The 144,179-nt window shown below is 42.1% G+C and overlaps 7 protein-coding genes across 7 annotated transcripts in view; 4 read left to right on the top strand and 3 right to left on the bottom strand.

Annotated features, from left to right (window-relative positions):
- Positions 1–233: 233 nt before the first annotated feature.
- On the top strand, positions 234–872 carry LOC137277822 (uncharacterized). Its single transcript, XM_067809779.1, has one exon. It carries the CDS (start codon positions 234–236, stop codon positions 870–872), a length of 639 nt encoding a protein of 212 aa, XP_067665880.1.
- Positions 873–11,930: 11,058 nt separating this feature from the next.
- LOC137285621 (interleukin 17-like protein) lies at positions 11,931–12,491 on the top strand. The gene has a single exon (XM_067817748.1). It carries the CDS (start codon positions 11,931–11,933, stop codon positions 12,489–12,491), a length of 561 nt encoding a protein of 186 aa, XP_067673849.1.
- Positions 12,492–18,935: 6,444 nt separating this feature from the next.
- LOC137277818 (uncharacterized) lies at positions 18,936–22,659 on the bottom strand. The gene is made up of 4 exons (XM_067809764.1): positions 21,995–22,659; positions 20,903–20,974; positions 19,824–20,087; positions 18,936–19,084 (listed from the first exon to the last, which is right to left on the bottom strand). The coding sequence occupies exons 1-4, from the start codon at positions 22,620–22,622 to the stop codon at positions 18,936–18,938; spliced, it is 1,113 nt and encodes a 370-aa protein (XP_067665865.1). The 5' UTR covers positions 22,623–22,659.
- Positions 22,660–32,371: 9,712 nt separating this feature from the next.
- LOC137257683 (all-trans-retinol 13,14-reductase-like) lies at positions 32,372–64,735 on the bottom strand. The gene is made up of 12 exons (XM_067795058.1): positions 64,418–64,735; positions 61,581–61,763; positions 58,201–58,310; positions 57,419–57,550; positions 56,393–56,597; positions 55,775–55,972; positions 38,703–38,825; positions 36,519–36,639; positions 36,085–36,215; positions 35,539–35,705; positions 35,143–35,302; positions 32,372–34,218 (listed from the first exon to the last, which is right to left on the bottom strand). Exons 1-12 carry the CDS (start codon positions 64,629–64,631, stop codon positions 34,073–34,075), a joined length of 1,890 nt encoding a protein of 629 aa, XP_067651159.1. The 5' UTR covers positions 64,632–64,735; the 3' UTR covers positions 32,372–34,072.
- A 19-nt stretch (positions 64,736–64,754) lies between these two features.
- On the top strand, positions 64,755–112,835 carry LOC137257678 (F-box/WD repeat-containing protein 8-like). The gene is made up of 11 exons (XM_067795044.1): positions 64,755–65,430; positions 66,906–67,010; positions 69,476–69,640; positions 71,867–71,955; positions 72,926–73,098; positions 87,747–87,949; positions 104,627–104,851; positions 104,969–105,096; positions 110,721–110,897; positions 111,787–111,894; positions 112,687–112,835. The coding sequence occupies exons 1-11, from the start codon at positions 64,915–64,917 to the stop codon at positions 112,826–112,828; spliced, it is 2,031 nt and encodes a 676-aa protein (XP_067651145.1). The 5' UTR covers positions 64,755–64,914; the 3' UTR covers positions 112,829–112,835.
- Positions 112,836–127,455: 14,620 nt separating this feature from the next.
- On the bottom strand, positions 127,456–132,505 carry LOC137257669 (NADH-ubiquinone oxidoreductase subunit 8-like). Its single transcript, XM_067795032.1, has 6 exons — positions 132,448–132,505; positions 131,102–131,164; positions 130,692–130,781; positions 130,146–130,318; positions 129,212–129,340; positions 127,456–128,010 (listed from the first exon to the last, which is right to left on the bottom strand). Exons 1-6 carry the CDS (start codon positions 132,482–132,484, stop codon positions 127,879–127,881), a joined length of 624 nt encoding a protein of 207 aa, XP_067651133.1. The 5' UTR covers positions 132,485–132,505; the 3' UTR covers positions 127,456–127,878.
- A 2,662-nt stretch (positions 132,506–135,167) lies between these two features.
- Positions 135,168–144,179, top strand: part of LOC137257658 (uncharacterized) — a 20,048-nt gene continuing 11,036 nt past the window's right edge. Inside the window, exons 1-4 of the mRNA XM_067795021.1 lie at positions 135,168–135,227; positions 136,245–136,411; positions 136,832–136,963; positions 139,759–139,911. Of these exons, the coding sequence (XP_067651122.1) occupies positions 136,403–136,411; positions 136,832–136,963; positions 139,759–139,911 (294 nt within the window). The 5' untranslated portion in view covers positions 135,168–135,227; positions 136,245–136,402. The remainder of the gene's footprint in view (positions 135,228–136,244; positions 136,412–136,831; positions 136,964–139,758; positions 139,912–144,179) is intronic.

Genomic DNA, 144,179 nt, shown 5'->3' with positions numbered 1-144,179 from the left:
AGAGGAACAATCACGGAAACATATCGATAAGTACCTACCTCATCCCACATATTACACCGATGGTGCGACAAATGTATATTTAGCCTAGGGGACTCCCCACCGGATTTGCTTCTGTATATAATATACCACAAGTCGTTGACAGACACACAACAGGCAAAACATCAAGCCTTTGCTGATCAACAAATCTTTCCCAACTATTGTCAAATTTCTCTTGAAAGTTCTCCATTTCCAACATGATATATGAGTTGTGTGTTCTGATCTGTGTAGGGATCCTCTCTGCATCCGCTCTACCTGTCGACGACACCTGGAAACACGTGGTCAGACAACGTCGTAACGTCGCCAACTGTCAACCACCTCAAGATATCAACCAACTCCTCCAGAGTCTCAACGCCAACACCGACGTCTCCATCTTTCTTCGTAACTCTCAAGGTGCCAGACCAGGGTCATATTTACATGGAGAGCTGAACACCCACCAGGTATTCGACACTTCCAACCTCGACGGCATCACCTGTCCCACCAGCGTCAGTGACGACCCTCTCGACCCCCTGTGGAGGAGGTCCCTCTGTCCCTGGTACTACAACGTCACCTACCTTCCCGTCGGTCACTACCCAAGTGCCATCCCCCAGGCCGTGTGTAAGTGTGACAAGTGCGTTGACAATAGCCAAAACCAATGCGAGAGAGTTTCCACTCAAATTCGAGTTTTGGAAGAAACTGGTTGTGAAAATGGTTTTCTTATTTACAAACCCAAACTCATTACTCACTTCGTTGGGTGTACTTGTGCCAAACGCCGAACACCAAAAGTGGGTTCCAACACCACCCCAACATCATCAGTTAGTGGAAGCGATTGTGGCGATTACGGATGTGCGGAATAGACGAGAGACTTGTAGACGATATTACAGATTAAAGATGTTTTCCTACAGTCAAACGCTTCCAGTGAGGAAATACACAGTTAGTCAGTGTCTGACAACCATCCTGTTAAACTACATATTTATTGTTTACACGCTGCATTTCCGTCCATGTATGAGATACCATATGTCTTCATACATCACCAGTTACATTCAATCCATGTCCATATATTTATTCATGATTTCTTCCTTTTACTTAATTTATGATGAATGTCCTTTTTTTTAAACTTACATTGATGTATTTATTGCCACATGTTTGTTGTGATATTTATTGTTTCCAACGTGTCAAATGTACAGTAGGTTATGTGAACGTTTTGTTTTCAAGCCTTTTTAATTTTGCTCAAGAATATCATTCTGTGTCCAAGATGATTCCGTTCACCGGACTTATTTCCAAAGTTATTGTTTTTGTCATTGTTATTTTCCACATGTTGAATAAATAGTGGAGTCCTAAAGAAGGTCTTTCCTGCTTCGTCATTGTTCAGTTGGAGATTCAAAAGTACATTACTCATGCTGATAACATTGTGGAATTCGCCCGACGAATCAGTTCTGGGGACGGCTTAGAGGTCTGGGTATTAGTTTCCATGTGTTAGTTTCTGTGCATTAGTTTCCTGGAATTAGTTTCCGGGTTGTTGTTAGGGAGGATACCTTTCTATAACATTTATCGCAAAATATCAAATGCAATGTAATAAAATACAATCAGAGGACCATATTAAGAATTAACCCAAGGTTTATATCTATTCATTTATTAAACAGTTCAAGAAACGTTTAAAGATGTTTCAGTAATAACACATAACTACTCCCAGAAAGGGGTCACTGTCATTCTTCATATGAATATCTTCAAAACATACAGTCAGATTCTGTGTCTACTAAAGCTTGTTTTGTCTTAACCTGGCGCGTCCGTGGAATCCCTGCTCGATTTTCCACAGAATTATTTCAAACGCAGGAGTCACTACTTCGTAACTAAAAACCCGGGCAACCAATAGGAACAATCACGAAAATACTATTGGATAACTAAACTTTATGGATGATCAACTTCTTTATTTTCACAATAGCGACGTTTCGGTATAACTTCCTATACCTTTTTCAAGCATATCGAGGAGGATACAGCTGGGATACAGCTAGGAATATTCGCGATACATGTACACAATAACAGAGGTGGGATAACAGAGGTGGAATAACAGATGTGGGATAATAAAACATCATAGATGAATACATGACGGACTACGATAACATGATAATGAGCAAAAATAACATAAATGAGATGAGCGAGATTACCATGACACGAGTGTAAGTTATTTCAGTAAACGCCAAGGAGTGGGAGATTAAGTACAGGGAAATCAATGGTGAGGAGTGTAAACGAGGTAAATGAGAATACATGTACACGTATATCGATGAGTATCTACCACATCCCACATATTGATGTGACAAGTGTATGGCTAAATTTGACAGACGTAATGGATAACGACTTCTATATTTCGTGAGTTTTTGGTCGAGCAGAAGTGTAATGTAGCTGAGTATAGGAACTGAGAGTAACAAAGAAAACAGGAAAACAAGACCATTTACATAATTGATTAGACAGTGACGTCATAATGCCAGCTGCTTGACAAAGGGGGCAAGGCACAGAAGTCAGAGATGTGCAAAGCGATGGGAGTGGTGTAACAAGGGTGAGATGTTTATACAGCTGACTGGACTTGGTGGAGGAGTGCATCATACGCAAATGAAATGAAATATTCTTCATCTCTATTGATGACAGGCTTTTAGGTAAATGGTTTCTGTTTGATGTAAATGAAGTCTTTTTTAATTGTTGGCCAGTCCTGTTTCCGTGGTAATTTAGGTTGAATTGGATGTGATCAGAGATGGCCGATTTGTGACTTTCACTCGGGTTTTATTTATTTATTTTTATTTATTTATTTATAAATGATACATTTTATATTGTTGTCGACTGTTGGTCTTTTACCTTCGTTCGCATGAAGAAGGTTATTGAAAACAGCCATTGGCAAAGGGTCTGACGAGAGCAAGTTGCTCATGCTCCATAAATGATGGCGGGCTCGAGTCTGTCGAAGACGAGGCGAACGTTATCAACAACATAACTGTATCCGGGGGGCGATTCCATGTGGTGGGGGCGGTCTCATGGCGGATCCATGTCGTTGTGAAGACAGATCGATGTCATTGTGGTGAATGGAAATTTGAATGCTCGAGAGTACATCGACCAGATAGTGCGCCCAGTTGTGCTGTCCGTCTCGCAGCTACTCCAAAACGGACAACGTCCCCAGGGATTTCGCCTTGGCCTGCACGGTCACTTGACATGTAATCCATTCAGCATCGCTGGGACCATTTGGGTCGACAAGTGCCTGCAAGACCTGTGCTTCCAGGAAACAGGTAGCAGCTTGCTGAGGCGCTGCATGAGGAGTGGAGAAGGGCACCCCTGCATGTTACCCAGTGTTTGGCCTACTCAGTGCGACGCCCAGTTGCCGCATGTATTGATGTATGAGATGGACATACCAGATACTGATCACTTTCATAAAATTCACAGAATCATGATGTGTCTATGATCTGGAGACTAAACATATGTATGGATCGCGCAAAAGCCTCTCACAGAGAAGCATGCTTTTTCACGCGCGGTCAGACCACGTGTTCTTGACAACTTGGGAAACTGTCGAATCGGTCAGTGTATGTACAGGTTTGGTTGATTTAGGTGACTGTTCGCCACGATTTGTACCATTAGCTTGTTCAGGCAAGACGTAGATAGATCGTTAAATGTAATTTTCATAGTTCATCAATATATACTGAGTCAAAAAAGAAACTTCACAAAATGTAATTTTTTAAATTAATGAATAATTTGTCTCTGATGATACATCCATGTATCCGAAATGGGATCCCTATCTTTCAACTCTTGAAAAACGTTAGCAAAACTCACTCAAACCCATCCATTCGTCGTGCAAATGACGTTAGTGCCAAATCAGGTTTTGCACGTGCAGTCGATCACGTGATCTTCGCATCGACGTTTTTTTCATTTGCACGTGTTTGCATTGGCCTCAAGAATTTAGTAAAACACTTTTAAACTACAGTTCTAAATGTACTTTAAATACCATGATTGTCAAATGTGCAACGTGAACGCGCCGTTGGCATGTTAAATTGCAGGCGGGAAGATCAGTGACGTCGCAAGAGCAATGGGATGCAGCCGGCGTACTTTGTATGACAAACTGGCACCACTCCTGATCGCCCAAGTCGGGTCGTCAACGTGTGACGTCACGGGCAGAAGACCGTCAAATTGTCATACGTCACCTACGTGACAGATTTTTGCCGGCCAGGGCTGAGATGTTAGAGGTCGACTGTCCTCACTGACCATTCGAAATCAGTTGCTGGCTGCCAATCTCCATTCTCGACGTCCATATCGTGGACCAATATTGACGCCGTTTCATCAACTTCAACGTCTGCTGTGGGTCCAACGTCACCTCCAATGGTCCAAGAGAGACTGGAATCGAGTCGTCTTTATCGATGAATCAAGCATGATAATGCTCGTACGCATGTTTGTTTGTTTAAACATATTTTATTCAAAAATGAAATGGATTGGGCACAAGTTATCCAACTTAGGAACGCCCTCTCCAAGAAGTTGCATACGTCATATTTAGAATATGAAAACACTGAAATCAGGGATTTGTGGGAATAATATATACAAGAATAAACTACAAAAAGCTTTCAGTTAGCTTAATATATCTATGCACATGTTCAAAAAATATGAAGTGACCGAGTAGCATGACCAAACAACAATTAATCCAAATTAATGGTTATGCGATGTTTAACGAGAGTATTTTCATTTACAAACAAATATTTGCGCTGCGTTGTATATAAAGAACATTCTAAAAGATAATGGCATGAGTTTTCATAAGAATAACTACAGTTACAAGAAGCATCTGATCTTAAATTAATTCTGAATAAGTCGAAATTTAGCGGACTTGTATTGTACCTTAGTTTTGTGTGGAGAATGTTCAATTTCCTTGTACCAGACGGAAATAAAGACGGGGCTACAATTATTTTACTTTGAATTCTTAATTAAAAACCTGTTAAAGAATCTATTTGTCTTGTTTCTATGGGAATATTGTTCCACATTCGTATCGTAGATGGAAAAAAAGATGATGAGGAAAGTTTCTGTCTCGTAAATAGAAGGGAGTTTGAAGGGTTACGAAGGTTGTAAGATGATTTTTTTCCTACATATGTAGGTGATAGTTCCTGAAGGTAAGATGATCCAATATTGTGAAGAATTTTATAAAACAAGCAAAGTTTTCTATTCTCCTACGTTCACTAAGAGTTTCCCAACCAGTTTCAAAATACAAATGATCACGAGAAGTATATTTTTAAAGTCCTGTCATTATACGAGCTGCTTCTAACTGTAACTGTTCCAGAGAGTTAGTGTGTTCAGTTATGTAACCATCCCACAATTCACACGCATATTCAAAATGCGGACGAATGAAAACAGTGTAGATCTTATTATAAGCGTTGTTCTTTTTAGCTAAAAATTTTACCTTTCTCGTGGAATTTATCATTTTGGAGGTTTTCTTTAATATATCATTAATGTGACGAACCTCCATTTGAAGATAATGTTACACCAAGATGTTTATGAAAAGGTACAGTTTTAATGTTACAGCCGTCAAGATGTAATTTGTCTAGCTTGTTACCTGCTTTTGTCGAGAACAATACAGCTTCAGTCTTATCAGGGTTATATCTGGTCAACTTCAATTCTGTGACTGAAGACGAGCATAGTAAAGTTATCCAGGCAGCCACACCCAAATCCTGTTCACTCGATCCCGTTCCATCTTGGCTCTGTGTTCCATTGGCTCCTCCTCACGTACTCTGCACTCTTTGTCCAGACCTCTCTCCGTTATCTGATGGATCTCCTCACCACATACCGGCCTCACCGAACTCTTCGTTCATCCAACCAGTGTCTGCTTCACGTGCCATCCACAAGAACTAGGCTTGCCGAAAATGCGTTCTCTGTGTTCGCTCCGAAACTATGGAATATCCTGCCAATCAACATAAAGTCTGCTGACTCCATCTCATCATTCAAACGACTCCTCAAGACCTACCTTTTCAGTCACTAACTCTTAATATCTTCCTCAAACAACTTTATTATGCAGTTATTCTCAGCGCCGTTGAGCAGGCTATGCCTGGAAACTAGGCGCTTTATAAATTAATTATTATATATAATTATCATATATTTGAGTAACCAGTTCTTATCCCATTAGCATTTGTTAAAAGAGATTTACGTTTAGTTTCCCATGTTTGTTGCTTATATTATTTCATCCACTTAGCCAAGAGAGTCACGTTTAGTTCCCTAAGCAGCACACTGCGACACATCATAAGTTTTCAGTTCCACTGCGCAACAGTCTATACATTGTTACCTGATCGAATACAGGACAAATGGCATTCTCATGTTTCAAGACCTTTTCCGTGTTTGTTGTTATTGATAAATATAGATGAATCTCTGGAAATTATTTTGATTATCTATCTGTTTATAAAATACAAATATCTTTTCAAACATCATGTGTTGTTTCTTTATGTGTGCATGTTATGGGCAAAATATTCCCTGTACCGTTTCTTTTGGACGTGCGTGTAAGGAGTAGAGCTCGTGAATGGGTCTAAATCTGTGTTTGGGTCTTTTGGGGGAGGTGATAGGGTTGCACCAATGGTTCTTTTGGATGGGTAGATGTTTAGTTTTACAAAGGCTCTCTTCAAGTGTTGAATGTCTTCATGTAGATTTGTTGAGTTGAATAGATAAGATGTCGGTCTTAACTTTAGGAGGATAATAGGAGCTGTAGTTAATGTACTGATCCGTATGGGAGGGTTTTCTGTAAACAGTGGTCTGGAGATGGTTGGAGGAGGTACGGGATACAAGGGCGTCTAGGGAGGGTAGTTGGTTGTTCTGCTCTGTCTCCGTTGAGAATCTGACGCGGGGCTGTTACTTATTTTATCAGCGAGAGGCTGTGTTGTGTGACGATGAGGCTGGAGGATATGACAAGTATGGCCCGGCGAGGAAACACCGGAATATACTCAGTGTCTTACAACCGCCCTGTTAAGCTACATACACAAACCTGTTAAGCTACATACACAAACCTGTTAAGCTACATACACAAACTCTGCATTTCATGAATAACCGGTATCCTCAGTCAGGCCATGTTCAGTTGTTTCGTACAAGTGATTCTAATTTAGGGAACATTATACATTATGCATATATTGTGACATATATTCTAAGCATTCAAAGATAAAGTCGAATAATAGATTTTCATGCAATTATGTATCAGTTATTCTATATGTTTATATACCCACTTAACATGTGTTGATCTGCATTTATTGAGTGTATATTGTTTTACAATGCAGGAAGTGGAAACATGATTCAATACATAAATGGTTGCTTTAACAAACTTCAATATGTCATTATGCTCCATTGTACAATTCACCTGACTATTGTATATTATGTCAATATTGTTTTCCCGAAACTTTGAATAAATACCGTACCGTTTATAAACGTTTTTTTTTCGTTCTGGATTATTGCCCGTGAAAGATCCAAAGTTCCTGTTACCTTATCGGAGACTTCTGTTAGCAAGACATACCCCTAGGTATTCAGTTACACAGGTTAGAAGAACGACGACCTACTCTCGGCTCCAAACTGGGATCTGAAAGGTGAATGCTTGCTTCCGGAGTAATGGCTGCTGTTTTGTTTTTTTCTGGAACTTCACATGTAGTAATTCACTCGACAAGTCAGTTGTGTCATTGTCCACTAGCCAAGCAACTAACATATACATGATGTCACAGTTAAAGATGGCCTAGACCCGTGAAGGTCCCGGGGTAGAATAGGATTCAGCAACATGCTTGCCATAAAGGGCGAGTATGCTTGTCGTAAGAGGCGACTAGCGGGATCGGGTGGTCAGGCTCGCTGACTTGGTTGACACATGTCATCGGTTCCCAAAGGCGCAGATCGATGCTCATGTTGTTGATCACTGGATTGTCTGGTCCAGACTCGATTATTTACAGACCGCCGCCATATAGCTGGAATATTGCCCAGTGCGGCGTAAAACTAATCTCACTCACTAAAGATGGTCTACAGATCCCTGGCTTTGGGGATGACGAGGCTTGCCATGTGCCATCAACAAATCTGGTCACATGATGACTGATGCGGTAAATTCACTGCAATCGGTCTTACAACCACACCTTTGGTAGTGTCACGCTTTCTCATCTTCTGGCGCTGGACACACGGATGATGTAGGCATACTTATCTAACACTTTGATCATTTTGTCTCTCCCACTATGACCTGTGTAAACGTGGGCACGCTTCACATGTCGAACATGTCATCAATGTGTGCACGTAGCGAGGAGGTTGGGAAGAATCAGAACGCTTACGAACCAGCATTTCTACATGAGCACACTGCGGGATTCCATAGCAATGGCTATGTGACGTCCTATCAACATATTGTGACCTTTAGTTCATCCACCACTACAAAATACTCTTCCTTGCTAAAAAGCACTGATTTTCTATCAGATTCCTCTTTTTTTCTAGCAGCTGTTGACGAAATATGACCTCTACAGCTTATGCCGTCTTTAGAAATGCTGACCGGAACTGAGATGGGTCTTGTTCATACTTCTGATATTGGTTACACCTAATTGGGTTAGTAGTCCATATCTACCCGACGATGTCGTACTTGGTCACATGAACATACTCATGAACATACCTATCGAAATTTGAGGATCCTCCTTTTTGTATCCCTTGTGATGAAAGACTGTGTTGAACATTCCATCGCAAGGCAGAAAAAATACTCTAAATCACGAACTATGAAGGATCTCTTTAGTAATAACAGTTCTCATTCAATTACTAGATTTCACAATGATTACATTTGTTAAATGATATGCAAATAAATATATGTTTTATGGGAAGTTTGAATTAGTAACTCAGATTGTTAGTGGCTGTATCCTCGAGGGGTTAAAGTACTGTAAAAATTATTGTCCACCTCAGAATAAGTCCCAAAACATTGAACGTACAGTAAAACATTCCACTGATTTTAATCGTAGCATATGTGTAATTTAATGAATGGCTAGATTTGTCTAAATGTTGAAGGCATGGTGTAAATGAAGCTAGGGTTCATGTAGGAGGCAAATGTACGGTAAGTCCCCATGGTCCCTTGTAAGGTGATCTACCTTCAGTTGTTAACAATATATAGCCTGTTTTACCTTGTATTGTCATCTATAGTTATACTGTTTTAGATCTAATTACTAGTTTTAAATTCGCATCTGTGATAATCTGTTTATTTTACTGTCCATCGTTGACAGTGTATTTTCAAAATTTAAGATTACTTATTATGCATAAAATCATTTGTTCTTGTCTCCATATTGCTGAAATTTTGCTGGCGAAAAAAGGTTTAACTCATCCAGTTTTATACTCCTAAAGCGATACTTACAACAGGATTCACCACTCTATCCTCTTAACATTGTCAATATTTCGTTTTGATGTCAAAAGATTTAGCTCATCTGTTTGTTCTGTGACGGACTTCAAATAATTAGAATATTTCCATCTTTGATAGGCTTGTGCATGAAGGATTAGGACTATGATTTATGGATATACAACTTTTTTCAGTGAGTGCGACGTTTCGACATAGATACTAATGTCTTTGTCATGCAAACATTTCCTACTCACAGAATCAAACACTTAGCTGTTATAACTTAACATTGTAATTGCTTCGTTTTGACTTGTATTCTCCTGATTTCATTGCAAATTAAGCAAGAACTTCATATCAGAAAATGTGTAAAATATCAGGCAATTTGTATGTTTACTGAAAATGTCAGAAAATGTGCACATTTATTGAGTGAATCGGGAACTGTACACATTTCCTAAATATTCCTGGAAATTTACACAGTCATTGATGTCTTGAAAGAACTGATTTAAAACTTTCCAAACTACGTGAATCGATGGGCGGTAACGTGGATAATTACACACGCGGCACGTGGTGGTATGTGCGCATCTCCTGGTGTCTGCACATGAAACGGTCTATTCCTGTCTCTACCTCTCCCAGTTCAGGCCATCTGTGGGTCTCTCGTTATGATCGCCGAGTCACCTTGAGGATATCGTGCAAGTCATATAAAATGTCCACAGACAGGATACACGTGATTACTGATGTCTCTTAGCGGCATTTAGAAGTTGTTTTAGATGACCAAGATATTTTATGGATGAATCTTCTTTAATCCTTTCCACACAATGTTCCGGGGTCATTCGTGATCATTGCTGGAAGTTTCAACAGACGAATCGTAGTGTTTATAAGCAGCATGGCATAAATGCAACAAGGGCAACCTGCTCGTGACGTGTCCTGGGTCACCATTCCCTTGCCCGTTTGTGGACAAGGGGCAGAACTGGTCCTCAGTACCCCAACGCAGCTAGCAAAGACGAGACTGCATTGTGGCGCCCCTGTGTCAGGTGGCGTCCCTGTGTCGGGTGGTTGAGGGTACTGGGCATCTCTTTTCAATAATTTCTTATTGATTGCAGACAGGCTCGTCCGGTTGAAAACGTAATAGGGAAGCTAGCAGCTTCAATAAATATCTTTCCCTTGTCAATTTCAGATATGTTGAAATCAGAATAGGTTTTGGGGCATTTAGAATATCCCTGTCATGTGGTGAAACAAATGAATCATATAAAAGAATCATTTATGTTAAGAGTGGTTAAACTCGCCATCCAGTAAATATATAGTACCAAATCCAATTAATCCAGCTTTTAGCTGTACTTTCGATCTATCAGGATTTGCAGGATAACAAACCGAAGTCGATTGTACTTGCCACTTACGGTGAAATCCCCGTTCCGCATAAAACGTCATACAACTTCAACATCCAAGGCAGACAGAATGTCAGTCCTCTCAGATCACCACAAAACATTCTCTACCCATCTAAGCGAGTTTCACAAAGTCGAGATCCTATTGACCACAAATCAGTACTTCACAAGAATAAAACTTTTGAAAGCAATCGAAATTCGCCACCACAAAAGTTTGATCAAAGGTACCAAATACGTCGGCCACTGGAGAATTAATGGACAAAATGGATACGTACCCCCACGCACCCTCTCTGGATCCGTCAATGCCACGTTACACCTGTGTTTCAAGAGGCTTGCCAATTTTAAACATATTGCCACTGATACAAGACAAATCTTACGGATAACAACTTCTGGATTTATTTTCACAACGTTTCTGTACTGGTTCTTACCCCGTGGTCAGGTGGTTCACGACGCAATCAGCTCAAACGAATTCATCATCAGCATCGAATGCGGCCTCCAACAATTGAGTATCTGACCTCATACAACTCCGCAACGATACAACCATCACTATCAAAAGGCAAGAACTAGCCCAGAAACGTGGTGGAAAATAACCCATATTGTTAATCCATTAGTCTTACCACATTGCCACACCAAGCTCTAAATGTCTTTGAAGAATCTCGTGTTGCAACTTGAAGCAAAACAATAACATCATCATACCATACTATTATACCAGCCCTTCAGTTAGGTAGTTGTAGTTGTAGCATCAAAAGTTTACATGTTGTTAGTGCCAAAGCTGGGCAACAAATTAAATGAATCTATGTTTATGCATGGTCTGGAGGCATCGTCAGTTTCAGCAACAGGCATCAGTTGTTGGATAATCATCATGGCCTGACGTCAACTCTGGGAGTGGTGATGGAGCTCGAGAGGGGGGAAATCCCAAGGGGGGATGCCAAGTTAAAACCAATTTCTATACTGAACGTACATATTTAGCTGTTGTTTACGTCCTAATCAGGTAGATGTATGGTTGATGACTAAACACTTACCATCACATCACCAGAGGAAATTGCCGTAATGATACTGCGGACATAGTACCTGTAACCGGATTTGTTGGTGTATAAAATAAGCTCCCTGTCTCTGACAGACGGTCAACTTAAATCTCCACGCTCATCATTTGGCCTGTGTTCTACACCTCGTCACATTCTGACAGTGAGCTGCTGGTTGCAAGAACTTATTTTTCCAACATGATATATGAGCTGTGTGTTCTGATCTGTGTAGGGATCCTCTCTACATCCGCTCTACCTGTCGACGACACCTGGAAACACGTCGTCAGAGAACGTCGTGACGTCGCCAACTGTCAACCACCTCAAGATATCAACCAACTCTTCCAGAGTCTCAACGCCAACACCAACGTCTCCATCTTTCTTCGTAACGCTCAAGGTGCCAGACCAGGGTCATATCCACATGGAGAGTGGAACACCAGCGACACACCCAACAGTTCCAACCTCATCACCTGTCCCACCAACGTCAGTGCCAACCCTACCGACCCCCTGCGGATGAGGTCCCTGTGTCCCTGGTATTACAACGTCATCAACTACAGTAATCAGTACCCAAGCACCATCCCCCAGGCCGTATGTAGATGTCCGGAATGTGTCAACGAACGCCAAGCCAGGTGCGAGAGAGTTTCCACTCAAATCCGAGTTTTAGAAAAAATAGACTGTAGAAATGGTTTCTATATCTACAAGCCTAAAAGCATCGACTTCCATGTAGGCTGCACCTGTGTGCGACGGCCGACAGCTGGTTGAGCTCCACCCCGACAGCATCACTCAGTGGAAACGGTTGTGACGGTTCTCCCTGGGCCTCCTAAACCAGAGACTTATTGGTGACAGCGCCACTTTACAAGGGTGGGGGTGTCATCTCTCCAGCTTCTTCGGTTTAGGTTGATATCCACAATTTCAAACTTTTCGTCCATTGATACTGTGTTCCTTCACGTATCCTTCCAAGAATTGTGCCATTTTTAATATTTTTTTAAGATATTTTACATGAAGGAATGTTTATAGCGAGTATATTTGTTATTCGTATTTTTGTATAATGAAATACTATACACAATTATTTTGATAGACAATATTTTTGTCATTTAGTTCATTATGCAATCCGCAATGTCATTCCATCCAGATCCATCCGTAAATTACTAACGTGTTTGTCTTTGATACGTTAAATAAATGTTGTTTTTGACCGGAAGTCTTCCTACTTCCTGTTTAGTCGAGGATCAAATTACTTGTACATAACTCGGCCTATGTTTGAATGAGTGGGCAAGTGAATGAGTTTGTTTGGCTTTAGACCACCTGAAGCAATGTTGCAACAAAACCACATCAACATCACCCATCGCACCCATCAAGAAAATTGTAGCTACTCTGCGTGACAAGGAGCTCTCCTCACTCCTGACCTGACACTGCATCCGGACTATGTGAGTGTCGACGGGGAGGTGGGGTGGTGAATGGATGGGCGGAGGTATGCTTGACGTGCAGTAGCAGGCCATAAGTGAGTCATTGTCATTGTGACGTCATTGTGATTGACGTCTGTTACATACTCGCCACAGAGCAATAGAGTCGCTAAAGGTAACATGCGTGGGTAAGTTGGGTGGTAAGTGTGTTTTATCACAATATCTCTCAAAACTTACAAATGAGATAGGACATCAAACATCCTCACGACCACTTTGTCCACCCCGACCCATTAAACGGACTTCACAAGGCAAGCTAATGCTTGAAAACACATGATGCCAAACTCGAGTTTAAAATTAGAACATTCAGCAACATGTCACCAACACTAATTTCAGTTTACGAACTGTTGCCGAGGAACAGGGTCGATCTCTAGTCTAACCAACTTTTCCATAAAACGTTCGGTGTTGGCAAACTGGAGTTTGGCGTGTAAAACCAGAGTGAATTAATTTCTGGAGTTTGACGTGTGAAACCAGAGTGAATTATTGTCTGGAGTTTGACGTGTGAAACCAGAGTGAATTTTTGTAACGCCCGAGCAAGTGTTATTGTAATGCATAATTTTGCACGATTTTCGTGTAAGTCACATGACACACTTGCTCGAGTGTGATAATGTTTTTATTATCCATGTTAGTCGTACAGATTTGTGCACAAACACGGTAAGAAAGTGTGAACGTCCTCATCAATGACCTCACAGAGGACGACGTACAGAAACAATGGTTCCTAGGCAAAAGTGATATGTGCTCATATTGATATTTGTTACCTACAAGGCCGAAAATAGTGGGGTTCATATTTTTCAGACTATGTTTTGGGGCAAAATCTCACATTTTCATGGTCACGTTTCTTCCTTGACGTTGCGTTCCACATGCGGCGACGGCGGGTAGCCAGCCTATGTTTGAAAGTAGATTTAGGTTTGTTTCCCTGAATTTGACGACTTCGGTGAAAAATAGAATATTACATTCGTGCCCAAATCACACTATGTTAACGACACTAGTACCTAAATATCGGTACAGCCCTCGCTCTCGCTCGAGAAAACATTTACGCACTTGTGTCATAACAATAGTATGACATGGGCACTCACATGGTACCCTCTATATATTGGTTATGTTGTACCATATGGGTATTAAGGTACACCTTGCGATTGTCAGTACAATACAAGCAGCTTACACAAAGACAGCAGTTGGAGCAAGCATCAACAAGAACAAATTCGAAAACAGATTGGTTAGTTGCTGGGGTTCGATTCTGTGCATTCCGTGATTCACCCTGGCTCCGTGAAACCACTATCTGGACTCAATGACGCCATTACTAGTTCAGGCTTACCGAACAGCGTCTGAAATACCAATCTTATTACATTCTGAAGGAAAAATTAGATTTCTTCTTTGATTGTCTTTTTGAAATACAAAAACTGACAACTTTTATGGATAACATCATGTCGTATTTCACAGGTGCGGTAGGTCGATTGTAATACCGTTGTTAAGCAGGAATATCATTAAATTACATGGTTGATTGTTATAATCTGTGTAAAACTTTGAAACTACAGTCATGCATATTCACTGGCTACATGAACGTAATGCATGTTATTATTCGAGTAAAATATGTTGTAGTGTTACTCAATGCTGTTACTTATTGTTGTAATTAGCGTCCGTGCCTTACGTTTATTATGTGTGGGAAATATACATCAGCCATTGGCTAATCGACACGTGCCAGCTGTGACGTCATCTTCATGGCGGAGGTGGCGACTTGAGGTCCAGAAGACAACTCCCGTGCAATACATCATTCGGGGAAGTCCTGCTAGAGCAGTAGCCAAGAGCTGAAGGTGTCCAGGGAATATAATAACACTGTCTTTAGTAACTCATCAGTTTGTAGTGCATGAGCAAAAGAGAGTTATCACCTGATATTGTGGCTCATAAAGAAGACAAGAAGGCGTATATGACATATATGACAATAATCCATACATTACATTTGTGAGCACGAGATAGAAAGAAGTCCGCTAGAATCAAACTTAGATATTAAAGAGCATAAAAAAGCAACTTGAAACTACAATCGCCTGTTAAAGTGATTTTCTATCCAACCCCCCAACACCCACCTACATATGTGAAATATTGGACATGGCTATGTTGACGATTCATTTAAAGTAAAATAGAAGATCCCAACGATTGGACACCGAGAACATAGGCCGGCAACGTTTTGATTGATCCGAAACGTCGCTATTATTAGAATAATGAAGTTGATCATCCATAGAGACTTATCATTCTTGTGACTTACAACTCAAAGAATGTCTCTCAAACAGTAATAGTAGCAGCAACAGCAGCAGCAGCAGCAGCAGTAGTAGTAGTAGTAGTAGTAGTAGTAGTAGTAGTAGTAGTAGTAGTAGTAGTAGTAGTAGTAGTAGTAGTAGTAGTCACAGAAGAACGGACACCTGTCCTGGGGAATTCGTGGTCATAAATAATTTTTGTAACATTTTCATGATATTTTAGTCAGAAGTCTGTGATTCCCATTGTTTTCAAATAATTGCCTTTCTGGTAGTCCTTCCCTAGTCTGCCGTACAGAAAGTGTAACAAAATATATCCAAGAAAATCCATGCAAGTCTAGAATAGGAAGCGAGTCTAGATTACCACAGGTTCGGTTTCTCGAAACGAATAAAGGCTCTAGGCTCCTTCTCATTGCATTTTATGAATACTGTTTTCTTCTGTAAAATATTTTCATTTCAAAGACTAGATGTTAGTCGAGTCCTTCCCAGGGTTTATTTCAATTCACAAAGTACATGGAGGGGGTGGCTAGTGGCTGTGACGTTGTTTCCGAGGCGCTTCGCTTGATAAGAGCCACATTTCATGAATGAACTCACACAACATCCCCACAAAGAAATGAGCCAATCACCATCGTGTGAGTCGCCTGTGAATAGCCAATGAGATTCTAGAAGAGTTTTTACATATTTTACAGCTTTTCTACAGCCACATCCGTATTGTTCCGTAAACACGAAAATCTACAGTATCAGAGATATTTTAGTTTCGAAGGTGCTAATTATATTACGAGGGTGTTGAAAGGGGATTTGAATTGCAAAATATGTATATCTATTGCTCACTAAAATACATTATGTCAGGTCATTAGACTGGGCGCAGTAAGTAGATCAACGGTAACAGATCCAACAAAGTGATACAACCCATGTACCTCTACAACATTCTGTCTCGTCTCGGTTACTCTCAGCGTGGACGGACCTCGCGGCCTGTGTGTTACACGATATACTGATATCACTTGAGTAGGCGGAAGGTCATTATGCTCCATATATTGTGTACAGTGGACACGTCATGGCGGCGTCGACTTCCTTGTCTGTCTAAGGATGTATGATTGCATCTCGTGGATGACGTTCACTATCAGTTTAATGACAATCCTAGGTTGCTTTCTTCAGCAAACAATGGGACCAAGAATGAGGATTATTCAGGTTAAGTTGGAGTCCCTTCTTGACACCCTTTCTCGCTGACATACTGACCTATTTTTGTTGTATTCAGCCTCTGAACAAGACACATCTGTACATTGCGCTATATAAATCGCCATACATTATTATTTTTCATACCGCAGTTGTTCTGTCTATAAAGTATTGCAGACAAAATGTAGATTTGGGACAGACAACTATGCGGTTTCGTTTGAACACAGAGACAGGTGCTTAGGCAATCCCCATAGCCCAGCAACAGTCTGCTGACGTCACAAAGCATTGTTTAGGGCAACGTCTCACCACTGGCAAACTGTAGCGTAAATGGGGTTGCGCAGCATAGAGATTATGACAAGTCTACGTATATGCGAGCGAAGCGAGTAAAGGTTGGCAATGTACTTTCCTCGCTTCGATTCAAACAATATTTTTCATCTGAAAATAAAATATCGCCACCATCAAAGGAACATTTCCTCACTTGACTGTGCACTCACATTTCTTACCCCATGTTTAGTCATTACTCACGTGAAATATGTTTAATTCAACATTTTAAGAGACACTCATGGTATTCAGATCGTTCTTCGCCTCCATTACCCCTGCCAGCCCTTTCGGTTGAACGGAGTGACGGAACAAGAATAAGCAGAAATTAGAAAGAATTACCACATTCCCTAATTTTATCATGAACCTGTTGGGGTTTATTTGTCTATCGTCGCTATTGGTAGAATTTTCGTAACATTTATTCCACATAACACTTCTGGCACAATGGGCGAATGAAGCAGGGGAGGTAACTGTGATGGAACAGTTGTGTGCACATGCTGTGGAAGGGGGTGCTTAGAAATAAAGTGTCCATACAAGCACAGGGACCATGCCATACTCACTGCAGTAGCGGATAACACTTTGTGCTTGGGCAAGGACCTACAGCTGAAGAGAGGACATAAATATTTCTCTCAAATTCAGCTTCAAATGTATGTGCATGATGTCAGTTACTGTGATTTCGTCATCTTCACAAATAAGGTCATGACAATTGTTCGTGTGCCAAGGGATGATAATTTCTGTGCAACACTTATCGCAAAGTGCGAAAGCTTTTTCTTTATGCACATTTTGCCTGAGATTATTTCCAGGAAACTTGAAAATACAAGACCATATTCAAGCAAAGCTGTCACAGACACTGTTGACACAGAGGTATGGTGCCTGTGCCAGCAGGAGGAGTATGGTAGCATGATCATGTGTGAAGGAGCTAATTGTTCGTACACTTGGTTCCATTATCAGTGTGTCAACATTCGACGAAAACCAAAGGGGTCGTGGTATTGTCCAAGTTGTGTAATGGGATAAATTTAAAATCACATTGTCATGTAATCCAAACTTCACATTACCATACACAGGGATTTTTTTCTGTATCAAACATTATCTTTTCAGAATACATGTAACAAAGTAACCTCACATGAGAACTTTCTGTGAAGTGTATTGCAGAGCAGTTGTGTTTATGAACCATACTTTTAATCAGTCTAGCTAGAATTGCTTCAATGAGTCGGATTGTTAGGTGTATATGCCTGTGTGCTCTGAATGTTGCATTATACCTATCTTGCTAGGCATTAAATAATTGTGATGACATGATCTTTTCCACAAACACAGTTTCCACCTCTATATAGAGGGATTATTGCACACTGATGTGTAACAGTAAACTCGCTCACAACATGGGGTTTCGTTATATGTGTCATGTCTAATTCACTGAATTGTATTATGAACTACAAAATGGATGACAATTGTTTTAACTGTTTTATTCTTGTTACATAATTTGAACAATGTCAACAGAAAATATTTTGAAAATAGAATTTGTGTCATGTTGTAAAAGTTTATCTTAGTAGGCAGGTATGTCACAGTCTTTAAATAAGATATGTATTTCATAATATGCATGTGATAACTGGATTGGTTTTATGTTTCAAAGCTGCTGTTCTAAACTCAAGCATAACACTATTTCAAATGGAAAAAAATACACACTAAAGTTGCCACTTAATTCAGTGTTTGTTTTCACTTTGAAAGACAATTATTACTGTTAACAGTATGCTTGAATGGTCATGTTAACCAATTAATAAACAATAAGTATCAGTTACCATCATGATTACAAGAAAACTGGGATGGAGGTTTGACAGAGCACTGCACACAGTCATAATACTGTCAAACTTAGGCACAAGGTTGATCTTCATGGTGGTGCTCAGAATCTTAAAGTTTTTTACTCTTTCTATGGCCCTTTCAACATGTATTCTGACCCGTGACAGTCTCCTTCCCATTTCAATTTCCTTAGGGTTGAGCTGAGATTTCCCCCTTGTAAATTATGGTATGGCAAGCTGCACACCACACGCAGCCAGGTCATCAGAAATAAGGAACCCACGATCAGCAAGTACCAGATCCCCATGTTCCAAAAGCTGAAGAAATCCTGAGCGTTGTGTGATGACCTTGTCCGAAACCCTTCCACCAAAGGCTATTGACACAAAGGTGACAGTTCCATATGGTGCAATTCCTACCAGAACCTTGATAGTGTTATGGCTTTTATAATTAGACCATGTCATTGCTTGTGCTGCGAAATTTCCAGGTCTCTCAATAAATATTTCACAACATTCTATAATGACCCTACACTTTCTGTAAGTTTGTTTGATCACTTTAGGCATATTTCTTGATATGTCGTCTATTTCAGGCCAATGGATTAATATTGCTAACTTGTTGGCAAGTGGTGGAAGGGTCTTACTTATCACGTCACTAACACTTTGTCTTGACACTCCGAATATGTAGCCCAAGTCCTGGTCCACTAGATTCAGACGAAGCTTCATCAACACCATCATGAGCACGCTGGCAGGAATTAAAGCCATTGAGACAGGAAGTATGTGTGCACAGAACTGGACATGATTAGGGATACCTGTGAAAAACAATGTCTTTGCATCCTTCTTGTCTCCTTCCAAAAATTTGTCACTGAACCTACAAGATCGAAGCTGTTGTTTTGTCTCCTGTAATTCCGCTTGTAGGTTTTCTTCTATCTCCTCCTATCTTCTTTTTTCAGCTTTCAGTCTCATGATGACTTGGGGAAAAGAGCGAACTGAGATAATAAGTGAACACTAGATAATAAACACAAATTGTTAGGCCATTATTTCAGGTTTCTTTGTATCAAATAAGACATGAAGAACAAAACAACTATTTCCATTTATGAAGTATAACTATTCACATACCTTGAGCTGGCTGATTTTCTTCTTCTTCAACACATTGTTCACTCTGCTCATTGGCAAATGCACTGAGGGACAGCTCCAGCAGAATGGAGGCACCATTACTCCTTTCTTGGCTATCCTTGGCTTGTTGGTTTTTGGTGCTTTCCCTGCACTGTGCCCTTTTGAAGCGATCCCTTCTTCCTTCAGGTGTCATCATGGCTGTAGTCTTATATCCCATGTTGACATGAGGAACATAATCAGGATCACTGGGATCACTGCTTGCAGGTCCTGAAAATAATTTTAGAACCTTGACTGAAAATCACACATTTATGTAAAAGAGAAAACGTTGAGCTGACCTAACTTAGGTTTCCTAAAATATAGCCTTGCACTTGCTCATCAAATGAAAGAGGGTTGTTCTGATCGAAAACTGGACAGTTTCATCATACATATTACTGCATTGGGTGCTAAATTAGAAACAAAATATAACCTTGTTTAGAAAATAAATAGATAAAGGTCATTATCATTTCATTACTATATTCCCTCGTAATTTTGTAAATGGTTCACATGAGATAATGAGTATGAAACCATAACCCATTTGGCACAATGTCTACACAAGATTATCAGGATGATGAAAAAAAATGTTTTAGGGGTGAGGATTACCAAAAAAATATATATATATTCAAACCTGATGCAAAGTGAACTCCACAAACGCGATCACCATCATGATCGGGCGTCCAATTCTTGAAGCCACTTGCGTCTTCTTTCATCGGTAGTCGGAATTCGATGAAATTTCAAGCCTGGACCTTTTAAAATTCTATTCGTGCAACCAACTACCACGCATGACACGACCATCGCTGCGTAGAATGGTGGGCCCCGAATCGTGCAACCAACTACCACGCATGACACGACTATCGCTGCGTAGAATCCGATGCAAGTGGTAAATAATTCACAAAAATTGATCTTATTCGTATATAATGCTAGAACGTCGGCTAGTGCGTTGTCGGCTAGTGCTGTTGTATTGACACTTTCCTGCCTACCGGAAGTTTTAGTGGCCACGTGATCAAAACAATGACGTTACGCTGGCAGCTCCTATAGAATAATACCCGCCTGTTCCTTCACTCCGTTGAACCGGAAGCTGGAAGGGGGAATGGAGGCGAAGAAGGGTCTGAGTTCCGCTTAAAGTGCAGAATATAAAATATTCCACGTGAGTAATTGTTCAACATGGGGTTGGAAATGTGAGAGCACAACCTATTGTAGAAATGGGTGTATACTTTTGACGGTGGCGATATTTTATTTTGACATGAAACATATTTTTCGAACTGAAACGAAGAAAGTACGTTGCCAACCTTTGCACGCTTCGCGCGCATGTCATTTTCTCTATGCTGCGCAACCCATTTGTGCGACAGTTTGCCCGTGGTCTCGCAAATTACCTCAAACGTTATTGTGATGTGATGTGTCCAGTTTAGGTGACATGGACAAGAGTGCTCAGAGGCATGAGCATGATAATTGTGTGACGACACTTACAACATAATGACGTCAGCAAGTCCGTGCTGGACAGCGGTAACCTTAGTGCAGTATTAAAGAATGAAAGTTAAGGTTAACCTTAGTAAAGGCTGTTTTGTGAAAGGAGGCCCAGATCACAGGCCAGACCCTTGACTCTTGTTTGACACTGGTGGAGAAGGAAAGCTCTCTTTCAGAAAAAAATGTTTATTCAACGTGTCAACAAAACAAATAACAACATGAATGTATAGCAGTTGCTGGGTGAATGGAATGGCATTGAGTATATCACGAGCAAATAACAAGAGCATATTTCACTTGAGACTTAGAAATCCACATACTCACATTACGTATAAAACATAAACAATCGTTTATCAATGAATAAATAAAACATGAACATTAGGCATTAAGTTCGATGAGTCGTAAACAATAAATATCACAAATATTCAAACTGACAACAGAAATTAAAGACAAACAATAATTTATAAATTGATATATGATTGAAAATGGATTGAGTAAATGTGGCGATGCATTGAGACATATGGACGGAAATGCAGCGTGTAAACAATAAATATGTAGTTTAACAGGATGGTTGTCAGACACTGACTAACTGTGTATTTCCTCACTGGAAGCGTTTGACTGTAGGAAAACATCTTTAATCTGTAATATCGTCTGCAAGTCTCTCGTCTATTCCGCACATTCATAATCGCCACAATCGCTTCCACTATCTGATGACGTCGGGGTGGTGTTGGAACCCACTTTTGGTGTTCGGCGTTTGGCACAAGTACACCCAACGAAGTGAGTAATGAGTTTGGGTTTGTAAATGAGAAAACCATTTTCACAACCAGTTTCTTCCAAAACTCGAATTTGAGTGGAAACTCTCTCGCATTGGTTTTGGTTATTGTCAACGCACTTGTCACACTTACACACGGCCTGGGGGATGGCACTTGGGTAGTGACCGACGGGAAGGTTGGTGACGTTGTAGTACCAGGGACAGAGGGACCTCCTCCACAGGGGGTCGAGAGGGTCGTCACTGACGCTGGTGGGACAGGTGATGCCGTCGAGGTTGGAAGTGTCGAATACCTGGAGGGTGTTCAGCTCTCCATGTAAATATGACCTTGGTCTGGCACCTTGAGAGTTACGAAGAAAGATGGAGACGTCGGTGTTGGCGTTGAGACTCTGGAAGAGTTGGTTGATATCTTGAGGTGGTTGACAGTTGGCGACGTCACGACGTTGTCTGACGACGTGTTTCCAGGCGTCGTCGACAGGTAGAGCGGATGTAGAGAGGATCCCTACACAGATTAGAACACACAGCTCATAGATCATGTTGGATATCGACTTTGAAACCCAAATGTTTAACTTCAGCAAATTTCGGGACAGCAAACGATGAAGTGAAGAGTGAATTGATCTGATGTGCTATATAGAATACTATGGGGTTTCCCCAGGATATACATATAGATTTGTCCTACTGTCACGTGATGTCCGCCAACATCCTCAACTCCATCGACAGTGTATTAACAGCAAACTGATAAACATCTTGAAAATCCCACAGTTAGCTGAATCGTGTCGGACGGAAGTTAGCATGCGTGGTGGAATCCTTAACGCTGATTTGTTGGATTAGCAAGAAGCTGAATTATAATATTAAGGATAATGATTACGGTGAAATATCATCACCACAATATCATATCTATTTTTAGTTGTATTCTAGTTGGTGTTCTTATTTCAAGCAGCGTTATACCAAATATGGTAATTTGACCACTTTCTGAATGGCGATGTATGTCCATATTTTACTTTCGCTTGACTTAGGAAGGTGATGTATGTATGTATGTATGTATGTACGTACGTACGTATGTATATATCTATGTATGTATGGATGTATGGATGGATAGATGGATGTTGTGCGTATGTATGTACGTACGTATTTCTACGTATGTATGTACTGACGGACGGACGAAAGCACGCAAACGCACACACACATCTAAACACACAAGACAGATGGTAGTATTGCGCCTTAGTTCCAAAGCGTGTGATTCTGTCATGCCACGAAATGTACGTGTATTGTCATAAACGTGTGACATAATTTACATCTCACCCATGAAAATCGGGTAGAACTGGTCTTTAGCAACCCATGCTTGCCAAAAATGGCGACTACACTTGTCGTAAGGGGCGACTAACGGGATCCAGTGGCCAAGCTCACTGACTTGGTTGACACATGTCATCGGTTCCAGGTTGCGCAGATCGATGTTCATGCTGCTGACCACTGGATTATCTGCTCCACAAACCGCCGTACAGCTGGAATATTCCTGAGTGAAACTACACTCACTCACTCACTCACTCACTCACTGAGAAATCTGAGAAATCGAACGAATCAGACTTTGAGAGATTTACGACATATCATCGTGTGTCGTAAATTCTCATTGCTGGGGCTTTGTTTACCTCGTCATATTGTTAGCTACTTCAGAGGACGGCAGTTCGGAAGGTACAAGATTGACAAACTTTGTGGATAAATGCCACCCAAAGAAGTAATCCGGAAGGTCCTATTTCTAGGCGATGCCATGTTTCTTTGCGGTTTATCAGTCAAGGCGATGATACGGTATCGGTGTGGACTTTCCCTGCAGCGGGAAAACGTCACTTCCGGTCAAGATGTGTCACGAAATAATAACATATGCACATATCGTAATCTCACGTAAATATCTCGGTGTTTTCAAAGTAAACGTTAATGATGCAATACAGGACATCGTCAGCTGGAATCCTTTGACAGAAGATGTCCGTAAACAAAGCACTACCATCCTTGTCCGGGATCGCGGCTGTTGAAATCTGTGGTTACAGGAGGTTACGGAAGGGGTTAGTGGGTGGGTAATGTTTTAGACCGTGTTTACAATAGTGTGTAAATACTGGTTTGTTTGTTGTGTAATCCCTCAGTTATTACGCATTCACATGACGTCATGGATGAGTACTGAGCAATGCATGAACCACCGCACCACCGCGCCAGATCTCGTCCACATCTCATCTATCGCTAGTTATCACAAGCACTTCAGACCCGGAAACTTACTGGCACGCTCGAGTCGGCGGATTAGGGAAGTTTATTAAGACACTTTGGTTTGTGAGTTTGTTGTTTTATTTTGGTTTATCGTTATTGAGTGTTGTTAAGGGGTTTTTCTTGTTGTTGTTTTGTTGTTCAGTGTTGTTGTTCTTGTAGTTTGGTTTGTTTTTTTCTTGTCTGCAGTGCATATTAGGGTTAGGGGTTCTATTATTGATATTTCAGTTTATCGGTGTGAGAGGCGTACACCATACTGTATCAACCGAGGGAGACGATTACAACGTATTTATGTTACCGCCACGTTAAATGTACAAAATATCAATTCACTTCATGTGGAATATCGCTTCCGACAATATGACAAATAGGCGTTTGTCTCTCCATTACATCTAAAATCACTGAAACATATGTTGGCAAGCTTAAAACTGCGATAAAAATGGTTAATGGCGCTTATGTTGAGTGTGCAAACGATTCAATGTATAAAATAGTTTAAATAAAGCAGTGAAAACTGGTGAAATAAAAATCTATATAGTGAACTCAAAAACAACAAATCGAACGGTTTTCGAACTCAGGGCACTGCGTCATATTATTTTTTTCAGTTGCCACCCGTGATAAATAAAATCTCATCCTCGATATGAAATATATCGTCTCCTTGATTAAAGAAAAACTATTCTCGGCAATCGAGTACTTGTAACTTTATCAACTTTATCAGTATAATCAGAAGACACTTGGGTGAGCTTCTGTATGTTAAGGTTATAATTTAAAGTAATGAACAAACGAAACATGTAAATCTTAACATTTCAAGAGACGAAGTTGAAATTTCATTTAGTATCTTGAAGTTTAAAGATTATTATCATGATATTTCAATATTTGTTTTGTATGTTTGGCCTTCTGCCAACTGACTACTTATGCGTGGCTGTACCAAGGTATTTTCATGAACAGTATGAGGGTTGGACAAAAAGTTCTAAGCCTAACACAGACAACAAACGATTAGGTCAGATTTTATTATTTTATTTTTCCACATAATGCAATGCAATGCAATGCACTTTTCATATCGGTGTTTCGGTTGCTCAATTCCATGTGCATGGAACTCTCCTGGAAGTCCTGTCAAATACTCGTTTACAGCAGCTTTGAGCTCGTCATTACCGGTGGAATGTTTTCCACGAAGATGTTCGTTCAATTTTGGAAATAGGTGAAAGTCGCTTGGGGCCAGGTCAGGTGAATGTGGAGGATGAGGAAGTTCTTCGAAGCCACATAGATGTACTGCAGACTTTGCCAGTCGAGAGGTGTGACACGAAGCATTGTCATGTAAAATCAAAACTCCAGACCTCAACAAACCGCAGTGCTCTTCTTTGATAGATGCTCTCAGTGTGTGGAGTAGATAAGCGTAGTAGGCACCAGTGATAGTCTTTTGACTCTCCAGATGTTCAAAATGGGTGATGCCCTTCGCATCCCAGAACACTGTGGCCATAACGTTTTTAGCTGAACTTGAAGACTTGAACTTCTTGGGTGGAGGAGAAGTGGAGTGGTGCTGCTCCGTGGACTGATGTTTTGACTGTGGATCGTAATAAATCCATGTGTCATCCCCTGTTAATAATTTCCTTTTAAAATTTTCAAAATCATGCTCCATCAATTCAAAATTTTCCTTTGAAATAGGGGACATCATCCAGAGTTGACCTGCCAGACTTAAATAAAGCAGCCCATCTCTTAACCTGTGGAGTATGAAGGACAATCATCCCCCCATACACCTTCAACACTCGTGCATGGACTTTCGATGGCTGAATGCCTTCCAGTGTCAAACCCTACACAACACCACGTTGTTCCATCTCTGACGTCCAAGCAAATATGTATACCCCAGTATGCTTCAAGGACCTGTTGCTTTCCAACAAGTTGATATGTTTGAGTAATTACAAAAATGACTGGAAAAGCTGATGAAGAACACTGTCCAACACTCCTATGATTAGCTGTTGTTACTAGTCTGTATGGTTATGTAGGCCTAGAACTTTTTACCAGCCCTTAACCTGTATACAGGCATGTTCCACCAGGACTGAACTGGAAATAGCTCTCGGTGTGACATTATAAGGTCAAAAGTGAAGCAGAGTAATATTTCGATATTTTCACCCTTTGTCACTGTGTATTATGTTTTCAGGGCTTGGACTAAGGTGTCAAGGTGAACACTGGACAACAAGGTCCTAAACCAAACCACAATACACCAGATGTCTTTTCTGGGTTGAATTTACAGTGGGAGAATTTCACGATTTACTTGCTTGTACTGTTAACAGTGATATGAGCGACGTACATAACACACATAAACACAACCACCATACCACACCACACCACATCGCCACAAACCACCACACCATATCACACCACACAACATCACACCACACCACAAAACACTACAATACACAGCATCACACAACAAAACATTACACATCACACCACAAAATGCTACACTACACAGCATCACACAACAAAACATTACACATCACACCACAAAATGCTACACTACACAGCATCACACAACAAAACATTACACATCACACCACAAAATGCTACACTACACAGCATTTACACAACAAAACATTACACATCACACCACAAAATGCTACACTACACAGCATCACACAACAAAACATTACACATCACACCACAAAATGCTACACTACACAGCATCACACAACAAAACATTACACATCACACCACAAAATGCTACACTACACAGCATTTACACAACAAAACATTACACATCACACCACAAAATGCTACACTACACAGCATCACACAACAAAACATTACACATCACACCACAAAATGCTACACTACACAGCATCACACAACAAAACATTACACATCACACCACAAAATGCTACACTACACAGCATCACACAACAAAACATTACACATCACACCACAAAATGCTACACTACACAGCATTTACACAACAAAACATTACACATCACACCACAAAATGCTACACTACACAGCATCACACAACAAAACATTACACATCACACCACAAAATGCTACACTACACAGCATCACACAACAAAACATTACACATCACACCACAAAATGCTACACTACACAGCATTTACACAACAAAACATTACACATCACACCACAAAATACCACTAAACACATAACACCACATCACATCATCACACACCGCTATCACACATCACACACACACACACACATAGATAACACAACAAACAACACACACAGCACAAGACAACACAACACATATAACACAACACACACAAACATAACACAACACACATCACGCACAGTACAAGACAACACAAATAACACAACACACACAACACAACGCACACATAAATAACACAATGCAGTATAGTGCAACACACCACAACACAGAACGCAGAACACAACACACACACACACACCACCACCACCAATAACAACAACAACACACCACCCCATGTCGTTTCATTTCTAAACGTGTATTATTTGAATCTGTGTTTATCTCAAAGAACGATAAATTAGTTCTTAACCCAGCACTGTTTGGTCATCGTGTTCCTCGCAGTCGTAAACAATGCTTACATTAGGAGATTCCTGTTTGCATCCACAGCTATCTGCATGTTAACTGTCTCAATGTATACCGTGAATAAAGCGTTAAGCGCCACCCAGTATGTTTCGCAAAATATAGGTTGGCACGTAGTAAATCTTTCAGAAAACACGGACTATCATAATTTGGTTTAATTATATTTTACTTTCATCAGGAAGCATGCGCTTTTGGAAAACCTGCATGTTGTTTTCCTCAAAAAGGTCACCTTTTTTTGAAAAGTGAAAGTCAGAAATGACTTATATGGTCACACGATTGTGTTCTGTCATCAATCTGTAACAATATTTCCTTAAACTGTAAATACAAATGACTGTGACATCCCTGAAACAGTTACTAGATGAACCTTCTCTAAATATGGATTCGTCTTCCCAATTAGTTCAACCTAACATTTCCACAGCTTCACATCTTAGTTTTGAAATAGGCTGGCGCTTAACTTTTTATTCTTGGTATATGTTCCATGGGAAATATTGTATATATGATTTGTCATGTTATTAGTATTTATTGTGTGTATGTGGACAAGAGGCCGGGATATCCTGATCATGGACTTACTATCATTCTACATATTTTAAGTTAGCATCCTGAAATACAAAAAAGTTATACTTTAGAATGGCTCTTAAAGGGGGAAAGATCGTGATTGTTTTCTCAAATTGACTTTGCTAATGTAATTTACTTTTCTTTTATCCTGTCAGTTTAACCCAACGTGTTCTGAACATCATGTAGAATAACGTATGGGCGAATGCCGGCACTTCACGCCGCTGTAGTTGCCGATAACGCTACAACCACTACATCCGGAGATTAAGGAGGGGATGAATGTACTTTTAAGCCGCGATCAATAAATGCAGCCATTTCGCAAGTAAACGTGATGTAAAATTCTGCTATACCTCGCTATTGTTACGTCACGTACAGTGAGTGACACTCGATGGCTGTGCGTGTTGATATTTTACGACGCTTCCGACACTGACACCTACGTTTGCTCGTCGTTTAACGCCATCCACCAATACATTATGGCGGTGATTGTAAATACTCGATTCTAGATCAGATAATACAGTGATCATGAACATCGATCTCCGCAAGTGAGATACAATCAGCCGACACCGTTAGTCGTCTTCACTGACAGACATGGGTTGTTGAAGACCAGTTTCCACACGGATCTAATCGGGGTTGTGCTGTTTGGGAAGGTTGGGAAGGCAAGTCACGTCAGAGTACGAAAACAATAAATGAAATCCTCAAAGAAGTCTGTCTGACATTTTACCAGACCTTCTGTTTGAAACAAGACGTTGGTGCGGGCGGTTTGACACTGAGAGTAGACGGCGGAGGCGATGTGGAGGTAAAACTATAACTGGCTAGATTCAGAAAAAAAACATCGATCGCACTACACATAGAAATAATACCACGGGCAGATACACAAGAACTTATTTATTCGCATGTAACAAGACGATTTTAAAGGGGAAAATACTGACGATTCAAAACAGTCTATGAAAGTAACAAGGCGATTTTATAAGGGGAAAATACTGACAATTCATAAACGTCTGTCTATAAATGGCTTAAGGTTTGGTCTTGTAAATACATTTGACTAGAGATATTACCATCTACATGGGACACAATGGTGATTTTCTAACGCAATTACTAAAGTTATTCTCGGCGTGAATATGATATAAAATCCGTCACCTCATGTAATATACCTTCCCTGGAACAAAGTGTGTCCTTTTTTCAAATTCTTTCTAAACTCGGCGGACATCCTTGTGCAATGTTTAGACTGTGCTGTCAACCATCCTCGTTATAACGCACAGCCTCATCACCACACTGGCCCTCTTCTCGATGATCACAACGGCTGAATTATTCTGCTTTTACAAACACGCTAGTCTGTCGTACAGACCCTGAAGCATAAATATCCAAGAAAGCCCACGCAAGTATAGAAAATGTGGCAAGTCCAGATTTCCATAGCTTCTGAAAATGAAGAGTCTCAGGGCTTCATTTCATTATATTATTTTTTTCACTAAGGACGTTTTTTCAGTAAAATATGATCATTTCAGAGACTAGCTGTTAGTCTACAAACACGCATGCGCGCACGAACGCACGCATATGAAATATATTCGCACAGAATAAAGGGGCAAAAACATTATCTGAATCATTGTGAAAAAAATGACAGCTGTTTCCATAAAAAGCATCTGGTGTTCATGTTATTACAACTACCGGGCTTCTCTCGAAGTGTTTAGAAATGTTATTGAACATGATACTTCATAAGGGGGCCTGTTCCTGAAAAAATTCCATACAAAAATTCACGTGACTCAGGAAGAAGATTCAGATAGTGCTGGTAATAGCAGCGTGACGTGTATCTCTTGTAAAATACTGACTTATGTAATTCATTATATTACGGATACACAATTTTGGCAACAATATCCAATTTTATCCTTGAATAGTGTTTTAGAGATTTTTTACTCCAAAATTGTTCGAATTCTGTTGTATGGGGTTTCATGAAAAGACATGCAATCGAGAGAGTACAAGGAAACTTCTTTAAGAGATTTATAGGAGTCAGTAAGACAGTATCCATAGATGCTATCCTCGGTGAGACAGGCCGCTACCCACTTTGTGTTAGATATTATACTCGCGGTATCAAGTACTGGTGTCAACAAACTGGATGTAAAAGGGATTTTCTTATGTTTGGACCGCCCAGGATTGTGGTCATAGAGACATGTATTCAGTAGTTTCAACAACGTTGTGAAGATATTCACTTTCAAGACTGGCACTATAAGATTAGTAATTCACACTTCCTGAGTACATACTCTGAGTTGAAATTGTTTACTCCTGAGAAATACTTATGCTTACTCGCTGACAAACACGATTTGAGAAGTCTATGTAGGTGTGACGTTTTCAATGATGGTAGTTTCTTAAACAGCCTTTCAGGTGGAGTCCGGAAAATGTTCAAATATAACAAAGTTGTTGGGTATATGGACATGATAAAGACGTGTACTATTTATATTTCGGTCCGTTCCTGACTCGGACTGTAAGGGCCAATTACAGTGAATCGAGGATATGTATCACCTGTTGCTTATTTGTCCCTGTTACTCAGGAAGCCGCAAGAAGATTATTCCATGATAACATGAGAGAGAGAGGGGGGGGAGAGAAGGAGTGGGAGGTAGGGAGAGAGACAGAGAGAGAGACTTTATCCCCGCTGAACAAAATCTCCATAAATACATTGGGACACCAAAATCATGTTTAGTAACTAAGTGACAGCAGGCAGTCACATTGTGATGTATTCATTTATAATTCACTCCCTTGAGTAGAGGAAACAATGTTGAAGGAGCTTTAAGGCTTTACCGAGATTAAAGGAACATACTCAAGTCTTGTTTTAGACCTTTATCAATATCAAGTCGGGGGACACGAGAAATCAGCTTTTCACATTATACTCATGTGGGGAATCGAACCTGGGTATTTTTGGAGTTAGCAAGCAATCACCTACTAATTGTGGGGCCCCCATTCTAGAAGCTGGTTAGTCAGTCATGAAGAATTCGACTTAAACCGCATTTAAGCCTTAAGTGATTTCCAAAGTTATGATGCAAGTGCTAAATGTGTAACAACCTATAATGTCGCTCTATGTCATACACAAAAAGTGGTTCTCAGATAAGTTGTCTGCGTCAACATCAGTCAAATATTGGTTGAAGCTCCTTAAAATACTTTAACCCTGGTACACCTTTCACTCAAAAAGTTATAAAATTCAAATGATATAGTTGTCCAGTGCAAGAAACCACCAGGTCACTGATCAACAAAGTTCTGAAATAGTTATTGTTGAAATGCTAGAAGTTAACAGTGCATGTCATCTGAAGGAATCTATATCAGTTCTTGCGTAGGGAGACTATGTTTATCAAAGAAACGTTCACCAAGGAATGTCAAATTATCAGATATACACTAGGCAGTTTGAGATACTAGCAAGAATCAGATCCTCTTGTCTCCATCCAGAGTGGACTATGCACTGAAGTTCCAGGAATAAAAATATAATAGTCTGCAACATTCAAGCCATCCGGAATGAATATAACCTGTATGTTCAATTCCATTAAGGAGGAAACACATACCTGTGAATTCCAAATGCTAAATATTATTCTAATTATACTACTATAAGAGCGTCCAGGTGAGAGTCAGTCTTTAGTAACCAATTCGAAAGAGGATCAGTTGGGAAGCCTGACTGTTGACGCATCATCAACTCAGTCACGTTTCTGGAGCATTATCCATATGACCAAACATGGTTTTCCACAGTAGCACGGACAAACATGTCACACCTAAACAACTCTGTACAGAGTTAAAGATGCACAAAGTTCTATAAATACACTCCAATATACCCAGCTGATGAGTATACAGCTGTCATTATCACAGAGGTGGCACTGCAGACAGGGTGCAGACAGCATCAGGGTTTGATTCCAAGTCAACATATTAATAATGAATGAAAACAAAACACTGAATTATTTGTTTATTGAAACTAAGTGGTGAATTGGTGACTAACACGTGAATCACTGGCAACAAAAACAATACAAAACAAACAAAATTAAATAATGTGACATTACGTGAACATACGGATGTCCAAAACAACTGCAGTAGCATCAGAGGAAACACTGGCACTACAGCACGTTTGGCACTACAGAAGGACTTCTTGTTGGACTGTCACCAATCACAATCTACATGGTACAAACTGGGCAAGTCTTGGTGTATAATGTATCATATATTCAATACGGGTGGTGTGCAAAATAGTTTCCAAATTTTGCTAGCCTGATGGACAAGCTATGGCTGAAAGTTACTAGCCTACAAAATAATTCACAAGGCCAGATCTTGAATGCTGAAACTAAGCAGAAGATTACAAAATGGTAAGCGACTAGTATGATGAACATTTTTATCAGGCCATAATCTTTCATTATTCAATAGATTAAAAGTGTATAACAACTTAAGAAGTCAGAGAGTGACGTATATACAAAATGACCCCATCAAAATTTCCCAACCAGTCAGGAAATTTACAGGTTTGACATTACCAGCCCCAGCAACTGGAGTAAGACATACTGTCTCTCACAGTCACACAAATGACAGCTACAATAAGTCACCAACTTTGGCACTGAAATTTCCTATAATTCTGAGACTCACAGAATAAAGCAGGACTCAATTACAACTGAGTAAATAGGAAGACTGTGGATGAAACACAACTTTCTGTGTCAGTGTAGTGGATAGGTGTAGGTGGAACATCAGCTGGTACCACTTCAGCCAACCACAAACACAAGTATACTGGGAAAGCAAGTTTCACAGGACTTGAAGATTGAAATGAACCACAAGAGTACCTGGCAGAACTGAGAAGGGGCAACTCTGAACTAAATGTAGAGGGAGATGTGACTTTCTTTCAAAGAACTTGGTATGTTCTGAAAAACTGAACAGATGGAATGTGGTCCCGAATATATCCGTACACAGTAGACATCATCTCCTGCAACAAGGGACACAACTCGTCCTGGGTTCATCAGGGAGAGTTGTTGTTACCAGATACAAAACTTGTAGTTATGGTCAGTGGTTGGAAACCAGTAGCACACTTTGTCTTACTAAAATGTCAAAATTAAGATGGTCCTGGGATTACCTGAAACTTTTGAGGTAGTTATATTCAGTGAAATCTTCCATAACTAAAACCAGAGTCAGAACAGGACACAAGCCACTGTAAAATTATCACAAATATTTCTAAGAAATTTAAATGAAAGAAGCAAAAGCCAAAAAATGAAATTTTAAGTTATGATAGTGTTTACTTATAATGATGTACATGCAATAAAAAAGCAAAATGTTATAAACAATTTTGACCCTTCAATGTCTGTTTGGTGTTACTGACTGCTTCGAAGGTTTTATCTGTTATCTGCATATTCTTTGTTACATTAATGAGCTTTTCTGAAATGAGGTATATATAGTCCCCTTTCTTCAAGTCAGTATAAAACTTGACGATGGCTTGGTCATAAGTAATAATTCATTGGGCAAGTGAGTGAGAAGAATTATTCTATCTCCCCTGAAAGACATACACAACCAATGTTTGTGACATTAGCGATACCCTAGCTGTTCTTTTGGTACCATGAGACAAAGTTAGTTTCACAAAGAATTAAATCACAGGAAAGAACCTTGGCTTGAAGTATTTCCCACTATCTAGTTCACTTTCTTCTGCGGCTGATTGTTGAGAGTCTTCCGAAGACGCTCCACATCGTTGATGAGGTTGCGGTTGAGGATGGTGCCCGCGCACAACATTCCCCCGAGGACAGCACTGACAAAGCCACACATGTACACATCTTGGCCTGCACAACAAACATCTTCAGTATTAGCTATTGACTGACGAACCTACATATGTACACATCTTGGTCTGCACAAAAAACTACATGACATCTAGCCTACATCTAGCCTACATCTACATGACACCTACTCTACATGACATCTAGTCTACATGACACCTAGCCTACATCTACATGACATCTAGTCTACATGACACCTAGCCTACATCTACACGACACCTAGCCTACATCTACATGACACCTAGCCTACATCTACATGACACCTAGCCTACATGTACATGGCATCTACTCTACATCTAAACGACACCTAGCCTACATCTACATGACACCTAGCCTACATCTACATGACATCTAGTCCACACGACACCTAGCCTACATCTACACGACACCTAGCCTACATCTACATGACACCTAGCCTACATCTACATGATATCTAGTCTACATGATATCTAGTCTACATGACACCTAGCTTACATCTAGCGTACACCTACATGACATCTAGTCTACATGTAGCCTGCACCTAGACTACATCTAGCCTACATCTACAAGACAACTAACCTACATGTAGCCTATGTCTACATGACATATAGCTTACATCTAGCCTACATTTACATGACTTCAAGCCTACATCTAGTCTACATCTACATGACATCTAGTCTACATCTACATGGCATCTAGTCTACATCTACATGGCATCTAGTCTACATCTAGCCTACATCTACATGACATGAAGCCTACATCTAGCCTACATCTACATGACATCTAGTCTACATGTAGTCCACATCTACCTAACACCTACATGACATCTAGCCTACATCTACATGACATCTAGCCTACACCTACATAACATCCAGTCTACATCTAGCCTACATCTACCTAGCATCTCCATGACATCTAGCCTACACCTACATGACACCTCGTGCTGTGTACCTGTCATATAGAGGCCTGGTATTCCTGTGGCAGGCCGCATATTGATTGATGTCTCAGCAGAGAGGCGCTGACTCCTGTGGTCCATGCCGTACATCTCCCCCAGGGGGGCTCCGAGGTAGTGTAGGTTGGTCACCGGCGTCCCCACCTCCATGTACTCCAGCTGGACACACACAGACATAATCATAGGAAACTCTCTAACTGTCACAAATATTTACACTTATCACTGTGAGTTCAGAGGACTGAAACCTGAAAAACATACTTTTGTATTGTTTCACGTAGATATTGTTCCTTCCTTCCTTCATCTTACATTTGTTTGCTTAGGAGTAGATGTGAGTAACTCTCCTGTCTATACACAAACAACCAAACAACCAAACAACCAAACAAACAGCCACTCACCTGGCCATCCAGCTGTGGGAAGAGGGAAACAGTCTGCTCCCACATCTTTCGTCCAATGGTCATCTTCAACTCCTCGTATCTGTCACCACGGTGACGCAAACGCTCATCCTTCCACTCTGAGAACCACTCCCACTTGGCGATGGTGATCAGCAGCACCACGCTCTTACCTGGTCAAACACAATCACTCATGACACACTGATATAATACCATGTTCCAAGATATGTACACCCAAACCAGGGTTGTGTCCCTTTTCACAGACAACTAGGGAACATCTTGTAGATATTAAACTCTGTATTTAGGATGTTCTGGGGGAGGTGCTATAACATTCTGTACCTAGGAAAAGGTGAACCCTGAATTTTTTAGCAGTTGTCTCACTGATGTCAGACTCAAGTGGAATGTCAGACAGGTAGACACATCTGGTATATGAGATCGACAGACTCACCTCGAATGTGAGACAGGTAGACACACCTGGTATGTGAGATCAACAGACTCACCTGGAATGTGAGACAGGTAGACACACCTGGTATATGAGATCGACAGACTCACCCGGATACCGTGTATCCCACGAGGGGTCTTTAGCTGCAGGAAAGGAGATGTAGATGATGGGCACTTCAGAATTTACAGCATCTTCAACGCTCTGATTCATGAAGTCCTTGATAGAGCGGTCAATGTCAGCACTGTGATAACATGAGTATCGCTAACGTTACATCTGCTAGGTGATCGATGTACATGGATATGGACAAGGGGATAAAGCAGAAAATCAGGCTGTGACAATCCTGATTTTAACAGTTAACATTTGGATGACCCTCAAAGGCAAATACATCACGGTATGGCTTAAACATTGCACATGTCATGTTAAATGTCAACTCATACACTAATGCAAATACCATCCAAGAAGACGTCAAAGACATCACCACTAAATCTGTAATGATATAACTATCATATGATCTTGACCAGGAAGGTCAAGGACAGTGACTGACCTTGTGTATGCCCAGTAGTTGCAGGCCTTCATGTTGAGGTCAGAGGGGCTGGCAGACAGGCCACAGAAGGTTGTGATACAGGACACTCCTGGCCCGAGCTGGTCCACCATTTTATAGTAACCTGTAGACCACACGTCAAACAGTCAGATCCTAACAATAACATGCTGTGTAAGATTCACTCATATAGTGTATGTCTACTTCCAGTTATGATAAATACCCTAAACCCTTCACTTTGCTTTGATCCAAATTCAAATATGTGACAGTTAACTGTAGTGGTACACCGATCAATCAAATAATCAATTTCTTGATCGTTTGACAATCAAATTTCGATAATTGAGTAGAACAATTTCAAGGTTTCGTAAGTGTAGTACGTTATGAAAACATGGTTCTAAAATAACAAATACACCTGAGAATATAACATGTGATCGAAACAAGCAAACTGATTAGCTGGTCACACTGTCAACAATATGTCTACTTTCTCGAATATGTCTACTCACATAGAAAATGACATTTACAGGGTTATGACATTTCTTTGTTGCAAGCAATCGTATAGCAGTCGTCTCATCAGCTGATCTAGTGTTCATAAATCCATACTTGTAGTCCATCATTTATCGATAATAGATCAACAGAAGACATCAATAATAGATTATGGTCTTAGAGGTCGATTCCAAACACTAGTTAACTGAGCTGCTGAATCTACATAAATTGGGAGACAGATTGACAAGGTCAGGCATGAGACAGATTGACAAGGTCAGCTCCACTACCAAGCTATGACTGGGCCCAGTATGAGACAGATTGACAAGATCAGCTCCATAACCAAGCTATGACTGGGCCCAGTATGAGACAGATTGACAAGATCGGCTCCACTATCAAGCTATGACTGGGCCCAGTATGAGACAGATTGACAAGATCAGTTCCACAACCAAGCTATGACTGGGCCCAGTATGAGACAGATTGACAAGATCAGTTCCACAACCAAGCTATGACTGGGCCCAGAAGGAGACAGATTCACAAGATCAGCTCCACAACCAAGCTATGACTGGGTCCAGTATGAGACAGATTGAGAAGATCAGCTCCACAACCAAGCTATGACTGGGCCCAGTATGAGACAGATTGAGAAGATCAGCTCCACAACCAAGCTATGACTGGGTCCAGTATGAGACAGATTGAGAAGATCAGCTCCACAACCAAGCTATGACTGGGTCCAGTATGAGACAGATTCACAAGATCAGCTCCACAACCAAGCTCTGACTGGGCCCAGTATGAGACAGATTGAGAAGATCAGTTCCACAACCAAGCTATGACTGGGCCCAGAAGGAGACAGATTGACAAGATCAGCTCCACAACCAAGCTATGACTGGGCCCAGAAGGAGACAGATTCACAAGATCAGTTCCACAACCAAGCTATGACTGGGCCCAGTATGAGACAGATTGAGAAGATCAGCTCCACTATCAAGCTATGACTGGGCCCAGTATGAGACAGATTGAGAAGATCAGCTCCACAACCAAGCTATGACTGGGCCCAGTATGAGACAGATTGACAAGGTCAGGTATGAGACAGATTAACAAGGTAAGCTCCACAACCAAGCTATCACTGGGCCCAGTATGAGACAGATTGAGAAGATCAACTCCACAACCAAGCTATGACTGGACACAGAGCAGTGTGGGCCCTAAATGCCACTTATACTTATAATGTAGAAGTAACATACACATAGAACTCTCCCTGTTGTTCATCACACCAAGTCATAAATGCTACTCAAAGAAGCTATATCATACGTTTGTTTTAACATTGCACTTAGCAATATCCTGTTCGCACAAACGGGTTACAATTCAGACCAGAATATACTCTCTGCTGTTGTTGTTGTTGCTGTTGTTGTTGTTGTTTTTGTTGAATTTGTTGCTATCAACATAACCATCAACCTGTCAAATTTGTAGTGAATGTTTGATCAAGAGGGGGATACAAACAGTACATCCACTTTGTACAGAATTGTTATCATGTAAATGGGCAAAGAAACACAAGAAAATAATTCAGTGATGTGATATGTGAGCACCAATTTGACTGTGGTGGCATGAAAACATGTTCGAACAAAGCTAAATTATGCATTATATTCATACATATTTTCATACATATTTTCAGACTTGGTTCCAGTTTTATTCCTGACATTTCTGGTTTTCCACACTTACAGGATTTCTCTGCAATCTCTTTAGGGATCAGTGTCTTGAACGTGTTGCGGGCTCCAGCGTCAGAGATCACCTGTCTGGCATATATGTCCACGTCTCCTGATGCACTGCTCTTGACACGGACACCTTCACAGAAATATTATTAAAATCTAAATATTTTAGATATTTAAATACTTACTTTACCATAAGTCTTATGCATATTACCTCAAGCTTCGCTAAACGAGATCAGACAGTCGTTGATTCCCCATCCCCTCGATGGCTACCTCATGTAATCTACGAATGTAGTCACGGAAGTGACGTGATTTCCCCACTCGCGCAAGTGCGTAGAATCCAAAATTCACTTTTACCGCCAACAGGAAGGTCCGAGGAGTCCAAAGTGGGGAGGAGTATCCAGCGTTGGGAGGGAGTCACCGCCCTATGGTAAGGTAAGTATTTAAATATCTAAAATATTTAGATTTTAATAAATTTTTAACTTACCTTACCATAGGTCTTATGCATATGGCTTTGACAGATAGATGGTGGTGTGGACTCCAGAGGACCATCCCTCAGCAAACAGTGCACATGCATCAGGAGAACTCGGGAAACCAATGCCAGTGGTCGCAGGATAACACCTGGAAACAGGACAAAGAGTAACCCAATGGAACTCCAAAGAAAAACCGACGCACCCCGAGGGTGAGGTTAATCTTAAGACCAACGGTAAGTAACAGCGTTATTACCTAAAGGGCGGATGGTCAGGTAAGTTGCTGAGCAACCACCAGTGGACCAAATGACTGTAATCCCTCCACGTCTTCAGCTGCCAAGTCCCTCAAGTAGTGGGAGGCGAAGACAGTTGATGACTTCCAGAAACAGCCCTCCACGATCTGCAGTACTGTGCAATTCCGATGGAGGGCCATGGTAGACGCTAGAGCCCTAATCTCGTGCGGGTTATTCGCTACCGGATGAGGAAGGTGCTTGTCGTCGTAGGCCGCCAGGATTGTACATCTGAGTCAAAGGGCAATCGTGTTCCTGTTTACTTCTCCTTTGCAAGTCGACGCAAATGGAATGAATAGCCTTTTGCGGGACCGTCTCCTAGAGGTCGACCTTTTAATATAACATCTCAGAGCTCTGACTAGACATAGCAGCTCCTCCTCCAAGTCATGATGACCCAGGACCGTAGACAATGGAGGAATGGGAAACAATCTGTTGGGCGGCCCAGGGAGCTCGTTCTTAGCAACAAAGTCCCATAGCAGACCCAAGTGAACTCATCCGTGGCTTGACTGTTCAAATCTGTTCTGTTCGGATCTGCATGGCGTCAAGAGCATGGATCTCATTGACTCTAGCCGCGGTCGCCAATGGTAGTAGGAAGGCCATCTTCTTAGATAGGTTTCGAAGGAGGCTTCCTCTAATGGCTCATACGGCTGTCCTCTAAGATGTTGTAGGATGACATTAAGATCCCAAGCTGGAGGACGTAACTTGGCCTTCTGGTCTTTCAGCTTGAAGGCTTTGAGAAGTTCTGGTACCTTGGAGATCTGTTTATCTGACTAGATTGCAAGGACAGAATTCAATGCCGACAGATAGGTCCCCAAGGTACTGCCTCTGAGATGTTTAGAGTTCTGGAGAAAGAGAAGCAACTTTGCCACAAACTAAGGAGATGCTGCCATAGGATCTTGAGATCTTTCTGGGCAAAAACTCTCGAAAGACCGCCATTTGTCGTCATATAGGGATCGGGTAGAAACTCTATGCCCGTAAGCTATGACGCTCGCCACGCGCGAGGGGTAGCCCTTAGCCTTTAACGCCCTCTGCAAATGACCAATGCGTGAAGATGGAACTGCAATGGATCCTGATGCAGTTGTTGACTGTGTGGATCCAGATGGAGCATCCACTCCATCGGGGATGGTCTGCCGTGGCACGACAGAGCGTCTGCCAAGATGTTTTTGCAATCGGGAATAAACGGGCCGCGACCACAACACTGATGCAGTCCACCAGATCCGCTAAGAGGAACATCTGGTCCATAAGTTTGTTTGGATCTGGTCATACCCTGGTTGCCACCAGGAGCCTGGAGCCTGCTAGAGCTGATAACCAATGACGAATCGCTAGGATGACCGCCTGCATCTCCACGTTGTTGATATGCCACTCCCTTTCGGCGTCTGACCACAGCCCTGAAGTTGTCTGGGCGTTCAAGTGAGCACCCCACCCCAGCAGGGATGCGTCGACAAACATCTCGTGGTCATGGTTGAAGTTTGTCAAACAAACACAGGGGCAGACGTTCGATTCTACAGTCCACCACCTGAGGTACCGATGCTGGTGCTGAAGTAGAAGAAACGATGACTGGAGGTCGTTCTCCCAGATAAACAGTAATAGAAACCTCTGTAATGGGCGCAGCATAAGACGTCCTCTGAGGGCGCTGGTGTCGGGATAAGTGCTGGTGTAAGCAAGGGCGCTGGTGTAGGCAAAGGTGCCAGGACAGGCAACAGCGCTGGTACAGGCAACGGCGTTGGCGTTGGTCTAGGTCTAGGCGCTGGTGTCGGGAAAAACATAGATATGGACTTGGCGCTGACATTGGTAAGGGCGCTGGTGACGAGGTAGGAATCAAAGCAGCGCCTGGCGTCAAGAGAGACCGCAGAAGCCTCTGAACTTCTGGATGGGAAAAGAAGAGAGATCTACAAAGACGTCCGAACGTGTGGGCTCTGGAGACGAGCGCGCCGGTGTAACAGATGAGCGCCACACACTAGGCGTTGATACCAGTGCTGAAGGTGCAGGTAGATCCTGGTCGTCAGACAAACATTCCAGGGAAGATGCTGGGCGACGACGTCCTTCTCCTAAACGTTTCCTTCGCACCGCCAAAAAAGTCTTGAAGTCCGCCAACGATAATACTTGACAGTGCTGGCAACGATTATCAATGGAGCAAACAGTGGACGCACAATCCGGACACCAGGGATGTGGGTCTTTAGCTGACTTCTGCCCCTTGCAGATAGTGCAAAAGTGTCAAGTCATACATAGATAACTGTAACAGACAAGAAACCAGCACATTACAACACATTGACACAACACCAGCAGGAAAACCCCCTACATACAAAGTGTAAGAAATAGCTACACCCCCCCACAAAAAATAGGCACGCCCATAAGTGCGGGGCAGCGATAAGCAACAACCAAAATGGCTGCCTTCGCTACGCTGTAAAATGGCAAAAAGGTCTGATAAATACTGAAACATACAAGCAATAATAATCAAAGACATGGACAGGTACATGGAGGAAAAACAACCAACAAGTTAAACTACCTCCACAGATGCCATGCCGCTCTCACACGCAACACAGACGAACCCATGCCTGAGTGAGAGAAAAGATAACACGAGGTAGCAAGGTAAGTGCAGTTAAATACTTGTTTCACTTGACATGCACAACAGAGGGAGTAGTATAGGGAATGACAGTTCTGGACCACTTTCAAGAAATGTCTCTACAAAGCCTTATTTACTAAATAAGGCTTTGGTTGGGTCATTAGCTCTTGCTACTATTACCCCTACTACAATGAAACAGTTTACCGTGTGTTGGTAGGAGGTAACACTGTGCCGTACGGTACGATCAATAATTCTTCTCTTACAAAACCCCTACCCGGCCCATCCCTCAAGTAGTACAAGTTAGGTTCGTCGGCTTTCATATCCACTTTATCTATGTTGTAAGTTTTGACTGACCATATAGGATCGGTGGCCCGCTTACGGCTATCGCCCTCGTGTTCCCCTATGTTATGTTTATATCGATGAAACAGTTTAACGTGAACCGCCTACGATCTCTTTGGTGTTCATAATAAAGGCTTGCTGGGCTTTTTGTATCCCCTGTTCTATGTACTTTTTTTTCTCGTCCTCGCTGATAGCAGACTTACGAGACTTGGACCGAATATCTTGTTTCATTCCGTTATATTTTTTGAGTTCAGATAGGATTGAACGAAACTCCTCTTCTGAGATCTTACTGTCAGAGAGTGCCGTGGAAATTCGCTCACTCACTGTGTTCAGCTTTGCTTCGGCCAGAACCCTGATCTCGTCGTGTTTCAATGCCTTACGATTAAGTCTGCGTGATACTAACTTAAGCGCCAACCCTGCCAACCCTGCCACCCCAGCCGTTATTTCAATACCTAGCACTATAGGTGCAGCCACGATGGTAGCCAACAACCCAACGCCTGCCGCCCCTAGTCCCATGCTGGTTGCCATAAGGGTAGTGTCAACCCCGTCCACGATATTGAAAGCTCTATTGTACTTTTTACATAGTGCTTTCCGCGTGTCACGGTCTTGTTCTAGTTGACGTTTCACATCACATAACTGTCTCAAGCGGAACCCATCTACGGTTTCCAGCGTCTTCGCTACTTCCTCTACGACTGGGTACAGACCCATCTATAATATATATTTTGAAAAATATTTTAATTGGGTTTCAGTTAATATTTCACGAATGAATTTGAAGCCTACAAGGGATAGATCATAATTAAGGATAATAGGTGTGAAGCCAATAGACTTTTCTGTTGTAATAAAAACCCCAGGGAGGCTTATTAAGCGGTTTATAGGACCCGTGGGGGTATCCCGTTGTATAACAATACGGCAATATTGACCTACGTGTTCGTTATACCAGTGTATTGTCAACCCGGGTAAAATTTGGCGTCCTTTCGAGGAGTTTTCCTGGTTAAAATACGTAAAGACGACTTCTATGATGATTGTGTAGAGGTAGTTTATTTGATCAAGATGCTCCTTGGGTAAAAAAAACTTACTGCTAAATGTTAATTTACTTTCTGTGTCAGAACTTAACCTACTTTTTTCTCCAATATAAGAATCTATCGAGACTGTTGCGTTATTCTCCGTAATGAAATCCCCGGGCAAGATACCGTTATTCCTAATCTTAGAGATGTACCCCCCCTTTTCTTCTTTTAATGTGATATAAGGTGAGGTGATTGTTAAGTTGATCAGCCATTTAGGCTCTTTTAAATCTGATAACGACACCCGTCTGTACACGTTGTCTTTGAAGTGCAGGATGTATAATTCATCTTCCTCACCAGGCTGATCGAATCCCTCCGTATCTCCTAGGTCGTTAAGCGTAGTGTTGGGACGATGACTGGTCATTATTATACTATTACGATATAATTTCCAACTGGTTTTCTGATAATAATTCAGGGGTTAACTTCATACCCATGAAGTGTATGTTGTCAGGCAGGAAGATATTGATTAGTGATATCTTGTTTTCCACGATCACGTTGACCCCCTGCAGACTGGTGTTGGAGCCGACACCCACCCGCACGTAAACGTTGCAAACTTGATACTGGTGTAGTTTCACCCACCCGAGTTTGATCCCCTTCACGATCTCGACATCATTCCCCGATGGTTCCCCTAGGTAGACTTTGATGATCAGTGTTGAGTTTGCCGGTAGACTCTCTAGTATAGTGACCACACCTTCGAATTCAGACACCAACTGCAATTTCACGTTTTGTATGGCTGGTTTACTCGATAGCATGTGGGCTGCCATAGTGTTGACTGGGCTGACGACTACGCTACGTCTCTGAGTTGGGACGTAAGCCACGAGCAGGGTTCCATTGTTCACGACTTTGTTTAGGTGGTTGTCTTTGTTATCCGTAAACACGTAAGGGGAGACGAGTCTAATATTGAGAAACCAGTCGTCGTTATCGGGTAACAACACCCACTTGTTATCTTCGGTGAAGACGAGCATATATGGTTTGTTTTGGACGACGGTAGTGCTCTCAACATCGTCTAAGTCGAACAGTTTACCCCCGAACGATGGGTATATTATCCAATTATTATCACCGGTGTTGACAAGGGCGTACTTAGTGTTGACTGTTGCTCTTGTGGTATCTATCATATCACTTAGGGTTCCACCGGAGGGGATTTCAACGCGTTTGTAAATGTTGTTTTTCAGTTGCAAGGCGTACGATTTACCATCTACTCCGGGAGCGTCGAAACCGCGCGTGTCTCCGAGGTCGGAGATCCCAATATTGACGCATTTTTTCACTCCGGGCCCTTGTGCGCTGGTCATTTTACATGAAGCGTTAAGCTGAGGTATCCTATATTTACAGGATTATGATTTATATCTAACACCGATATTGTCAGCTCAGGTATGTTGCCCTGGGTTAATCTCTTATACTGCCGTGGTGAAAACGACTCGGTTCTTCCGTCGTTGTATTTCTCAGTTTTCACCGGCACTGCTCTCAGTATAGTGGAAGGGTGACCTCCTTGAATGTTGTACGTTGTGCTCACCTGATCGAGATGAATGTACAGCTCTCGGTACAGTACTAGGTCGGGTAACTTCGTGCCTGTGACGGTTGTTGTTGGTTTTATCTCGTCAGGAGACATACCGAGTATCCTCACTAATGGTCGGCCGAGCCTCAAAGGGTTTCTTCCGTTGTTGATTAACACCACTGTACCGTTTGAGTCGTTCATCTTGAGTTCGGCTCCCAGGGGTTTGAAGACCTCGTCGTTTAGAGAGCACACGCTGTAGTAGCCGTCAGTTATCTGGCTGCGAGTTCCACTAACGAACAGCTTATTGTTGCTGATATTGATGTTAGTCCATTGCGGTAGGTAGGTGATATCGCAGAGTGCGACTTCGAGTTGGCCTGACGTGTTATCGATCGCGTGCGTCAGCTGAATGGCCTCACCGCTCGTTATTCCTGGAAGTGTTATGTACATATTATAATATGTTGAGTTTGGTTTTTTCCCTAGCGATGTGCTCGTCGATTTCGTTCAGTTTCCCCATGTTGTTCACGAGTTCTCCACGCACGCGTTTCACGGCTTCGTCTAAGCCGCGCAGTTCCCTTACCGGGAAGTCAAACCCCGGTAACGGTTTGTCCCAGTAGGTGCTCAACAGTTTTTCTATGCTGTCCGAGGCTTCTGTAGCACGCTGTGGTGTCATTTCATCTCTAGTGGTGAGGTGGGATCTGGTAGCTTGCAGATCTTCTTTAACGGCCTTAGGTATTGCACCACCGTAATCATTCATGTTAGATTTTTACGGATAAATTCGACACCATGGCGGCTGGCTAGAGTTGACAAGGCCAGTGGTTTTTTATTGCTCTTGTTAAAGAGGTCAACCCCTGGGTCAGACTTAAGGCGTAGAACACCCTTTGTATCAATAAAAAAATTCTTATGGTATCGACCCTGTGGTTCAACGTAGTTTTTATCTCTTCTTAAACTTTCGTAATAATCATTTACCGTTGTTTCCAAGAGTTCTTGGTTCAATGGTGAACTAGTAAATGAGGTCTCCTGCTCATCATCGAATGCCTGGGCACTAGCGCCCGGCATCTCCGTCATATCTATGTCTTCATCCATTAGTATTAAAAATATATTTCTTTTATATAACAATGTACGGCAGAAAATTAGATCCTTTCAGAAGATTGAGAGAGCCATTAGGCGCCAGAGCCGTGCGACAGTCGGTGACCATCACCAACAATCCCAGCAAGATAGACCAGAATCAAACTCTGCTGGTTAGATTTCCAAACCTTGGTGAGAATGACCTCATTGTACCAGGCACTGTTCGACTGGCGGTCAATATCACGTTGACCTCCGACAACGACAAACGCGAGCTAGTGCGGAACGTGGGTCGAGCTATCATCAAGAAAACGACCGTCAAGATCAGCGGTAACGAGGTGCTGAGCATCGACGACAGCGACGTGTTTCACTGCTACAAGGATCTCTGGAAAAGCGAGGGAGAACGAGTCAATGATGTGTACCAGGGTATCAGCAAATCAACCCGGGCGCGCATAGGGTATGTCTTCACGCAAGACCAGCAAGACAAGCTATCGGACGGTGAAAAGGCCATCGCTCGAGCATACGGGAATCGATTCTGCGTGCCGCTCGACTTCGAGTTGCTCACGGGACACGCGCCGTTTTACCAGGCCGCGCTGGGTGATAGGCTCGAATACGAGCTCACGTTTAACGACTATAGCAAAGTAGTGCGTACGCCGAACGGTGACGAGGCCAGTTATGCCATAGACAACATCTCTCTGGAGTTCGACATGGTCACTAGCCCAGAACTGGCCAGGCAGGTTCGAAGCCAGTACTCTGGGAAGATGGCTATCCTGTACGATCGCGTATTGAGGCATAGATCAGTCGTGCGAGATAAGAGCAACACTGTGTGGAATATCAACCTGAACGTGCCGGCGCGATCGATGAAAGGTATCCTGGTCGTCCCCGTGGAGTATTACGATCCATTCCGGAGGGACAGCGAGAAGTTTTTCAACCCCGAGATTGAAAAGGTGGAAGTGACCATCGAGGGCATGCCCAACCAGCTGTTCAGTCATGGTATGAGGCCACACCAGCAGTGGGATGAGATAAAAAAGCTACCAGTGGGGGATTATATAACAAAGGACCTGGACCTCGGCTCCGTGCAGATCGGTGAATACCTGACCACCAAGTACGCCCTATGGTTGGACATGCGATCCACGGATGATGATAAACTGCACGGTAGCGGGCGCCGTATAGATAACGGCAGCGAAGGGATAACCATCCAGATTACTAAGAAAGCTCAACCCGCTGGTAAGTTGAAATTATATCTGTACGTTATTATGGACGCGCAACTTAATATAGACAATGGGAGATTCGTGCAAGCCATCTACTGATGGGGGGTACCCCCCCACACCCCCCAACAATAAACAGTCCCCCCACACCCCCCAGGGGTACCCACAACTACCCACTGACCCACACTGCGCCATAGTGTGCGGGCAGACTGGCTGTGGGAAGACCGTTTTCGTGTTGGATATGTTGGAGGGTTACTACAAGGATGTGTTCGATAACATCGTTATCATGTGCCCTACTCTGAGCATGAATAAAACGTACGCGCGACCTTGGGTGATGACGGACCCGGACGTACACAAAATCGACCCTGGAACACGCCTGCAGGACTGGTTGAAAGCTCTTCACGAGAAATTTAAAGGGGAACCGACGCTGTTCATACTGGACGACTGCAGCGCTAATCGCGAGATAACAAAAAAGAGAGACATGCTATCGTACCTGGCCTTCTCCGGCCGGCATGCAAATCACAGCGTCTGGGTGCTAACGCAGAAGTTCAACTCGGTGTTGAAAGACCTCAGGGAGCAGACGCGATGGGTGGCCTTATTTCACTGCAAGGACAGGGATTCGTTTGAGGAGTGTTTGAGAGAGAACGATGTGATGAGTAAATTAGAACGGGAACGGGTGAAGAAACAGCTCGCTGAAACTAAACACGCTAAGCTCGTTCTAAAAACCGACCAACCAGTAGCATATATAGTATGCTAAAGCTAAGCAAAGCTAAGCTAAAGCTAAGCTAAAGCTAAGCTAAAGCTAAGCAAAGCTAAGCAAAGCTAAGTATATAGCTATGATATTTGAAGTATTTGTCGTGTGCAACTTAACCTTCATTTCTCTGTGTTTTGTCTGTATCGGGTATTATATAGTTAAAACTAAATCTTACTTGTTATATTATAAGATGGAGTGTGAGGAATTGCTCGAACAATTATCTGTGGAGGGTTCCCCCAGTGGGGGTGTGGGGGATTCCCCCAAGCGAGAGAAACTGGTGGCGTTGGCTGTTGGCGGCAAAGCCAAACATTACTTTGGAGACTACACCCCGGATAAAATTCACAAAATGTCAGCCGAAGAAATCAATAAGCTATACGCTAGATACGAGTCCCGGCTCGGAGCAGAAATGACAAAGACAATAGGATCGGCTATGACCCAGATATACACCGGTATTGTATCACACTTCCTTCCCATTCCACCAGAGCGCCGACTTTACCTGTGGGAGGACCTCGAGAAAGACCCTTTTATCGAACACGCCGTGAGCTCTATCAGCTGCGGGCTGTACCACAAATATGGCATGTTGTTGGCTCCAGTGACGGCGGCGATTATCACGGCAAAACATTGTCAATTTGAGAGAAAGAATAATAATAATAGTATAGATGGATGCTGCACAGGAACCAGTGGAGGTACCCCCAACAGTGGAGGAGACCCCTTCACAGGAACCAGTGAGGGAAGTGACCCCCACAGTAACCAGGCAGAAGAATCCTAAGAGAGTAGCTGCCGGTAAAAAACGGTGGTGTAACCAACATAAAGTGACCAACCCAACCCGACTGTTGTTGGCTGTAGGCGTAACTGCTGCCGTGGTTATAACATGGTTATACGTGGGGGTACCCTCCCACAGTGAGCCACCACCCAACAGTGAGGTAACCCCCAACAGTGGGGGTGTGGGGGATACCCCCACTATTGACCCGCATATCATGTTATAATTTTAATATTTTATATCATATACATAATGTCTGAGGGGAAAACGTTCGTCAACGACGCATACCACGCCACAGTGGTAGCCAGTCTAGCAGTAGGGTACGCTCGGTTGACTAAAATGGTGCTTAAACAACCAACTATCAAGCTAGATTTCAACCTGCAGGATATGGGTATGCTCATAATGAACCTTGGTATGGCGATGGCCACAAAAGACATCCTAGTAAAACAAGGAATAATACCTGATAATGTAATGAAATAAATATAGGGATGGCCACGATAGCTATGATGGTCGGTGGGGCGTTAGTGAATGCCCTGGCATTTTCCGGGAGTAATTTCCTCTTCTCGAAACTACGAGATGATCACGCGGCTGAAATACAGGAAGAAAGGAAGCGACACGATCTCGCTACTGAGAAATTACAAAGAGCACAGGACGAGTACGTTAAAAAACGCCTCCAGAGGATCGATTTTATTAACGAACAACTCAAGCGTGAAAACCATGCCATTAAAACATTCAACGATGTCGATGAAGCAATGAAAGAATACTATCTACTAACTGGTAAACAATTGGAACCGCTCAATAAACCCACACTCGCTCAGTACTACACACCATCCAAGGGACAAATGAATCGTGAACTGGGCTTCATAGTGTTGGGTATAGCAGCTACTGCGTTGGTTGCGAAGCAATTAAATTAAAATACCTATATAAGTAAACATGAGACCCGCTCCATACCGATGCGAATACATACTTATGGGAAAGACCGAGGCCTGTGGTAGGAAATGCAGGAATCAGGGGTTCTGTTGTTTCCATATGGGAAGTCCTAACTACACGTGTTCTGTGTGTGGTATCGGGGTTAAAGGACACTACTGTCTATGTAAAGCTCACGGAGCGAACGTAGTCAGACATCAACTCATCTACGAGAATAAAAAAGGCTACATAAAAGAACGTAGGCGACTGCTCAAGATAGCCACTTAAGGGTTACCTCCCTTTACTGTGAAGCAATTAGACATTGGTTCTCTTAGGTGTAAACACAATGTCTACTGTACGCGAGCTGAAAAGGGTCGCAAAACAGAGAGGTGTGATCGGGTATTCTCGAATGCGGAAGTCAGCATTGTTGAGATTACTAGGTTTAGAAGCCCCTCCTACAGTAAAACAATTAAAAGCTCAAGCAAAACAGCTTGGATACACGGGTTATTCAAACCTGGGGAGAGCCGGGTTAACCGCATTGTTATCACATGCCCCCGTAGCACGTCCCACTGTAAAACAACTGAAAGCCGAGGCACACGATTTGGGTTTAGGCGGGTATTCCCGTATGAGAAAACCACAGCTTGTAGAATTATTACGACAGAATAGAGCTATTGACCTACAGTTCGTGCGCACTGAGCGCGCTGTAGGCAACTATTTGAGAGGTTGGCGCATGCACGTTGATAGAAACATAGACATTACAGATATCAAGCCTCTGATAGCTGATAAGGTCAACCAGGAACTAAATAACTTAGGAAGTATCAAGTTTCAGATCACAGTGAAAATGTCACTCGATAAGCAGGATGAGTATGTTCAGCCTTACTTCCAAGGTCAACAAGAGGTCGCCACACATACAGATACATCAATCGATACCAGTTTTCAGCAGATACAAGAATACCTAGAACGCTACACACACTTGGGGTCCGGGTGGGCTGTAGATAAAATCGATAATGTCTATCTAGACATAGCTAACTACGTGCCGTTCAGAGGCGGGTCATACCTAGCCTTGCCTCCCTACTATAGGAATAAACATGCCATAGTAAACGTTAAGAATAGAGGAAGCGATTGCCTGAGGTTAGCTATCAGGTCAGCCTTATTTCCAGCTGGCACTCATTCAGATAGGCTTTCTAGCTATCCCCAAGACGATGGGCTCATCTGGGATGGTATAGATGAACCCACCCCCATATCCCAGATCACTAAAGTAGAAAAACAGAATAATCTGGCTATAAATGTCTTTGGGCACGAAGGTAACACAACAATAGTACACAGGGTCAGCCCGGTGAAGGATCGCCAAGTTATCAATATATTCATGATCCAACTAGGTGAAAAGTATCACTACACGTGGATAAAACATCTCAGCCGGTTGTTGCACGACCAGTCGAAACACGATGGGGAAAAACACTTTTGTGTACGATGCCTACATGGCTTCACCCGAGCTGATTTATTAGAATCCCACCGGGATGATTGTCAAGGTGTGGGGCAGACGGCCATACGAGTCGACATGCCTAAGGAAGGTGACAATATCCTAAAATTCAGTAACCACAAGAATCAAATGTCTGTGCCTTATATTATATACGCCGACTTCGAAGCCTTAGTTGTGGGGGATACCCCCAGTGGTGCCGCCGGCGAGGCTCCCTTCACCCACAAAACACAAGAGCATAAAGCCTGTTCGTTTGGATACATTGTCGTCCGTTGTGACGGGGAAACGAAAGCTCCGGTAGTGTATAGGGGGCCTGACGCGGCTGAAAGGTTTCTAAAGTGTTTGCAGGAGGAAGAAAAAATTATTAGGAATGCATTGTATAAAATCGCTCCCATGCGTCTGACCCGAGTCGACAGGCTAGCCCACGCTAGTAGCACTAACTGTCACGTGTGTGACTCACCACTTAACGGTGATTCGGTGAGAGATCACTGTCACATAACTGGTAAGTATAGAGGCGCCGCTCACAACGCGTGCAACCTCAAGCTTAAAATCAACCCTAAGACAATAAACATCCCCGTTGTCTTTCACAACTTGAGAGGGTACAACTCACACTTGATCATGCAGGCCATCGCGAAAATCGATGGTAATATAACGTGCATCCCCAACAACATGGAGAGATACATCTCCTTCAGCTTAAACGGACTTAGGTTCATTGACTCGTTTCAGTTCCTCCTGTCGTCACTCGACAGTCTGGTCAAGGCCAACAATACCTTCCCTATCACCGATCGATACACAGACGCCGAGACTAGACCCCTGCTTATGAGGAAGGGTGTGTACCCCTATGAGTACATGGATAGTTGGGCTAAGTTCACCGAGACCAGACTACCCCCTATTGACTGCTTTTATAGCAAGCTGAATGAGGCGTCCGTCTCACGAGATGATTACTCGCACGCGACTAACGTATGGAATAAACTGGGTTGTAAGAACCTGGGTGATTATCACGACCTGTACTTGAGGACAGATGTACTGCTGTTAGCCGACGTGTTTGAAACGTTTAGGCGGACATGTTTCAAGCAGTATAAACTCGACCCCGCATGGTATTACACCAGCCCAGGTCTGTCGTGGGACGCCTTGCTTAAAAAGACCGGAGTTAATTTGGAATTGCTCACAGATTACGACATGCACCTATTCATTGAGAAAGGTTTGCGAGGTGGGATTTCCATGGCATCCAAACGATACGCGAAAGCAAATAATCAATACGTGAAAGGTTACGATCCTAACAAACCAACCAATCACATTCTCTACCTCGACGCAAACAACCTGTACGGCTGGGCCATGAGTCAGTATCTACCTACAGGGGGATTCGAATGGGTACCCCACGTTGATGTTATGGGGGTTGCACCAGATTCGAACAAAGGGTATATCCTCGAGGTTGACTTAGAGTATCCCAAGGAATTACACACATCACACAACAGCTACCCCCTGGCCCCCGAACGTATGAGGGTTAACCCAGACTGGATGTCTGAGTACCAACATAACTTGTCAGGTGGGCGTGTGACAGACGTTGAAAAACTTGTGCCTAACTTAATGAATAAGACCAAGTACATCGTTCACTATCGCAACCTACAGCTGTACCTGTCGTTGGGTATGAGGCTGACCAAAATACACAGGCTGCTCATGTTCGACCAGAGTCCATGGATGGAGCCCTACATCAGAATGAACACAGACCTACGAAAAAAAGCCACCAGTGATTTTGAGAAAAATCTCTACAAGCTCATGAACAACTCGGTGTTTGGTAAGACTATGGAGAACCTGAGGAAACGCGTGACCGTGAAGCTGGTTCGGTCGAGTGAGGAAGACAAGCTCAGGAGATTGATAGCCAGTCCGGCATTCAACCGTAGTAAGATATTCACAGACAACCTGGTTGCCCTACACATGAAGAAAAGTCACATAAAATTCAACCGGCCTGTTTACGTGGGGATGAGCATCCTCGATTTATCCAAACACCTGATGTACGACTTTTACTACAACGAGCTCAAGAAACAGTACGGCGACAGGTGTGAAGTGCTGTACACTGACACGGATTCCCTGCTGATGGAGATTCGAACCGAGGACGTGTACGAGGACATGAAAAAACACCTTGATTTATACGACACCAGCGATTACCCTAAGACCCATGCCATACACAGTACGGTAAATAAAAAGGTCCTAGGTAAGATGAAGGACGAGTGTGCTGGCACGCCCATAGCCGAGTACATAGGTTTGAGACCTAAGATGTACTCCATACTGAAAGCCGACAATAGTGAGATCCGGAAGGCTAAGGGGGTTAAGAAGTATGTGGTGAAACAACACATCAAACACGCAAGATTCAAGGAAGCCCTGTTCAAGACCCGTACCTTTAGGCATAAAATGAACACACTTAGAAGTGATGGGCATAAGATATACGGACTGACTATAAACAAGACGTCCCTGTCACCTATGGACACGAAACGTTGGATAGCTATTGATGGGATAAACACATACGCGTATGGACATGAAAAAATTTGAGGCTATTTACTACAGCCCGCGTGGGTACTGGAAAGGAGCTAGCGCAGTAGATAAGCTAGCTAAAATAGCGCGAGTACCCCCGGAGGAAGCCAAAGCGTGGCTTGAAAAACAAGCCCTGTGGCAGATCTACTTACCGGCACCACGCTACGTGCCTAGAAGGAGGTTCGGTATTAACATACCTAATAGCGTTCACCAGGCAGACCTACTGTTCCTACCCCACGACAAGAGGTACAAGTATGCCTTAACCGTAGTGGACGTAGCCAGTCGTTACAAGGAAGCCGAACCCTTGACCACGAAAGATTCGGCCCAGGTAGCCAGAGGATTCGAACGCATATACAAACGCAGTCCGCTGACGTGGCCAACAGAGCTGCAAGTTGACCCCGGACGGGAGTTCATGGGTGCCGTGTCACAACTGCTAGCCAAACACGATACAAAGGTCAGGCGTGGCACGGCCGGAGCCCATCGCAGCCAAGCCATAGTTGAGAGATTTAATAGGACTTTGGCTGAGCGCTTGTTCGGCTATCAGTATGCTAGGGAGATGGCCACCCCTGGAAAACGATCGACTGAATGGGTCACGAGGTTACCCAAGGTGGTGTCGGCAATCAACCATGAAGTCACCCGTCTCACCGGTAAGAAACCGGCAGACGCTATCAAACTAAAATCAATAGTTGCAGAGTCAGCCGCTCCATTGCATGGGAAGGAGAAACAGATACCAGATAGGGCCCTAGTGAGGTATCTATACCAGCCGGGGGAACACGAGGGTGATAGCCGTAAGCGGGCCACCGATCCTATATGGTCAGTCAAAACTTACAACATAGATAAAGTGGATATGAAAGCCGACGAACCTAACTTGTACTACTTGAGGGATGGGCCGGGTAGGGGGTTTGTAAGAGAAGAATTATTGATCGTACCGTACGGCACAGTGTTACCTCCAACACACGTTAAGTAGTAGGGGTAATAGTAGCAAGAGCTAATGACCCAACCAAAGCCTTATTTAGTAAATAAGGCTTTGTAGAGACATTTCTTGAAAGTGGTCCAGAACTGTCATTCCCTATACTACTGAGGGATACAAACCATACCTACCAAACAGTAGCAACTTTATTGAAACTACACAAAAGTAGGTACACAGCGAACCAACACGTCCGTTCGAACAAACGCTAAAGGTAAAAGTGAATTTTGGATTCTGCGCGCTTGCGCGAGTGGGGAGATCACGTCACTTCCGTGACTACATTCGTAGATTACATGAGATAGCCATCGAGGGGATGGCGATTCAACGACTGTCTGATCTTGTTTAGCGAAGCTTGAGGTAATATGCATAAGACCTATGGTAAGGAAAGTTAAAAATTTGAAGTGTTCACATGAGTAATTATCCAAGGGGAAAATTCAAAAGGTTTTCAAGAGCTAAATATGTGAAGATATACAAGTGCTTGACCGCAGCTGTTTCTTTGAGATGATCAGACAGCCAATACTTGTTTCTGCCACCTTGGATCAAGGACCTTCTCAAAACTAAATGTCCTTGAATGTTTACAGTTTTGTGGCTGTAACAGGTATTAGCCATACCACATATTGATTAGACGTTGTCCAAAATGGCAAATGAGAGAAAGATAACGGCTGATGCCTGCCATTCCACAGTTGCTGAGAAATTGAAGAACAGTTTCATATTGCTTTCCATAGGTGTCAAAATAACATTGCCACTTAGGAAAATATTATCCATCCTTATCTACAGCACAGATTCTGTACTTTCTGAGGGTCGGTGGGGTAGCCTAGTGGTTAAAGCATCCGGTCATCACGCAGGTCTGAGTTCAATCCCCACAAGGGTATAATATGTGAAGCCCATTTTTGGTGTCACCTACAATGATATTGCTGGAATAATGCTAAAAGCAGAGTAAAACCATTCACTGTACTCACTCAACCAACCAACTCTGGATGGAGTTGCAGGATCACAGATCATCTAAGGGAGACAATTCTATCCTACACAGGTTGAGACTCTATAAAATACCAGGTAAGGTTTTCTGTCAAACTAGCACAAGTAAATACAAATACTAGAAGTCGCCATATAGCTGGAATATTGCTAAGTGCGACGTAAAACTAAACTCACTCACTCACTCACTCACAAATACTAGAAAATCATCCAGAATTGGCATTTGAAATCTTACCGATAGCTCTGCCTTTGTCATTGAACAGGATGTTAGTGACTGGAGCATTCACCAGAACTTTGCTGCCATATCTCTCAATAGCTCGGACCATGTGAAGAGAGATCTCACTCGTGCCGCCCTCAGGGTAGTACGCCCCCTTGCGATAATGGTCCACAAGCATGGCGTGCATCGCAAATGGAGCCTCACTAGGCACAAGTCCTGCAACACAAAGACAAGTCAGACAATGGGTCCTTCAATATACCAGCTAACTGATGTAGCACTACAGCCAGAAAACATGCATGTTATAACTCAAAATAACCACAGACATCTGAAGATATAAACTATCTATCAGCATTTAACAGTGAATGTCAAGGTCCGTGTCTTCCATCCAAATATTTACAGGTAATTATTTACTGCTAGTTACAGGATACAGTGTTACAGGATACAGTGTTCCAGGATAACAACTTATGCTCATATTCCAAGGAAGCTACTTGTTTTCTCCTGTAGAAATGATCCTTAAAAATAAATTCACAAATCCAAAATATATCAGTTTTCTGTCTACTGACAAATGAACAGTGAATTGTCCTGATAACAATGGCTGTAAGTAAATCTCCAGCACAAGAGAGAAGGCGACTTTACCATAGTCTCCGAGAATGTAGGACAGGACGGCCTGCAGCTCCTTGTTAGACGTTATACCATCAAGGACGCTCTTGAGGGATCGGCTAGCATACTTGAAGAAGCCGCCAAAGAACAGGTTGAACAGTCCTGTTGCCACTAGCAACCGTGCAAGCCATTTTGGCAGCATCTTCAGAACCACTGGGCCAGCATTACCTTTCTGTGCTTCCTGGAGACACAGTCAAGGTGATGAAGAATGATGACAATCTTCATGGTTTCAACATTGATTGATCACTTACTTGACAATGACAACAACATCTATGTCAAAATGCAGCCCTTCACAGAATAGAAGAAGTTGTATATTCATAAAAATTGTACAGTGTCAAACAGTCCAGCACACTGTGATAGTGTCATACAGTTTATTACTTTGACAAGAATACTGTACACTGTCATAGAATATACAGTGTCATACTGTTTATTTCCTTGACGGCAAACATGTATATTGTCATACAGTGTTATACAGTTTATTATCTTGAAGGCAACCCTGTACACTGTCATACAGTGTTATACAGTTTATTATCTTGAAGGCAACCCTGTATACTGTCATACAGTTTTATACAGTTTATTACCTTGACGGCAGCCCTGTATACTGTCATACACTGCCATACAGTTTATTACCTTGATGACAGCCTGTTACACTGTCATACACTGTCATACAGTTTATTACCTTGAAGGCAACTCGGTACACTGTCATACAGTTTATTACCTTCACGCAAGTCCTGTATACTGTCATATACTGTCATACAGTTTATTACCTTGACAACAGCCTGGTACACTGTCATACAGTGTCATACAGTTTATTACCTTGATGCAAGCAAAGTACACTCTCATACACTGTCATACAGTTTATTACCTTGTTGGCAGGCTGCTACACTGTCATACAGTTTATTACCTTGACGCAAGCCCTGTTTACTGTCATATACTGTCATACAGTTTATTACCTTGACAGCAGCCCAGTACACTGTCATATAGTGTCATACACTTTACTACCTTGATGGCAGCCCGGAACTTGTTAATGGCTTCCTTCTCTTCAGGGAACAGAGCATGCAGGTTGTTGTAGTACTGCTCACGTCCCATCTTCATGGGATATGTCTTTTGCTTCCCTGGCGTCCCTAGGGCCACCTGTACACAGCACACACACAGAGAAACTTTATGTTGATATTACCAGTACTCCGGTATTACAGTACTCCAGTAATAGCACTGTGCCAAACTGACACATTTATAATGAGGACAAACAAGGTACCACACCCGCAATGATTTCTGGCACACCTAAATACAGTATCTCTGCACACTGAGGAAACTTCAACATGATAGCTTGAGAAACACAAAATACATGAAAGAAGATGTTGCAAGAGTATAGTAACACCACACCAGATATCACCTTCCGGACAAGTGTTCCTGCATTGTGTATATGTCCTTCTAGGAATCTCCATATAAACGAGATGACATTGTCATACAGATGACACTACTGTATGACGACATGTCAGTATGAGAAGAAAGTAACATATGATCCAATCCAAGACATTCTCCACTTTCAGGAACACAGGTTGTTGATGTCACATGGACTGTGATTGGCATCACAAACCAATAAGTCAGCCTCAGATGTAACAGGGCAGAATGACACTCTCATTCAATCCTGATCACAGTAAGCTCCAGGGACCAGCACATTGTCCTTGGAATCCATTCCAGCTACCAATCCTTACAGAGTTCTCCCAGACTAAGATATAGCCACTCCAATACACACAGTATGACCACGTATGACGCCAACTCACCACATCAAACTCATCGTCCAGTGGCACCCACAATAGCTGTCCCTCAGTCAACTGGTCAACGATGGTGGAGAACATGCTGTGCCCGTCCATGTCTCCAACGTAGTGGATACCTACACACAGACAGGTAAAACAGTGGATATACCTACACACAGGTAACAATACTAACATGGAGGATACCTACGGATACAGGTAACACAGTGGATATACCTACAAACAGACAGGTAACACAGTGCATATACCTACAAACAGACAAGTAACACAGTGGATACCTACACACAAACAGGTAACACAGTGGATATCTAGACACAGACAGGTAACACAGTGGATATACCTACAAACAGACAGGTAATACAGTGGATATACCTACAAACAGATAGGTAACACAGTGGATATACCTACAAACGGACAGGTAACACAGTGGATACCTACACACAAACAGGTAACACAGTGGATATCTACACACAGACAGGTAACACAGTGGATATACCTACACACAAACAGGTGACACAGTGGATACCTACACACAAACAGGTAACACAGTGGATACCTACACAAAGACAGGTAACACAGTGGATACCTACACAAAGACAGGTAACACAGTGGATACCTACACACAGACAGGTAACATGGTGGATACCTACAGACAGACAGGTAACACAGTGGATACCTACACACAGACAGGTAACACAGTAAATATACCTACACAATGACAGGTAACACAGTGGATATCTACACAAAGACAGGTAACACAGTGGATACCCACACAAAGACAGGTAACACAGTGGATACCTACACAAAGACAGGTAACACAGTGGATACATACACAAAGACAGGTAACACAGTGGATACCTACACACAGACAGGTAACACAGTGGATATCTACACAAAGACAGGTACCACAGTGGATACCTACACACAGACAGGTAACACAGTCGATACCTACACACAAACAGGTAACACAGTGGATATACCTACAAACAGACAGGTAACACAGTTGATACCCACACAAAGACAGGTAACACAGTGGATATACCTACAAACAGATAGGTAACACAGTCGATACCTACACACAAACAGGTAACACAGTGGATATCTACACACAGACAGGTAACACAGTGGATATACCTACACACAGACACGTAACACAGTGGATATACCTACAAACAGACAGGTAACACAGTGGATATACCTACAAACAGACAGGTAACACAGTGGATATACCTACAAACAGACAGGTAACACAGTGGATATACCTACAAACAGACAGGTAACACAGTGGATAACTACACACAAACAGGTAACACAGTGGATATCTACACACAGACAGGTAACACAGTGGATATACCTACACACAAACAGGTGACACAGTGGATACCTACACACAAACAGGTAACACAGTGGATACCTACACAAAGACAGGTAACACAGTGGATACCTACACAAAGACAGGTAACACAGTGGATACCTACACAAAGACAGGTAACACAGTGGATACCTACACACAGACAGGTAACATGGTGGATACCTACACAAAGACAGGTAACACAGTGGATACCTACAGACAGACAGGTAACACAGTGGATACCTACACACAGACAGGTAACACAGTAAATATACCTACACAATGACAGGTAACACAGTGGATATCTACACAAAGACAGGTAACACAGTGGATACCCACACAATGACAGGTAACACAGTGGATACCTACACAAAGACAGGTAACACAGTGGATACATACACAAAGACAGGTAACACAGTGGATACCTACACACAGACAGGTAACACAGTGGATATCTACACAAAGACAGGTACCACAGTGGATACCTACACACAGACAGGTAACACAGTCGATACCTACACACAGACAGGTAACACAGTGGATATACCTACAAACAGACAGGTAACACAGTTGATACCCACACAAAGACAGGTAACACAGTGGATACCTACGAACAGACAGGTAACACAGCACCCTTATTCCAATATCCAACATCCCCCATCCAAGCCAACACCCCCTACCAACACCCGCCCCACCCATCTTCACATCATCCCCCACCCCAACACCCACTTCCAACCCTCCCCCATCCAACATGCCCCACCCCTGCATCCCCATCCAACGCTCTCCAATCAACATCTCCAATCAACATCCCCAATCCAAAAACCCCCCTTCCAACACCCACCACACCCATCTTCCCAACATCCCCCACCCCAACACTGTCTTCCAACACTCCCCCAACCCTGCACTCCCATCCAACACCCCCCAATCAACATCCCCCATCCCAACACCCACACACTCCCACCCCCTCTAACATTCCCCACTCATCAACTTCATCCCCTTCCTCCACCCCCATCCCCTTTACAACATCACCACGACCACCACCCAACATTCCTATACTCCAACACCCCCCACCCCAACATCCCCTACCAACATACACAGACCCTTCACCTATACACCTCAACACCCATACATCCTTAACTCATAACCTATTACCCATCCAACACGCCCCCACTCTAACATCCCTCATCCAACACTCCCTACCACACCACCCCCTTCCAACACTCCCCCACCCCTGCACCCCCATCCAACACCCCCAACACCCTCCTAACAGAATGACTTATTCAAAAAATTTTGCAGTGAGTGAGTGAGAATGTGGTTTTATGCTACTTTCAGCAATTTTCCAGCAATATCATGGTGGGGGTGGGCACACTGTACCCATGTGGGATATCAAAGCAGAATCTTCTTTGAGACAAGTAAATACTATGGCTACGAGGCTACTGCTCCCAGTCAGCAAAACAATATTCTGTCTGAGAGGAAATCTTCTATATGAGTCAGCCTAGAAGTGAGCAATCTACACTTTTCCTTGATTACATTTTTATCAAAGTCCAAGCTCCTCAGCTACACGCCATCCATAATGGCTACCGAAGATGAGGTTGCCAACCTTCTGGCAATACATTGATGAATGGTTTATGGAGCTGAGGTTAGGTGGAACTGCTCTAGCATACCTAAGTAAACCACTTCTGTTTGTGGAGTCAATACCATCCAAAGTCCAACTGTACATCACAAGTTGTTTATCTCTACCACATGCTTGTATTGACAGGTCCAAAGTCCAAACTCATATTTCTTTTGTCACCGGCATTATCATGTTGACTCAATAAAACACTCAGGGCAACACTGGAATGTTGGTCCATGTAAATTACAGGGGAAACTTTGTAACCATTTTATACTAATTTAGAATACTGCTTCATACCTAATCTAAAACAAAAAATATCCAACCATTTACACATCATCTGTCTGTCTGTCTTTCTACACTCCCTATTAAACACAAGCAAATACACATACTCTCTTCCTATCTACACAGACGCACATGTAAACTGACCTGTATCAAACTCAAACCCCTTCTCCCTGAAGGTGTGGCAACATCCCCCTGCCTGGTCATGCTGCTCCAGAACCAAAACTCGCTTCCCTGCCTTCACCAACAGCACTGCCGCAGACAATCCCCCAACACCGCTGCCGATGATCACTGCATCCAACTTCTCTGGAACTTTGGTCGTCTTAAATCCTAAAAAAGAGATCATATCACACACCTCTTCACACTGTAATCCATATTTGCAACAGTCAACACTGTAACACAACATGGTCAATAAACCATGACAAACTACATACATCCATACCATTCATATCCTATTTCAGCACCGTTACACTGTAACACAACGTGGTCATACATCCATACCATTCATATCCTATTTCAGCACCGTTACACTGTAACACAACGTTGTCATACATCCATACCATTCATATCCTATTTCAGCACCTTTACCCTGTAACACAACGTGGTCATACATCCATACCATTCATATCCTATTTCAGCACCTTTACACTGTAACACAACGTGGTCATAAATCCATACCATTCATATCCTATTTCAGCACCTTTACACTGTAACACAATGTGGTCATACATCCATACCATTCATATCCTATTTCAGCACCTTTACACTGTAACACAATGTGGTCATACATACATACCATTTATATCCTATTTCAGCACCTTTACACTGTAACACAACGTGGTCATACATCCATACCATTCATATCCTATTTCAGCACCTTTACACTGTAACACAATGTGGTCATACATACATACCATTCATATCCTATTTCAGCACCTTTACACTGTAACACAATGTGGTCATACATCCATACCATTTATATCCTATTTCAGCACCTTTACAATGTAATGGAACCATATGAACAATGTTAAACCAATGTTAAAGGGGCACTTAAAGTTTAAACACATCATAGCGCCTCCTAAACTTGTTTTCCTCACAAAACTAAACATTGCCCCCATGATACATACAGATGTCACAGGACAGATTAGTAGGAAGAGAAAACGGACGAGGGAGGGGTCATCTAGTTAACCAGCAGGGGAATTAACACTTGTGATATGCTTGATTGATTGTACAAATACTGTTCTTTCTCACGAACGAGAATGAGCTATGAAGGTATGTTTCAGAGGCAGACACTACTGGGGTGCACACGGTTCATTTTACAACAGTGAGCTAATAAACTTTCGGAATGGAAGGCTCTGGATCCAACTATGTTTTGTGTGTGGAAATTCAAACTACAACACATTCGCAAACTAGAAAAGTACAATTGTGTGGAAACAATGTCAGTTTTATGTCAAGTGATTTGCCATTCCTGTCTGGTGTATGACAGAAAACTATAAGGATCTTATCAAGGAAACTTCCACATTTGTTCAAAACTGTATTTTCTATAGTTCATATTTTAACCAATTCAGCAATACATTGCATTTTGAACATACTGAGAATTATTCCAGCGTAACAGTACAGAGAACTAAGTCCTGAAAAGCTAATCCCCTACTGCTACGGGTGTAACATGGTCAGTACGGTATGTGGCAGCCACATATATCCATATGGCTGTCAACTTTGTACAGTGAAAGTATTAGTAGTATTAGTATTAATACTGTCAATCTCTTCACAACCAATCAGTTATAACCAGCATTGGTTAGCTGAACCTGGAATTTCAGAAATGTAACAGACTTTTGCTCGATCTGAGGCGAAATACCGGATAATCCCTGAATAAGGTAATCAAAACCATCAAGAGTAACAATGTAATCCACAACAGGGAAAGATTTTTACTCTTCCATATTATGTAACACACACAATGGACATACCAATAATGATTTAATATAAAGATGAATTCATCCTTGGTGTCTGGGTTCCAGGTAACTTTGTCTAACATTACCCGCCATTACATCAATCACAGACTAGCATGTGGACACTATCAGGTTCACGTTACAGAAACATGGGCTGTGCTGATAACCTTTGACTCATGAGTGTGAGGGGCTCTTCACATTTTGCAGATACACTACAGCATACTTTGAATAGGTCGAGATACCGGCCGGCAAAAAGGCTTGTTTGTGAACACTTCCCCAGAACAACGGAGGTCACTTGCGGCCAAATTAAACCAATTACCACATCTTCAACCATTTTGTTTCAAAGAATCTTCATATAAGGATGATGCTATTAATTAAGCAAATTCAGTGACATGAATCTGCATGTTGTGTGACCTTGTGGGCCAGTGGCTCCTAATCCTGTATTGTAGATCAGAGTGACGTCAGTTCTATACTGATATTGATAGCACTGAGATACCATGATGAGCTGTAACATGGATACCTAGGTCACTTCACTACTGTGTACAGGTCCCAAGTAAAGTTTTGTTTGTTAATTTAATGTCAAATGCCCGATGGGTTGCCGGAAGCACCACATTATTACAGTTTGTCATATGACATAGTCTGCGATAAACATTGAGCTTGGATTCTCCAAGCAGATGCTATATTCACTACTCAGCATCAGCATATACAGATTCTGTTAAATTACCAGTGCAAGACTTCCAAAATGACTGACTGGGAAAGAGTTCCTTCTGTTGCCCCATATTCTTTCTTCCTCAGATAAACAGAGGTAACACTAATTGGCTAAACCCTATACACTGTACTTCATTTTTGGACTTTTAGTTATTTTTGTGAGTCCTCTAGTAATTGTTGTGTTAGGTTTCTAGTACATATCAATTAATAAATATTATTTCGGATTGGGGGGAAGGAGGAACTCTTACCTTGGAACACGCTCAGGTGAATAATTTGAAAATATGGAGCAGAGCACCCGAATCTGCACAACGATCAGCTACTTCAACTTACTCTGTTTGAGGACTGCGTCCCTCGCCTTGTGGTCCAGTACCAGCGGTTCGCGTCGGCGACGGACATCAGAAGCAAAGGGATTTCGTCCTGGTTTGGCACCGCCAAACATCACCGATAAAATATATATGAAAACATATATAAGAAACAGCCATACCACTATGGATGGGTTTTTAAAGAAGTACTCAACGAGCACATCAAGAGAGAATATATTCATCTTGATTCTCGACCAGGTAGCAACTAGACCGCAAGCTTATCTGTCACGATTTATATGAGGTCGCATGCCTTCACATTCCGTTAGAGTTATCTCCCCGGAAAAAATCTTCAGGGCACAGTCAGCTCTGAACATGGCTTTACTTCATGCTCGGTGACAACAGTGTGATACAGACCAAACTTTAATCACTGCGTGGAGCATGGCATGCGTTGTCAAACGTACTGTTGATGTTTCTTAAAATGTTTCTTATGAAAGATTATCTGTAATGTCTTAATCACGAAAAGACATGGCAGATGACGACGAATTAGCCAAGTTTAGGAATGAGTGGAAAAATGAACTGTCACGATCCAGTATACCAGGACAATCTAAGAACGATGGTCTACAACAGAGTCACTCAGATAAATCGGATACATCTACATCACATCCGTCTGCTGGAATACTGCTGCAGAAGTCAAAACCACATTTGTGTGAACCAGTTGAAGAGGCCCCTGACCACGATGGAGGTTCAGCCCAACAAGAGACTGAAGAACAAACATACTACCCATTTAGAATTTTGGGGAAGTTATTAAATGAGGTTTCTAACACAGCAGCTGAGGATGTCTGTAAATCTGAACGCAAAAGAAAATATTTTGTAGATGAAACGGGCAAAGGTGGTGGAAATGTGACTTTAAAGAAGAGGCACTCTGATTTGACCAATTCTGCTGGCCAGAAAGGTCGTCACATACCCATTGTTGCCCGATCTCATACTAAAACACCAGTGCCAACAAGGGAACGATTTTTGGATGTATTTATAGCAGACCTGGTAATTATAGACTAGTTGACTAATCTCTTTGCAGTCATATTTTACATGATGAGCTTCACATGATCAGGACTAGCATCATGGTTAGAAGGTCAGTTCTGCCTGAGGCCTGATTACCAACACGTATATTGTGTGATTTTCCGGTGTCTTTACTGTGATAATGCTGGAAAATTGCTAAAGGTGCCATGAAATCATGGCAGCATTTTCATTCTCAACTATCCCATGTTCATGACAAATGGTGTGTAAACATCCAAAAGGTATATTGGAGCAATGCTGAGAAAACCATTTAATGAAACATAGGAAAGTTGGACATTTCACCATGGACTGTTCACTGACTTATGTCCATATCCATTCTCTATGTTGTCACTGTACATGTCTGAAGCACTATGCTGATGATTCTTAATGATACACAAGACTACATAGCAATATTTTATCAAATGTCTGATAATGCATATTGCAGGTTTTGCATGCTTAAAGCTAGGTGTGACCCGTGAAGGTCCCAGGGTAGAATAGGCCTTCAGCAACCCATGTTTGCCATAAAAAGCGACTATGCTTGTCGTAAGAGGCGACTAACGGGATCGGGTGGTCAGACTCGCCAACTTGGTTGACACATGTCGTTGCTTCCCAATTGTGCAGATCGATGATCATGTTGTTGGTCACTGGATTGTCTGGTCCAGACTCGATTATTTACAGACCGCTGCCATATAGCTGGAATATTGCTGAGTGCGGCGTAAAACTAAACTCACTCACTCACTAAAGCTAGGTGTCCTTCACTTTGACATCCTAGCAGTAGCACCTTACATGCTTAGAAGGTGTACAGGCTGGTGGGGTAGTCAAGTGGTTGAATTATCTGCTCGCCATAATGAGTCCATAGTTCGATTCCCCACAATACTACAGTGTGTTAAGCCCGTTTCTGGAGTCAAAAAGTTAAGCTGGAATCAAGCAAGGGCACACAAACTGACCTGTGACCTGAGATGACACACAGAGTGACCTGTGATGGTATAATGTTATTCATGGGTGTGTAATATTATTCGGTGCAATATTCGTCCCATTTCTGTGATGTAGCTGGAATATTGCTAAGAGCACTCCATATTCACTGACTAGAAGTTCTTGGCCTTCTTAGAATGTCATTGTTAGTTTTGTGAAAGCCAATCTCTAATACATGGAACTCTGAGTGCATTTCTTACCACAATAGAAAAGTGCACTATATTTTTCAATGTGATCAAGAAATTTGATGAATTTTGATGATTTACACAATCATATTTATTTTCATCACAAAGAACTTGCAATGAAGACTCAAGGCATTCATTGGCAATTTGTGTGCATTCTGTGAGAAATATGTAAAACCTTGTAGAGATATGAATGCAAAAGTATAATATGTTCCCTTATTTGTTTTTATTATTAGAGGTGGTTATTTCATGGTCATTTAGCTGCTTTGGTTGAATCAGCTTCTCTCTTCATCCATTTGTCATTTTCAGGATGAAATAAATGAAATTCCTTTCTTTGATGTGTCATTACCCCGAGAAGTGGCAGTACAGATATTCAAGCATTTGGACATGGAAGACCTATGTCAGTGTGCTCAGGTAACTATGGCAGCCATACTCTCACTTCCTTAATTTATACTCTTTCACAGTATGTGTAATAGAGAGGGTGAAGGTTACTTTAATGTAAAGCATACTTCACACTGCGTTCTAAAGTTTGACAACACATGTTGTCAAACTCAAGTTTGAGAGTATGAACATTCCAACAACTTGCCACCAACACCAATTTGAGAATGAGAGTCGTCAAACTGTTGTCAAGAAGTAGGATCTCTCTCTATTCTCACCAACTTTGCATCAAACTTTTATTGTCAAACACAAGTTTGACATGTGAGGTGTTGTCAAACTCGTGTTGTTCAGAAACAACCAATCGCAGTTAACAAAATTGTCATGTGACCATACAGATAGAGACATGATGCTCACATGACATGGAAGTTTGACAATATGTGTTTGACATGTGAAAGCACAAGTTTGACAACTTTTAAAATTTCTACAACATGTGTTGTCAAACTTTAGTTTGTCGTGTGAAGGCCGCTTAATTTCAGTGTGTGAATGTTGCCTGCAGGATGAATGTGTGAAGACAAACCCATGCTTTCTGTCCTGTAGACTGATCTTTAGTCCCACAAATAAAATAGACCTTTTAATACTGTAAATCACAATTTTTTTGCGTCATGATATTTTTGCGACTTGCCTAATTCTCAAAACATAGTTTAGTTTGACAGTTTCAAAGCTTACTCGCATCTGAAACTTTTATCTGAAGTAAATCCAAGCACATATTAAAGTTTGCCGCTAATCTTGAACACCATTCTCTGGAGTACTTCCGCATGCATGCAATCAGTGATGTTTTTCCTAAAAACAACACTTGCTGCATAGGCCAGATAAGCTTAAAACAGTTCAAAGGGATTAAATTAAATGGAATGACTCTAATAAATTGGCACTGATGAAGGACCAGTTTAGTCAGTGTCGGCGAAGCTGTTGATCTCCAAATAAAAGTCATGAAACCTATCCACGCCTATTCAAACAGTCTCTAAGAAATGTGTGTTGCGTGGTTGGCGCCTGTCTGGACTATCAGACTTACTGATTGAGTGATTTTTGTTCAGGTTGTTCCATTGTTCAGGTATCCATTGTTTGACATGTGACACGTGACTACAAGTAATGCTAGTAATTAGTCATTCTTCGCGTTGTTGTCATTGCTTAATATATGTATTGTCTAGATCTATTGTTAATTATATGAACTGGTGATTAATAAAGCGGAGATAGGACAGGTTGTTAGCTGATTATTCATTGCATTCTACCAGCAAATTGCTTCATGATAGTTTTGCAAGCTCAAGTCATTCAGAGTTGTCGCAAAAATATCATTCTCGAAAAAAATTTAGTGATTCACTAATTGTAGCAGGATATAGGGTGGTGCTCTTGAAGACCAACACCTGCTGGGGCCTGAGCTGTGACTGGAGCTACACTTTTCTTGCTCAGATATATATATTTGGGTTTTCTTTTCTTTTCCCCAAAAATAAATGGTTCTCAGGTGATGGTATATAGTCTACCTTAAATTATATTCAAACAAAGTGTCCCATCTTAAACACAGAGAAGTGGTAGACAAGAAAGGAACCGAAATCAGCCATCCGTCAGATGTCATGCCGTATGTATAACATGATTCTTATGCAGCTGTAAGTGGCGGACTAACTGAAATGTGCTGATATTAGTAAAGAATAGAACAGACAACTTTAAACTGACCTGTCAGAAACGAAAGAATAGCTTGCCCTCTAAGTTGAGAACAAAAAAAACACCCTGCTCTCCCACAATGACACAATAGAACCAAGGTCCAGCTTGGGGCAATCAAGGTGGAGAGAAATACCTTACATACTGTACTAAAATACATAACCCAATCCAATTACAAATTCCTGGAAATGAGTCAGTTAGTCCCATCATACATAAGATGGGACTGGGGTCCTGGTACCGTGATACCAATACATGGCCTGTTGTCTGAGAGTAGTACATGAAGGTCTTGCCTATCTGATCAACCTCAGTGTCCATAACAACTGTAATTTGTGTTTTGTTCACAAATATAGCAGTCTGAGCAGAATGAATTCACTGTGTGGCTGCTTCCTTAGCTGTTTTACCCATTTGCATACAATGAAAAGTGGGTTTTCCTCCAAGTAGAATGAAGCACAGCAACTCTTTCTGCAGGTGCTTCCTCAGGCTCTGTCAATATAAACACCTTGAGATTACAGAAATATCTACTGACTACTGAGACATAGTTAGCATCACTCCATCTGTTTCACCAGCAAACCTACTGACATGAAAAAAATTATACATATATCCGCTCTCACTTACTTGCATAATGATCATCAGTAACCCGTGTTTGTCATTTGAGTGGTCAGACTTGAGGAATTGTTTGATACATCTCATCGTATCCCAACTGCACAGTTCAATGCTCATTCTTTTGATCACTGGATTGTCCACTCCAGACTAACTCTCTCTACTTCCTTCACTGGCTATTCTTGTTGCAGGTGAGCAAGAGTTGGCGCAGCCTGGCCGATGATGAGTTGTTGTGGTGCCAGATCTGTCACCAGCTGGGATACGACCAGGATGTGTGTGCCCTGGAGAAATCCAACTGGAAGAATGTGGTCCGTAGTCACGTCCAACAGCGCCAGACTCTCATCACAAACTGGAAAGTAAGTTCAGTAATCAGGTGTTTTTTGACATACCTGACCTCCACTCAAGTGACTAATTAATGTCATGCAGTGTGAATGTTTGGTAAGGAGATATTTATAGCTTGTGTTGTTGAAAAGATAATGTAAGTTACAAGTTAAGCTCACAAATTGTGTTTTAGTAATCCTTCTGCACAAAGATGATATCATGATTATTTACGTTTCGCAGTTAATGCTGGGGTGGTGGGGTAGCCCAGTGGTTGAACTGTTCGCTTGTCACGCCAAAGACCCAGATTCGATTCCCCACATACATTGTGTGAAGTCCATGTCTGTTGCATTATCTACAATTAAAACAGCATACCCAAATAATATTAAGGGGAGATAACTCTTTCAAAGGTTTACCTCAGGATACATGCTTGTGTGGCCAAAATATAATCTTCAAAAAAAGTAGTGGATAATGAACTTTCAATTTGGATAGGAAGTGTAAACGTTAACAAACGTTTATCTTATGAACGCACCACCATTTCCCTCTATCACCACCCCTAAACACAACGCATGATATGCACGTGCACAATGCAATAGCCCCATACACGTGCATGGGGTCCCATTATTGATTTTGACATTTTTTCAAGCAGGTCCAGAAATCACTTAGAGCATTAATTTTGACACTCATCTTGCATCACACATTTGTTAGTGTCTGTTTCTAGTCATTTGTTTTAAATCGTACACATGCAGAGTACATGCCATACACCAATCATCTTTCAGAAGCGACTACATTTCAAATAACTATGGTTGTAAGGAAGTGAAAATGGTGATGCACTCTCAAAACATTCAATATCATATCAACATTGATAGACTCCGGTAAATCTCCTAAATATTTTTAATCGTAAATTAAAAAAATGAAGATCTCGTACTATTTTGTAAGAGTATATACAGTGTTCCCAGAAATTATTGAGAAAATCTTTGTTTTTTTTCTAATGATGCTAAGATTGGAAAAAGGGCTTTCACTATGCACTAAGCATACTAAATAAGGGAGACAACTCTTGAAGGCTTAGAAGGCAGCTCATTACGTCAAGAGTTATCTCCCTTGTCTGAGCAGACGGCTTCCTGTGTTGACATGGCAGAATTTACAGCAAGAGAGAAAAGAAAGCTCATTCTAGATGATTTTGAAAGGGGTGAGGTTGATGCTAAAGTGTTAGCTTGTAGACATAGTATTTACAGTATACAGAACTTTGAAGAACATTCAAACAGGAACCGGGATAGAGCACAAAGCAGGGGCAGGTCGGCCTAGGAAATTCAGTGTTGTGGATCGCCGAAGACTTGGGCAGATTGTGAGTAGGGGCAAATTGAAAAGTTTTGAGAACGTCAGAAATGAAATGATTAGCAGAGGAAGTCCTCAGGTATGCAATGAAACAGTTAGGCAGGAATTACAGAGACTTAATTGGGTGAAAAAAACGTGGAATTCCCTCGCCGTTGATGAAAGATGCACAAAAGGAAAAACGTTTAAACTGGTGTCGGGCTCATGAAAATCAAGATTGGGATAATGTTTTCTTTTCGGATGAAAGTTCTGTTTGGCTTTTCCCTAACTGTGCGCGCTACTCAAAACTGTGGTTGTCGGGCAAAAATGTTCAAGTTTTAGACTGGCCCAGTTACAGCCCAGACATAAACCCAATTGAGAATGTGTGGGGAGTCACGAAGGACAGAATAAACCAAAAGGGACTGAGAAATATTGAAGATATGAAGGCCGAGGTGGTCCAATATTGGGATACCCTGTCACACGATTACCTACAAACTTTGATGGGTAGTGTGCCTAGGCGTATTCAGGCATGCATTGCTGAGCGAGGAGGTCTAACAAAGTACTAAAACAAGACTGAGACTGTAAAAGGATGATGTTTTAACATGTTTATGTAAGTAAAACGCCAGAAGTTAATAAACGTAATGAGTTACATGACACAACATGATTCTCAATAATTTCTGGGAATACTATATATCATGAAGTATGATTAGAAACAAGATAAAGGGAAATAACTGCAGAAATACATTATACGCTCCTACTGATACATCCCATCACATACAGTTTGCACACAAACAAAGTATCCAACCTCATGAATGTCTGTAATAGCTTTGTAGATTGTTAGTCCCATATGTACACTTAATATACTTACTCAGGAAATACATGAAGTAAACTGACATGTCATGACTCTGAAAGGTTGTTGTGTGGAAACTGTTAGTGTCCTCTGTGTATTTCAGGGTCGACTAGGCAAGTTGTATCAACTCCAGCATCCACAAGGCGGTGTGATGTGTGCCACACACTCCTCCAACACCATTGTTACTGCAGGGTGAGATCTGACAGTCTCTGGCTTTCTTCATATGTTCTCTTTGTCACATGGGAGCATACAGTTTCAAATTTTGAGTCATCCTTGAAAAGATTTGAAATTGTAGTGGGATAGCCTAGTGCTTAAAGTGTTCACTTGTCACACCAAGTACCTGGGTTTGAATTCCATCTTGAGTCAAATGTGTTAAGCCTATTTTTGTGTCATCCACTGTGATATTGCTTGAATGCCTATATATAGAGTGGCCACCTGTCTACTTTCACCAGCTGTGTAGTGTGGCCACTTGTACATGTAATATGGCCACCTGTGTGATGTGGCCACCTGTGTTGTGTGGCCACTTTTACATGTAATATGGCCACCTGTGTAGTGTGGCCACTTGTACATGTAATATGGCCACCTGTGTAGTGTGGCCACTTGTACATGTAATATGGCCACCTGTGTAGTGTGGCCACTTGTACATGTAATATGGCCACCTGTGTAGTGTGGCCACTTTTACATGTAATATGGCCACCTGTGTAGTGTGGTCACCTATGTGATGTAGCCACCTGTGTAATGAAGCCACCTGTATAATGTACCCACCTGTGTGATGTGGCCACCTGTGTAATGTTGCTACCTGTGTGATGTAGCCACCTGTGTAATGTAGCTGCCTGTGTGATGTGGCCACCTGTGTAGTGTGGCCATCTGGGTAGGCGTAGCCACCTGTTTAATGTGGCTATTTGTGTAGTATGGCCACCTGTGTAATTTGACCATCTGTGTAATGTGACTACCTGTGTTGTGTGGCCACCTGGGTAGTGTGTCTACCTGTGTAATGTGACCTCTGGTATTGTGTAACCACTTGTGTAGTGTGGCCACCTGTAGAGTGTGGTCAGCTGTCTTGTGCAACCGCCTGTGTAGTGTGGTCCCCTGTGTTGTGTGGCCACCTGTGAAATGTATCCACATGCATAATATTGACACCAATGTGTTGAATGTGTTGCAGATACAGCAATGGGGAGGTGAAGATGTGGGATCTAAGTAATGGGGACACCTGTGTATTCCAGCCTAGCAGCACAGCTCTGAGGATTGATGAGCGGCAGGATGAGGGAACTGTGCCCAACTATGTCCTCCATGTACAAACATCCTCACAATATACAGTAGCCAGCTACAAACACCGTAAGTCAGCTTATAGAAGGTTAGATAATGATATATTTGTTATTTATCTAAGGTCAATTAGATGTGTCTGATATTTATATGACTAAGAGCTCGTAGATATATCTGATATTTAACTGACTAAGGGATAGTTGATATATCTGATATTTAACTGACTAAGGGATGGTAGATATATCTGATATTTGTCTGACAAATTGATGGTAGATATTTCTGATATTTAACTAAGGGATGGTAGATATATCTGATATTTGTCTGACAAATTGATGGTAGATATATCTGAAATTTAACTGACTAAGGGATGGTTGATATATGTGATATTTATCTGACAAAGAGAGGGTGGATGTATCTGATATTTATCTAAGGGATGTTTGATACATCTGATATTTAACTAACGGCTGGTGGATGTATCTGATATTTATCTAAGGGCTGGTAGATATATGAGATATATGTCTGACTAAAGGAATGGTCAATATATCTGGGCCCATTTGCACAAAACGATCTTAGAGCTACAATTATTGTAAATCCTTAAGTTTGCGATCTTAGGCTTCGGCTACAATCGCCATCCACTAGAACAAAGCAATTGTAGGCTAAGATCATCGTAAGTTACAATCAAAACTTGGTTGGAACCAATTGTAAGGAGCTAAGATCATTGTAGTCAGTAGCAAAATGGCGTTCAAGTTGGTGTCAGTTTCACTCAAATAATTAGCTTTACGTTTGGGGATTGCTTTTATATTGCATTAAACTGTATGACATTTCAACAACACGGAGAATGCAGCATCGATTTAAGGTCTGAAATACTGTTATTTGATGTAGTGAACAACATCATTATCGAGTCGATATCATAGAATACAATTCTCATCCGATTCAGTGTTGGAAAAACACCATACCTTTTTGATAAACAAGGAAAGGATAGTAACGAAAGGTGTCTGCATGCGATTAGCAGTGGCCATGACCTTTTCAATAACTCGAAGGCTGCTAATCTTAATTTTTACGCAAGATGGCAGTGGTTTCCCTTTGCATATTTTGCCGTTGCCGTAAAATCTGCCATGCCCAAATACAATGCATGTTCTGTGGTGACAGAACAGATCTCCACATGTTTCTTTCGGTAAATGATGTTGTCTTAGTTTATCATTGAAATAATCTACAGTTGGATAAGGTACAAAATTATGTTTTTTTGTACTTGTTAAAATTGAATCTGACGAGAGACAAGAGTATTCTTCAAACGGGAAAAATACACTTGCTGGGGTATGTGAAATTTGCATAAAACGTTTTTTTAACGAAACGAAAAAGTAATTATCAACAAAATAGCATAAAGTAATTAATATACTATGGATGAGCATTTAACAACACATACAACAAACACGAAATAATATCGTTTTCATATTTCCCTGTCATGCAGTAGTATATACAATGGGGGTTTTAAAACACTTTCAAGAAAAGTCTCTACAAAGCCTTATTTACTAAATAAGGCTTTGGTTGGACCCTTAGCTCTTGCTACTATTACCCCTACTACTTAACGTGTGTTGGAGGTAACACTGTGCCGTACGGTACGATCAATAATTCTTCTCTTACAAACCCCCTGTCACGTTTATATCAATGAAACAGTTTAACGTGAACCGCCTACGATCACTTTGGTGTTCGTAATAAAGGCTTGCTGGGCTTTTTGTATCCCCTGTTCTATGTACTTTTTTTTCTCGTCCTCGCTGATAGCAGACTTACGAGACTTGGACCGAATATCTTGTTTCATTCCGTTATATTTTGTGAGTTCAGAGAGGATTGAACGAAACTCCTCTTCTGAGATCTTACTATCAGAGAGTGCCGTGGAAATACGCTCACTCACTGTGTTCAGCTTTGCTTCGGCCAGAACCCTGATCTCGTCGTGTTTCAATGCCTTACGATGCAGTCTGCGTGATACTAACTTAAGCGCCAACCCTAACACCCCTGCCACCCCAGCCGTTATTTCAATACCTAGCACTATAGGTGCGGCCACGATGGTAGCCAACAACCCAACACCTGCCGCCCCTAGTCCCATGCTGGTTACCATAAGGGTAGTGTCAGCCCCGTCCACGATATTGAAAGCTCTATGGTACTTTTTACATAGTGCTTTCCGCGTGTCACGGTCTTGTTCTAGTTGGCGTTTCACATCACATAACTGCCTCAAGCGGAACCCATCTACGGTTTTCAGCGTCTTCGCTACTTCATCTACGCCTGGGTACAGGCCCATCCTATAATATATATTATGAAAGATATTTTAATTGGGTTTCAGTTAATACTCTATAAATTAATTTTAAGTCTACAAGTTCTATACTACTACTCAGGGTAATAGGTGAGAGGCTAATAGACTTTCCTGTTGTAATAAAAACCCCACTGAGGTTTATTAAGCGGTTTATAGAACCCCCGTGGGTATCCCGTTGTATAACAATACGACAATATTGACCTTGGTGTTCGTCAAACCAGTGTATTGACACCCCGGGTAAAATTTGGTGTACTCTTGAGGTGTTTTCATTGCCTAAATAGAAAAAGAAGACTTCTATGATGAGTGTGAAAGGGGAGAATATATCAAGACTTATGTTAAAAGAATAATTGATAAATGCTAATTTATTTTTTACTGCAGTCTTTAACCTATTTTTTTCGGTATCAGTAGTTGCTATGAATACCCTCTCCGGAATGAAATCCCCGGCCCAGATACCGTTGTTCCTAATCTTAGAGATATACCCCGTATCTGCGTCTATTGTGATATAAGGTGAGGCGAGTAATAAGTTGATCAGCCATTTGGGCTCTTTTAAATCTGATAACGACACCAGTCTGTACACGTTGTCTTTGAAGTGCAGGATGTATAATTCATCTTCCTCACCAGGCTGATCGAATCCCTCCGTATCTCCTAGGTCGTTAAGCGTAGTGTTGGGACGATGACTGGTCATTATTATACTATTACGATGTAATTTCCAACTGGTTTTCTGATAATAATTCAGGGGTGAACTTCATACCCATGAAGTGTATGTTGTCAGGCAGGAAGATCTTGGTTAGTGATATCTTGTTTTCCACGATCACGTTGACCCCCTGCAGACTGGTGTTGGAGCCGACACCCACCCGCACGTAAACGTTGCAAACTTGATCCTGGTGTCGTTTCCCCCACCCGAGTTTGATCCCCTTCACGATCTCGATATCATTCCCCGATGGTTCCCCTAGGTAGACTTTGATGATCAGTGTTGAGTTTGCCGGTAGACTCTCTAGTATACTGACCACGCCTTCGAATTCAGACACCAACTGCAATGTCACGTTTTGTATGGCCTGTTTACTCGATAGCATGTGGGCTGCCATAGTGTCGAGTGGGCTGACGACTACGCTACGTCTCTGAGTTGGGACGTAAGCCACGAGCAGGGTTCCATTGTTCACGACTTTGTTTAGGTGGTTGTCTTTGTTATCCGTGAACACGTAGGGGGAGCCGAGTCTAATATTGAGAAACCAGTCGTTATCGGGTAACAACACCCACTTGTCATCTTCGGTGAAGACGAGCATATATGGCTTGTTTCGGGCGACGGTAGTGCTCTCAACATCGTCTAAGTCGAACAGTTTACCCCCAAACGATGGGTATATTATCCAGTTATTACCGGTGTTGACAAGGGCGTACTTAGTGTTGACTGTTGCTCTTGTGGTATCTACTATATCACTTAGGGTTCCACCGGAGGTGACTTCAACGCGTTTGTAAATGTTGTTTTTCAGTTGCAAGGCATACGATTTACCATCTACTCCGGGAGCGTCGAAACCGCGCGTGTCTCCGAGGTCGGAGATCCCGATATTGACGCATTTTTTCACTCCGGGCCCTTGTGCGCTGGTCATTTTACGTGAAGCGTTAAGCTGAGGTATCCTATATTTACAGGATTATGATTTATATCTAACACCGATATTATCAGCTCAGGTATGTTGCCCTGGGTTAATCTCTTATACTGCCGTGGTGAAAACGACTCGGTTCTACTGTCGTTGTATTTCTCAGTTTTCACCGGCACTGCTCTCAGTATAGTGGAAGGGTGACCTCCTTGAATGTTGTACGTTGTGCTCACCTGACCGAGATGAATGTACAGCTCTCGGTACGGTACTAGATCGGGTAACTTCGTGCCTGTGACGGTTGTTGTTGGTTTTATCTCGTCAGGAGACATACCGAGTATCCTCGCTAATGGTCGGCCGAGCCTCAAGGGGTTTCTTCCGTTGTTGATTAACACCACTGTGGCAGTCCACGCTTGGTTCAACAACCCTATGCAGTTCTGGCAGAATCAATTCAACTTTGCCGTGTGGTGCGCTACAACGGGGTGTGGTGTGACATTGACCGACACTCGGCGTGGACCGCTGAGTCAGTCTGTGTTCAAGTTCCACGTGTACTACCAGGTCAGACGTATCCTTAAAGAGATCAGCGCCCCCCTCCCACAGGACAAAGCGTGGGACGCAACAAACAACCCGTACGATAGACGGGCCTACGAACGTATTTGCAATGAATTCGAAATAAACCCGAAGACGGATTGGCGTTTACCGGGCCAGAACCACGGGTTGGGTATTCCTTATGATGGGGGGCGACCAGTGAAAGAAGTCAGTGATGATTTACTGAAACGAGATATACTACGTCAGGATTTTGCTTTGTCGAGTAATGAATGGAGGGATGATTGTATGAATTTTAAAGGTGGTGTTGCTTTCACAGTCCAGAAAGTGGAGCAGTCAACCGCAGACGGGTGGAAAATGTTCATGCTGGACACGTCGAAAGGGTTTACTAATGCCGGGGTAGTCAGGTTGAACGACTCGATTCGAACGTACGTGTGGGCGCTGTTGGGTGCGCAGTCGATGACGCGTTCCAACATCCTCGGTAAGGGAACTGCTTACGGCGCTCAGAAACAGTTCGGTGTCAACGTTGAGGATGCTATCAATTCTCCAGTTGATCTCCCGCGGGCTATCGAACGCTACCAAAACGTGTTAGAATACGCCAGATCGAAAGTCAACTACGTGTTCGGCGTGGGGCTGTACATGGCTCCGAGTGATATGCAACTGAGAGTAAAAAAAGTGGTGGGTTATAACAACAAAATAGTCATAGCCAAATGATCAAAAGTTGGGTATCAACCCCGATATTAACACCCCCTATATCCCACACATCCCACCACGTGAAACGGGTATAGTGGCGCCACCCCCGGAGTCTAAAGTTCAACCAACACCACAGGAGGTGGCCCCTCATATTCAGGCCTCCAATCAGCAGCACATCGATAGTAAAACGGCCCTGGTGGTTGGTGGGGTAGCTTTGGGACTTATTTGGTTAAAAATTTCTTAGCCGCTACGTACACCAGACCCGCCACGGCGACGATGGCTGCCCACAGGTTTTGACTGAGCCACGTGGCAGTGTTAGCCAGAGCGCCCAACAACCATGAGACGATGCTACCCAGGATGCCGGGAAGGGCTTCGGCGGCTTTACCAGCCAGTTTAGCTAGGCGTTCCCCGAGTTTTTTTATCCAGTCTTTAACACCACCGCCACTTGGGGTTCCGCCGCCGGCAGGCCCCACAGTACCCCCTGTCAGTGACACCACCAGGGTTGATATGATGAAACCCAATGCAGTCAGAATGCTGGCGATGGTGATCCCTTGCTCCCGGAACAATATCCGAATCCTGTCTGCTAACGTGGTGTCTCGGTAGAGGACTTGATTGATGGTTTCCCGCACACGGTTGGTCTGGGATCGAAGCTTTTCTTTGTAGCCGGACGCTGTCTCCAACCAGACCTGCCTTTCATCTTCCAAATTACGTATTCGTTCCTCGATGGTGGCTTTCATAGACTCGTCCTCAGTTTCACCGAGTTTTTCCTTTTCATAGGCGATGTGGTCGTCTATCTCACTCATTTTGGCCGTGCTTTTCCAGAGCTGACCACGAATGGTTTGCATCAACAGGTCCAACCCCTTCAGTTCCCGAAAGGTAATTTCGAGACCCGGGAAGGGCTTGTTCTTGTAGTCGGCCAACACCTTTTCAATATCATAAGTCATGTTTTGATCCGATGTGGCGTCCCTGATACCTTCCAGACTTTGAACTAACTTCGGAGGATACTGCTTAGGTCGCGCGCCACCGTAATTTTTGAAGTCTAGTTCATCGCTGACAAAGTTACTCCCATATCGACTGCTCAGTGTTGATAAAGCAAGCGGTTCTCTCGTGCGTTTATGCATGAGATCGATCTCCGGGTGAGCCTTCAAACACAGCGTGCCATTGCTATCGAGGGTAAACCTGGAATAGTTCCTTAACAACGGCTTGAGTTTGGATTTATTTTCAACTGCGTTGTAATAATCGTCGACGGCGCCCTCCACTAGCCCGGAGCTGGCCAGGCAGGTTCGAAGCCAGTACTCTGGGAAGATGACTATCCTGTACGATCGCGTACTGAGGCATAGATCAGTCGTGCGAGATAAGAGCGACACTGTGTGGAATATCAACCTGAACGTGCGATCGATGAAAGGTATCCTGGTCATCCCCGTGGAGGATTACGAGCCATTCCGGAGGGACAGCGAGAAGTTTTTCAACCCCGAGATTGAAAAGGTGGAAGTGACCATCTAGGGCGTGCCCAACCAGCTGTTCAGTCATGGTATGAGACCACACCAGCAGTGGGATGAGATAAAAAAGCTACCAGTGGGGACCCCACATTATATAACAAAGGACCTGGACCTCGGCTCCGTGCAGATCGGTGAATACCTGACCACCAAGTACGCCCTATGGTTGGACATGCGATCCACGGATGATGATAAACTGCACGGTAGCGGGCGCCGTATAGATAACGGCAGCGAAGGGATAACCATCCAGATTACTAAGAAGGCTCAACCCGCTGGTAAGTTGAAATTATATCTGTACGTTATTATGGACGCGCAACTTAATATAGACAATGGGAGATTCGTGCAAGCCATCTACTGATGGGGGGTACCCCCCACTGCCCACTGACCCACACTGCGCCATAGTGTGCGGGCAGACTGGCTGTGGGAAGACCGTTTTCGTGTTGGATATGTTGGAGGGTTACTACAAGGATGTGTTCGATAACATCGTTATCATGTGCCCTACTCTGAGCATGAATAAAACGTACGCGCGACGGACCCGGACGTACACAAAATCGACCCTGGAACACGCCTGCAGGACTGGTTGAAAGCTCTTCACGAGAAATTTAAAGGGGAACCGACGCTGTTTATACTGGACGACTGCAGCGCTAATCGCGAGATAACAAAAAAGAGAGACATGCTATCGTACCTGGCCTTCTCCGGCCGGCATGCAAATCACAGCGTCTGGGTGCTAATGCAGAAGTTCAACTCGGTGTTGAAAGACCTCAGGGAGCAGACGCGATGGGTGGCTTTATTTCACTGCAAGGACAGGGATTCGTTCGAGGAGTGTTTGAGAGAGAACGATGTGATGAGCAAATTAGAACGGGAACGGGTGAAGAAACAGTTCGCTGAAACTAAACACGCTAAGCTCGTGCTCAAGACCGACCAACCAGTAGCATATAGGGTGTGCTAAAGCTAAGCTAAAGCTAAGCAAAGCTAAGCAAAGCTAAGCAAATGCTAAGTATAGCTATGATATTTGAAGTGTTTGTCGTGTGCAACTTAACCTTCATTTCTCTGTGTTTTGTCTGCATCGGGTATTATATAGTTAAAACTAAATCTTACTTGTTATATTATAAGATGGAGTGTGAGGAATTGCTCGAACAATTGTTGGTACCTGAGGGTGTGGGGGATTCCCCCAAGCGAGAGAAACTGGTGGCGTTGGCTGTTGGCGGCAAAGCCAAACATTACTTTGGAGACTACACTCCGGATAAAATTCACAAAATGTCAGCCGAAGAAATCGATAAGCTGTACGCTAGATACGAGTCCCGGCTCGGAGCAGAAATGACAAAGACAATAGGATCGGCTATGACCCAGATATACACCGGTATTGTGTCATACTTCCTTCCCATTCCACCAGAGCGCCGACTTTACCTGTGGGAGGACCTCGAGAAAGACCCTTTTATCGAACACGCCGTGAGCTCTATCAGCTGCGGGCTGTACCACAAATATGGTATGTTGTTGGCTCCAGTGACGGCGGCGATTATCACGGCAAAGCATTGTCAATTTGAGAGAAAAAATAATAATAATAGTATAGATGGATGCTGCACAATCCCCCAGGGAGGAGGAGGAACCAGTGGGGGTACCCCCCACACCCCCAACAGTAAGGGAAACCCCCACAGTGAGGGAAGTGACCCCTTCACAGGAACCCCCAACAGTAACCAGACAGAAGAATCCTAAGAGAGTAGCTGCCGGTAAAAAACGGTGGTGTAACCAACATAAAATTATTACAGTGACCAACCCAACCCGACTGTTGTTGGCTGTAGGCGTAACTGCTGCCTTGGCTATCTCGTGGTTATATACACGTGAGGGACGTGGGGGAAACGTGGGGGTACCCCCCACCCCAACACAACTAGAGGTCGCGTATCATGTTATAATTTAATATTTTTATATCATATACATAATGTCTGAGGGGAAAACGTTCGTCAACGACGCATACCACGCCACAGTGGTCGCCAGTCTAGCCGTAGGGTACGCTCGGTTGACTAAAATGGTGCTTAAACAACCAACTATCAAGCTAGATTTCAACCTGCAGGATATGGGTATGCTCATAATGAACCTTGGTATGGCGATGGCCACAAAAGACATCCTAGTAAAACAAGGGATAATACCTGAAAATATAATGAAATAAATATAGGGATGGCCACGATAGCTATGATGGTCGGTGGGGCGTTAGTGAATGCCCTGGCATTTTCCGGGAGTAATTTCCTCTTCTCGAAACTACGAGATGACCACGCGGCTGAAATACAGGAAGAAAGGAAGCGGCACGATCTCGCTACTGAGAAATTACAAAAGGCACAGGCCGAGTACGCTAAAAAACGCCTCCAGATGAGAGATTTTATTAACGAACAACTCCAGCGTGAAAACCATGCCGTTCAAACATTCAACGATGTCGATGAAGCAATGAAAGAATACTACCTACTAACTGGTAAACGATTGGAACCGCTCAATAAACCCACACTCGCTCAGTTCTACACACCATCCAAGGGACAAATGAATCGTGAACTGGGCTTCATAGTGTTGGGTATAGCAGCTACTGCGTTGGTTGAGAAGCAATTAAATTAAATACCTATATAAGTAAACATGAGACCCACTCCATACCGATGCGAATACATACTTATGGGGAAGACCGAGGCCTGTGGTAGGAAATGCAGGAATCAGGGGTTCTGTTGTTTCCATATGGGAAGTCCTAACTACACGTGTTCTGTGTGTGGTATCGGGGTTAAAGGGCACTACTGTCTATGTAAAGCTCACGGAGCGAACGTAGTCAGACATCAACTCATCTACGAGAATAAAAAGGGCTACATAAAAGAACGTAGGCGACTGCTCAAGATAGACTCCAATTAGACATTGGTTCTCTTAGGTGTAAACACTATGACTACTGTACGCAAGCTTAAGCATATCGCGAGAAGTCGTGGTGTGATCGGGTATTCTCGAATGCGGAAGTCAGCATTGTTGAGATTACTAGGTTTAGAAGCCCCTACGGTAAAACAATTAAAAGCTCAAGCAAAACAGCTTGGATACACGGGTTATTCAAACCTGGGGAGAGCCGGGTTAGTCGAATTGTTATCACATACCCCCGTAGCAAAACCTCCCACTGTAAAACAACTGAAAGCCGAGGCACACGATTTGGGTTTAGGCGGGTATTCCCGTATGAGAAAACCACAGCTTGTAGAATTATTACGACAGAATAGAGCTATTGACCTACAGTTCGTGCGCACTGAGCGCGCTGTAGGCAACTATTTGAGAGGTTGGCACATGCACGTTGATAGAAACATAGACATTACAGATATCAAGCCTCTGATAGCTGATAAGGTCAACCAGGAACTAAATAACCTAGGAAGTATCAAGTTTCAGATCACAGTGAAAATGTCGCTCGATAAGCAGGTTGGGGGCCCCACAGGGGCCACTGAGTATGTTCAGCCTTACTTCCGAGGTAAACAAGAGGTTGTCACACATACAGAGACCATTGACGCATCAATCGATACCAGTTTTCAGCAGATACGAGAATACCTAGAACGCTACACACACTTGGGGTCTGGGTGGGCTGTAGATAAAATCGATAATGTCTATCTAGACATAGCTAACTACGTGCCGTTCAGAGGCGGATCATACCTAGCCTTGCCCCCCTACTATAGGAACAAACATGCCATAGTAAACGTTAAGAATAGAGGAAACGATTGCCTGAGGTTAGCTATCAGGTCAGCCTTATTTCCAGCTGACACTAATCCGAACAGGCCTTCTAATTATCCCCAAGACGATGGACTCAATTGGGATGGTATAGATGAACCCACCCCCATATCCCAGATCACTAAAGTAGAAAAACAGAATAATCTGGCTATAAATGTCTTTGGGCACGAAGGTAACACAACAATAGTACACAGATTGGGTGAACCCGTGGGGGTACCCCCCGCTCGCGTTATCAATATATTCATGATCCAGCGAGGTGACAAGTATCACTACACATGGATAAAACACTTTAGCAGGCTGTTGTATGACCAATCGGCACACAGAGAAAAGACCCACTTCTGTGAACGATGCCTACATGGCTTCACACGAGCTGATTTATTAGAATCCCACCGGGATGATTGTCAAGGTGTGGGGCAGACGGCCATACGAGTCGACATGCCTAAGGAAGGTGATAATATCCTAAAATTCAGTAACCACAAGAACCAAATGTCTGTGCCTTATATCATATACGCCGACTTCGAAGCCTTGGTTTCCCCCAGTGGTGCCGCCGGCGAGGCTCCCAGTGGTAGCTTTACCCACAAAACACAAGAGCATAAAGCCCGTGGGTTTGGATACATTGTCGTCCGTTGTGACGGGGAAACGAAAGCTCCGGTAGTGTATAGGGGCCCTGACGCGGCTGAAAGGTTTCTAAAGTGTTTGCAGGAGGAAGAAAAAATTATTAGGAATACATTGTATAGAATCGCTCCCATGCGTATGACCCGAGTCGACAGGCTAGCTCACGCTAGTAGCACTAACTGTCACGTGTGTGACTCACCACTTAACGGTGATTCGGTGAGAGATCACTGCCACATAACTGGTAAGTATAGAGGCGCCGCTCACAGCGCGTGCAACCTCAAGCTTAAAATCAACCCTAAGACAATAAACATCCCCGTTGTCTTTCACAACTTGAGAGGGTACGACTCACACTTGATCATGCAGGCCATCGCGAAAATCGATGGTAATATAACGTGCATCCCCAACAACATGGAGAGATACATCTCCTTCAGCTTAAACAGACTTAGGTTCATTGACTCGTTTCAGTTCCTCCTGTCGTCACTCGACAGTCTGGTCAAGGCCAACAATACCTTCCCTATCACCGATCGATACACAGACGCCGAGACTAGACCCCTGCTTATGAGGAAGGGTGTGTACCCCTATGAGTACATGGATAGTTGGGTCAAGTTCACCGAGACCAGACTACCCCCTATTGACTGCTTTTATAGCAAGCTGAATGAGGCGTCCGTCTCACGAGATGATTACTCGCACGCGACTAACGTATGGAATAAACTGGGTTGTAAGAACCTGGGTGATTATCACGACCTGTACTTGAGGACAGATGTACTGCTGTTAGCCGACGTGTTTGAGACGTTTAGGCGGACGTGTTTCAAGCAGTATAAACTCGACCCCGCATGGTATTACACCAGCCCAGGTCTGTCGTGGGACGCCTTGCTTAAAAAGACAGGAGTTAATTTGGAATTGCTCACAGATTACGACATGCACCTATTCATTGAGAAAGGCTTGCGAGGTGGGATTTCCATGGCATCCAAACGATACGCGAAAGCAAATAATCAATACGTGAAAGGTTACGATCCTAACAAGCCAACCAATCACATTCTCTACCTCGACGCAAACAACCTGTACGGCTGGGCCATGAGCCAGTATCTACCTACAGGGGGATTCGAATGGGTACCCCACGTTGATGTTATGGGGGTTGCACCAGATTCGAACAAAGGGTATATCCTCGAGGTTGACTTAGAGTATACCAAGGAATTACACACATCGCACAACAGCTACCTCCTGGCCCCCGAACGTATGAGGGTTAACCCAGACTGGATGTCTGAGTACCAACATAACTTGTTAGGTGGGCGTGTGACAGACGTTGAAAAACTCGTTCCTAACTTAATGAATAAGACCAAGTACATCGTTCACTATCGCAACCTACAGCTGTACCTGTCGTTGGGTATGAGGCTGACCAAAATACACAGGGTGCTCATGTTCGACCAGAGCCCATGGATGGAGCCCTACATCAGAATGAACACAGACCTACGAAAAAAAGCCACCAGTGATTTTGAGAAAAATCTCTACAAGCTCATGAACAACTCGGTGTTTGGTAAGACTATGGAGAACCTGAGGAAACGCGTGACCGTGAAGCTGGTTCGGTCGAGTGAGGAAGACAAGCTCAGGAGATTGATAGCCAGTCCGGCATTCAACCGTAGTAAGATATTCACAGACAACCTGGTTGCCCTACACATGAAGAAAAGCCACATAAAATTCAACCGGCCTGTTTACGTGGGGATGAGCATCCTCGATTTATCCAAACACCTGATGTACGACTTTTACTACAACGAGCTCAAGAAACAGTACGGTGACAGGTGTGAAGTGCTGTACACTGACACGGATTCCCTGCTGATGGAGATTCGAACCGAGGACGTGTACGAGGACATGAAAAAACACCTCGATTTATACGACACCAGCGACTACCCTAAGACCCATACCATACACAGTACGGTAAATAAAAAGGTCCTAGGTAAGATGAAGGACGAGTGTGCTGGCACGCCCATAGCCAAGTACATAGGTTTGAGACCTAAGATGTACTCCATACTGAAAGCCGACAATAGTGAGATCCGGAGGGCTAAGGGGGTTAAGAAGTATGTGGTGAAACAACACATCAAACACGCCAGATTCAAGGAAGCCCTGTTCAAGACCCGTACCTTTAGGCATAAAATGAACACACTTAGAAGTGATGGACATTCGGCCCAGGTAGCCAGAGGATTCGAACGCATATACAAACGCAGTCCGCTGACGTGGCCAACAGAGCTGCAAGTTGACCCCGGACGGGAGTTCATGGGTGCCGTGTCACAACTGCTAGCCAAACACGATACAAAGGTCAGGCGTGGCACGGCCGGAGCCCATCGCAGCCAAGCCATAGTTGAGAGATTTAATAGGACTTTGGCTGAGCGCTTGTTCGGCCATCAGTATGCTAGGGAGATGGCCACCCCTGGAAAACGATCGACTGAATGGGTCACGAGGTTACCCAAGGTGGTGTCGGCAATCAACCATGAAGTCACCCGTCTCACCGGTAAGAAACCGGCAGACGCTATCAAACTAAAATCAATAGTTGCAGAGTCGGCCGCTCCATTGCGTGGGAAGGAGAAACAGATACCAGATAGGGCCCTAGTGAGGTATCTATACCAGCCGGGGGAACACGAGGGTGATAGCCGTAAGCGGGCCACCGATCCTATATGGTCAGTCAAAACTTACAACATAGATAAAGTGGATATAAAAGCCGACGAACCTAACTTGTACTACTTGAGGGATGGGCCGGGTAGGGGGTTTGTAAGAGAAGAATTATTGATCGTACCGTACGGCACAGTGTTACCTCCAACACACGTTAAGTAGTAGGGGTAATAGTAGCAAGAGCTAAGGGCCCAACCAAAGCCTTATTTAGTAAATAAGGCTTTGTAGAGACTTTTTTTGAAAGTGTTTTAAAACCCCCATTGTATATACTACTCATGCATTTTCCACAACTTTCCCACAGTCATGTCACACTTTCATATCTTTACAAATCTAATGCTTGTGGGATATATTTGGGATTTTACTCCAAATAACACCGATAAGATGCCAAACTATGTTCAACTGACAGCCACTGTATTTCAATATTTGCATAAAACACGATATTTCTGTGGTTGCAGTATCATATGTTTAGTTCATAAAAAATTAGCATGTAGAAAAATTAGAGAATAACCCCTGAGGTACAAGTGATTATACGTTACCTACCACATTATCGCTTCCTTCTTCAACGTTGTCATATCCTTCAAAGATTTGTCTTTTGGGGTTTGGGGGGATGTTTTTGTTTTGTTTTGTTTTCATGAAAAATCTGCAAGGTGCGATTAAGGAAGGAATGTCATTTGCGTGCAGTAACCAGTTCCACGTTTTATTTACGCTGCATGCTATGCACACTTGCAGACAACTGTAGACAGGAGTCGAGTTCAAGAAATTTCTACCTCCAACGTTGAAGAGTTCGATCTTAGTTAAGATTGCGTTCTTAAATCCATGCTGTCTTAAGATCGTCTTTGTGCAAGTGGATTAGGGCAATTGTATGGTGATTGTAAAGTTGATTGTAGGGGCCTAAGATTGATTGTAACTAAGATTGCTCTGTGCAAGCGGGCCCAGATATTTATCCGAAGAACGGGTGATGGATGTATCTGATATTTATCAAAGGGCTGGTAGATATATGTGATATATATCTGACTAAAAGGATGGTCAGTATATCTGATATTTATCTGACTAAGGGCTGGTGGATGAATCTGATAGTTGTGTCTTATCTAGGAATGGTGGATGTGTGGCAGAACGACCAAGGAGTGAGTCCAGTCAGCTCCTTCCAGTGTGAAGGTGGATGGGACATATCTGAGCTGAAACTAGCACAGTTGGCTCCCCTGTTTGCTCTTATCCAGGGCTACTATGTGCGTGTGTACAGATCTGAAAACAACCCAGAGTTCTCGATGATTGATAAACTAGACCTCGGCAAAATGGTAAGTTGCAAAGGGTAAAAGCCACACATAAATGTTTATCCACCCAGCAGACATTTATAAAATGTACGCAGAAAACATTTGATGTCAAAGAGTATATATTAGTATACACATCAACAATATAAGAATACAATATCAATAGGAGATATCAATAGAATACCTAATATCTGAGGACCCGAAAACTCAAAATGTCAAAATACAGGTGCATGTCTCAGATAGGATCTGTCTTTTGTTGTACCTATCTGAGAAGTGAAACAGTCATTTAGTAGTCAATAACCTTGAAATAATATCTGATTAACCATAGCAAATGCAAAAGTATAGTAAAAGCATTACAAATTGAAATATAGCTAACATTTTTGTTTGGACCCTTGAACATTTTCTTCTTCTTTTTTGACAAATCCCGATAATTTTACAACACCATCTTATACATCCACATTATAAATTCACAAAGCATGCAACATTTAAATACAATATGCTATAACTAATACACGAGGACGCTAGTATGTCTGAGTTCACATATGGTATCATGAGTTAGTTTCTTTTCTAAGTCACATGGGCTCAAGTCATTGCATTGTTCTCCTATATTAAAGAATCTTACTCAGAATTTAACTTTATGCATTTTTCTTTGAATTACTATTACACAAGGTGGTGGAGCAGAAAGTCTTCCTGACTCATCCATAAGTACAGTCAGGCCGCATTAGTGCAGACACATCTGTTTTTCAACAAAAACGTTCAGGTAGTGAAACTTACGGAATACTGAAACTTCCCTTTGACATGGCAATGAAAAAAAACATACGCTCAAACATACGAACGAATTGCGGTATCACGGGAATCGGAGGGTCAGGGTCCAGACTAACGCTGCCTGACTGTACTGGATATTGTTCACGTCCGTGTATCAGTTAAACGAACATGAAATTATGTGTCCAAGTAAGTCTCCATATATGAGATATGAACTTCATAACAACCGTAGCATGTCCCCAATCAGAGTCCATTTATCCATAGAGAGATGACCAGTTGAGCATAGGTAAATTATTATTTTCTCTTTCGCTAATTTTACAATTCTCAAAAACTAAAAGAAAATACTCACAGGAATGAATTTACTTGCTAAGGTAGAGTGGTCTTGTCATTGGATGTTGCAGGGAGCATCTTACTGACATAAGCAGTACTGTCCTGACTGATAACATATACCCCATAAATTGTGTAGTGTTTCAGTATTCCTGTCCTTTGTAAGTTTATAGTTTCCATGAAATTCATTTTCCCAGTGTAAAATACTGTGGCTGTTGATACATAAAGATACTGTGACAAGAAACTAGCCTGTCCCTCTTTCTTAACATAGGTTGCTCCACACTTTACCTGGTTTCATTTTGAATTTGACTGTCATGTCAACAGTGGATTCCTCAAAACAATCTCATCCTTTCTGAGAAGTGGGTGAAATGAAAGATGAATCCCTGTGGCTAATAGGAGACGTAACAACTAGACCATTTATTTAAATCAGCGACACTTGGTGAGAATGATGGCAGATCAATTGAGGCATCAGTATGGTTAGTGGGAGTAGAACACTCAACTACTGTACTCCTATCATCAGATGACATGACATTCAGAGTTTCACAGTACACATACTAAACATTCAGTTAACACAGAAGAAAGCTACTAATCACACAAGTAGTCAGCTGGGGGTGTCTGTCCCGCTGAAACCGTCCAACACCAGGAAATCAATAACACTGTTCTGGTAGTGACCACACTGTCCAGGAAATCAACCAGTCCCGAGGCCCATAGAGTTACTGTTCACTATCAGGCATGTGGAGATATGTTCACACTGCTGAAGGGATGAATTCACCCTTTTCAGTACATAACCTCCCATGAATGGCAACAGTTTCTTCCAAATCCACATAGCACATACCCATAGCAGGAGAAACAGTTCACATACCTCTCCTCTTGAGTTGTTAGTCCAACAGAATCATAACATTTCACGCAACAGGAAAAAGCCTGAGCATGGTACGGAGAACTTGAAGCATCTCCACCATCTGTTACCTGAGGTTTCAGGGTGTTTTACGCTTCTCCTTAGGCAATCTGTATTTTCTCTGGGGATGATGTAGCTGGATGGAATACTCAAGGATAAATCCAGTATGACATTCAAGTCCTCTTATTTTTGGAATGGTTTTTCACAAACAAAGGTCCTCAAATATTTCCTAGTTCCTAGTCATGACTATTTAGGCTCCTCCCCCTGAAATAATGTCCTATGTCATACACAAATCTTATTAATTAGTAACTTTCATTAGTGCCTTTCCGAAACATTGTTTGGTACCATCAAATTCTTCCAGTATCAAATGATTTTGTTAAATAGCTTTAAACCCTCCATCAGTGATACATTGACATATCTAACTAATATTCCAGACTGGTAGGCACCAGAAAATACTTCATCAAACATTTCAGATATTATGCTTGTCCCTCTGTTGACAAACTGACCATTTATATGATGAATGTCCGTCCCCCTATTCTTTTTCATAGAGATCCTCCTTGGGGTACTTATAAGCATTTAAATGTTCTTTAAATTCTCGCGACAGTTGTAACTATATTTTTTCAATAAAATATATACAAAACAAAAAACATCGTTTTTGTCTTGTGAGACCACCCCTACAGGGCCCCTGGCCCCGTGACAGCCAAGAGCAGGTAACTCTTCAGACTATAGCCTCCAGCAAAACACTTCCTTTTCTGTCGCCCGCCTATGCAGACGTGCTTCAGCGTTCACAGAGATTCTTGCTTACCAAAGACAAAGACAAGTACTAAGATGAGTACCTCAGAGGCTCAAACTGTATGTATGGTTTCTTTATTAGACGCATGGGCGCTTTAGGAATCATTTTTTACAGTTTACTTGTCAAACTGTTGTAACTTTTGCCGTCCCTGTTGGTAGCCACGTGGTTAGCATAATGGTGGAAGGCAAACCTTTTTTCCCGCCAAAACTTTTTAGTTTTATGGCGGTCTTTTTTAAAAAAGTAAGCTTGTGTAGCTATGCTTTTATGTACTTTATTCATGTTATCTCCATATTTACTACTATTTTTATAAAAAATATGTCGTAAACTATGGTGTCGTGGCACTTAGCTTTTACCTTAACTATGTACGTAGTTTTAGTTTTAGCTTTGCGCCCATGCGTGTCTTGTTTTATTGTTGTTTATTATGCAACACTAGGAGGTTATTTGTTGCCTTGCAGTTTAAATCCTGCTCAACATGCAAATCCTCCATTCCGGCTAAAGACCTGCATGATGTATGTCTAAGATGCCTAGTGGAATGTCATCACGACGATCAGTCTTGTGATGTGTGCGCGGGGTTTACCCCTTAGACCAGAAAGTCTAGACACGCGGACTTCTTGTTCTATTCCAACCTACTGAAGGCGGGGGGGGATATCTGGGCTCAGGACCCTCCATCTAAGCGCTCCCACAAAAAGAAAGGCGCAGCTTCTTCTTCGGAGGGGTCGGTTAAGAAGGCCAGGGTGTCTAGGGACCCTTCCCCTTCTTCTGCCGTTGTATCCTCAGCACCTACCCCTACTTCACAAGCACCATTAATCTCTGTTGATTCAATTAATGCCTTGTTTCAGCAACAGATGTCTTCGGTACAATCAATGATAGATTCGGCGCTGTCTGGTTTCCGAAAGGAACTGGACGCCCGATCTTCATTGAGCGGCCATGGTGGTTCAGTTGAGGGAGGCCGCGGCCCGGGCTTAGGCTCGGAGAACGCTCCTCCCTCTGGGCAGCCGTCCTGCGCTTCGGGCGTTCAGGCGGATGTGCCTAGGGCAGTCGACCCCAGCTTGTCCCGTGGGGCAAGTGGGGCAACGACGCCCGGTGTCGGTGGCCTGACCGCGGTCAGCGCGCCTAGTGCCACGGTGGGCAGGCAGCCTAGTGCTGCCCAGCCGCTGGGGGCATCGACATCCTATCCATTTCCTGGGCTCTCGGGTCACCATCCGTTGGGGGGCTTGCCCCAGCTGCCCAGGCGACCTAGTTCGGGCTCTGGCAGGGGCGAACCTAGCGGCTCGGCCCTTCTTAGTCTCTCTGTTCCTTCGAGTTCCGTCTCGGTAGCGCCCTCGACAGGTTCGCTTTACGGTGAAGGTTCCCTGTCTTAGGAGCGTGAGGAGATGGATATCGAGGAGGGGGGTATTGGGGAGGAGTGCGAGTCGGAGGTCACATACTCGTTCGGTTCGTCCCTCAGACAGGTTAGAGAGAAAATTGCCGAGGTCTTACCTCAGGTTCTATTCCTGTGTCAGAGCCCGACCCCTTGGAGTTTCGCCTGCGAGGTTGCGCCAGCTCCCATCGCTGGTCGGGGAGGTAGTGAATCCGCTCCTTTCGGGTACCCGGTCGCGCTTTGATCTCCCGGAGATTAGCCGCAGGTATCAACTGGATGAGGATTCGCTATTCGAACCGCCGGTGGTGGACGAGTGTGTGTACGCCTCAGTCACCCTGGGGGGGTCCTCCTCCTCTTCCTTGGCCTCGGCCAGGCACGGCCGGCGGCTGCCGCCCTTCTCCACGGCCGCTCCAGTGCTAAGGTCCGCCTATCGTTCCTTTGAGAAGCAATATAGGTGTGCGGCCCAGCAGCTGAGAGTAGTGGTCCATTCAGCTTACCTTTCTGCTTTGCAGGGGCAGCTGTTGGATCACGGGAGCACTGCTGACAAATCTCCGTCGGTAGTGTTGGGTCGGCAGCTTACGGACGTGCACTCTCATCTGGCGAGGGACAGCATCAGGTGCTGTGCTAGCCAGATGATGGGGGCCGTCATGGGGTTGCATCGGTTATGGCTATCCGTAGCCAGATACTCTCCCGCTACCCAACAGGCACTCCTGGCTCTGCCCTACAGGTTGGGATCTTCCCACTTCCCTGGGGCATTACAGGTTGTGCGGGAGGCCGCGGAGGCTGTTAGCACTTTCAAGGACTCTAAGCCCTTGTTAGAGCAACCCTCCTCGTCTCGCCAACGGCCTCCCACTCTTGCTTCAGCTTACCCTTCGGCGCCGGCGAAGGAAAGTGCTAAGTGGACTGCTCCGCTGCAGCACAAACGTAGCAAGAGGGCGAAAGGCAAAGGCAAGGGGCCTGCGTTGCAGCAGTCGCAGCAACAGCAGCCTTTATGGGGCAAAGGGAAGCCGGCCCCGGCTTCCCGTTAAACATTTGCCCGGAGCCTTTGGTGTCCCCCACACAAGCAGGCGGAGAACTGCCGACGGTGGGGGTACATTGCCTTGCGCCAGAAGTCCCTGTAGGCGGCAGGCTGTCACTATTCCTTTCGGAATGGCAGGCAGCTACTTCAAATCCCTGGGTCCTGTCCACAGTCAGGGATGGCCATATGACCCTCCATGCTTCTCAGGGATTTGGCACACGCCGGTGCCGTTCTCCTGGGAAAGAGCAGAGGTCCTCCGTGCCTGGACAAGGCTGCCATCGAGATGGTTCCGGAAGGTCAACAAGAAGACGGGTTTTATTCCATGTACTTCCTTGTGACCAAGAAGGACGGAGGGTTCAGACAGGGGATTGGCTCACGTCAATCGATCTCAAGGACGCTTACCTCCATGTTCCGATACACTCCGAGTTCAAGAAATACCTTCGGTTTTCGTTTGACGGGAAGTGTTATCAGTTTCGGGTTCTACCCTTCGGCATCTCCACGGCGCCGAGGGTGTTCACCAAAATTATGTTGATTCCGGCTCAGCTAGCCAGGTCACAGGGCAGATGTTGTCATCCGTACCTGGACGATTGGCTTTTGAGGGCCCTCGGGCTCCTGTTATCACACGATGCCACACAACAAGTGATGGACATCCTGTTGAAGCTCGGCTGGATCATCAATCTCAAGAAATCAGACCTGACCCCTACGCAGGATCTGGTGTTCTTGGGGGCACGGTTCAATACGGCTCAGGGGATTGTTTCCCTAGCCCCAGACCGCATCGTCAAAGTTCAGAGAACTGTATTTCAGTTTCTCGAGTTCCCCAGAGCCACAGCAAGAACTTGGCTTCATTTGCTGGGCACTATGGCGGCTACAGTGGACGTGGTCTGGCATGCGAGGTTGAGGATGCGACCCATTCAACAGGCATTAGCCCAGTTGTGGTCCCATTCGGAGAGCTACGAGACTATTCTCGAGACTCCCGCTTGGTTGATTCCTCACCTGCGGTGGTGGACGGAAGTCGGAAATCTGTCCAGGGGGATCCCCTTAGAGACACCGACACCTTCCCTCTCGATTCAGATGGACGCCTCCCTCACAGGCTGGGGGGGCGTCCTGGGCGAACTATCGGTCTTGGGTCGTTGGGCCGAGGACGAAGTTACCCTACACATCAATGTGTTGGAATTGAGAGCAGTCCGCCGGGTGTTCAAGAGCTTCGTGGAGTCAGTGCGGGGTCAAGTGGTTCGCCTAGAGATGGACAACCAGACCGCTATGACGTATATCCTGAAGCAAGGCGGCACAGTGTCTCCGTCCCTCCTTCAGGAGGTGTGGCAGTTTCTGACTTGGTGCGACCAGTTCGACATTCGGGTGCTCCCTGTTTATCTCCCGGGCATAGACAATGTCCACGCAAACGCGCTATCGAGACGTATACTAGCCCCACACGAGTGGATGCTGCATCGGGGGATATTCAGGATTATTTCCCAGTTGTTCGGGTCGTTCCAGGTAGATCTGTTTGCCTCTGGGGCGACGAACCAGATTCCTGTGTTTTGCTCAAGGATACCGGATCCGAGAGCGATAGCCAACGACGCCTTTCTGCTCGATTGGACAGACAGAGTACTCTGGGCATTCCCACCAGTGCCTCTGATCTCACGAGTCCTCTCGCAGCTGACCGCACAACCGGCTTGGCTACTTGTGCTTCTAGCACCGCTTTGGTCGGCTCAAAGCTGGTTTCCGGTAATTCTCAGGTTTCTGGCTCAGCCTCCTGTACTATTACCCTTTCGACCGGACTTACTATCCCAGAACGGAGCTGTCAAGATCACAGATGATTTCGTTTATATAATTAGTTTATGGTACTGTAAATAGATGTAGTATGGTATTGTTAGAGTGTGTTATATATTGTTGGGAGTTGTTGTTAGATTATGTTCGGTAATACTATGGGAACAGGGTTATGTTCAGGGAAGCGTGACCAGGTATGGCCAGAGAGCTGGGGTGTTAATTTGTAAACAATAGAGAGGTGTTGAGTAGCTTGGGTATGGGAGGTCAATATAAATAGTGAGGAAGGGTAGTAATCTGGACAGTCAGCCAGAATCACCACTGTGTTCACCTGTATGGGTTCAACTTTTGTATGGGATTGCATCTCACGCTGGCTGGCGTAAGTTTTTATTATCATTATTACTTTTGTATTTATTGATTGAGTAGATGTAGCAAGTAATTGTTTTACTGATGTAGTATTTCTAGATATATGTGCATATTGTAACACTATATAGCCACAAAGCCATTCAAAATTTGAATGTTATCGTTCCACAAAACCTGTTCCACTTTCAAATATGTAAATCGGAGTAAAGTACATGCATAAAGTATAAGACATTGACACATGTCTTACTGAGTAACTGTAGTTACTTATATTGTATTGTAGTGTCCCGGAACTGGCCGGTTATCCTTAAAGTAAGGAGAGGGGTATTATCTCCGCCTGTAAGGAGACAGACAAGAGTCTTCCCTGTTGTACAAGGAGCATGTATCTCCTAGTAATGTGAGATGTGGATGGCACAGCCATCAACCATTACACAGGCCCCTTAAACTCCGTGAGGGAAACCATCGCCTGGGTGTGAGGGATACCACACAAATACCATGACGTCACCAAGTGGAACCAAAGTGCACTGACATTCTGATTACATTGTAAAGAGAAAGTGTTCTCTCTGAGTGGCTAATTCCTTTATTGTTATTTAGTTCAATTGTTTAGTTTCTGATTGGGATTATATGTAATCATTATCTATATTAGTGAGGGTATTAGGATTTTAGTGTAGTTAGTAGTAGTAGTAGTATTATTAGAACTTTAGCAATTTAAGTGGTAGACAGAACTGTATATGTAGCTAGGTTAGGTAATTAGATTAGTTAGTTGTATTTGCACCTGTAGAATTAGTTTAGTATAGGTATTGGGGTTACTTATATCTTAAGGGGAGGAATAAAGTTTTGCAAAACAAACTATTCTTCTGTTGTGGTTACTTTGGTATGTGACATTTTGGTGGCAGCGGTGGGATAATTAGATTATTTGTCACTATCAAAGGGAACCCTAGTTGTGTTCTGTAGCGCATTTGATGTAGCGTTGTTGATTGTATATCGCTGCAGAATCTTTGTGTCCATAAAGAAGGGTTAGAACATACGGCACCACTTCTGCGTCCTTGAGTGTATGATTTGGAATTCAAGGGTGGAGGGTGTATTGTGGTTATTGGTCAGTTAAGGCCATTGGTTCGTCGTGAACATTTTGAACATTGGGATATATGGGAAATCACCTCCGGTTTTATTCTTGGTAGGATCCCTATTTATTCCAGACAGTTTGACTTTTTGTGTACCCTGCTTTGCCCTCATACAGACAATTATGGACATTGACAAACTTATCAAACTGGGTTAGAGTTTAGGGTATGAGAAAGATGATTTGAGAGTGTTTGTGAAAGAGCAAATGGAGTTGGAGAATGAGAAAGAAAAGGACAGGCTCGAACGGGAGGAAAGAGCTAGGGAGCGGGAGATTAAAAAGTTAGAACTGGAGGAAAGAAAGGAGAAAGAAAGGTTAGAATGGGAACGAGAGAGAGAACGATTAGAATTGGAGAAAGAAAAGTGTAAAATACAGTCAAATGAAAGAATAGAACTAGCCAAGTTAGAAAAGAGTGCGGCAGGAAATCAAGAAGGGCAGGTAGGAGAGAATAGATCGGCAGCCATTCCCAAGATGCCTAAAATGCCTCCATTTGACGACCACAATGACAATATTGATGCATATCTGCAAAGGTTTGAACGTGTAGCTACAGCGCAAGGCTGGGACCCGTCCCATTGGGCAGCTTACCTGTGTACTCTGCTGAAAGGTAAGGCTTTAGAAGTATACTCCCGGTTAAATGCCTTTGAGGCTGAAAATTACAATGCAGTTAAAACTGCATTACTTAAACGCTATGAAATGACTGAGGATGGATTCCATCAGAAATTTAGGACTGCTAAAACTGAAACAGGTGAGATTTTCACACAATTTGTAGTTAGAATTGAGAACTATTTCAACAGATGGATTGAACTAAGTGGTACACAAAAGACGTTCGAAGGTGTGAGAGATTTGCTGCTGCGTGAACAGATTTTGAATGTGACTGGAAGGGATCTGGGTATATTCTTGAGAGAGAGAAAGCCAAAAGACGCGATGGAAATGGCTAGACTAGCAGAGCAATTTATAGAAGCTAGAGGTACGAGTCATGGAAGATACAATAGACCAGTTATTCCAGGTCAAACTGACAAGCAGGTTTCCAAAGGGAAAATAGTCGAGGGTAGCGCATCAGGTAAACATGGTACTTGTTTCAAACAATTTGTTCCTATTAAGGAAAGGACATGTTACAACTGCAATCAAACTGGGCATTTGGCAGCACAGTGCAAGAAACCCAAGTTTAAAGTGGCAAGTATCCAGGTGAGTGAAGACAACACAAACATGTCTCTAATACATCCAGATAACACAAAAGTAGAGCCCTGCATACATGAAGTTCTAGATGGTGATGCAGCAACTTCAGAGGAGGTTACTAAAGCAGATGTAGCCTCAGGGAGTGTGCTTACCAAAGATCACCGCATGCCATTTTATCAAGGAAAGGTAAACGACACTCCAGTAGATGTGCTTAGAGACACGGGATGTAACGGTGTAATAGTGAGGAGGTCAATGGTAAAAGATGCATGTTTGACTTCAGAAACACAATCTTGTAAATTAGCAGATAGCAGGATCTTGACACTTCCGGTAGCATGGATTACTGTAAATACGCCCTTTTACACGGGTATGGTGAGAGCAGCATGTATGGACACACCAATCTGTGACTTAATATTAGGCAATATTCCCGGAGTTAGAGAGCCAGGAGATCCAGACTTGATGTGGGATAAGCAGGACATTAAAACAGTAGGTGCTGTAGAGACAAGGAGCCAGAGAAGAGTACGCCAAGTAGGCATGGAACCCTTGAAGACATTGGAACCTGTTGGGTTGACACTGAGTCGAGGTGAGTTCGTATCCCTACAACATCAGGATTCAAGTCTGAACAAAATAAGAAAATTAGTGGAAGAAGGTAAGATTAGGGAGAACCGACATAGTACTTCCTCTTACTTTGTGGAGAATGATATGCTGTATAGGAAGCATACTTCCAATAAAATGGACAATGGTAAACAAGTTGTACAGGCAGTAGTACCGGTTGGATTGCGCACACAGGTAATGAAGGTATGTCATGAAGCACTGATGGGTGGACATCTTGGAATCAAGAAGACTCTAGATAGGGTAATCTCACAGTTTTATTGGCCAGGAGTAATTGGTGATGTCAGAAGACATGTTCAGTCTTGTGATATTTGTCAACGTACCATGCCGAAGGGAAAGGTAAGGAAAATACCACTGGGACAAATGCCATTAATTGAAGTGCCATTTGAGAGGGTAGCTGTTGATTTGATTGGTCCATTGTATCCTGTCACAGACAAGGGTAATAGGTATATACTGACGGTGGTTGATTATGCAACACGATACCCAGAAGCAGTAGCTTTACCCAGAGTAGAGACGGAATATGTTGCCGAAGCTCTGTTCGAGATATTCAGTAGGGTTGGTATCCCCAAGGAGATATTAACAGACATGGGAGCCCAGTTCACGTCAGGCGTGATGAAGGAGGTAAGTAGACTATTGTCCATACATCAGCTTACTACTTCCCCTTATCATCCAATGTGCAATGGCCTAGTGGAGAAGTTCAATGGAACCTTGAAGACGATGCTGAAACGGATGTGTGCAGAACGACCAAATGACTGGGACAGGTATGTACCTGCTTTGTTATTTGCTTACCGAGAGGTACCTCAAGAGAGTTTGGGTTTTGACCCATTTGAACTCTTATATGGACGCACTGTGAGAGGACCAGTACAGATTCTGAGGGAAATCTGGACAAGAGATATACCAAATCCAGAGGTAAGAACCACATATGAGTATGTGCTAGATCTTCAAAACCGTCTTGAGGAGACTATTCACGTAGCACAGCAAGAACTTCAAAAGAAAGCATGTAAATACAAAAAGTTCTTTGATGTGAAGTCCAAGCCAAGAAAAATGAAGGTTGGTGATAAAGTATTAATTCTGTTGCCCACTGATTCAAACAAACTGTTGCTGCAGTGGAAAGGGCCATATGAAATACTGGATACCTTTGGCATTGGCAATTACAGAATACAGGTTGGTAACAAGATTAAAACCTATCATGCCAATCTACTGAAAAGGTACATTGAGAGAGAGGAGGTCAAGGACACAGCTGTATGTGAAGTCAGCATAGCTCAACTTGTGCATGTCAGTGCTGGTCTGGTGGATGTCAAGGCTGAAGAGGTGAGTATGTTAGACATAGCTTCACCTTCTTTAGTTTCTAAGGAAACGTATCAGGATGTAGACATTTCTGAAGATTTGACAGAGGAGCAACAAAATGAGGTGAAGGAGCTCATAAGTGAATTCAAAGATGTACTGAGTGATTTACCAGGGAAGGTAGATTGTATGGAATATAAGATCAAGCTGACATGTAATGAGCCTATACGATCCAAGCCCTATCCACTTCCTCATTATATGAGAGATGTTGTAGCTAAGGAGATACAGCTAATGTTAGACATGGGGGTGATAGAACCTTCTCAGTCACCATATGCATCCCCCATTGTACTTGTGAAGAAGCCTGACTCGACTTACAGATTTTGTACCGATTTTCGCAAACTGAATCAGGTGACCGTATTTGATGCCGAACCAATTCCATTAGCTGATTCCATCTTTGCACGGTTACGGAACTGTAAATATCTTACCAAAATTGATGTAAGCAAAGCATATTGGCAGATTCCAATGGAAGAGAGTAGCAAAGAACTGACAGCATTTATAACTCCTGATGGATTATACCAATGGAAGGTGATGCCATTTGGAGTAGTTAATGCACCTGCAGTATTTTCCCGACTGATGAGACAAGTATTGCACAACATACCAAATACAGACAACTTCATAGACGACATCATAGAAGGAACTGAGAACTGGTCACACCACATGGTAAGTCTGAGAGCAATATTTACGAGGTTAAGACAATTCCATCTTACAGCTCGACCTTCAAAGGTAAAAGTGGGATATAAACATCTGGACTTTTTAGGGCACAAGGTGGGTAGTGGTCTAATTCGACCAGAAGGTAAGAATGTAGAAAAGATCCTAAATGTGGAGCGACCTCAAACCAAGAAACAAGTGAGAGCGTTGTTGGGACTGACCGGGTACTACCGGAAATTTATCCCAAACTATGCAGCCATAGCAGTTCCGCTAACTGATCTCACAAAGAAAGGAAAGCCAAACAAGGTAATATGGACAGAAAGCCAGGAATTAGCTTTCACTACGTTAAGAACCCATATGTCAAGTTTTCCTATCTTGAAACTACCCGACTTGAAGAAACCATTCTTGGTAAGAACAGACGCTTCTGACGTTGGAATCGGAGCTGTACTGCTACAAGAACAGGAAGGTGAGCGATTTCCAATATTGTTTGTGAGTCGGAAGTTAGTAGATCGTGAGAGAGCGTATTCTACAATAGAAAAAGAGTGTTTGGCTATTGTGTGGGCAATACAGAAGTTAGAAAGATATCTGTATGGGAGAGAATTTATTTTGGAGACTGACCATCAGCCCTTAATATGGATGACCAAGGCAAAAATGACCAATGGACGAGTGATGAGGTGGGCCCTGACTTTGCAACCCTACAGATTTCTAATTCGTGCAATCAAAGGAAGTGAGAATGTTGGGGCTGATCTCTTGAGCCGGTGTTCACCCTAGTCATACTATGTGTATGGCAGTGTGTAAATAATGTACTCTCTGCATATCCAGATTATTTGTCAGCAGTTATTTCTTATGTATTACTGTGCTATTGTACATTTAGACAATTGTGTTTTATGATATTTATGCATTAAAACAAACTTAAATGTGATCTTGAGTGTAATATATAATTGTACTTGTGTACAATTACTTGAAGTGGGGAGTGATGTCAAGATCACAGATGATTTCGTTTATATAATTAGTTTATGGTACTGTAAATAGATGTAGTATGGTATTGTTAGAGTGTGTTATATATTGTTGGGAGTTGTTGTTAGATTATGTTCGGTAATACTATGGGAACAGGGTTATGTTCAGGGAAGCGTGACCAGGTATGGCCAGAGAGCTGGGGTGTTAATTTGTAAACAATAGAGAGGTGTTGAGTAGCTTGGGTATGGGAGGTCAATATAAATAGTGAGGAAGGGTAGTAATCTGGACAGTCAGCCAGAATCACCACTGTGTTCACCTGTATGGGTTCAACTTTTGTATGGGATTGCATCTCACGCTGGCTGGCGTAAGTTTTTATTATCATTATTACTTTTGTATTTATTGATTGAGTAGATGTAGCAAGTAATTGTTTTACTGATGTAGTATTTCTAGATATATGTGCATATTGTAACACTATATAGCCACAAAGCCATTCAAAATTTGAATGTTATCGTTCCACAAAACCTGTTCCACTTTCAAATATGTAAATCGGAGTAAAGTACATGCATAAAGTATAAGACATTGACACATGTCTTACTGAGTAACTGTAGTTACTTATATTGTATTGTAGTGTCCCGGAACTGGCCGGTTATCCTTAAAGTAAGGAGAGGGGTATTATCTCCGCCTGTAAGGAGACAGACAAGAGTCTTCCCTGTTGTACAAGGAGCATGTATCTCCTAGTAATGTGAGATGTGGATGGCACAGCCATCAACCATTACACAGGCCCCTTAAACTCCGTGAGGGAAACCATCGCCTGGGTGTGAGGGATACCACACAAATACCATGACGTCACCAAGTGGAACCAAAGTGCACTGACATTCTGATTACATTGTAAAGAGAAAGTGTTCTCTCTGAGTGGCTAATTCCTTTATTGTTATTTAGTTCAATTGTTTAGTTTCTGATTGGGATTATATGTAATCATTATCTATATTAGTGAGGGTATTAGGATTTTAGTGTAGTTAGTAGTAGTAGTAGTATTATTAGAACTTTAGCAATTTAAGTGGTAGACAGAACTGTATATGTAGCTAGGTTAGGTAATTAGATTAGTTAGTTGTATTTGCACCTGTAGAATTAGTTTAGTATAGGTATTGGGGTTACTTATATCTTAAGGGGAGGAATAAAGTTTTGCAAAACAAACTATTCTTCTGTTGTGGTTACTTTGGTATGTGACAGGAGCGCCACACCCCAATCCCAGGATTCAGTGGGTGGCTTGGCCGCTGTCCGGAGTCGCCTCCATGCGAGAGGAATTCCTGCACCAGTTGCAGACACAATTCTGGCTTCGCGGAGGGATTCGACGAACGTTCAATATGAGGATAGATGGGCCTGTTATGCGCGCTGGTGTGTCGACAGGGGGATTCTCGATCCCTTTTCTGCAGATCTAGTATCTGTGTTGGAGTTTCTGCAATCTAAACTGGAAGCCGGTCTGGCCGCTTCTACAGTTAGAGGTTACTCCACGGCAATCTCTGCCTTCCACATTCCTGTCGATGGTGCATTATTGGGGCAGCACCCTCTTGTTCAGCGCTTTCTTGCAGGCGTGGACAGAATCCGTCCGTCTGTCCGGCGGATTAGTCCCCCGTGGGACTTGCCAGTCATTCTTGATTGGCTGTCCTGTCCTCTTTTTCACAACCTGTCGGCTCTGTCCCTCCAGCTGTTGACATGGAAGACTGCTTTTCTTGTGGCGGTAACCTCTGGCAGGCGGGTAGGCGACATACACGCCAACCCTGAATTAACGGTGTTTCACAAAGACAGAGTGAGCATTCGATTGCCAGATACTTACCGTCCTAAGAGAGATAGCACCTTTCATGTTACGGCGCCTATTGAGCTTCTCGCTTTCACGCAGCCTTCGCCGCCCGGTACCTCTCTTCGACGTGCTCACGTCTTAGATGTCCGTAAGACCCTTAAGGCTTATATCAAACGAACAAAAGACATTCGGAAGAATGATCAATTGTTCTGCTGTTATGGTGGCGGCAAGGCTGGCCTTCCGGCGAACAAGCAGACCATATCTAGGTGGCTTGTCTCTGCCATTTGTATGGGATACACCTCGAAAGGTCGTACGCCCCCTGAGGGTTTGAAAGCTCATTCGGTTAGGGCAGTGGCGACGTCTGAGGAATATGCGTCTGCCTTGCCCATTGAGGAGATCTGCTCCGCGGCTATTTGGAGCCGACCGAGCATGTTCATCCGTCATTACCAGTTAGACAGACTGTCAAGCGAGCATGCTCGGTTTGGCCAGTCAGTTCTCACCAGTGGGCAGGGCACGAGTGCCCTAGCCGATTGAGCTACCCTTGCATTTGACGAACGATCATTTGACGAACGATCATTTGACATTGTAGCTGCAACAAGTAGACTGGTGGTGGTGTCTTACTGTATACTTTCCATCTTTTATCCCAGTGGTGGGCTCTATTATGGTGGTGGTATTTTTTGCTTTACCGGTCTAGACTGTTTCAGGTCTTCCCTAGCACCTTGGCCAGTGCACGAGAATGGACCCTGATATATCAGTCACCTGTCTCGACTCCCGTTTTTTGTAAAAAAAAGGGGGGGGGGGTGGTGGGGGCATTTTTTATAAGCACCCTACGACTTTCTCATAGAAATGTAGGGTTAGACCGTGTAATAGCCTGGCCCTGGTCCGCACCCCCGCCGCAAGGCATAGAAGGTCACGTGACCAGGTAAGTTTGATTCCTTGTTACTTTCAGTTAAACGTAATAAAGGTTATCATCTTATGTCAGGTTTATGAGCAGACAGAATGCCTCTCCCTAAGATCAGTCTTTTGGAGTCTGTCTTATGCTTATAAGTACCCCAAGGAGGATCTCTATGAAAAACAATCGAACAAACCTGTAGAGGTTGCAGATTCTTTGAATAGAGTCCTCCTTGGGGTAAGGCCACCCACCTCCCCACATTCTGTCTGTATTGCTTACAGAACGGAAGTGTTTTGCTGGAGGCTATAGTCTGAAGAGTTACCTGCTCTTGGCTGTCACAGGGCCAGGGGCCCTGTAGGGGTGGTCTCACAAGACAAAAACGATGTTTTTTGTTTTGTATATATTTTATTGAAAAAATATAGTTACAACTGTCGCGAGAATTTAAAGAACATTTAAATGCTTATAAGTACCCCAAGGAGGACTGTATTCAAAGAATCTGCAACCTCTACAGGTTTGTTCGAATTGTGATCACCTTATAATTATGTGTAATCACAAGATTTCATCAAACGTGACAATTCTCAGAAATTATTATTCCCTAAGGGAAATGAATCAATTACTTGGTCATTGCACTTCGTAAGAACATTGACACACAAGTTTTCCTTAAATATTCTTCAAAGGTTTTATCAAATTTTTAACTCTAAATGTCCGGATTATTGCCATCATGCTGAAGACACAGATTAGATTCCCCACAAGGGTACAATGTGTTGAAGCTCATTTCTTGTGTCCACTGCAAAGATAATGCTTGAATATTGCTAAAAGCAGCATAAAACCATGGTCACTCAGTCACTCACTCACTCACTTAATCTCAGTTTGAATTGTCTCTGCAGGTGTGCCACATCCAGTGGCTGGAGCCACACTCCCAGCAGTACAACCCAGACTACGCCCTCGCCATTGCCACCCACAACATCATCAGTCTGTACCGACCAGGGATGGAGCATCGCAGTGAGATTCACAACATGATAGACAGCCCCATCTCCTGCTTCGACATGCGAAGCGACCATGGACAGATGGGTGTTGGGTGTGGCATGTACGGGCCCACTGAGGGACATAAGGTATGGCTGATAGGATAAAATTTCTCTGTAGGTAGGGAATGATGAAGTAGCCAAGTGGTTAAAGCGTTGCCTGTTGTCTGTTCATCTTTTGCATCCCTATGATCACTCCTGTTGTAGGTTCATCTGTATAACCTTGCTACAGCACAACTCCTGAACTCCCTGCAAGGACACACATGGATGGTCACATGCCTCAACATGGCCGACAGCCCCGCTCACCACCTCATCACAGGTTGCGGAGACCGCAAGTAAGGGAAACTTACAACTGAATGAAAACAAACAACTGATGAAGTAGAATTAAGATACGTGATTAGCCATTTTCATGGAGAATTGGAGAATTTTTTGTTCACTCCATCCAGTGAATAATTGAAAGTTTGTGAGCAATAATGGAATGGAATGCATTTCTCGATCAGTTAGTATGACTGCCAAGGTCAAGGTAGCAACAAGTGCCCCTGATACCATGGTTGTACTAGTTGGCAAAGTCAGCCAAATGTAGATGGCTTGTCTGGGATTCACATGATTACACCCAAGATTCTGATGTGACCAGAATATTGCTGACTGCAGCATATCCATTCCCTCCCCTTCTTGCATCGCACATGATGGATGTGTTGTAGACTGTTCAGTACCTCTGTAATACTGATGATTTTTCCTTATCCTGACTCATGCTAATTGCTTATCTCCTCTTCCCTGGCGAAGGTAGTGGAACACCTGAAATCCCTTGAAGTTCCCTTTTAAGAAGAAGCACACATAAAATGCACTCACTCATGTGTAGCCTCCCCTCGTCTGCAACAAAGTCGTCGCATAATCAACATTCTTCGACAAAGAAGTTCCTTGGGGACAAGTTCGTCCCCCTACAGGAACGACATGTCAACAATCTTCAACTACGCAGACAGTTGCTCATAGGTCGGCCACGACTATATCGTCACCACTCAGTATCGTCAGACAATGTAGACTTAGTCAGCAATCAACCTCGGTCATCACAGCAGATTTCTCTACGAGTAAGCCGTGACTGCACTCAACGCAGCCGTTTGACACAGACACCTACATGCAACATGAGTTTGGAGGTCATGTTGAAGAACAACGAAGACTACAATCTTAAACTACATCGACTGCTGCTCCGTGTGAGCACTCAACTAGATCTGCACTCACTCCAGAGGATGAAGAGGAGGCATATGCACTCACCTGCTCAGGAAGATCGTCAGCATCGTCCTTATCATCCATCTACGTAGAGTGAGTGCACCCACTTGGGTGAGTGCACTCACGTGAGTGAGGAAGCTCACATGGGTGAGTGCACTCACATGTCTACTTGTCAATGATGAGGATCTTCATGAGTCTCCCCAACTCCAGTCCGGGGAGAGAGACCCAAATACGTCAAGTGACTGCACACGCAGGAGTAAGGATTCGTGCTCGCGTGAGTGCACTCGCACCAGTGCGGAGTCACGCTCGCGTGAGTGCACTTGCGGGTTCACTTGTCAACACAGGTCTTCATCTTCTCTCCCCAGTTCATCAACAATCATCACCCCCCTTAGCATGGACTCAAATAGGAGGGATCGTCCACACAGAATGAATGTTTCATACTCATGGAGGAATGAAGATAGACATTATTGATCATCGTCATCCGAGGAAGCCCTATTTTCGGACTCTGAAGTTACATCATGGATCACGAATGGACTAGACATAGCCTCACCATCCAAGGACTCTAATGAAGCTAATACTTACATGATGAAGGATGATGACATTGATACACTTCCCACCGATACCTCCGATATCTACGATTCCTGAGATGTTATCTATGGTGTTTAAGTCAGCAACCAAGTTTCAACAACATCATGTAACGTCATTCAATGTTCGTCGCTACATCATTCAATGTTCGTCGCTTCCCTCTTCATCATGGAGCCCTTTGTCAGAGCATCGGACGTCAATGAAGCTTATAAATTCATCAGTCCCGTCTGCAACAAATCTTACAAGGTAGACGACAAGGGACTTGCTCAACTCGACACAACTACGACGCATACTTTTTTTTTCAGAGTAGAACCATCAGCGAGACTCTCATCGCAAAGTTCAGCAAACCTGCCAACGAGGAAAAGAGAATGATCCTGTCAGCATCAGTCACTCAGATGAAGGATCAGCAGTTCATGTCTGAACACCTCGCCTCAACTAGTGCGGGACTGAATCTACTTCGTCGACAAGATTAATGAGGTAGCAAGGATGGTCACACAAGACTCCAGAGAAGTCAGGATGATCAAGTCTGTCGACACCTTGACAACGGTGCTCAAGCAGACAAGTCAGCTTTACACTAACAAGTCCAAGTTCTCCAGACTCCAGAGAGGAGGTAAGCACTGAAGATTAGGGTCTGAACAACTGGATTCTTCTACCTTCAGCCGTTCCCATACAACCGTCTCAAGTAGGTGGACGTCTCATTTGGGGAATTCTCAACGACGAATATGTCACGAAGATTCTTCAAGACGAATACAAGATACCACTGCAAACTACACCTTCGATCACAAGAAATGACGGTATTATTTTCAGGGAAAGAATTCCGACACATCTACGTTGAAGACAGTCTGTCTACATCAGCTTCAAGCGGTGGAAGTTTTTTCACATGCTTTGCTCATCTAGACACGTGCTTGCCTAACAGCAGGGTTATGGACAAGCCTGAGTGCTAGAAAGGGTATCACCATTTGAACAAGATTTCACGATGATCAGTTGACTGCAACACCGGTGACATCATGTCTACAACCTCATTGGTCCCAGAGAGACAACGCCCTGCTGGTGACATCACGTCTTCAATCTGTTTGGTCCCCGAGAGACAACGCCCTGCACAGAATGGGATGTTATTGTCCCAGTGTCAGGAAGTCGTCTGCGTTAAACTTTCAGACTTGCAACAATGGAACGATGTCGATAACACACTAGATTAGCAGTCTACAGCGTCATTTGATTCTTCAGACGGCATAGAGGTTTTCTAACATCAGATCCAGCAGTGCATATCAGGAGATCTGTAGTGATGAATGACAGTTTCTGATCGGACAGGCAGCCAGCCATAAGTAGACTCCCTTTGCATGTCAACTCGCTCATAATGAGCAGGGTTGAGGATCTGAAGATGAAGAATGACATATCTTCACGGCATACGAGCTCACCGTGAGATCGTGAGAGAAGTCAACTCAATCTACAGTTGGACTTCACTATCAGGTTACTAACTCAGCTCAGGTAACTTGTGAATCGAAATTCCTTGGGATTGGATTCATCATTGTGTTGCAATACATTGCTGTCCCAGAGGTTTGGTGGGTTAGAGGTCAAGCCGATGTTACAAGAAGTTCTACTGTCTCTGTTACCACTACGACAGTGACAATGTCTACTCAGTCTGCTCACGTCAGCTCAGGACATGACCAGATGAAGACGTCTACAGCTACATCTATGACAGTGATTCCTGAGTCCAAGTCTGGACATCTGAGATAATACCCTCTTTGGTGGACTCGCCAGTCGAAGGCCCCACAGTCGTCATTCAACAAGCGTTTCTTTGTAGACACGTCTCTCGAAGGATGGGGTGCCCATCTAAACAATGAGGTTGCAGCAGGAATCTTAAAGAAGGAAGATTGCTCTTCGCATCAACCAGTTGGAGATGAAAGTGGTGATGCATGTTATCCATCACTGATCGACAACACTGAATGACAAACCACTGATGATCCACACAAACAACTCACCAGTGGCTTTCTACATAAAGAAGCAAGGGTCAATGAGATCGCCATCTCTGCTACACCTGATGTTTCAACTCTTCGACATGGTCGACAGTCTGATTCTCCAAATAGAAGCATGTCACGTACTAAGACTCTGCAACATCATGGCAGATGCCTTATCTCGTCCTCTTTGTCCATCACCAACAGATTAGATGCTGCATTTAGAGGCATTTCAACTAATCAGCCAGACATTCGGATCACCGCAAATAGACTTTTTTACAACAAGGTTCAATAAACAGACAACAACCTTTGTATTACCAGATCCGTTAGTCTGGGTAACAGATGCTGTTAAGCATCGCATGGGAAGAACTAAATGCATTTGCGTTTCCCCCCTCCAGTGCTGTTACCAAAAGTCATCAAGAAAATAAAACAGACCAAGAGGCTACAACTGACTATGGTTTTGGTCGCGCCTTTTCTCTAATGAGACATTGGTTTCCAGCACTCATAGAGGAGTTAGGACAACCAACACTACAACTACCAGATTGGGAAAATTTTCTGGTCCATCCACACATGAAACAGGCACACAGCAAAAACCCATCTGCATTCTGACTTAACATGTGAAAAGTATCAAAAATACTCGACAAGCGCAGCAAAAGCAGTTACCTTAGCCTTATGGAAATTCACTTGCACCTTTTACGATGACAAGTGGAAGCAGTTTGAGACACACACCAAGAAGAAAGGCTTCACAGCAATGAAGACAATATATCCGCAGATAGCAGAATATTTATGTCACCTACAATATTCCAGAGGTCTGATAGGCTCTACATTATCTACATACTTGGCAGTTCCCAGGAAATGGGGACCAAGCTGAGCAAGTACCAGAGCTACTTACCTTGTTACACTCCTTCAAGTTGGAAGATCAACAACGTAGATTTAGAGCTCCAGCATGGGATCTAAACATCGTACTTCAACATCTCACAAGTGATGCGTACAAGCCGCTTGATCGGACTTCATTTGAACTGCTAACTCAGAAGGCACTGTTTTTACTTGCCTTGGCTACAGCTGAACGAATGTCAGAAATTCATGCTCTAGAATTCAACTGCACGAGCTTTTATGCAAGTCATCATCAGACTGTTCATCAGGGTCTGCGATGAGATTTTCTTGCGAGAAATCAACTCCCAGGTCAACCGGATAGACAATTCCACATACCGGCACTATCTTCAATCCCTGAACCCCATGATCAACTATAATAGAGGGCTATTTAAAGTCAAACACGATGTTTGCCAACCACTACCTACGAGACATAGCCACGGAGGATGTCTCTGGCATTCATCAGTTTGGGCTTCTTGTCATTGCTCAGCAACTTCTACGAAGGCGCTGAGTTCACTCACCCTTTTTATCACAGGACTTGTGGAAACCAGAAGCTCTGCAGAGTATAGTGGTGGAAAGTCCATGCACACGTCTTAAACAGACTAGCATGAGTGATTATGACCCTGTGCTTATAATGAAGATACTTGTACATGAAGAAGGGTCACAACTAGTCGTGATTACATTATCTCGACAATTAGTTGCATCAGAAACTGGCAGGATGCTAGTTACTTTTGATGTCACACAATCCGGTCAGCGAAACCTTCGACTGAAGATAAGTTTGACTGGATGTGATCCCCCCAGAATCTAGAATGGATATTAGAAGAGCAGGACCATATTATTGTCGTTACAAGTTCCAGTTTGGTGGGGGGGTTGGAATTATTGAACGAAACTTTGACATTCAGCAGAATCCAGCATGCCCTGACCCACCGCCATTTCCATCGGATTCTGTAAGCAATTAGCATGAGTCAGGATAAGGAAAAATATGTAATTTTCTGAATAATATTGATATTTTATACTTATCCTGATTCATGACAAAGGCCCTCCCAGCCGCCCCGCACAGGCAAGCTGAATTTCTATATTCGCGTGTCAGGCAATATACAAGGAGAGAGTAAAGAGCATGGCCAGTCACATGACCAATGCGCAGGAAAGGGAGGCTACACATGGGTGAGTGTATTTTACTTCCGCTTCTTTTTAGAAGGGAACTTCAAGGGATTTCAGGTGTTCCACTACCTTCACCAGGGACGAGGAGATAAGCAATTAGCATGAGTCAGGATAAGTATAAAATATCAATTGTATTCAGAAAATTACATTTCTCAAACCTACTTCAGGGTCCGCATTTATGACACCAGACAGTCGACGTGGCCAGCGAAGACACTACTGGGGCATTCTGGGAAAATAACATGTGTCCAGATGGATGAATGGAAGGTGGTGTCGGGGGACGAGGGAGGATTTGTCAGGGTCTGGGATCAGAGGATGAGAACCAAACTCTGGGAATGGCACAATAGGTAGGTGACACAGAGATTTACCTTATCGTTGTAAGTCAGTTAATGTTATTGTATAGTGTATCATGATTATCACGGTAATTAAACATGAAATGTTACATTATAAACCTCCGTAAAATATACAGTGGAAACACAAGTAAAAGTTAAGTTAAGATAATTTCATTTAGAACACTGGGTTGGTGGATGGGTTGCATCCATACGCTCAGCTTGACACTTGATAAAAAAGTCTGTGCAACGCATGCATCCCCTCTGAGTGTTGTTCGGCAGCTTCAGGCACCACCGAAGGTTACTGAGTTGAATCCAAGTAAATTTATTTATTTAGTACAAGAAAAGTACTTGGACTTTTTCTGCATCCCTGTCGACATGCTAATCTATTTCATTGCGTCTATTGTCAAGTTTTGTGTGTGTAAATAAATGCATCCTGTAAATACTTGGTCACATAGGTTATATGATGTTAATTAGGTGGAACATTCTTAATGGTGACTTTCACTTTGGTTGTATGTTTTGAAATGCATGGAATGTTCTTAATGGTGACTTTCACATTGGTTGTATGTTGTGAAATACATGGAATGTTCTTAATGTTGACTTTCACTTTGGTTGTATGTTTTGAAATGCATGGAATGTTCTTCTTTTGAAGTTTTAGAAACAAGAATGGATGTGAGTGTCAGATCCATGTATACTTGTCAGCAGGCCATAGATGAAAGTGTCATAAAATTGTTTATGAGTGAGTGAGTGAGTTTAGGTTTTGAGGTTTTAGAGATAAACACTTATACATGCTCAAAAACCAATATATATGTTTAAGTTTTTTCATGACTCATGCCAATACAGCAATTGTGTGTCTGTCGGTATTAAAGCAGCTGTCTGTCAGTACACAAGCACCTGTCTGTTGCAGGAACCCTGTCTCCTACATACAGTTCAGTGAAGGGCGCCTCATCGTCGGCAATATTCCCTACGACAAGTTCCCAGTGGACGACCAACTGGACAGAATTTCCCAGCCTAAGTATGTAGTTGAGATGCTGCTTGTGAAAGCTCAATCATTATTGATCACTGAGAATTCTTGGTAAGACTGTAGTTCCCGAGCCTATGCCCTGCATAAGAGGCAACTTCCAGAGTCAAAGACATGGTTGTATGTGACTTATCCCAGCTGTGTGGATTGATTAGCATGATGTCAGTCACTGAATTATCTATCCCAGACTTGATTATTTGGAAGTATAACATGATGACATTGTGTGAAGCCCATTTAAGGTGTCCCCCATCATATTGCTGGAATATTGCTAAAAGTGGCATAAAACCCAACTCACTCACTCACTCACTCATACACACTCACATGGTGTGACGCCCACCGTCATATTGCTGGAGTATTGCTAAAAGTGGCATAAAACCCAACTCACTCACTCTCTCACTCTCTCACCAACTAACTACAAGTATTATACTACTGTATGACAGCTCTCATATAGTTGGGATACTATGAACTGCAACAATAAACAAGCTAAAATATTACACATGAGATGGAGGAACCTTTGAAAATAAGGACCAAATCAAAGTGACATTAAGCCCAGATTTATGATAATGCATTGAAGACGAATTCAGTACCTTCTGCCATCACTCTCTGTCATACAAACATTTAGGACGTAACCTGACAGCTTCCATAAGTCAGCATGTGATTCTGTTTGATTGTGACCTTACGCTGATGTATTGTAATAAATCCTGGAACAATTTAAACCTTGTCATAGGATATTCAGCCATTTTACAGCAGACAGAAAGTGTGACGACAGCATGGCTTTGTTTCCAGGTTCCGTGGATCATTACAGGTGTACGACTTCTCTGCTGACCAGACGACTCAGGGACTGCCCGAGATCTGCCACTCCTCATATGACCAGCCCGAAACCTACAACTACAACATACGCCTCGCTGTGCCATATGACTCAATATAAACTGTTGTGTACATATATATATATATATATATATATATATACAGTATACCAACAACAACATCTGCCAAGCTGTGATATATGACTTGATATGAACTGTTGCATTTGTGTATGTATTTATACCAACAAACACAATATCTGCCTGTTTGTGCTATAGGATTCAATATGAACAACTGCGTGTTTACACTCCATAACAAGCACAAAAACTGGGCAGTACTGTACAACTTGATATGACCTCTTGTCAAGTGGTAACATTGCTGTTTAATACAACGTTATACAAAGTCTGCCTGAGTGTATATGCCTATGTGTGAATATAAGGTAAGCAACGATTCACTGACACATTCAATGAATCAAACTGTATCCTTTATGAACTTGATTCATTATTTGCGAACACAAGTATTGACTATTCATGATGTATTTTAAAAGAGTGTTTTACGTTGGGATAACCCAAGTGAATACAACTTGTTCTACCCTGTACATATTTAGAGATTTTCATTTATATCTTTATATGTTCTTAAATGATTTTTCTTGTTTTATTATTGACACAGATGTTTCTAGCTGTGACTAACCCACCATTGCTAGCATTTCATCAGGTTACCCCATGATACCCGTTATACTGGTTATACTCGTTATACCACCTGGAGAAGGTTAGGTTGTAAACATCATTTTAGAAACAGTAAGAATTTTGCTTTTATGTCAACGATTTTAGTGGGAATGTAGTTTATGAACAGGGCAGGATCACTGTATCAACGATAGGGCCTCTCCGTAGCAGTGTTTGTGAGAGCGTGTTAAAGCCTGTTATAGTCTCCCCTTGACATAGATGCAGTCCAGCGGAGTCGACTCTACAAGGATGTACATACTGCTGTTGAAACTTTGTTATACTGTACAATAAATGTCTACATGTATCAGCATGTTTGGTTCAGCTATACAGAACATTTGGTTGGGTATATACTTCATGTACTGACTGCATGTTCTAGCTGTATAGAGTTGTCTCCCTTAGTGGTGTGACGTGCTGGCACTGGTCCACCTAACTACAGCCCTTGGTGTATCCACACAGCAACGTGATGATGGATTGAACAGACTGTTTTACCACTTGCATCCATTTGATTGCTTGTCACAACAGACATGCCTCATGCTACATGACATGTTAAAGCTGGTTCAAATCAGCAGTTTGCTTCTACCCTCCTGTCCGTCTCCAATTACTTCCACTCATTAGATGTCCTGCATGAGTGGTGCAGTAAGTGTGAGTGGCTGACTTCTCTGAGCGGGAGATGGAGACTGTCTTGATGCACACTTTGGAATCTCCTGTTCAAAGCTATTTTATTAATCAAAACCCATCATTTTTATCCCACTGGCACGTAATACGGGGTAATGTAGTCAGTACCTTGTATGTCTGCCTGTCCGTCTGGAATCATTTTGTCTCCAGAGCATAACTCAACAACCATTCAATATTTTTGGACCAAAATTGGTAGATATAATACTCTGAACCTGTGGTTGTGAATTTTCCTATTTAAAGATTTTTAGCATTATTTTTTTTTAAATTTTTTTTTTCCATGGAACATTTTGCTGTCTAATGGTGTGGTGGGCCTCATTCCTGGAGCTGAACTCAAAAACTGTTCAATATTATTTACTATTATTATTTTGAAACGTTTCAGACTTAGTCTCAAAATGGAGAGATGGTCTTCTTTTCCAGAGCAGAACTCAAAAACCATTCAATATTTTTCTGCAAAACTTGGTCAGAACCTAAAGTGGTGCCTTTTGCTGTTTGCAGGTTTTTGTGATTTATCATTGTCTGGGTTTCCATGGAAACAATTCGGACTTGGTCTCAAAATGGAAGAATGGGCCTCGTTTCTGGAGACCCAACTCGAAAACTATTCAATACCTTTCAGCGAAACTTGGCAGATATTAGAGGCAGTCCACAAAGTGGTGCCTTTTCCTATTTGCAAAGTTTTGGCATTTTAATTTCATTCCAGTTTCAAGGAAACAATTCGGACTGGAGGGATGGGCTTCTTTTCCGGAGCAAAACTCGAAAATTTTATATCTTTCAACAGATCATGGCAGATATAGACAGATCTTGAAGTAGTGTCTTTTGCTGTTTACAGATATATGGCATATATATTGCTCATGAATTCCATGGAAACAATTCAAACTAAGTCTAAAAAACATTAAGTAACTGTCAGATATGTGGGGGGGTGGGGGGGGGTGGGAGGGGAGGGGGGATGTCATCTTCTGATGACTTGTTCATCCATTTATTGCTGCTTACCCAGGAACTCAAATGTTTCTATTTATGAGAAACCTGAACTTCTGGTGCTGGTTCATTTGAATGTGATGACAAACATCTTGGATCATCCCCCGACACTGACCGAATTACTGCTCAAAGCAACTCTCTCTGTCTGTAAGTGATTTCTATATTGCCCGTATGGCAACATTCAGCTTCAGTCTCCCTGTGAACCTGTTTGGGGACACCAGATGTTTCAAGATCGCCAGATACCTCTAGGATGAATCTGAATCATCGAAGCCGAGACAATGAATTGCTGCTGGCAATATCACTCAATGTATTGTATGACACACTAGTGCTACAGCACCAGTTATTGTTTTTCATCAAGTGAAATCACCATGAAAATGGTCAGAATTGGTCGTCAGAAACCCATGTTCTATGTAAGAGATGGGGATAGACTGGTCAGGTTCGCTGACACATCGTACATCGTATCCTAATTGTGTAGATTGATGCTCATCACTTGATTATTTACATTTGCCCGGCATATAAGAAACAAACCATGTTAAGTACAGTATTGATTTAAGACAAGGACAGTGTCACCAGAAGTAGACTCTTGGGAGCCACACGGAGAGTCAAACCATTAGTTTCAAATACATACTAGAGTCATTCTTACGGACTTGCGCATTCAATACGTGATAAAGTTTTCGAATAATGACCCATTTTCAATTCCAAGACTACAGTATCAGTGGCTCTGGTTTTATATCCACATTTACAGCTGTAACATGCCGTGTTCTGTCTGCATTCACAAACAAATGGTCAGGTTCAGGGTGTGTTGGTGGTTTTTTACAACACCTGCTATTCATGTTTTTAAATAGACGTCCATTTTTCAATTCCATGACGGTGTCATGAACACAAGGTCCTTCATCTGGAAGTCCGACCTTGGCCTTACAGTACATCAATGTCGCTAATCCAAAGGAATCCTATTTCTGGTGTCTCCAGTCGTCTATTGCTTGAATATTGGTAAAAGCGGTGTATAACTAAACCCACTCACTCACTTAACGTATCATGACACATGTTTTTGTAGGTGGGAAATCCGGTCAGGACCCAGCTTGCAAAATAGGAAATGCCCCGCTAGCCCATGGCTAGTAAAAATCTCGTTGGGCCAGTAAATCTGCTTAGTCACTGACCCGACTGACTAGTGAATTCTCGTGGGAGTCATTTTGTAAATATATCAGTCTCTCTAACTCATTACGTTATTATGATATAATATAATATAATGCATGAAAGATTATGGCCTGAGGGAAATATTCCTCATACTAGCGTCTTGATGAAATCCACGTAATGCCCACAATGTCTTATTCTCATGTATTTTTCTTAATCTGTTGCTACATTAAAATTACAGGCTTGTCAATTATTTTGCGGGTTAGCAACATTCAGGCATAGCTAGCCTCACTAGATGGCAAGAAACTATTTTGCACACTATCTGGATAAGGTCTCCAGTAGCCCCGTGGGATGGGTGAGGTGACAAGTCGAAAGTTTGGAGAATTTCTTCATTGCTGGAAGATAGATGTCCATAATGTCAGTCACTGGCACCGTGTTAAACAATTAACACATTAGAATGAAAGTTCTAGAATTGATGAATCTAGAAAACTGTTTCAGTCCTGCCGCCCTGCAGCGTCAGTATTGCAGTTGGTCGTGTGTCGACTTTAACCAGCACACACACGTTCCTTGAGTGTCCCCGCCGTGATGTTGCTGTAAATTGATAAATGCGGGGTAATATCATACTCAGTATCTCAGTCCCTAATTCAGCGGCGTTGGGGGTGGGGTAGTGTTGTGGTGAAAGCGTTCACTCTTCACGCCAAAGACTCTAGCTTGATATACTACATGGTTATACTATACACGGTTATACCATACATGGTTGTACTATACTTGGTTATACTATACACGGTTATACCATACATGGTTGTACTATACTTGGTTATACTATACACGGTTATACCATACATGGTTGTACTATACTTGGTTATACTATACACGGTTATACCATACATGGTTGTACTATACTTGGTTATACTATACACGGTTATACCATACATGGTTGTACTATACTTGGTTATACTATACACGGTTATACCATACATGGTTGTACTATACTTGGTTATACTATACACGGTTATACCATACATGGTTGTACTACACTTGGTTATACTATACACGGTTATACCATACATGGTTGTACTATACTTGGTTATACTATACACGGTTATACCATACATGGTTGTACTATACTTGGTTATACTATACACGGTTATACCATACATGGTTCTACTACACTTGGTTATACTATACACGGTTATACCATACATGGTTGTACTATACTTGGTTATACTATACACGTTTATATCATACATGGTTATACTATACATGGTTTAACTATACATGGTTAAACTATACATGGTTATGCTATACATGATTATACTATACATGGTTTAATTATACACTGTTATACTATACATGGTTATACTATACATAGTTATACTAAACTTGGTTATACTATGCATGGTTATACTATACATGGTTATACTATACATAGTTATACTATACTTGGTTATACTATGCATGGTTATACTATACATGGTTATACTATACACGGTTATACTATACATGGTTATACCATACATGGTTATACTATACATGGTTTAACTATACATGGTTTAACTATACATGGTTATGCTATACATGATTATACTATACATGGTTTAATTATACACTGTTATACTATACACTGTTATGCTATACACTGTTATACTATACACGGTTATACTATACTTGGTTATACTATACACTGTTATACTATACACGGTTATACTATACATTTTTATACAATACACGGTTGTACTATACATGGTTATACTATAGATGGTTATACTATACATGGTTTAACTATACATGGTTATACTATACATCATTATACTATACATGGTTTAACTATACACTGTCATACTATACACTGTTATGCTATACACTGTTATACTATACACGGTTATACTATACTTGGTTATACTATACACGGTTATACTATACATGGTTATACAATACACGGTTGTACTATACATGGTTATAATATAGATGGTTACACTATACATGGTTATACTGTACATAGTTATACCATACATGGTTATACTATGCACGGTTATAATATACATGGCTATACTATACACGGTTATACTATACACGGTTATACTATACATGGTTATACTATACACGGTTATACTGTACATGGTTATACCATACACGGTTATACAGTACACGGTTATACTATACATGGTTATAATATAGATGGTTATACTATACACGGTTAAAACAATACATGGTTATACCACACACACTTATACTATACATGGTTATACTATACATGGTTATACTATACACGGTTAAACTATACATGGTTATTCTACACACACTTATACTATACACGGTTATACTATATATGGTTTAACTATACATGGTTATACTATACACGGATGTACCATACATGGTTATAATATACACGGTTAAAGTATACATGGTTATACTAAACACGGTTACACTATACACGGTTATACTATACACGGCTATACCATACACGGTTATACCATGCATGTTTATACCATACATGGTTTTACTATACATGGTTTTACTATACATGGTTATACTATACATGGTTATAATATACCATACACCAAACTATACACGGTTATACAGTACACGGTTATACTATACACGGTTAAAGTATACATGGTTATACTATACATGGTCATACTATACACGGTTATACTATACACGGTTATACAATACACGGTTATACTATACACTTTTATACCATACATGGTTTTACCATACATGGTTTTCTATACATGGTTATACTTTACATAGTTATACTATACATGATTATACTATACGTTGGGGTGGGATCATGTCGTAATGCACGCAGGTTCTGTGCATATATAATACAGTGTTCCCGATACAGCGGCGTTGGGGGTGGGGTAGCGTTGTGGTGAAAGCGTTCACTCTTCACGCCAAAGACTCTAGCTTGATATACTACATGGTTATACTATACACGGTTATACCATACATGGTTGTACTATACTTGGTTATACTATACACGGTTATACCATACATGGTTGTACTATACTTGGTTATACTATACACGGTTATACCAAACATGGTTGTACTATACTTGGTTATACTATACACGGTTATACCATACATGGTTGTACTATACTTGGTTATACTATACATGGTTATACTATACATGGTTTAACTATACATGGTTAAACTATACATGGTTATGCTATACTTGGTTATACTATACATGGTTATACCATACATGGTTATACCATACATGGTTATACTATACATGGTTTAACTATACATGGTTATACTATACACGATTATACTATACATGGTTTAACTATACACTGTTATACTATACACTGTTATGCTATACACTGTTATACTATACACGGTTATACTATACGTGTTTATACTATTCACTGTTATACTATACACGGTTATACTATACATGGTTATACAATACACGGTTGTACTATACATGGTTATAATATACACGGTTATACTGTACATGGTTATACCATACACGGTTATACAGTACACGGTTATACTATACATGGTTATAATATAGATGGTTATGCCACACACACTTATACTATGTACGGTTATACTATACATGGTTTAGCTATACATGGTCATACTATACACGGATATACCATGCATGGTTATACTATACACGGTTAAAGTATACATGGTTATACTATACATGGTCATACTACACACGGTTATACTATACATAGTTATACTATACACGGTTATACTATACATAGTTATACTATACACGGTTATACTATAGATGGTTATACAATACATGGTTATTCTATACTCGGTTATACTATACATAGTTATAATATAGATGGTTATACTATACACGGTTAAACTATACATGGTTATTCTACACACACTTATACTATACACGGTTATACTATACACGGCTATACCATACACGGCTATACCATACACGGTTATACCATACATGTTTATACCATACATGGTTTTACTATACATGGTTATACTATACATGGTTATACCATACACGGTTATACAGTACACGGTTATACTATACATGGTTATAATATACCATACACCAAACTATACACGGTTATACTATACACGGTTAAAGTATACATGGTTATACTATACATGGTCATACTATACACGGTTATACTATACACGGTTATACAATACACGGTTATACTATACACTTTTATACCATACATGGTTATACTATACACGGTTATACCATACATGGTTGTACTATACTTGGTTATACTATACACGGTTATACCATACATGGTTATACTATACATGGTTTAACTATACATGGTTAAACTATACATGGTTATGCTATACTTGGTTATACTATACATGGTTATACCATACATGGTTATACCATACATGGTTATACTATACATGGTTTAACTATACATGGTTATACTATACACGATTATACTATACATGGTTTAACTATACACTGTTATACTATACACTGTTATGCTATACACTGTTATACTATACACGGTTATACTATACGTGTTTATACTATTCACTGTTATACTATACACGGTTATACTATACACGGTTATACTATACATGGTTATACAATACACGGTTGTACTATACATGGTTATAATATACACGGTTATACTGTACATGGTTATACCATACACGGTTATACAGTACACGGTTATACTATACATGGTTATAATATAGATGGTTATGCCACACACACTTATACTATGTACGGTTATACTATACATGGTTTAGCTATACATGGTCATACTATACACGGATATACCATGCATGGTTATACTATACACGGTTAAAGTATACATGGTTATACTATACATGGTCATACTACACACGGTTATACTATACATAGTTATACTATACACGGTTATACTATACATAGTTATACTATACACGGTTATACTATAGATGGTTATACAATACATGGTTATTCTATACTCGGTTATACTATACATAGTTATAATATAGATGGTTATACTATACACGGTTAAACTATACATGGTTATTCTACACACACTTATACTATACACGGTTATACTATACACGGCTATACCATACACGGCTATACCATACACGGTTATACCATACATGTTTATACCATACATGGTTTTACTATACATGGTTATACTATACATGGTTATACCATACACGGTTATACAGTACACGGTTATACTATACATGGTTATAATATACCATACACCAAACTATACACGGTTATACTATACACGGTTAAAGTATACACGGTTATACTATACGTGTTTATACTATTCACTGTTATACTATACACGGTTATACTATACACGGTTATACTATACATGGTTATACAATACACGGTTGTACTATACATGGTTATAATATACACGGTTATACTGTACATGGTTATACCATACACGGTTATACAGTACACGGTTATACTATACATGGTTATAATATAGATGGTTATGCCACACACACTTATACTATGTACGGTTATACTATACATGGTTTAGCTATACATGGTCATACTATACACGGATATACCATGCATGGTTATACTATACACGGTTAAAGTATACATGGTTATACTATACATGGTCATACTACACACGGTTATACTATACATAGTTATACTATACACGGTTATACTATACATAGTTATACTATACACGGTTATACTATAGATGGTTATACAATACATGGTTATTCTATACTCGGTTATACTATACATAGTTATAATATAGATGGTTATACTATACACGGTTAAACTATACATGGTTATTCTACACACACTTATACTATACACGGTTATACTATACACGGCTATACCATACACGGCTATACCATACACGGTTATACCATACATGTTTATACCATACATGGTTTTACTATACATGGTTATACTATACATGGTTATACCATACACGGTTATACAGTACACGGTTATACTATACATGGTTATAATATACCATACACCAAACTATACACGGTTATACTATACACGGTTAAAGTATACATGGTTATACTATACATGGTCATACTATACACGGTTATACTATACACGGTTATACAATACACGGTTATACTATACACTTTTATACCATACATGGTTTTACTATACATGGTTATACTTTACATAGTTATACTATACATGATTATACTATACGTTGGGGTGGGATCATGTCGTAATGCACGCAGGTTCTGTGCATATATAATACAGTGTTCCCGATACATAGATTAATGATTATATCATGTTCAAATACATATGGAGCAGATCATATATACACTATAAATCCCCCAGCTGTTTGCATCCGTGGAGAGAACGTGGTTGGAGAGTATTCTCTTCAAGAGTTGTTCACCCATTGTTTCACGTGGCGGACACCAGCAAGATCATTTGTGATCAAATAATGTACAATTCAATGTAAGATCTAATGGCTGATTGCTGATTTTGACAGCTGCCAAATAAATCTCGGTCGTGCAAGGGACAGAGTGCCCCACTGTTAGCCCCACTGGGGTAGCCTAGTGGTGTAGGCATTCGTCACACCGAAGACTCCAGTTCGAATCCCCCGATAAGTACAATGTGAGACAACGTTTCCATATGAAATATAGTAGTGCTTTGGAGTAAAACACTAGTCTATCAGAACTCAGTTTGATGTCCACCCGTCGATGTATGGCTGGGATAGTGCTGAACGGACGTTAAACAATAATCCTGTCAGGAGTACCATGGACCTTTAATAAAATGCAAACTCTGTTACAGTGTTACAAAAACCACAGCCTCTAGCATGTGTATTTAGCAGCATCCCACACGGAGCCTCCTAAAGTTGATTGGACCTTGTGGAAGACGTTGAGAAGGCTTGAGGTTCCCTGTCTGTGCACTGCACTGCAAACTGTAGCCGCCACACTGTCGCCTCAGACCTCTGAAACCTCACCTCTTGTCTCTCTCCACCATCAGATAGGGATCGCTTCATCGACTAGCATTGATCTGCACACACTCGGGCAAGACGCTGCATTGAGTTCCTTAATTCATGCCTTGGGGAGAGAGAGCGGTGGGAGCATGTTTCACTCAGCACATTGGTTAAATTTCAGCACCATCGTGACTGGAATATCGTCCACCTTTGCCAAACTGACGGGTAACGAACAAAGACGATTTTCTACAGACTAACATTTGATCTCTGAATATATAATAGCTTTTGATAATAACAAATAACCCCCTTTAAGTTCAAAAGGAGCCCTAGTGAGAAGGGACGTCCACCTGAGGAAACCTACACTTGCTTCGTTTAGCTCTTTAGCATTGGAGGAAGAATGGGCGGCAAGGGAAAAAACATTGCGGTTCAGGGGTTTTGAGACAGACTATATGATGTACTGAACAGGTTCAAAATACAATAAATAACTTTAAACGGTTGTTTCAAAGAAATGTTAAATTCTGTCAAGACTTAAGATCGAAATAATAATATCATAGAATGTATACCGACTGATTCTAGGCACGTTTGACAACTGAAAGCCCATACGAAACACTCCATTAATCGACACACGAAACACTGCACTGCTCGACACATGAAACACTGCACTGCTCGACATACGAAACACTCCATTAATCGACACATGAAACACTGCACTGCTCGACACATGAAACACTCCATTACTCGACATACGAAACACTCCATTAATCGACACATGAAACACTGCACTGCTCGACACATGAAAAACTGCACTGCTCGACACATGAAACACTCCATTAATCGACACATGAAACACTCCATTAATCGACACATGAAACACTCCATTACTCGACACACGACACCCTCTATTACTGGACACATGAAAACCACAGCACATGAATGACATGATAAAATATCACCATTTTCAAATTGCACCATGATGATTATTTATCATTTCAGCGAACTTCAGTCAGTTTCTATCTTTCAACTGTAATGAAAATACACTTTGACTGTGAGTGGCCCTGTGGAGTACAGCTTTAATGCGCTCCCTTCGGCATTAAACACGCCCCTTCTATGCCAGCACTGTCAAATCACTGAGACATCAGACTGACTGGTTCAGGTGCCCCTTCTATGTAATCTCTCGTCCGCTGTAGAATGAGGAGGGATCTCGAGACCACATGGCGCCGCCGAGCTACCTTCAGTCGGAAACCAAAAACAACGCCCCAAGAGTTTGAATATTTCTCTTCGCGCTGTACATGGGAGAAGACGTGAACTGTCCACTCTACTACAACATACCTGGTGGCACTGTGTCACCTCAGAAGACAAGGTATATGGAATCTTGTGTAGATTCCTATAGATACATCTATAACGTCTGTTTTACATGGCGCAAGATGACGTGACTGTGATGAATTGATGTTATTGGGTGAGGGTTATCGTAAACCTACCAGAGTATTTACACACTCCGAAATTCCATGGAAGAAAAATAATCTTCCTTTTCACAAGCCGGTACTAACATTTCAACATCATTGTCTGATGACACAGAATTCTGCAACATTCCTTCAGCACAGACTTTGTAAAATCTACCAATACGTGACACCTGAGCTCAAGATCAGCTCCATTTTCAGGCAACAGGTGCTCTCAAGATCAGCTACATATTCAGGTAACAGGTGCTCTCAAGATCAGCTACATATTCAGGTAACAGGTGCTCTCAAGATCAGCTACATATTCAGGTAACAGGTGCTCTCAAGATCGGCTCCAGGTGTACACAAGGCTCCGTCGTCAGATCACAGGTGCTTCCAGATCCGCTCCGCCGTCAGGTGACAGGTGCTCCCAAATAGGCTCCGTCGTCAGGTGACAGGTGGCTCCCGAGATCAGCGCCGTCGTCAGGTGATAGGTGATATCCAGATTGGCTCCGTCGTCAGGTGACAGGTGATATCCAGATCAGCGCCGTCGTCAGGTGACAGGCGATATACAGATTAGCTCCGTCATCAGGTGACAGGCACTCTTCAGATCGGCTCCACAAGGCGCCATGGACAGGCGCCAGGTGTGGACCGTGGCTTCAAGACTGAAGTACATCGGTGACAGGCTGACAATGGAGGAACCCGACACAGCAAGGCAGAAGGGACGACTTCGCATATCAGTGGAATTTAAAACGGATGTACACATATACTTCCGTGACATTTTGGCAGCTATACCAGCAGTAGTCATCGTGGCGGTGATATGGAAGTCGTGAGTATCCGGGAGAAGGTTCAATGACCTCCATAACGCAAACGATCTGACGTTATCACGTGACGTTAAATGTTTACATGTATATTGAGTTTTACATGGCTCTCGAGCTGCATCAGAAGATGAAGTGGAGGATATCTGGATCGGGTCGCTAAATGTCTATAAAACCTGAGGTTAGTCTTTCGTAGACTGTGCTGCTTGTTTATCCTTGATTTCCACAGGTGTTCTTTTCATCTATGTTGCAGATAAGGATTATTTCCTACATCCGTCACCCAGAGCTGTATTACTGAGTGGTTATCTATCTGGTATATTCACGCAATACTTGTAATATAGAGTCATATAATTTTACTTCTGTTATACTAGAAGGCATCACCCAAAATGCCTACAGAGGCTTCCCGTTGTACTTATAGGAACGTGGCTGTTCAGTAGTATAAACATGTATGCATGTATTTTAATAAACACATTCAGAGTCATCTCTATCTGTGTTCACTAGAGATCAATAAGTCCGTTTAGAGTCCAGGTGCGAGCTAGTACCATGCAATCCATGGTTGTCATAACAAGCGACTTCATGGTTCGGGGACAGGGTCTGTGCTCCACTGTTTGCAAGCCATCGTCGCAACAACACGTGGACCAATGTTCAAAATATCGATCATTGGTTGCTTGATCCAGATTCGATCTTCTCAGTAGCTGACACATTGCCCCGTGGTGTATAAAGGCGCGCACTCGGACACGTGTCATGTGGAGGGGGTGGTTGGGGTTGGGGGTAGGAAGGCTCTTCATTTCACCGACAACAAAGTTTTATCATACCGTCTCCTTTTGTTTGGGAGGAAATGCGATCATTAGGCTGTGCATTGAACTTCTTGCTCATGCTATTTTTGGCAGTTTTCAGAATGGTGTGATGCATGTTATTCTTCGGAAAGGTGTGGTGAATGCTATTGTTAATAATTCTTCAGAATGGTGTGGTAAATAGTATCATTTATAATTCTTCTGATGGTCTTGTGAATGCCATTGTACAGAATACTGTGGTGATTCCTATTGGTGGGAATTGTACACAATACTGTGGTGATTCCTATTGGTGGGAATTGTACAGAATGCTGTGGTGATTCCTATTGGTGGGAACTGTACAGAATACTGTGGTGATTCCTATTGGCGGGAATTGTACAGAATGCTGTGATGAATCCTATTGATTGGAATTTTTCAGAATGCTGTGGTGATTCCTATTGGTGGGAATTGTACAGAATACTGTGGTGATTCCTATTGGTGGGAATTGTACAGAATACTGTGGTGATTCCTATTGGTGGGAATTGTACAGAATACTGTGGTGATTCCTATTGGTGGGAACTGTACAGAATGCTGTGGTGATTCCTACTGGTGCGGACTGTACACAATGCTGTGGTGATTCCTATTGGTGGGAATTGTACAGAATACTGTGGTGATTCCTAAATACTGTGGTGATTCCTATTGGTGGGAACTGTACAGAATGCTGTGGTGATTCCTATTGATTGGAATTTTTCAGAATGGTGTGGTGAATCCTATTGATTGGAATTTTTCAGAATGGTGTGGTGATTGCTATTACTGAAGATTCTTCAGAATGGTGTGGTGATTGCTATTACTGAAGATTCTTCAGAATGGTGTGGTGAATGATATGGATAAAGATTCTTCAGAATGGTGTGGTAAATGATATGGATAAAGATTCTTCAGAATGGTGTGGTGAATGATATGGATAAAGATTCTTCAGAATGGTGTGGTGAATGATATGGATAAAGATTCTTCAGAATGGTGTGGTGAATCCCATTTGTGGGAATTCTTCAGATAATGATGTGGATCATATTGGATGCTATTGGTGGAATTCTTCAGAACTGTCTTGTGAATGTTATAGGTGGCAATTTTTCACAGTTGTGGGAATTATTCAGAATTCAGTGATGTATACAGCTGGTGAGAATTCTTTAGAATTGTGTGGTGAATACCAACGGTGAGAATTCTTCCGAATTGTGTAGTGAATACTGTTGGTGAGAATTCTTCAGAATTGTGGTGAATACTGTTGGTGACAATATTTCAGTGTTATGAGGTGAATGCTGTTGGTGTGTGCATGTTATAAGCATCCTGTGCTATGACAAAATGAGGCATTGTAAACAAGATATATTTTATTTGTGTTTCTCCAGTGATGATCCACAGCTGTCCCCACCACTGCCAAGAGTCCTAGTAACATCTGCAGACGTTATGTACAAACAGAGAGACACAAGTAATCTTCAACATAAATAAGCTCACTACTACTGTACTCACACGGAGCTCCAAGATGGCAAAGTCTCTCATTCGTTCTCCTTCACCATGGCAACCAGCAACATTTTGTACACAAAGGCTTAGGGCAACAAAAGCATAAAACAAACAACAATGTACTCTTGATAACTGTAGTGAAGTACATTGCTTTTTCTTCAAACAACTCATCTCCATACACTGTTTCAGAATGTTGACTTCCTAGTTAAGTTTTTCATTGTCTTGAGCCTCCATGTGTGTGACATCAGCTGACTGGCATGGTTCACTCAACCTCATGTCTATCTATACAGATAGTCAGCCTGTAGATTGGCGGCTATCTCCGCCTCCCACTTGTCTCCATTGCTGAGGAGCTTCTCCTTGTTATACAACAGTTCTTCCCGGCTCTCCGTGGAGTATTCAAAGTTGGGACCCTGCAAAAGAAACACAGGAGGACCTCAGTTTCACGTTCACGAAATCTTCTTGAAACTGGAACCCAAACAAAAGTGCCTTTACACAAACTCACTGGTTCATGCAATGGAGTGAGTGAGTGAGTTTAGTTTTACGCCGCACTCAGCAATATTCTAGCTATATGGCAGCGGTCTGTAAATAATCGAGTCTGGACCAGTCAATCCAGTGATCAACAACATGAGCATCGATCTGCACAATTGGGAACCGATGACACATGTCAAACAAGTCAGCCAGCCTGACCACCTGATCCCCTCAGTCACCTCTTACGACAAGCACAGTCACCTTTTATGGCAAGCATGGGTTGCTGAAGGCCTATTCTACACCGGGAACTTCACGGGTCTCATGCAATGGAATAATCATGAGTTGCTGACAATAGCACTTTGGCACAGAAATGTCAGAAACGGTAGCTACATGAAGATGGCATCTAGAAATCAAACACATGGAATATTTGTGATGACATTCCAAAAGTAATGTGCATAAGGTGACTAAGACGATATTTTCACTACGAAAAGCAGATGTTGCATATTTTCAAAGTGAATTTCTGTGCACTTAACCAAAATATAAAATACTGCAGTATACCGTTTCATCTCTACTGAGGAAGGATCATAATGATCCTAAATCTGGGATGAGCTGATCAGATGACAGCTGTGTGACACACCCACATAGTCGGCTACAGCATCCCAGACCACACCAGGTCATTAATTCCCGAAACATTATTGTACTTACATCATCATTAATCATCAAGATCATTACAGTCACCATAGTTACTGCTGTTTTGTTTAAACATAACAAATGATAATGACATCAAGATCATTACAGTCACCATAGTTACTGCTGTTTAGTTCAAACATAACAAATGATAATGACATCAAGATCATTACAGTCACCATAGTTACTGCTGTTTAGTTCAAACATAACAAATGATAATGACATCAAGATTTGTGACAACTCTCCATGCTAAACACACCTGAGATTCCAGGTCACCACACACTGTGCTAACCTACTCCCTGTCTAACCATAAGCACTGCCCATCCAATATAGTCAGTGGTTAATTATAGTTTCAGTTGACCAACTGTTACACAATGTCAGACTACAATCAAGGTTAGTTTATACTAAAATTATAGGAAAATGACAGAGTGCTTCCCAGCAAGGGAGATCACTCACCTCCACAATGGCATCAACAGGACAGGCCTCCTGACAGAAGCCACAGTAGATACATTTTGTCATGTCAATGTCATATCTGGTCGTACGCCTGCTCCCATCAGACCGTGCCTCCGCCTCTATAGTGATAGCCTGAAACCAAACATGACATGCTCAAGATTCTCACAACTTCTTAACCCACACATGACATGTACTCAGAACTTCATAAGAACATTTCAGTTTTAAACATTACAATAATTAGAAATTAAAAATATAAAGAGAAGTGTGATATTCCTCATACCAACAAAGAACATGCACAACTTAACTACTTACATTTTAGGTGTACATTTCTATCAATTCTACCGCTACAAAACCAGCACAAAAAAATAGTGAAATATACATGTAAAAGCATCTTTACCTAAACAAGCATCAGCTGATCATTGTGATCAAACCAATATCTACACATGGATTACCTCCATTGGGCATTATCAACCACGAGATCTTTGAATGGCATTCAGATATACTACATAAAAGGTGACAATTTTTACAGGGAAATGTGTCGTATGAAGGATACAACCATTCAGAGTACTGGTGTTAATTATCATTAATCCTTCATGAGATAACAACAAAGTATGTTTGGGTCTTTGCTTGGAAATCTTGAAGGTCTTGTTGATAGTTGATAGCTTGTAAGTCAAGATTCAAGACTTCCAAACCAAGACACAAACCTGACCCATCTGTCATCAGAATCACTATTTCCTACCTGGACCCTCAAGCCAAGACCCAAGCCTACAGAGTTTATATATCACATCTTCAGTAAACATATGAACCTCAGTGTTGATAATTACCACCTGAGTTGCCATGACAACAAACAAGGCATCAGACAGCTCATGAAAGTCAGGACCAGCAGTTCTTACTTTGATAACCATGGCCACAAGACAGAAGTGCTGGTTCAGTTTACCTGTGCAGGACAAATGGCTTCACATAGTTTGCAGGCAATGCATCTCTCCTCACCGGAAGGGTAGCGTCGCAAGGCATGCTCACCACGAAACCTTGGACTCAGGGGGCCTTTCTCAAAGGGGTAGTTGATGGTGGCCGGCTCCTTGAAGATCATACCCAGAGTCACTCCAAAACCTGACAGTGATTGTTTAATATATGTATATGTTTTTAAAAGTAACCACAAATTACTTGTGACTAAGTGTGTATTCATTATGGATAGCTATACAAAATAACTGCAACCAACCAGTGATTTCTCTCATCATAATTCTCTTTTTAGAACAATTCAATGCTAATTCAAAGTTACCTTAGTTGATTAACATGTCATTGAGAAACAGGTATGTTTAGACACAGTTCAATGAACAACTTGACAGGAAAACCAGTCATGAAAATGACTGTTTAGTACCAGAAAAAGAGAACAATGATCGGTCCACCTCGTAACATTGTAAACTTGTCTTCATCAATGTCAATAATCCTAACAATGTTGCTGACTATTTTAAACACAACAAACCTTTCAGAAGCTCAGTCCAGAAAGCGGTGACAGCAGCCCTGTCTGTGGTCGACTTCCAGTCCATGCCTGGCTCAGGTGGACTGACATCCTCTAGCAACAGACACATAAACATGCTCAATGTCTTCATCAAATTTTGATTTCTAGCAGTTTAAAATTAAAAGCAGAGTAAAAATGTGAAAGATTTTCATGAACACATAGATTATGTTGACAGAAGATACAGCTCTCTAGTGATACAGACACTTCTCTGCAACTTTGTCTTCAACCCCTGGTTAATTACAACCAATGACTGAAGAATATACTTAACAAACTAAACCTTTCAGCACAGCTAACAGATGAACAATTCTTCCAAACAATCACATGTAGCTCATGATTAGGCTGACATGAGTTCAAATGTGACAAAATCTACTTACTCCAGTGTGATCTGTTCTGTCCCAAACAGGTTGGTCTCAGTGTATGACGTAACAGACTTTGGGCTAAACAAGAAATCAACAGTTGCTCAGTATGTGTGGGTTTTTTGTTTGTCTGTTCTTTAATGCCACAATCAGCAATACTCTAGCTTTATGGTGGCAGTCTGTAAATAATATAGTCTGGACCAGACAGTGCAGTGATTAACAGCATGAGCATCAGTCTACTCAATTGGGATGTGATAATGCTCAGAGTCCAGTCAGCGAGCCTAACCACCTGATCCCAATAGTTAACTCTTATGAGCATGGGTGGAAGACCAATTCTAAACCACATCCTTATGGGTATCAATGTTATCTGAAGTATAGGTCTGTCTCCTATTCTCACGGCAAACATGGTTTTCAGCTGAGACTGCCTATGCACAATACTCAGCAGCTGTAAAAATCACTGACTGATAACTGAGAAGTGACCAAAGCGTGCAAATGTTCAAAATTTTGCAGTGAGTGTAATGAATATTGCTTACTTTTTACACACTTGGGCAAATTATACTTTTTCCCGCCCTTTCTGGCAGGATTTCTCTTCCTTATATTTCATAACATTACTTCCTTGTTGTGCTGCAAGAATAGGAGATGCCTCATTAAGTCAGTGGCAGAGAACTTTGTTTTTCACCAAGCTCAAGATTGGTAATACACAAAATGGATCAAGCAGTTGATCGATGCAGATGTTAGAGGAGGAGTCTCTTCATTTGAAAACAACAAGCATTCACACAATAAGAACTATTTTTATTATTTTTTCAGCTGACATCCGTAAATACTGCAAGAATAGGAAACGCCAGTATACTGGTGACTAGGAAATACTTCCATAGGTACTTTGGATTTGTTCAATTTGTCTGACATTAAATTTGTTCACTTTGCATAGCTTAATCAAATCTCAGCAAATGAGTTTAAACGATTAGCCATATTTTTTGCCATAAATCTACACAAGTAAATTGTGGTTGTTTACACGTGATCTTACTTTATCATTTGTATAATTTCGGGACCTGGGGTTAAATACCATGACAACCAGCTTGCGTGTACATAACAAAAACATAGGAACTTGATGTACTTCAAAACAAACGCATAATTTACAAGATTTACTTTACTTTACAGGTGAAATGTGTCCGAAAACCAACGCTACTGTTATGTTCAGAACGGTAAGGTCAAACGAGGTTACATAATATGTTGCATCTTTAGCTCTCAAAGAAGATCGGTAAGGATAAAAGCATATGCACTATATTAAATGGCATATTGTGAATAGAAGCCGATGTTGCCAATATGAATACAAATGAAAATAGTAAGCGAAAACAACTTTATACCGTTCCGACTCGCGGAGAAAAGTTTAAGCGTCGCCATCTTGGAGATACAAAGGGGACGTAACTCTGATTATTGTCATACAAATGTATTATATCAACTGTTCGATAAAGAAGGTTCGAACGTCAGACTCCACAATTTTTCTTCCATGTAACACAAATGATATATGAACTCTTGGACGGTATACTGTTTATATGACAAAATAACAAAGACATAATTGCTTCAGAAGATATTTTCGCGGAAAATCTGTGAATAGTTGCATGAATATTAATGATCTTAATAAAAGAGTCCAGAATGAAACGACCACATTACTGGCAACATGTAAGGTTTGGTAACGTATTTCAGTACAAGGTGATATGTTGCGTTATTTGGGATTACACTGGGCAGCTTACTATTTATGATTGAGCCCGGTTTATTTTCAACAGCTGATTGAATTCGCCGAGTGTTGTGACAACTGAAAACTTACATGTAGAAGATAAGTTAACTATTTTGGCACTTCAGTTTAAGTTAAATAATTGCTATTATTGTCAGTATTAAGACAGTAGATTTGTAGCAAAGGTCGAGTCGGTATGTTATAGCTCACTAGCTTCCATTCTCGATTCACCGCGAAGATAGACTAAATTGTGTCGATAAAAACGTCTTTCACACATACGTTTAACTTTCCTTTAGTTGAAAGGTATTTGCAAGTAGTAGTGATAGTTTTATGACTTACAAAATGGTTAGGGTGTATTTGAGGTGTGTGAAAAATGTGACATATCGCCGATGTGTTCTGATCCGCCATTGAAATACTACACGGCGTTGCAACATATGTCATATTTGGGATTTCACTTTCTTAGTAAAGTACAAATTCTAGTACTTTTTGGTTGAGTACCATCCTGGATTCGAACCCGCACTACGTACTTTGTGTACCTCTCTGATAAGTGTAAATTGGCAAATTTCTAAATGGCATCGTGTAATCATAGCTTTCGGCCGTGGGAGCCGTGCCAATTTACACTTATCAGAGGGGTACACAAAGTACGCAGTCTAGACTACCAGTTGTCCAACTTTCATTTTTGTGGAAGTCGCGGTGGCTGAGCGGGCTAGGCGGCTGACTTTGTGTGCTGGCGATTAGGTGCCTGACTCTGAGGGTGCAGGTTCGAATCCAGGATGGGACTCAACCAAAAAGTACGAGAATTTGTACTTTACTAAGAAAGTGAAATCCCAAACATGACATATGTTGCATTTGAACATTTTCTAAATGGCATCGTGTAATCATACACGCCGTTGCTTGAGTTTTTCTAGTTATTGCTTCAAAAAATATTTCACATACACCTTTAATTCTTATGATGGGAATATGCTATCAGGTGAAATGTGGTTCCAAGTAATAGTGATAGTTTCATAAACTAAAAACAATGTTAGGGTGTATTTGAGGTGTGTGAAAAATGTGACATATCGCTGATCTGATCTGACCCGCCACTTTCTAAAACGTCTTTCACGTATGTGGTGCCCTTAAGTGCAGTACACGTTTATTTTTATGAGGCGAATATACCGTCAGGTGAAAGGTGTTTGCAGGTAATTGTGACAGTTTTATGATTGTAGAAAGATTGTTAGGGTGTATGTGATGTGTGTGAAATATATGACATATGGCTAATCTGATCTGATTGATGCTTGTGATGCTTCGGGGTTATAGGTCTATAACTTCTTTTTTTTTTCTTGTTGATCTTATTATTTAACAAAACTGTAAATGTGTTTACAGCGCTTTGTGATAGTTTTAAACTTTCTGGTTTTGAGGGATATGTGGCAGTGTCAATTAACATTTTTTAATGTCCATGCCATTTCCCACATGCAATCAGATATCTGAATTAATTATTAATGTAAAATCTGAATTAATTATTAATGTAAACAAAAATGTCTCGAAGTAGATTTTGTTTAAAAGGACAGCTGATGCTAACACGAGTTCTAGCGATAGTTTTGCGTTCTTTGACATGTTTCGGGAGGGATAGCCGTGGCGTATCATTTATTCGTTCATTCATTCACACATGTACTTCTTTCTTTAATTCTTTTTCTTTCTTTCATTCATTCATTCACTATAATTATTGCTCTTAATTCTTACTATAATTCATTCATTGTAAAACGAATGACTGATGTATACAATAAACTGGCTCAAGGGTTATGAGACAAAATATAGAGACGTACATTGGCTTCGTTATTTTCCCGTCCTAATTGTTTTTTACCATTTCTACCACTGGCAGATGATTAACCTTCAAAGTGTTGCATTTGTTTTCATAATACATTTGTAATGAAGTAAAAATGACTTCACCTAAGTTGATCTGTCTATAATTAAACTATCAATTGCGCTTACGGACAGAGGTCACGAACCAGGCACGAATTTTGGGATATCATCCGGGTACTCACGGGAGAAAAACAACAACAAAAGTTTACACCAGTCCACGGAAATTGCTCCGCATCAGTGCCCCTTTAATTAAACACCTGAAGTACTGTGTGCGTTGGAGCATGACGTCGCACGCGTTAATTAGTGCAAGTGAAAAGATTATCCCTCATATTATCAAAGAGGTATGAGCTCAGAGATCATATGTCGCAAATGATGCACGACATTAGATTCGCGTACGGCATAAACAATGTCACGTGACACATTTGTTGGCGAAGCGCAAATCGAGAGTATTTGCGTGTGCCAACACGAATGTGGTAGAAGAACTTATGACTAGCTATTGATTAGAACATCACGTGTATGTGTGTTGGTTGGTTGTGGATGTTGCAAGGGGATCGGTGCTGTCTTTTTTCCATGGTACCACAGTTTAATGATTTTACTAATTACAAATGGCCATAAGCGCGTAAAGTCCGTGAGGTGTACACACTGTCAGTTTGGTACTTATCTAGATACAGTTGGTGCAGTAAGTGAGTCGTCATTAGTGAAATCACATAGACTTGCCTGTCAATTAGCACTTGCAAGAATAATTTTCATGAATTTAGTTTCGGTTGAATTGCTTTCAATATTTATCTACCAGCTGAGAAATCATCTCAGGGCAGTACTACTACAAGCCAGCGCCGCGGAGCAATTTATCTGACAGTAGCTAGCGCCCCATTCTCTTCCCGCAGAGGTTACTCCTGTCATATCTTCCTACGTAACGTTACAAGAGTAACCTCTGTGGGAAGAGAATGCTAGCGCCCCTGCTTTCCCTTATTGCCTGCTGGTCTGCTTTAGAGACAAACAAGGCCTTTACGATCCGTAGTCTTTTTTTGGTCTTGAGAGGCAAACAACCCCTAGGATTACTGCTAGATCTTACATTTGGACAGTGTAATTCGACTGCCCCATGGTTCGGATTAAAGTTTAAACATGTACTGTATATGACAATATTTGTGGGCCAGTACGTTTGTGTCAGGGCTAGCAGGTTTTACATCTAACCAGTCCAGTAGTCTGGCTGAATATTTTGGGAGTCTCCAATCCTGATGGATCAATCTGATGGTACAGAACTCCACCAGTTAACCTGCACATTGCAAGTCTTTAGTTAAGTTCTCACTGTCTGTGACTTAAGACATAGCCTTAAACCCTAGTGTTGTCAAGTTTGGTCTAGTATGCTCAGATGACCACAGTGGACATTATATCCAAAGAATCTACTCATAATGATGCCAAGTGACAAGTACACTGGAAAGTTATCGTTCACAGACGGAAAGAACATCCTCAAACTTGTCGTGTAACAGGGTGGACCCAGACATCTATGTTCTGTAATGTACAGTGGATATCATTGTAGATACATTATATTTGGTTGCTAATCATTACAAACTGATGTGTTTTATGTGACAGGTGGCGTCCAAGATACAACAAGCTCTGACTATGTTCCACCACTAGTGTGTCCCAGAACTAAGGATGGTTGGGTGATACAGACACCTCACAGCTATAACTGTTTCTGCAAGATGCCAGTGCCACCCTGAGGTGCCACATGTGTTGTGTGCAGGATCAGCATGTCCAATGTGAGAAACCAATGTAAACGTGACATACTAGAGAACTACCCACACAGATTAGAAGGGTTCCACTCTGTTCTGGTCTCTGAAGATTAAACCATTGATAACAGAGACATAGAACTCCTCTCAGTCAGTGACTATCCTGATCTTTTAAGTATTTTCATGTTTTAACTAAATTTAAGAGAATGGGTCGAGTGACTTTGACATGAGGGTATATCTGAAATGTTTTGTCGGCCTTCCAGGCACTTTGATGGGTGTTAAGAGAGATTCAATAGTAATAGCTATTTAATATTCTGTTATTTCAATGTTCCTGAAAGGATCCTTACACTATTGTCAATCTTGACTGTTTTGTCTACTTTGACTTTGTAACATTATCTACCTTGGCCTCACTTTCTGTTTATGAAGTGATACATTGATGGTTTGTTTCAGTCGGGCTCAAACCCTTCCCCTACTGGTGGTGAGAGTGAACTAGCCCTCCCTGTGGCAGCCATTGTGTGCCTGGCCGTCGGCAGTTACGTGGTGCTGATCGTGATCATTGTTGTTGTCAGATACTTCCTCGTGGTCAGTGTTTATGATAGGGACAGCGCTCCCTACTTCCTACTTCCTGTCTCCTGCCATGATATTGCTGGAATTTTGCTAAAAGTAGCGTGAAACTAAACTCACTAACTACTTCTAGTTTCTATATTGTTGCGTCAGGTACTTGTGAGATCTAATATCTCGCACCAGTATTCAGTGTATCTTTGCTCCAAGACTGATTTTAAAAAGCTGCTCAACAATTCATAAGGGTAATGAGATATGACATTCTATTAATTTGCACGCTTGACACAGTCTGGTGTGTATTCTAAACGTTACATCACTGTTCAACTGATTGAACAGGGTATTGTTAAGTTGGAAATGGCTAACACAGAATGTGGCATTCACAAGACAGTGTCTGTACCCAGTGGGACTGACAATGAAAGTAAATGTTCACGCAAATCCCATGTTTCACAGGTTGGGTTATGTATCAGTACTCATCATCATTCTGGAGTTATCTTATGTACCTGCATTCTAGGAGCTGTGTATATGTCAGTGGTCTTGCGGCTGTGTTATCTATCACTGGTCCTAGAGCTGTGCTATATATCAGTTGTCCTGGAGCAGTGTTTTATATCAATTCTACCCCAGAATCTTCACGGGTACTAAATAAATGAGACTAAGTTACATTTATTCAATTCATTACCAACAGAAGCGGCAGACAAAGCTAATTGTTGAATAAATGCAGGTCAGAATAATGAGACTTAACTATATATCAGTGGCCCAGGAGATGTGTTCTATATCAGTGGCCCAGGAGATGTGTTCTATATCAGTGGTCCAGGAGCTGTTATATATATATCAGTGCTCTTGGAGTTGTTTTATATATGTGTGGTCCTAGAGCAGTGTTATATATCAGTTATCATGGATCAGTGTTTTATATCAGTGGTCCTGGAGCTGATGGTCTTAGAGCTGTGTTATATAGCAGTGTTACTGGATGTCTACTTTGTATCATGGGTCTTAGAGCTGTGTTATATATCATTGTTACTGGATCTGTGTTCTATATCACTGCCCCATGTGCTGTGATATGTGTCAGTGGTCCTAGAGCTGTGTTTATATCACCGAGGACTGTGTTATATATCAGTGGTACTGTAATTTGTGTTTTATATCACTGGTCCTGGATCTGTGTTATATACATGGGGTCCTAGAGGAGTGTTTATATATCAGTTATCATGGAGCTGTGTTATACATCAGTGATCCCAGAGCAGTGTTATAATTATATCAGTTATCACAGATACGTGTTTTATATCATTGGTCTTAGAGTTGTGTTATATATCAGTGTTAATGGATCTGTGTTTCATATCATTGGCCCTGGTGGTGTGATGTATATCAGTGAGCCAAGAGCTGTGTTTGTGTCACTGAGTGCTGTGTTATTTATCAGTGGTACTGTAATTTGTGTTTTTATTACTGGTCCTGGAGCTGTGGTATATATCACGGGTCCTGTAGCTGTATTATGTATATGAGGTCCTAGAGGAGTGTTTATATATCAGTTATCGTGGAGCTGTGTTATATATCAGGGATCCTAGGGCAGTGTTATATGTCAGTGGTCCAAAAGCTGTGTAATATATCAGTGATCCTGGAGCATTGATATATATCTGTTGTCCTAGAGCTGTTATATGTATCAGTCGTCCTGGAGCTGTTATATAATGGACAAAAATAGTTAGAGATATATGTAAATTTTCAAATCATGAATAATGATCTATATATATTCATTGACTCACGGATGAAATATCAATCTTAAAAATGCACATATCCCTAATATATTTTGTTCAGTATATAACACTTGTCCAGGAGATGTGTTGTATGTGGGTTATCCTGGAACTGTGGTATGTACCAGTGGTCCTGAAGTTGTGTTATATATCAGTTATCCTGGAGATTTGTTAAATATCAGCAGTCCTAAAGATGTGTTGCATATCAGTTATCCTGGAGCTGTGTTGTATGTCAGTTATCCTGGAGCTGTATTATATACCAGTTATCCTGGAGCTGTGGTATGTACCAGTGGTCCTGAAGTTGTGTTATATATCAGTGTTCCTGGAGCTGTGTTATATATCAGTGTTCCTGGAGCTGTGTTATATATCAGTTATCCTGGAGCTGTGTTGTATGTCGGTTATCCTGGAGCTGTATTATATACCAGTTATCCTGGAGCTGTATTATATACCAGTTATCCTGGAGCTGTGGTATGTACCAGTGGTCCTGAAGTTGTGTTATATATCAGTGTTCCTGGAGCTGTGTTATATATCAGTGTTCCTGGAGCTGTGTTGTATGTCGGTTATCCTGGAGCTGTATTATATACCAGTTATCCTGGAGCTGTGTTATGTACCAGTGGTCCTGAAGTTGTGTTATATATCAGTTATCCTGGAGATTTGTTAAATATCAGCAGTCCTAAAGATGTGTTGCATATCAGTTATCCTGGAGCTGTGTTGTATGTCGGTTATCCTGGAGCTGTATTATATACCAGTTATCCTGGAGCTGTGGTATGTACCAGTGGTCCTGAAGTTGTGTTATATATCAGTGTTCCTGGAGCTGTGTTGTATGTCGGTTATCCTGGAGCTGTATTATATATCAGTTATCCTGGAGCTGTATTATATACCAGTTATCCTGGAGCTGTATTATATATCAGTTATCCTGGAGCTGTATTATATACCAGTTATCCTGGAGCTGTGTTATGTACCAGTTATCCTGGAGCTGTGTTATATACCAGTGGTTCAGGGAAGTCTTCTGTATCATTTGTCTAGGAGCTGTGCTTTATGTCCTTCAGTACATCATGCATGTGGTTGTATGTGTTTCAGTCGCGGGGTATATGTGAATGTGGGTCGTGGTGCGCAAAGGCCGATGAGGATGCTCAGAGCTGTGCATGTTGTGCTGAGTTGGCAGAATGTTGTAACTGCTGCAAGAGTCCCAACATGACGTCATGTCTCGACTCCATTTGCCCCAACAGAAAGGTAGGTTTTGTTACAAGGACTTTGAAAACTGAAATATAGAAGTTAACATGCATATCTGTAGATCAAATATGATATATGTAAATGAGCAAACAAGATCAATGAATTGTGATTAATATATATTGTAACCCAGTTTTAGTGCTACAGTTGAAATAGGCAATATCATGGGTTAAATAACGTGATGGCAGCAGTGATAAGTAATATGTCCTGTAATGTTTATGAGCAGAAATTTTCCAAATTTTGTAGCAGTCAGATATTTTGAAGTAGCTTCTCTAGATTCTGGGAGAGTGTTGGAAGCACAAATTGGGTTCAAGTTCAAATTTGTAAATAATACAAGACATGAGTCAGGTCATAAAGCTCTTGGTATGATTCAGTGTCAATCTTCTAGAGATATGAGCAGACTTAAAACACCATTCCATCAAAAGCCTCCTTCAACAATCATGTTGATAAACAACCAGAGGAGGTTACTCTAAATACTGATCCCTGCCACAGCTCTTAAAGGTGTTCAAATCTGGCAATGGCAGCACTGGGCGTTTTACTTGTACTCCAGTCACTGACCCTCACTAACCATGCATACATGCAAGTAATGTACAAACAGGTAATACAAACAGTATGGATACAGGTAATACATGCAGGTAATATGGACACAGATTATATATTGAGATAGTAAGCACATAAGTAATGTATACAGAGGTAACATATATGCTGGTGATATCGATACAAATTATATACTGAGGTGCATATAAGTAATATATATTTTGTACTTGTTGAAGTAATGTACTGTTTATACATACAGGTAATATGGACACAGATAATATATTAGGGTAATATATAGAGAGGGAAGTATACATTCAAGTAATGATAAAACCTTGAGCAAATGAGAACAACTTCCCATTTTACCTTTTCAAGTTCACTTGGTTTTGAATGAGAGATATACCCATCTGTTGCAGGACGCCCAGGCTTGCTGTCAGGTAGATCACTAAGGGCACCTGTCTGTTATGTTGTTGTGTTGTGGGCTTCAGGCCACACTGTGATCGTTAGTGGAGGTGTTGTAATTGTGGGAAACTGCAGTAGGCTGGAAATGTCATACTATGAATATTTGCTGTTTGTGTTACTTCTTACAGTCTACTGGAAAATGATGGATAGAACTAAAGCACTGCTGGAAACAAATAATTACATGAAGATGACTGTGATTTGAAAGAACAAGCATACAGTATGGAGGAAATTGTTGAAATAGATTTTAGCTAAAATGTTTGTTAACATGTTACAATAGTATGTAACAATAACATTTGATGATGTGATTTTAACTAAAAACGCACCTCTATGTTGCAAGCCTGTTCCCAAATTTGTTTGGTAGTATCTTCCTTTTTTTTTTTATCAAAATGATTGTATCTGCCCTTGTACCTTGAACCGAGGGTGCCCTTGGTATTACATATTACAGTACATGGTTGGTTCTGTGTCATATCATTATGTCAACATGGTGCGTGACTTCCAACTATTCAAGTTTGACACTGAATCACCACATCAGAACTTCTGTCTGTAAGACTGTACAAGAACACTGGGACATAGAACACTACAAGGACACTGGGATATAGAACACTGTACAAGAACACAGGATGTAGAACACTGTACAAGGTCACTGGAACATAGAACACTGTACAAGAACGCTGGGATGTAGAACACTGTACAAAAGGTCACTGGTATGTAGAACACTGTGCAAGGACACAGGGATATAGAATACTGTACAAGGACACTGGGATGTAGAACACTGTACAAGTACACTGGGACATAGAACACTGTACAGTGACAATGGGGCATAGGACTATGGGATGTAGAACTCTGTACAAGAACACTGGGATGTAGAACACTGTACAAGGGCATTGGGATGTAGAACTCTGTGCAAGAACACTGGGATGTAGGACACTGTACAAGGGCATTGTGATGTAGAACACTGTACAAGGACACTGGGTTGCAGAACACTGTGTGTAGTCATCTTGTAATTCCTACTTCTGCTGTATGGACAGGTACAGCAAGGAGTGGGTGTCATCATGGACAGAAACATCAATGCAATAATATTATGACCAACTTGTGTTGCTGTCACGTAACTGCACAAATGAGGTTACAGGAACTATGTTTATATATGCTCAGTAATTTGGCTCCATGAAACCTATTGCCCAACATCCACTTAAGTCAGTATATGTAATTCAACTTAGTATGTAACATGAGTTCTGATAGGTCAATGCTGTAAATTCCAACCGCATAATGATTATATACAGTCGCAATTTGAAAACCAATTCACCTAGACCTTTGGCTGTATCCCTACACTTTGGTTATAATGCTGTTTTTCAGGGCATTGTAATTTGCAGAAACCCTAGGTAAATTTATTCCCCAATCCTGTTAAATGGGATGGAATTTGTATTAAAAAAACCAAAACAGTATAAATCCAAACAACTTGCTCACAGTGGGCTGTTAACCCAGTATTGTTAGATCATGGAACAAGGTTTATGATGATGTTATGGAGCGTGACATTACCCACAGTGACATAGTTTGACAACAGAGCTGTAAATAAGCTGGCCCGTTCATAAGGAAGAAGCAGGCCAGTATCATTTCTCCTAACTGGAGGGCGGTTTCATGATAACTCCATCCATTTTACTTATAACATTATGAGTAATTCATTCTTGTCAGATTTAGTCAGTGTGCACATAACAAACATGTAGAAATTTGAAACCGATATTTCTGTTTCTGGTAATTGTTTAAGTTGAAAGAGTGATATGATTAACCTTTGGCCTAGAGAAACTTTGTACAGGTTTAAATAATGAATGTCTTTTATGAAAAACAGCGTAAAATGATTGAATTAGAATGGGACTAACAGTTCTATGTTTGACCAGTGGTTATATAGCTGCAATTTTAATTTTATGCTGACTCCACTTACGCATTGTCTGTGGGCAAACATGATATCATTTGGCACTGTTTGATAAATAAGTCTGTCAGAATTGTCCCTTGTGAAGCCAGCTTTGCTTTTGAGTAAGTACATGCTACCATGACTCCTTCAGACCAGACCAATGATAGGCAGTCAATGCCAGGGTCATAGCTGTTGTATCTACACAGTTGTTAACTGACATAAAGCACTTAACACATGCACTTTCTTATCTGATGTATATGAGTTCCCTGTACATGGCACAGATGCACCCTGTACACATATTAAAAGAGTGGATCACTTTTAATTCATGTCTTAGAAACACATATTATTTTCAGTATTATTTTCTGTTCACTGTTTCATTATTGTTATGTATTTTTATGGTAACAATCACAAATCTAAAGATTGTCTAATGTACACTAACCATGGCAATAGGTATGGAGAAATTGTTGCCTCTTTCATCATGCTCCTGTCCTGTGATCCTCGTGTGTGTTGAAGGAGATGGGGTCTCACCTGGGCTTCTGTGTGTGTGTTGCACGGGATGTGGTGTATTGAGATGTAGGGGTCTCACCTGGGCTTCTGTGTGTGTGTTGCACGGGATGTGGTGTATTGAGATGTGGGGGTCTCACCTGGGCTTCCGTGTGTGTGTTGCACGGGATGTGGTGTATTGAGATGTGGGGGTCTCATCTGGGCTTCTGTGTGTGTGTTGCACGGGATGTGGTGTATTGAGATGTGGGGGTCTCACCTGGGCTTCCGTGTGTGTGTTGCACGGGATGTGGTGTATTGAGATGTGGGGGTCTCACCTGGGCTTCCATGTGTGTGTTGCACTGGATGTGGTGTATTGAGATGTGGGAGTCTCACCTGGGCTTCAGTGTGTGTGTTGCACGGGATGTGGTGTATTGAGATGTGGGGGTCTCACCTGGGCTTCTGTGTGTGTGTTGCACGGGATGTGGTGTATTGAGATGTGGGGGTCTCACCTGGGCTTCCGTGTGTGTGTTGCACGGGATGTGGTGTATTGAGATGTGGGGGTCTCATCTGGGCTTCTGTGTGTGTGTTGCACGGGATGTGGTGTATTGAGATGTGGGGGTCTCACCTGGGCTTCCGTTGTTTAGAACTACTTACTTTAATGCTTTTCAGTTAACTCCTCAGTGCTGGTTAATTACCTGACATGCCTTATCTTGTTTTTTTCGTTATTAAACAGTCACAACTGATGTCTTGATGAAAGTTCCAAACTGAAATTGACTAAACCAAAATATGTCCATGACCTCCTCTCATAACACCAGGAGTCAGGATGACTCCTAAGTTTTCATGTCCAGGGCAAACACTGCTTCTCTCTGTGTGTGTTGCAGGGGAT

Source organism: Haliotis asinina, chromosome 1 (assembly GCF_037392515.1).
Source record: "Haliotis asinina isolate JCU_RB_2024 chromosome 1, JCU_Hal_asi_v2, whole genome shotgun sequence".
Classification (NCBI taxonomy): Eukaryota; Metazoa; Mollusca; class Gastropoda; order Lepetellida; family Haliotidae; genus Haliotis; species Haliotis asinina.
The sequence above is the reverse complement of the archived record's forward strand: the minus strand, read 5'-3'. Positions and strand labels throughout refer to the sequence as shown.

Bases quoted from the DNA above. Each gene is read 5' to 3' on its own strand.
- LOC137257683 (XM_067795058.1), bottom strand. From the start codon at position 64,631: ATGAATATATTCTCTCTTGATGTGCTCGTTGAGTACTTCTTTAAAAAC. The intron at 57,551-58,200 runs GTGAGTTGGCGT...TGCTGTGTACAG, and splicing joins TGGACGATGAGTTTGATGTG to GTGGCCCTAGGGACGCCAGG. The intron at 56,598-57,418 runs GTAGTAAAGTGT...CTGTGTCTCCAG, and splicing joins AGTTCCGGGCTGCCATCAAG to GAAGCACAGAAAGGTAATGC.
- LOC137257669 (XM_067795032.1), bottom strand. From the start codon at position 132,484: ATGGCGACGCTTAAACTTTTCTCCGCGAGTCGGAACG. The intron at 131,165-132,447 runs GTATAAAGTTGT...TTTCTTGTTTAG, and splicing joins TTTCTCCGCGAGTCGGAACG to CCCAAAGTCTGTTACGTCAT. The intron at 130,319-130,691 runs GTTTGTTGTGTT...AATCACTGTCAG, and splicing joins CTGGACTGAGCTTCTGAAAG to GTTTTGGAGTGACTCTGGGT.
- LOC137285621 (XM_067817748.1), top strand. From the start codon at position 11,931: ATGATATATGAGCTGTGTGTTCTGATCTGTGTAGGGATCCTCTCTACA.
- LOC137277818 (XM_067809764.1), bottom strand. From the start codon at position 22,622: ATGATCTATGAGCTGTGTGTTCTAATCTGTGTAGGGATCCTCTCTACA. The intron at 20,088-20,902 runs GTATTATTCTAT...AATTATTTTCAG, and splicing joins CGGAGTGAAGGAACAGGCGG to GACCTGCAAGCAGTGATCCC. The intron at 19,085-19,823 runs GTATGTGAATAG...TTGTGTCAATAG, and splicing joins AGAAAATCAGCCAGCTCAAG to CCTTTGGTGGAAGGGTTTCG.
- LOC137277822 (XM_067809779.1), top strand. From the start codon at position 234: ATGATATATGAGTTGTGTGTTCTGATCTGTGTAGGGATCCTCTCTGCA.
- LOC137257678 (XM_067795044.1), top strand. From the start codon at position 64,915: ATGGCAGATGACGACGAATTAGCCAAGTTTAGGAATGAGTGGAAAAAT. The intron at 87,950-104,626 runs GTAAGTTGCAAA...TTGTCTCTGCAG, and splicing joins AACTAGACCTCGGCAAAATG to GTGTGCCACATCCAGTGGCT. The intron at 111,895-112,686 runs GTATGTAGTTGA...CTTTGTTTCCAG, and splicing joins GACAGAATTTCCCAGCCTAA to GTTCCGTGGATCATTACAGG.